This window comes from Thalia democratica, chromosome 1 (genome assembly GCF_965202585.1).
Source record: "Thalia democratica chromosome 1, ktThaDemo2.hap1.1, whole genome shotgun sequence".
Taxonomy (NCBI): domain Eukaryota; kingdom Metazoa; phylum Chordata; class Thaliacea; order Salpida; family Salpidae; genus Thalia; species Thalia democratica.
The window spans coordinates 67,436,869-67,543,563 of NC_139165.1; the positions used below are offsets into that span (position 1 = coordinate 67,436,869).

The 106,695-nt window shown below is 24.7% G+C and overlaps 6 protein-coding genes across 6 annotated transcripts; 5 read left to right on the forward strand and 1 right to left on the reverse strand.

The window, feature by feature from the left end:
- The first annotated feature begins 5,550 nt into the window (after window positions 1-5,550).
- Window positions 5,551-10,744, forward strand: LOC145838214 (dual specificity tyrosine-phosphorylation-regulated kinase 4-like). Its single transcript, XM_082945778.1, has 9 exons — window positions 5,551-5,560; window positions 5,862-6,055; window positions 6,786-6,940; window positions 7,660-7,794; window positions 8,112-8,241; window positions 8,584-8,680; window positions 9,343-9,588; window positions 10,198-10,315; window positions 10,681-10,744. Exons 1-9 carry the CDS (start codon window positions 5,551-5,553, stop codon window positions 10,742-10,744), a joined length of 1,149 nt encoding a protein of 382 aa, XP_082801904.1.
- A 26,797-nt stretch (window positions 10,745-37,541) lies between these two features.
- On the forward strand, window positions 37,542-49,134 carry LOC145846876 (uncharacterized). Its single transcript, XM_082953442.1, has 9 exons — window positions 37,542-37,681; window positions 37,992-38,134; window positions 42,212-42,371; window positions 42,440-42,655; window positions 42,947-43,120; window positions 43,499-43,530; window positions 43,704-43,808; window positions 43,974-44,067; window positions 48,843-49,134. Exons 1-9 carry the CDS (start codon window positions 37,630-37,632, stop codon window positions 48,926-48,928), a joined length of 1,062 nt encoding a protein of 353 aa, XP_082809568.1. The 5' UTR covers window positions 37,542-37,629; the 3' UTR covers window positions 48,929-49,134.
- A 1,185-nt stretch (window positions 49,135-50,319) lies between these two features.
- Window positions 50,320-51,268, reverse strand: LOC145832192 (uncharacterized). The gene has a single exon (XM_082939523.1). It carries the CDS (start codon window positions 51,182-51,184, stop codon window positions 50,423-50,425), a length of 762 nt encoding a protein of 253 aa, XP_082795649.1. The 5' UTR covers window positions 51,185-51,268; the 3' UTR covers window positions 50,320-50,422.
- A 9,354-nt stretch (window positions 51,269-60,622) lies between these two features.
- Window positions 60,623-64,472, forward strand: LOC145829547 (iris-like). Its single transcript, XM_082937389.1, has 2 exons — window positions 60,623-62,302; window positions 62,957-64,472. Exons 1-2 carry the CDS (start codon window positions 61,324-61,326, stop codon window positions 63,091-63,093), a joined length of 1,116 nt encoding a protein of 371 aa, XP_082793515.1. The 5' UTR covers window positions 60,623-61,323; the 3' UTR covers window positions 63,094-64,472.
- Window positions 64,473-64,668: 196 nt separating this feature from the next.
- On the forward strand, window positions 64,669-69,835 carry LOC145831210 (iris-like). The gene is made up of 2 exons (XM_082938355.1): window positions 64,669-65,664; window positions 69,424-69,835. Exons 1-2 carry the CDS (start codon window positions 64,686-64,688, stop codon window positions 69,558-69,560), a joined length of 1,116 nt encoding a protein of 371 aa, XP_082794481.1. The 5' UTR covers window positions 64,669-64,685; the 3' UTR covers window positions 69,561-69,835.
- A 13,065-nt stretch (window positions 69,836-82,900) lies between these two features.
- On the forward strand, window positions 82,901-88,356 carry LOC145850003 (rRNA 2'-O-methyltransferase fibrillarin-like). Its single transcript, XM_082955176.1, has 7 exons — window positions 82,901-83,021; window positions 85,482-85,676; window positions 86,674-86,807; window positions 87,005-87,175; window positions 87,282-87,414; window positions 87,697-87,809; window positions 88,022-88,356. Exons 1-7 carry the CDS (start codon window positions 83,006-83,008, stop codon window positions 88,187-88,189), a joined length of 930 nt encoding a protein of 309 aa, XP_082811302.1. The 5' UTR covers window positions 82,901-83,005; the 3' UTR covers window positions 88,190-88,356.
- Window positions 88,357-106,695: the final 18,339 nt, after the last annotated feature.

Genomic DNA, 106,695 nt, shown 5'->3' on the forward strand with positions numbered 1-106,695 from the left:
ATGTTCAAAGACTGACGGTTTAAGTGTAAAATCTAAGCCTTTACAATTATTTTAAGACATGCTAAATTCTTGCAACTTTGCTACACATCTTAAACAAAGTAAAAGGTTTTTACTTTACTTGAAAAGCGTATTCTATAATATGGGACAGCCTTAGCTTTCATACACTTAATAATAGCTAAAATCTACCAATAGTTTAAAAAAGTAACCACTATCTTTAATATTGATATCAAAAAAGATAATTTTGAAAATTACAATAATCATATTTAAATTAAGTTTTTGCTCATTTAATTTGATTTTTCTTATTTTTTTCAAAGAAAAATTTTTGAGATGTAATGCGTACCTCATGATGGTGTTTATCTTCAAAGTATTGATGTAAAGATTTTAATGTCCTTTAACATACTGTAGTCTGTAATACTTAATGTAATAAAAATTAACACTAAAAAAAATAAAAATAATAAAACTAGTAACATTTAATTTGAAAGTAAAATTTCGTAGTAAAAAGAATATTATTAGAAAACTAAAATCAAAATTTATATTTTTTTAAGTATCTATGTTTATTAAAAACTAGAAACTACTACAATTAGATACACTTTAAAGCTCGTTTTAGAGAGACTTGATTTTTAAAAAGTTATAAATCATTCTACGTGACTTTTTACTTATTCAAAGTTAAGCATATATTATTTTTTTTAATTTATACTGTATATTGTACACTTTTTCTATTACTGAACTTCTTAGAATTTATATTTGTATTGTATGCACAATATAAAGTAAGTGTTACTCTATAAGTTTTTTTTTAATTTTAATATTGTGTTATTTCCTTAAAATACATCTTAGTAACTTTTTTAATTGGAAAAAGCTTATTTATGGTAAATTAATAACAAAAGCTAATTTTCAATACAAATAGTTTTGTACCAAAATATTTAGCGTCAGTCAACTGCAGATCTAAGGCGCTTCTGATTGGGAAATATTTTAATCATTTTATTATTAATTAATAATTCTTTTTTTTTGTATACTTGGGTAAGGTGGGTTAGAAATAAGGGTATAGATTAAAAACTTTGGGTTAGAGATCGGGGTTTAGATATTATTAAAATTATTTTTTATTTTTACTTTACCTGATCTGCATAATAATATGAATGTGAAAATTTCCCAAAGCTTACGACTGCAGCTGACTCAAATATTTATTACTTGGCAGTTACAAGGATTCACCGTTAAGCGGTTTATCAAACTGCACTGCAAAATATATTTTATTTAATTTTTTTTTAATTATATGTATATTATGTTATGTACTGCTAAAAAGACTGTTAGTACAGCTGTAGTTTATATTAAACTTTATGTTTTTTTTATAAATAATTACAGATAAAAATCACACTTGAATCTAAACTTGATAATAAATTACAACTTTGGATAAAATTTTGCAAGTAGAAAAAATATTTCTAAGGAGTAATTTTTTGAACTATCCAAACTGCAAAATTTTAATCAGTTTCTGTCCAAGTTGGAGTCCAATGCGTCAAAACTTTTATTTAGCAAACTAAGTAATAATACAGTATACTACCGCTTAAGTACGCACTTTTTTTGGTACGCATCACGCCTTAAGTACGCACTTATCCAGAAAGACAAAGTAAAGGATGTTATACTAGAACTTATAAAAAATTCCAGTTTTTTTGCCTAAATTTTCAATCATCAAGTTTTTCCAGATTATTTTATGTTTCAAGGTAGAATGGCCAACCTGCTGAGTTAGCCTGAGACTTTCACAACTTTTAAACTAGGGTGAGTAATCCTGAGTAGTCTAAAGTAACCTGAGATTGTGACAGTCCTGTTATTAAATGTTAATAAACTAAATACTTATGTAGTAGTTGCAGAAAAGTAAAAAGAATAATGATATTTGAGCTGTAATGCTATAAAATAAATATAGATGACAAAGTTAAAAAAACCTACAAATACAAAATAGTTAAGTCATAAATTAATTTAAATGTACATACATCGATGTTTTGAAAATGTTTAGTAAACAAAATGTAGTTTGGTACTTTTCCTCTAACAAAACAAAATGTAGCTTAATATTTTTTTTTAATCATTGACTGACATTGACTTTCTATATTAAATGTATGTATTAATTATGTAGAAACTTTTTATAGAAAAAATAAATCATTTCAAGATTTATGAAAAAATTTTACAAATTAGAATTATGTATTAAATGTTATTTAAAATAAAAAGACTTGTTTGTTTGGCTTAATTATTTGGTGGTGTAAGAAAGAAAACAAACAACTAAATTTCATATTATACTATGTCGTCAAAAAGTACGCACTACCCGTGCTAAGTACGCACTTTTTGGTCGGGTTCAATTTGTGTACTTAAGCGGTAGTGTACTGTATATGACATTTGTGGCAGTGCCACGTGAGTAATAAGTTTTTAAATTTGATATTAAACCAAAGATATTTCATTGAAAAAGCGATTTTAATCACTCCAGCAGAGTCTCCAGCCTTTCAGAAAAAAGAGTTCTAAACTCACAATGGACATTTTTACTTGAGATTTCATGCTCAAGTAATTGTATAGCGATTTTCTCAATGAAATCTCGCAAATATACTGTTGCATACAAGTAATACGGGCATATATTTACTTGGAGTTTAAAGTTGCAAGAATCCTATTGATTTAATATGCCAACTAACTACAAATGATTTATAAGCGTTAGCTTGTTTTAACAAAAATGGCATGCCGATATAATTTCTGTAGTTTTGTTGTATGGACAAATTGCATGTCTTAATAAACTTTATACTTGATTTTTTTTATTTTTAATAAGCAAATTTTTAAATTTCTTATGAAATTTATGAGTTTTATTTTTTACATATATTATTTTGATTAACGTTATTAAGTACAAAAAAAAAGCATATTAGTATTTATTTTAGTTTTTAACTTACCGCTAACATGTTTAAAAAAAAAATTCATTACAACTATTCTATTTATGTAAAAGAACGATAAAAAAAGTTTAATTAAATTTTTTAATTTTTAAAACATTAACTTTAAAGCTTCATATTTGATTAACTAAGTGTATTGACATATTTTTTTGTGTTCCGTCCAGGACAAGATGTTGATGTTGAAAGGTATCCGTAGTGTGCGACTCTATAACCGAAAGGTTTTTATTTCACTAGGTGTTTTGAGCGTTTTTTTTTGTCGTTCAATAAATTATAGTTATTTTTATTTAATTGTAGTAATAAAAAACTATGTATGGTATTTATAATTTACCACAATTTTTCTATACTTATAATAATATTAAAACCTTTGTTTTATGTAGATTTCTTTAAATTTAATTTCATTGAAGAACTAATATTTCAATTGTTATTCTTTTTAGTAAGTAAGTTACTAGCTCACAATAAAAGTAAACAAGTTTAAGTACAAAAGTACAACATTTTTTTTCAATCGTAAATTGTTTAATTTCCGAACACTTCAATCACTTATTCTGAAAACTAGTAAATAAGTTTTGTACGTTTAAATAGTAACAAACGAAAATTTTATATAAATCATAGAAGTATTTAATCTATTTAGTAATTAGAGTTTTGAGATAAGTTTGAAGTTTGTTTAAGAATTACAGAAAAATCTGACAACTTAACTCAACCAAACTGTTGTGCTATTTCCTAAAAAAGTTATCTTTATTTTAAGTAATTCAAAACTAACAAAACTATAAAACAAACTTTTTAAAAGAAACCCTTTTTTACTTGTGAATTTATTAAAGCAAGTTTTATTTAAAAAAAAAGTTTAACAATGATACTATACATTTAAACAAGACCTCAAAACTTAACTCAATCATAACCTAGTAACTTATTTATAAATAAGTGACCACAGTAGTTTAAACACTATAAAAACATGTTTTTTTTTTGCTAGTTTATTTAAATTACTTTAATTATAAATAATACATTTTAAATTTTTACTTGCATATTGATAAGTACAGACTATTGTTTTCGACTAGAATAAATTTTTTAATAAATCAACGAAAAAGTTATGGTGTGAAAAAATGTAAATTATTCTTTCCGTACATTCGCACATTCTCGTTTTGTTTAAATTCAGTTTGTTTGTTTTATGGGCGTACTTTAATATAAGCAACTTCTTCAAACTTAAAAAAAGTTTAGTAAGTTTAGTACTACCGCTAATATTTGACGATTAGTTTTATCATAAGTTAAAAAAAATTTCAGCATTTAAAATTTCCTAAATAAAGTTTAGTCACAGAAAAGCAAAATATGTTATTAAAACGTGATCTAGTTTTTTCAACTTATTAAGAATAGTTATTTTATAAATCAGTTTTTTATTTTGTACTTCATATTAATAGTTAATAACCTTTTTGAGAGCTTAATTTTTTGTTTAAATTTATTTATGTGATTTTACTGTACAATACTTTCTAAAAAAAGGAAACTTAACAGAAGTTTACAGAATTTTTGAGTTTACTTTTCATTATTTAAGTCATCAATTTAAAATTATATAATGTTGTAACCTGTAAATTTGTTGATAAAGGCTAATAATCATTTATTTATAAAATTTTATTTGATTTAGCATTTTCTTAAAAATGTAGCTTAAATAAAAGAAATTCAAAAAAATGCTAAATGTTTTTGTTATTGCATTTTTTCTAATTTTAACCATATTTTTTGCTAAAAAAAACAAATCAAAGTCAAAAAGAAGATATCTGTTTATTATTTTTTTAACAACTACTCTTATACTATTCGTGTTAACGTTTGTATCCAAACAGCAACACACAGTTACTTTATTTGCAAGAAATTATGACCACAGAAATAATGAATGTAAGCAGTTATTTTTATTAACTTTTTTCATTAAAGTAATCTAAAAAAAGCATTCTAACATTAAAAACAAACTATGCTTGCAAAATGATTCTACAAAAAATGATAAAAATATGTTCTTTGTTAATTCTGTAAAATAATTTAAACGTTTTAAAATTTTATCGTACTATAACTTTAAATCACATGTTGTTTTTTTTTTCACAGTAAACTTACTATCAATATAAAATTTAAAAAATATGTTAGCCGGTGCTTTTAGACATAAAGTACTTTTAAATTACATAAACTTATGTCCATTACAAAGTTAATTTTAAACAGTTCAAATTAATTTCAAGTTGAAACTAACTATTTTTATAGACAAAGAAATAAACTTGTCGAAGTTTGATGAAAACAAACCAAAAGAAAAGTTGGTTTAAATAATATCGAGGAACATTTTTAAACCGCAATAAATCCTTTAATGTTAAAATCATTTATAAAATCGTTTTACTTCGGTTTAAATTATAGGCTCGCGTATTTTATTTCATCTAATTGAAAAAATTATGTTTTTGTTTAACAACTTTTTTTCTAAAACCTTTTAACAATTTTCAGTATAGGTACACTAATATCTCCAAAAAGTCCACATGCAAACAAAAAAAGATTGACAGGAATTTATATAAAAAAAGGTAAAGAGAGCATTAAAATTGCAAAGAAAAATTTGTTTAATGAGTATGAAAAAAATCAAAAAGAAGTAATTGGTTATCTTTATAAAGATGATTTGAACACATTACTGCCATCTATGTCTGCAGGTATATTTTATATGATAATTAAAATTAAACTCAAGCGTTTGAAAAGAAATATTTTTCAATTACTTTCTAATCAACTATAGTTTAAACCACTTTTAAATGTTTAAAAACTATTACAACTCAAAATGCATTAAAACTGAAGTATAAAACCAGTAGTATCTTACGCAGCATTTAGATTACATACTATAATTTTTTACTCGATAAATTTTTTTAAATAAAAATAATAACCAATTTTTTGTGTTATTTCTTTGACTTTACGATTTATAAGAGCTTTACAACTACTTAATAAAAACTTAAAACGTAGAAAGTAGGAAAAACTTGAAGTGGAAATTACCGTGGTGGGAACAGGCGGAAATGACGTTGTATGATGATGTGTGGTTCTCCGGAGGAGAAAAGAAGTTGGAGTACAACGAAGATGAAGATCGCATGAACTTTGGATTCGATGAATGGGAGAACGAAGAAGATCAAGATGATGACGATGAGAGAATGCTTATTGTGGTAAGTCTCAATAAAGTTTTATTTTATAAAGTTATTTTATTTAGTCCAATAGTCCTGGGTATGACGTTAAACTGTTCTGGTGTACGACTCGATAACCGAAAGGTTTTTGGTACACCAGGTCCTTGGACTGAACCTTTTGAGCGTATTTTTTTGTCGTTCAATAAACAATATATATTTAAGTTTTGTTTTTTACTTCATAATTAGTTCAGTTTTTCTAATTTTATTTCGGAAGTATAAGGGAAAAAATACAGTACATTATAAAGCTTTATTAAAAAATCAATGCTGCTTTATATTTTTATATCGTAAATTATTTTTTCAATAGCTTAATTTTAAATGAATAATTCAGAACATTTATAAAGTAAATACAACGATCCTTTTCTATAAAATTATTTGTGTTCCTAGTTTTTTACTACATATACGTAATTTACCATTTTTCATAACTTCACTTTTATCACTTTTCAAATATACATACATACAAGTTTACAAATTTACATATTGCAAGTTATTTCTTTTTTTTTTGAAAGCATAGTTATTATTTCTGTATTACAAACAGTTCAAAGTTTAAACATATTAATAGTGTAGTTTTCGTTTCTATTTCATATACCAAATTTAATGAATTAATATTTTTCCGACAAAAAGCAAAAAAGTAGTCTTCTTTTTTAAATTGTTTTAAATCATATTGCTTAAGTCAAAAAAAACACTAAAACTTTAACTGTTTTTTATTTCATAGATTGTTGGTGATCATTTAGAATTCAGGTATGAAATAATAAAAGTGCTAGGTCATGGAAGTTACGGTCGAGTAGTTTTAGCTCGTGACCATGCTAGACAAGTAACAGACAAATACCAGGAAGTAGCAATAAAAATATTGCATAACGAATCAAGAACGTTAGTGACATAAGTATATGTTTAATGGGTTATTTTGAAACTTTTGTATCATAAAATCACATGAATACAAAAAAGTTATATTTTACCCCGTAAAGTTGTTCTTCTACAAACTAACCATATTTTCGATTAGTTAAAACTTTATAAACGTTTAAGTACTTTTAAATTTTATTTGTATATTTTTAAACTGTATTGAAAGTGTACAAAATGTTATTTCATACTAGTTTTAAATAAAAGCAACCCATATTTGAAGATATTTTTTACATAAACAGTATATATTTTTAGTATTTTATTTAACTGAAGAGGTCACAATTTTTTGTCACCGAAACCCGGTTGTGAATAAAATATTTAATTCGCACATCTTTATTTACATTAACAATACATAACCTAAGTTCCAATAGAATTTTTTTTTAAACTTTAGAAAAATATATATAAAATCCACAATACTTAAAAACTTTTTTAGAACAACAAAATTTTTGTATAGTATAAGCATTTAAAGCAGTTCATACAAAATACTTCTGCTTTTTTAGAAAAATTTGAATTCATATACCAATAAGATATTATACTTATAAGATGTATAATTTGTTATTATTATATATTCCAGTGAACTTGTTTCGCTAGGATCATTTTTTAACAAACGCTTAAATTTATATTTTGAATAGTTGTACCAATAAGATTAGCTTGTAACAAACTAAACAATCCTAAAGCTTATATAAAAACAGTGTGCGCTACTTTAAAGAAGAAATAGATATAACAAAGTATATAGAAGATAACACAGCAAATTCAAACCTCTATACAAAAATTTTGAGAACATTTTTCTTTAGAAATCATTATTTCATAGTTTTTGAACTACTTGGGTAAGTTTAAAAAACAGCAAACACTTATAGTAAAAAATTCATACGCTGAAATAAATGACTAATTAAATAAATTCTGTTAGCTCACTTTGACTGTATAATTATCTTTTTTTATTACAAAAAGCTAACAAAAATTAATTAACATTTTCTTTTAATTATATTCAGTATTAAGAAAATCATTAATACATCTTAATATACACCATTACCATAATAGGTACTTTCAATAAACATTTTTTGCTCAAAGAGATAATTTAAACAAGATGAGAAAAATAATTATTAAAAAATTAAGTATGTTGAATTGTTTTTTTTTTCAAATTTAGGAGCTCTTTATTTCGTGAACTAAATGGCAAGGTTCAGAATGTTAGTTTGTTATCCAAGTATATCCGCAATATTTTGATTCCAGTTAAAAATCTTCACAAAATTAGGCTTGTCCATGGTGATCTGAAACCAGTTAGTATAATATTTGAATATGTTCTATTTACAACATTTTAAAATAAATTTTTAACACCTAAAAAAACTTACATTATGTAAAAACACTTTAAAAGTCCTGGAACAGACGTTAAAAGGTATCCGTGGTGAGAGACTCGATAACCGAAAAGTTTTTTTCGTGCAACAGGTCCTAGGACCAAATATTTTGAGCGTTTTATTTCTAATCGTTCAATAAACTATAAGTATAAAACTTTTTAAGATGTAGCTAATACAACCAAAACGTATACTTTTAAAAGTATTTTTAACTTGTTTTTCAAAAACATCAATAAAAAATAAATTAGCTTATACTGAAACATCTAACAGGAAAATCTCATGATGATTCCTGGCTGTAATGTAAGTACATGTAGTCCCATGATGAAAGTTGCAGATTTCAATCTGGCTTGCACACCTGGTTCTAATCGTTAGTCGAATTTATAACTTAAAGCTTGTCTTTAGGTTGTATGTTGTTGTGAGTACAACTTTTTTGAACTTACAGTATTTTATAAACTAAAAAAGTTGTTAGAATTAAAACTTTAACTAATCAATTAAATGAAATGACGACAACTAAACGTATGTCTAACTTTAAACCGAATTTCAAGCTTAATAACTATAAAAATAATTGAAGTATAAAATAGAACTCAATACTTTAAACCGACTTAATTAAGATGTTTATTTTTATTTTTAGTTTAACTCTGAAAAGTGTATGATACTATGAGATGTTTTTAATCTTTTTTTTGTTAACAACTAGTTTTATTTTTCATAGAAAACCTATCTAACTTTTGCATAGTTTTGTATTTGAATTTCCTTAAAAATCAAAATCAACTTTTATCGTTTTCAAATTTTAACCCACAATAAAAAAATTACTGGGAAAACTTTAAGTTTCAGAGTATCTAAGCTTCCTGGAGATAAATATTTTTTTCTTTCAAAACAAAATTGTATTTTAATCTGTTTTAAATAAATTTTATTTTTTTATTTAACATAAATCAATTTTTTGAACTTTACGTATGTTCTAAATCATATGCGTTTTTATTTATTTATTTTGTTAAACAAAAAAAATAACCTAAATGTTGTGAATGTTTTCAGTATTCGAATGTCCTGGCGTGTACTTCCAAACACGCCACTACAGGGCGCCAGAGGTCATCCTCGACCTCAACTACACCGTGCAAGCGGACATGTGGAGTGTGGGTGTCATTGCTGCTGAAATGTATTTAGGGAAGTTACCTTTTTACGGAGAGACAAGCACGGACCAGCTGGCGGCGATCATGGAAGTGGTGGGACTTGTACCGCCTCAAATGGTCTACTCGTCACCCCGCATGCATATTTACCAAAGTTAGACAAGTTTGTACTAAGGTCATGTTGACTAAATTTACTAAGTTACATGTAATTTTAGATATTCAGACAAGTAAACCAAGTGATAAAGTTATAAATTTTAGACTGTTTTTTTTTATAAGATTACTAAGTATTCTCAACCTTTAAATGTTTTTACAAAATAGTTTCCCAATTATAATTATAATTTAAAAAGTTACTGTGATGTTTTAACAGCAAAATACTAAACTTCATATTATGATACATTATCTTTTTTAAGTTTAAACATGTAAAGTTGGTGACTTAATTTGTAAAGTTTGTAAAGATAATTAACATACTTAACTTAATGTTTTTGTTATACACAGACTGAAAATATCTAACATTTTTCAATAACCAATGTGTTTTCTAACTACTTAGTAGGTAGAACACATTTTTCAATTGGTAAAATACTAATTAGCTAAAACTTAAAAAATAATAATAGATAAAAAAAATTCTGACAAAATTAAAATTAAAATTGATAAAATATAGTTTTTTAAGCTGAAAAAAACGTTAGCTTATGCTCTATGAGGCTTCATGAATAGCTTTATATTTTAAAGTTCTGTTCAAAAAATAAATACTACTGATAATTTATAGAGGCGGTAAACTACAAATGTAAAAACGGATTTAAAAGAAGACCTTGGAGAAAGCCTCTTAGAAAAATCCTATATGGAGCTCCTCATGCTGTTGTTGATTTCATCGAAAAATGCTTAGTGTAAGTTGTAACATCGTTTTGTTGCAAAATAGTAAGCATTAGTAAAACATTTTTTGTACAACTTTTCTTTTAACTTGAAGCAATGCTTAAAGTTGATTTTTTATTTTTAAAGTTACCTTGATGTTTCAATTGTTTTTTAATACATTCACCAATCATACAAAATATTTTAAAATATGTTTAGTTGTTGAAAACTTAATTTCATAAGTTTATTTAGAATATATATTTTATATTAACATTCTTAGTTCTAAAAGCTTTTAATAAAACAGAAAAAACAAAAAAGTTTTTACGAGCAATAATACAAAAAGTGAGCTACCGTAAAACCTATATTTTCTATAATAAATTAATATTAATATTTTTTACCTTAGTATAGATCCAGTTTTGAGAATGAGCTCCAATGAAGGATTAGAACATCCGCTGCTGCTATTATAACACGTTGTTTAAATTACTGTGGTTTTGTTTCATATTATAATTTTTTTTTTATGTTACCAAACTTTTTTTGAAGTTTTAATCATTTTCAGAGCTTTGAAAAAAAAATTGTGAAAAATATTTTACTACCTTCAAAATATAAACATTAAAATTATACTTATAGTTTACTGTTATATAAAGTCATTTAATTCTATCAGTAGTCTTTGTAAAAAGATTTAAACGAGTCAGAAACTTATTAAGCTACATTTTAATTATTAAACTAACAATTAGATCATAAGTGGTTATAAGTTTTCGGAGAACTTCAATAAATCTAACTTAATTTTTTTTTTCAAAAAATTTCTTAAAGTATCACAAACAAATAATGGGAAGGAATAAATTTATAAGTATTTAAGATTATCATGTATATGCATTGAAGAAATTTATTATTTGATAAATCTTAATAGAAGAAATATTTCAAAGTTTTAATATAAATAGTTATACATTGGTTCTACTTTTCATGCTAATAAAAATTTATAACATTTTTAAGTATGTTGTTGTTTAATCGTTTGTTGAGTAAATTTATTTTAAGTATTTATTAACATTAACTGATTACTTAAGTTAAATAAAAAAAATGTCTATTTTCAACCTAAAAAAATCCTTATAACAAGTTTAAATATAAATTTGAAAGTTTAACAATTTATATTTCTTTTAATGCATAATTATTTAATATGTATTTTTCTTTATAACAATTTATAAAACGACATATATTTTCTAAATATTATAACTGATAAGTATTTGAAAACACATTTTAAACCAGTATATGATCGATATATGCAGTCACAGGGCTAAACTGTACAAATGAGTTTGTATCAGGGTTTCCAAAAATCATTTTTATAAACGCTTTTAGGTATGAGTTTAATTTTTAAATTCTAAACTGATTATAAAACGCCCCTTAACTATTTATTTACCAATTTAATTTTAGCCGCCTTAGTAATTAAACCGCCCTTAAGTGAGAATATTACCTACTTAAAAAAACTGGTTTATAAAATTTTTTAAGAATTGTAAAAACAGTTTTACGATAAGTGTTAGAACCGTTTGATCGCTCAAAATTTTTCAGACTTTCTTAAGAGGAATTCGTGTATCAGACATGCCTTACTAGACCTCATCTTGATCTTAATATTTGAACTGTGTTATCGGTATCGCTAATAATATTTAAACAGCTACGAAACTAAATGACATAAAACTGCTTTGTTTTTTTCAAAATTTGTAATCTTTTGTATTTAATATTTTAAATTTCTTACATAATATATTTACCTAACTGATACATTGTTTATTCACAAAATTAGAGCATATATTTATTTTTTCACTTGTGTTTTACTTAGAAGTTAAACTTATACTTTTATGTTGTTTAAGTTTCTCAGTAAAAAAGCTTTCCAATGTCTTACAAAATTAATTCTATATTTAACTACTTTAATAGTTAAGTTTTAACAGGTTGTAGCAAAAAAAATTTTTATGTTCTAAAATAGCTAGTAAACATAAGTTTAATTTTAAACATTAAAGAGATCTATTTACAAGTTAAATGTAATAATTAGATATGTGAGAAAATTTTAGAGGTTATTATATTGACTAATAAGCTTAGACTTTAAATGGTTAAAGCTAAAATATTTTGGCTGTAAGTTATGTTTTTGTTCGTGTTTGTACGCATTTTTAACTCGTAAACATAATGGGTTATATTTGAAAACATTTCATCTTTTAAATTAAAGTTTTGTAAAAATACAGTTTTGATATACAAAGGTTTCAACAATAACTTTATTAACTTGAGGCAGTACACAATTATAAAAAATTGTAATATTTCAAAAAAATAGTTTTACCACTAACTAACTATAAAGCTGTAAAAATTTAAGCATATATTTATTTAAGCTTATTTAATTACGATTATTAAACCTATAGTAATATATTCAAATATAAACTTAATAAGTTAAGTCTTTTTTTTATGTCATTTATGCTAATATTTTGAAAACTAAACAGTTTTGTTAAGTGAGTTGTATTAGACACTGTATAAAAAAAGTGTAAATTTTATTGTTAAACTTATTTAATAAATAGTTAAAGTATGACGTCGCGTTGTATTTTTGTTAGGGGGTGCTGCAGATTGACATTGTTAAGTTAAAAAATTCCCTAGTTTGAAACATTTAGATAAAAACCATTAAAGAAATATAAAGTATTATGCAAACTTCACCATATTAGATTAAATACATCTTATTTCGATTATCAAAATTAGATATAGATAAAAATATATATTTCATACCTTTATATATCATCAACCTTTCTTAACAACAGCTGCTTTTAAAAACTAAATTTCGTGGGAGTTTCTGTATTTGCACAATTGTAAACTTACTTACCTAAAATTAACACTTAACTAATATGCAATAAACCTCAATTTTTAAATTAGAAAATTAGTTAAATTAATTTTAAAAATTATAACAAGGTAATAAACTGTAATTTAAAAAATTAAATATCTAAAACAGCTAGATTAGTTTAGATAGATAAGAAAACGAAAAGTAAAGTTTAGTCACACTTAGCATAAACGTTGGTTGTAAAACAACTTACAGGTCAGGTAAAAACATCTAATAAAATTTAGTATTTATACAAAACATTAAATAAATTTTTATATAAATATAATGAAAAATTAAACAGTACAGTTCAGTCAGACTTAGGTTTCAACACATAGAATTAACAAATAAAGCAAAATCTAAGTAAGAATTAGGTAAGTAAGTTAGTAAGTAAGAATTCTTACTTGCTTACTAACAAAACTAAAAGTTCTAAACTAACCTATGAACAAAAACATCTAAATAACATTGGAATAAAGCTACAGGTAAATTAATTAATTTTTATAACTAGTGAATAAATATTTAGTGTATTATATGCCACAAAACTAAAGCTAGTTAAGACAAAAAGAATTTTTTCGGTGTTATCAATCTCTAACCGTTTTTAATTGTTTTTTGCTTAGTATTCATATGAAATACGAAAGCTTTGTGCAGTTTTTTTTTAATTTGCTTAATTCATTGTCTGTTTTAGTAAAAGCATATTTAAACTTAATTGAATTATTTTATATTTTTTATTAACTGCAAGGAAAAAAAAAGTTTCAGATTATTTGGTTTAAGAACTTAGAAATATTTAAGTATAAGTAAACTATTGGAAACTTTATAATATTACAACAAAAGCTTTGTTTTATTTATGGTTATAGAACTAAGAATTAATCATTTTACAAGAAAACCTCTGAATGTAATTTATAAGGATGTCACTGCCGATTTATAAAAAAGTAAAGTAATATTCAAGTTCAAATACCACTGTGATAGTGTGTATATCTGCAGAACGTCCCAGAGATTCCATATTAGAAAAGACCAGCAAGTTTCGAAATCCCTTAGAAGTTGGATGGACACGGGTTTGAAAAAACTATCTAACAGACCATCGGCGATTGCTGAACACTTTTTAAACAATTCTGATTGTGCAAAGAGTTACAGTGATGGTCATTTCTCAATTATAAGTAAAGCTCGTAATGATTATCATCTAAGTGTTTTAGAATCTCTGTTTATAAAGTTTAAACCTAATTTATGTAAGCAACAATACGTTTTTAAATCTAATCTTTATTAGTTGTTATGATTGTTGTTTGTCGCTTACTTTGTTATATTGATTGTTTGTTTTGTTTTTATATTTATAGATTTCCTTAACTTAGTTAAATTACTAATCAATTTATTTAATTTAAATAATTATAAACTGCTAATCTATCTCTAACTAATTTTGCTAATTATGCAAATTAGTATTAACTGAATATTTTCTGATGAAACCTCTGATTACTTACTTACTGAAAATTTAATTTCTAAATTAGTTGCTATCAAAGTAATTAATTAGTGATAGCTGAAATCGATTTTACGTGTTTGTTTAATAAAAATGTTTTTGAACGAGTCATGTCTAAAGTTTCTCTTTAAATCGTGTTTGTATAGAAATTTTTTACATAACTAGTTGTATTTCAAAAATTATTCTAATTAGTTTATCATTCAAACAAAAACTTTTAGTTCATTAAAAGTTTTAAACAAAATTCAACGTAAAAGCCATAAGAACGAAAAGACTTCAGCTAGGCAGCAAGTTGCTATTAAAAGTTTTTGAAAACTCAAGCAAGATTTTAAGGTATGACTGGGTAAAGTTGGGAAATACAATAGGTTTCTTGTGAAAACTGCAAACTAGATCAGCAAAAAATACTATTTCACTAAAATCCTATCTTTTTCTTCATATTTAAGCAAATGTATACAAAGTTTTACAGAAAAAACTCAAAAACTTGAAACATTTTTAAGTACATTTTTTTAAATTTTTGAGTAAATTCTTTGAGTTTAAAAAATATAAACTTTTATAATCATTGCCATAATTATTTTTTTGAATATTTTTGAAATGATGTCAAGAAATTTTTTAAACATGCCAGGAACTTCCAAAAAAAAGTTTTAGGTCACTACTTATCATTATTACAGTTTATTGAACGACAAAAAAAAAGACGCTCAAAATATTTGGTCTTAGGACCTGGTGCACAAAGAACCTACGGTTATCGAGTCGCACACACCACGGATATCTTTTAACGTCTTATTCAGGACTTAAATAAATAAAAAGAAGATAGGTTTTTAGCGATTTTTTTTTTATTGTTTTGGTATCTCCTCTATTAAGAGACCTATGTTAGTCTCTCATTTTGACTAGTCTTACCTAAAAGGTTAATTAAAACTTTTAAAATCTGTAAAATGAAAATGTAGTCTAAGTAAAGCATCAAAAATAATTTAAGAAAAAGTTTAAAGTCAATGGCTGACACATATACAAAAAAAAAGAGTTAAGTGTTCTAAGTAAATAGGTAGCCTTTATTTTATCTAAATAGTATAAGGTATCCTGAAATAAAAAGTTATATGTGAAAAATATGGTTTAATATATATTTTTTTGTCAATGAAACACATACAAAATATGAAGTTATATAACTCTAACAACAATGCCTTTTAAAATGTTCGAAAACTTATTTTCTAAATGATATGGTGCTGAAGTTCATGCAGCTCTAGAGATAATCCGACAACGTTTTGTATTGTAAGTTTGCAGCTGAAATTTATCAAATGTTTGAAGATCAAATGTAGAATAATAAAAAAAAATTATCAAATAAGATCAAATAAAAAAGCCAAAAAGCTGAAAATAATACGTTTACTGTCATAATGAATATAAATAACTAACTGAAGTTACATTTATCGTCAAAATGAGCATAAAATGCGATTTTATTTTATATTAAAACAAAGTAAAGGTTTGTGTAACGATTGTTACTAAAATAATTTTACATTTTTTATTATGTTTCAAGCAAATTTTAAGTCGAAAATAAAGTCATAATTTTTGATGTACACCATTTAAAAGTAATAATTAATAGTTTTAGATTGGTCTATTGTTTGTTTTTTTTTGAAATAACAATAAGTAATTAGAAATAATTTTAAATGATTTAAATTACAGTGGTGTAAAACTTCATCTTTCACACAAAAAAAAATATTTAAAAATTTAATCACAGAATCAGGTGTTCAACAACAAGAAATATTTTACAACTTATTGTGTGTTTTTTTTTTAAAGTTATATAAAAATAAAAATATATCTTTTTTTTTCTATTTTTTATAAGTGTGGTAAAATTTGAAATAACATTTTTATATAATTTCTTTAAAGATAGTTTTAATATTGACTCCACTTCTAATCTAATAATACTTAATGTTATACAATTTAAAAAATTTGAACACTTTGGCTATTTTGACGTTTTTAGGCAACTAGATACAAAATAACAGACAAAAAAAAATTTCAGCTGAATAGCAAGCGTAGGGTATATTAAAATAGAATTTTTTTATACCTCTGTAAATTACAAAAACATACACTGTATGTTGTGCCTAAACTTGTATTTAACCTGATGACTTTTAAGTACTTAAAGGTAAAAAAACTATTTTTAAATATATAAACTATAAGTTATTTAATGAAAAAGTTGGAAGACTAAATGTATTAAGTTAAATAAAACATATACATATACTTAATAGTAGTTAAAAAAATTTAATTATTCAATTTACATAGATCTTTTTGTTTTTCTAGTTTTATATAATATTTATATATTGTTGTTAACAGAATAAATAAATAACGGTTAAATAGAAAAAAATGTTCGAAAAAGTAACTAATTTAGTTTTATTCTACTAATGTTAACTATGAAAATGCTTTAGAATATAGATTATTCACTGAAATTTTTTTTTTTGATACTTTAAACAAAATAGTTTTTTATGTTAATACAGAATAGACTACACTTTCTTACTAAACCGTTAAATGATAATTTTACCCTTTATGTAAATATTAGATCTCATTAGTATCAGGAAGGAGCACCTTGGAGCTAGCTAGAACAAATTTTAAATTAAAATTCAATGTGATGTCATAATAAGATTTTATAGTTAATTAGAGCCTATTGTAAAAGAAACCCTTAACTAATCTGCACAACTATTTTTAAAAGAAAATGCTCTGGTATGAGTAAAAAAATAGAATTATGCGCGATTTTCGATTTGGAATGTACGTTGTTATTTCAAAGTTGTTAAGTTCTAATTACTAAAGTTGAACTAGACTTATACACATAAAAAAAAAACATGTGAAATAATCTTTCAACTTATTGTATTGAAATCATATTATGAAAATTTTGTTATTTTAAAACATATTCCTGCATATCTTTAATAATGACATAAAATTTTTAATTCTTTTTTACTTTTTGAAGTTTTTGTCCTTATAGTTCGCTAAAATTGACCATAATCACAAACTACTCGACCATGACATTAACTTTAATAAGTAACATTTCAATATTTTCTTTGAGTTAGTATCTTAATAAAAATATTTTAGGTTGCTTTAACTTTTAAAAATATTTAAATATTAAATTTTAAGGCTAATATCAAAAAAAAAATTTACGGTGATATTTCAGTTTTTATTACAACTTAAAATCTAAAAGTCTTATTAACTAAAGACATTTAAAAGAAAAGGAAGTTTAAAAATGTTTTAAAGAACAATTTTATAGGATATTGGTATCTACAAAATGTTAATAACTGCCATAAAGTTTATAAATAAGTTTTAAATATAATTTATATAGTTATAGTTATTATCTCGTAGTTCAAAGGTTAACTTTTGACAGAGTAAGTTAGTTATCACAATGTCTGCCTACATCTGAAGAACCTAAAAACGTTTTTTAAAGACTATAAACCATTTAAAATTAATTATGACAATACATACTTTTATCAAAATTTTACTCAACAAATGTATAACATAATAGTAAACACTTACATCGTTTGTTTAGTCTTTTATTGAAAGCTACTATAAATACAACTCTGTTATCAAAAAAGTAAAACATAAGCTATCCGTTATAAAAAGATAACGTGATAAATGAAATTAAGAAAAATCAAGTTCTGTTTAACAATTTTAAGGGGCACATCTTAAAAAGTATCCTAGAATTAATAAATATATAAAATGCATCTTAAGATCCAATTAATAAGACTTTGATGGTAAAAGACCTTTTTAGTTAAAATAAAAAGTAAAAAACTACTAAAAATAACCTTGTATTAAAATGGTTTAAACTTTTTTAAATCATAGTTAAATAAATTATTAAAACTTGAAAAAAAAACACTAAAAAAATCTGCTGTTTAATTGATAACAGCATAATAGTAAAATAAAAAAGTTATGAATATTATAAAATACATAATTACATAATTCACAATAACTATTAAACTAACTATTTACTTATAACGTTTAAAATGAAAGAACTTTAGTTGTCGTGGATTATACACCTTGGTCCGCTTGTATTAATATATTTTAGTGTTATAACAAAATACTATACCTTAAAGTTTTAAACTCGGTGTTATCGTGTACAGAACTAAAGTTTTTACTTATTGACCAATGCAGGTTTGCAAAAAAAATCAATAAATTTCTAAAAAAATATTGCTATCATCATCTCTCTAAATCATAATGAAAAAGTTTATAGTTTAACGTAATTAAAAGACTTTGTAACTTTTAATCGTAATGTAGTTAGTTAACTTAAAACGGAATAAAACTTTAGAACTTGATTCAACCAGTAAAATACTACGATATGTTGACCAAAGTTTATCTGTTTTTACTTATAGAAATTATGATAACAATGCTTTTGTAAGTTTTTGCAAAACTAAAGTTTTAATATCATTTGATAAGAAGTCAAACCTCAGTGATAAACTATTTATTGAAACCCGAACAGGTAAAAGTTTTGGTTTAAAAGAAGTAAAATATTAAAATATGATGTAACTGTTCATAGTTTTTTTTTATTCAAACTTAATAAAAGAATACTGTTCGGTTTTAGTGCTTCTTAATAATTTATTCTTAGAATACATATTTTTGTAACCAAAAGTTCGTATTACTATTTATTTAGTCTTTGTTAATTTACAACTAAACTCGACGACAATGTTTTGTATTTCAGATGAAAATTGTCGTAAAAAAATATTTTTTAAGTTTATTCGAATTTTATTAACTTTAAGTTTCTCAACTATAACTTTGTTATATTTTCTAATAAAAGTACAACAATTAAGTCTATAATATAAAATACAACTAAAAAAGTAATGTTATGGTAAGAAGTATCATATGAATAATATTAAACAATTATTTAACTATTTTATATTAAAGTTTTTATCGACACAAGTATTATTTTACTATGATTTGAGACTTATGTGTATATGTAAAGGTTTGATTGAAACTCGTTAGTTAGCCTGACGTTTTTCGACTGCGGCAGACTGACGAGTTTCAATGAGAACGAAACCCGGGTCTCATTCTACCGAAGGCTTGTGGTCTGATGATCGAGTTGGTATGCTTAAACCTCTTTCATGAATTGAGCTTGTCTCACGGCATATGAAATTCCAGGCTTAGGCTCTGTAGACATTCGCCGATGTTTTTTTATGTGTATATATAAGAAATGTAAATAAAGTAAATAGTTGTTAAACTAGATAAAAACTATAGCTTTCACTGATCGTAAAAACATTATTAACTTAAAATTTAAGTTAACACGAAAAGCGAAAAGATTAAGTTTTTTGAAGAACTAAAATAAACAATATATAACTAAAAAAAGCTGTGTGGATAAGAGTTTTCAATCTTATAATTGTAAATAAATACCTAAAGTTTAAATACTTTTTACTTCGTTGAAATATTTCAACTTTGATAAAGTAATCTTAAGCTACTTTAAAATAATTTTCAAAACTATTTTAGAAACTAGAGTATTTGAAAAGTTAGATTACATGCTTGTTTAAAAATTGCTATCAAGTTCTAATTTAGATATTATACGGAACTTGAAGTTTTAAATTCTTAAACACAATCTTAAATTCAGTTAGAGCTGAAAGCAAAAGGCAAGTTTGCAAATAATCTATTATCAAAAGCTCGTTTTAATTTACTGTCAACAAATGATACTAAATACATTTTACGTACATCTAACTGGTTTTGGAAAGAATTCTGTCCTAAAAATATAAACAAATTGGGGTAGTGGTAAGAAAAACGCTACACACAGATACTGCAATCAAAATATGTTTAGTTTTTAGTTGACGGAAGAAACAAATATCGTACATTTGACAATAACAAAACAGTGTACGAAATTGACGGACATGACCTGAGCAGCTGTAAACTTTTAACCAAACTTAAGTGTGAGCGGCAGGAAACCAATGCAGTCCACTTGAAGGGCTACGTTTTCTTCTTAGACTGGTCAAAACAAAATTCTCAAGGTGTTGGCTCAGTCGATAAGTACTTGACCATTTCAGAAAGACATAAAAAATAGCTAACATGTACGACGAATGTACAGACTTTTGCTTATGCGCATTTACCTCATCGGTGGGCAAAGCAAGAACAAGATGGCTTTAAATTCTTGCGTTCGCTTCAACACAAACTTTCACTGGCATGATTGACATGAAATTAGAGAAATGAAGCAGGCCAGAGCAAACGCGTCATGCGCGGTTTTCGAAGGAAGACTCGTTGTGACTGGCGGGTTTTTCGGTGACGATCTTGATACTGTGGAGATGAACGACCACACAGCCCATGTAACCGAACATGGTGGCAGCAAAAAGCGGTCACGGTCGGCTACGGTACCCGACAACAAACATGTTGTTCGTAGTCGGGTACGATTACTACGAAAACTCATTTGAAGTTTTCGACAGTGCTATGAGAAAGTTTGCAGTTTTGAAAAGAAGCGAAAAACTGCTCCATACGGGTTATCAGTGGCGTCGCGTGGTATTTTTTTAGGTGGTGCAGAATTTAAAAAAATATCAATTATTTTAATAAAAATATGTTTTTACTGTCAAGTTTGAAAACAACTGAACTTTTGCTACACCTGAAGATAAGCTTTGCTTTTAAGGGCATAGGGGGGATGAAACAATTTGATCTTATTTTATGTAGTTTTTACTAAGCTACAAGATGCTTTTTACAGATTTTAAAAATTCAGTATATGTTTTAAGATATAGCCGGTCAAAGGCAACAAAAGGTTCATAATGGGAGGCACAAACTAAAACAGTGTTTAAAAAAATGTTTTACCCCCCCCCCCTTTATGCCCTTAACATCTACTTTAGAATTATTTTACTGAAATTACTTTATACAGTTTTAATTTAACTACAAGTCATCTTTTATCAATATAAAAAATTCTTAAAATTGTTGAGATATGGTAATTCACAGTCAGAGGTACAAATGAATCCTTATTTTTATAATATAAACTCAAACAACAAATAAATCAATTCACTAAAATCATATCTTTTTTTTTATAAGTTGGCCTCAAAATCTTTAGATGTTTCTTTTATAAAACAAAAAAAAATTGCTAAATTAGATATTTAAAACACCAAGAAAAAAAAAGTTATAACAACAGTTTTTTTTTGTATATATAAAAATATATATTGATACTTAAAAATTAAACTTCTCTTCAACAAAAGTAAAAAGTTTAAAAAAAATTAGGATGAAAAAGTTTAATTAGAATTGTTTTAAAAATGATGGAAAATATAGGTTTTCAGTAAAATTGTATTTTTTGCTGTTTTGGTTTGCTCCTTGTATAATAAACCATTGTACTCTCTGGCTTTGACTGGTTGTAATTAAAAGTTTAATTGGAAATTTCAAGTTTATTAAAGAGTAACTATTAGCTTTCTGAAAAAGTTGAAACAAGAACAACATGTAAAAAAGAGCCTATACACCCTCCCCCTTACTCCTCACTAATTTGCACATTTTTTTTTACAAACATTAACATTTTTATTAACTTTTTTTTCTAATTTTAATGTTTTTTGTTGGAGGTTTAAAATTTAATAGTTTTTTAAGGGTATCTTTTCTTTATTTAATATTTATTTGTTTTTCATTTTGATGACAGTATTTTTCTCAGGAGCTCAACTTTTTTAAGTTTAATTGTGAGGCTGTTGAACTTTTCAACAATTTTAAAGATAATTTATAAATATGTAACCATTATAGAAGTAAAAGTTTGGTTAGTTAGTTTTCATGTGGCCATAGGGGTAAAACACTTATTTTTTAATTTTAAATAACCTTGTTATTTTCAGAGTAAAAATTAAAACTGCTTTAGTCAGCCTGAATATTTTTCTAATTTGGTCTGTTTTAATTTATCTTGGGTCATCTTGAGTTTTTAACATTTCTAAGTTATCCTGATTATGAGGCAAGGCAACCATGTTTCAACAATTTTATCTAAAATTTTTGCTTTGTTTATGAAAAAATTAAACCAAAGTTATATAAAGTAGAGGTAGACTAAATTTTCCTAAAATGTTAAACTACTCTAAGTAATCAAAGTTTCTAAATTAAGGCTATTTACTTTATTTAAATATGTGATTGTTTCAATAATACTTTTTTTTTTTTAATATAAATCTAAAATATTTTTATGTAAGAGTGAACTAGAAGTTTATAATAAACTTCTTAATTCTTTTTTTCAGAACTTGAATTTTATTATTTATTTTATTAACTTTATGATAACAATAATCAGTTATAGTTAAGTTTATGTATGCAGATTAAAATAAAAAATCAAATTTTTAAGACTTTGGTGATTTAGGGTTTTTGTCTTTTTTTTCAAAATATGCAATTTATGACAAATCTTTTAATAGAAGTGATCTGTTAAATTTAAAAAATCATGTGGGTACATAAACTCAAGTTTAATCCTTTGCAGTAGCTTGCTTTGTTTTTATTTTATGTTTACAATAGCTTGTAGATGATACTTAAGCAAGTCCTGTTTTAGGGAATTTTCAACTTAGCTTACTTACCGCAAGATATTGATTTTGCGGTAATTCTTGAAGAAATTTTGCTTTTTTGAGTTCATTTGCGGCAGTCAGCTAAGAGTTTGCGGCAGTGAAGTGGGCAAAATGGTCGTTTTCAAAATTGAAGTTTTAAAAGAAATTTCGTTCAAAAAAATAACGAAAACGTTATAGATACTTATTTTTTTTTCTTAGAAAATTTCAAGGTGGTGCAGTTGCGGCAGTGCAACACCCCACGCGACGCCCCTGCGGGTTATGATAATTTGGTTTTTCCGGTAGGGAGCAAAACTGTTGTTTTTTGTAATCGAATATTATGACGTTGAAGAAGGTAAGTGGACAGAAGATGCTTGTATGTACTATGAAGAAATCACAAATTTCTTTTGTGTTGAAATTCCACAAATTTAAAGTAAAATTATAAAAGTTTGTAAATATGTTTGAAAAAACTAATAGTTTTATTTTCGTGTTACAACTTTTTCAAACTTAAATATATTTAGTACTAAACAATTAGAAGATGCTAAACAAGTAGATTTTTAATAAGTTTCACAAAAAAATCTGAAGCTCTTCTTATTAATTTTCGTTGTTCATATGCATAAATATTTTACGTATAAAACATTTATTTAAGCTTGTAATTTTATGTTTAAATGAGTATCGTATTTTTTGTTTTAAAAGTTTACTTAAAAAAGAATAAAAACTATGAACAAATTTTAGATTCCTAAGATCAATAACTTTTTATAAGACAGCTTTTTTTAGTAAATTTTTATAATTTTTTTGATAAAATTGTTTTTGTTGCAGCAGTAAGTTGTAACTTAACAACAGCTGCAAATACATTTATACCTTTACATTGTTTGCTAAACCAAAGAAGTGAATATGAATAACTATCTTACGTCTTTTTGATGCACGTCGTATTAAGAAGAAACAATAAATTTTATTTTTAAGGAATAAGATTATAATTTTCGTAATTAATACAAATTGCTTGTCGTTTTTTTATTGTTTATGTTATCCTAATGTTACAATAAACAACAGAAGTTATATGATTTAATTTTACTGCACAGTTTTGACTTGTCAAACACCCTTTAAACCAACATATGAAAAATAACTTTTACTAACGCTTATGATGAGTAACAATGTTTATCTTCTTTAAGAAAAAATTTTACGTATCACTCTAGTTTAAAAAAAAAAAAGTAAATACAAAACTTCAAACTGTCTGATAACAATGAAGTTAGGCTTACTTAAAATTTTAAGAAAACAAATCTCATGTTTTAAATTGTTTGAAGATACATATAGACACAAAATGATCTCTTAGAATAACAAGAAGCTACTCTAACTCACTACCTTTAAAATGTAACATTAAGTAAAAAAATATATATAATAAAACTCTTTTAATGTTGTAAAATCTGTAAATAGTTCAGTTCGCTAAAATTTTCTACATGAATTTAAACAATATTAAATCGGTTGAAAAATACTTAATGTCTATATTGTTTTATGTTTTTATATTAAACATAGGTTTAATCAAGGTAAAGATAATTGCAGCCACCAAAATAAAATTTAATTTTGATATTTATATTTTATTTATTTCAATGTTTTACTTATTTTATTATTTTTCATGTATAGGCATAATTATGATAACATGAATATGAATCAAAATTTTTCAAAACGTTTAAAAACTTATATTTTTCAAATAATGTAAACTATTTATAGATAAGTACTACAATTTAATCTCTAAATTGTTGTAGCACTCCTTAAGTTTAAAAGCTCATCATTTAACTTATATTACAGTACAGTGCTTGTTCACTTATCCGGACACGTTGGGCAATATTTTTCTATAAACTTGTCCGGATAACTAAAAATCCGGATAACTACAAAAAATATTTTTTTTCATATAAATATAACTGCTGCATATAATGCAATGCATAATAAAAGTTCTATAATTAAAACAAATACATATTACATAATTGTGAGTAATATATAATAAAATAATAAATAATAAAAGCTAAACTTTAGGTTAATTAAATTGATTTTGTCTAAGGTAGAAAAACATCAGACTTACTAACCCTCTGAAACGATATACGTTTTTTGAGGGTCAAGCAAGTAAAGTTCATCATTTGTAATTGCGCCTGCCCTAACTTTAAATTTTAGAAAAATATTAGTTTTTGTTTAAGAGAAAATATAAGTTGTACTTATCATTAAAATAAAAAATATTGGCAACCTATCTCTCTAAACAAAAAAATACTTAAAAAAAAAAAAGACATAAAGAAAAACTTTGACGAAGTTTAAAGTCAATTTAACGGAAACATATCACACCTAACAAACTAGTTTTTGTCGGAATTTTCTACTTTGACAAGAAAGAATAGACGTTTGTTTTAATTTTTTTACGTTTAACATTTGTATCAAACAAAACTTTTTATTGTTCAATATCGAAAGTTTTTGAATTTTTGTGTGACCGAAACTGTCCGGATAAGTGAGCGTCCGGATAAGTGAAGTCCGGATAAGTGAATAAGCAGTGTACTACAAAACTCTTACAATCAGTTAATTATAAATTAAAACAACTTTGTTTTACTAATGCTACGAGTTTATGTATTTCAACTATTTTTTTTTTTAATCGTTGTGTTTTTACACTTTTAAAAACATAGTAAGTATATCCTGGATAAGTTCTAACATATCATTAATTTCAAGGCAAATTAATAAACTACGTTGAGCTTTTTAGTTCTGTAAAATAAACTAAAAAAGTGATAATAAAAAGTGATACAATTTTGTCTAGAGACAATTATGTCACTTTGATAATCTAATAAAAATTTTGTTTAAGTATTTGACTTTAAAGATAAAGTTTAAAATAAAAAAGGACAACTTTTCTAATCGGCAGGACATGTTTACCAGAAAAAGTCTTTCGTAGGCCTGACTATAAAAAAGATATTTTTGCCCGCATTGCTATAAAAGTTTTTACTTAAAAATTTTTTTTTTCTTAACAAATTGTAATATAACGTTAATTTTATAAACATTACTAAGTGCTGAAAATCAAAATAATATTTAAGCCTTAAAAGCTTATAGCTTATTTTTACTAAAAAGTTTTAAATACTGTGAAGTAGTTACACTTTTTATTTAATTTTTTGAAATTTGTAATTTAATTTTAGGCTTTGTTTATTATTACAAAATTCAAAGCATTTTTTAAATGGTTTGAAGTGTTTTTTAATTAGAATTGAAGTAAAAACAAGTTATCTAGTGTGATGAAGATAACTTTATAGTCGTCAGAAAAATACAAGCAAGTTTAAATAAGCAGTAACAAAAAATATACAATTTTGTGAACGAAATTTTAGGCTTAATAAATAGATGGTATAAATCATTAAAATTTCGAAAGAAAAGTTTTACACACTATTTTTTTTTCTATATAGCAGACTTAACTTTTTCAAATAAAATGTACAACTTTGAAAAATGTTAAACCAAAACAATTTTTTAATTTTATGCCAACATAGTAAAATTCGGCTGTGAAAATTGTTTGTCTATGAGTAAAACAACGAACAATAGCAATCATGACATTTAATTATAAAGCAAACTTTTTCAGAAAATTTTTAAGCGTTACAATATATTTTATTCAAAAACTTCTAAAGCTATTAGCAGTAATTTAGAGCTCACTTTGCAAAAAGTAATGCTACTTGAAAGTAAACGCATAAAGTTATTATTTGTTTAATTGGTATAGGTTTCTTAACATATATCTTTTTATAAATCAGTTAAAAGTTAATCCGTAAAGCTTAATATCCTAAATGACAGAATATGTTTGTTGAATATTCTAAGTAATTTTAAATACGTTTAATAATAGATTTGTGATGAGGATGTGAAATATATTTCAATATTAGTTTATATTATTATTAAGTTTTTTACATTCAAAATTTAACTAATGTTTTCTAAATTTAATTTTCTAATTTAAAACATATTTTAATTAACTGAATGAACTTTCATGTAATATCAATTAACGATATTTATAAAGTTTCGAAAGTTCGTAAAATTGACTAAAAAGTCCAATTCAGTTCTAGTTTGACATTTTAAACTCTAATTTTGTATCATTAGCATAAAAGTTTCATAATTATATTCATTACATAATTTTTACATATATATATAAACTTAATTGAAACTCATATTTTAAAAGCTTTTGTAAATACTTTTACACGATGAATCCTAGTGTAATTGCATACTTATATCTAATGCTCATGAAAAGTAAGTTATATTCTAAAAAACAGTGTAGTAATTTTAAATCTATACCAAAGTTATGCTTTTAAGATTGTTTTTATCAAAATAGTATATTTGATCAAAAGCTTTTATTGATATAAGAAAAATTTTTTAACCAAAAGTTTATATAAATAAAATGCTAGAAATTAGGCTTTATATTAAGAAAAAGGTTATTAAATATCTTAAAGCGATTTAGTTTAATAGAAGTTGAAAAAGTGTTTTGTTTTCAATATATTTTTGTGAAAAATTTTAAAACTTAGTTTATTGCTTCATATATATTTACTTTACTAAAAACAAACTATAAGCGTTGTTAGACTTGTTTCTACAGGGATTGTTAAACTATGTTGTTGTTTTTTTTTTAATAAAGCAATCTAATTAAGAACATTTTTGACGGTTTTACCTTTTTTCGAGCCTAAGTGTTTTAATAGATGGCTTAAAGAAAAGTTAAACTCAAATGTTATACGGTTTTTAGAATAAACGACACCCAAAAAGTGTTTTATGCTATCAAAATGTAACAGTTATCATTAAAATTTATGTAATATATTATATTTGTTTAGTAATATATTTTTTTTAAACTCATTTAAAACAGAAATTTCAAGCACTTAAACAGATTGACTAAATTAAGTACTTATTATTTTTTTTTACAAACTATATTTATTTTTTTTAAACATGTCAATTAAATAAACTAGTGACTTTTATATCTTTCAAAACATCTATAAGAGCCAAATTAAATTTTATTTTAATTAAACTTGCACAAAAAGATAACATTTTAGGTCGAACAAAACAAATTGGCAGTCATAATTCAACGGAGCGAAGGCCACTAAAGTACATCAATCGTCGGTGCGTGCGTCAGTATTGCTCCTCTCAACACGGATTTTTCTATCATAACGATTTTAGATCATTTAAATTCAAGCTGATAAAAAGTGTTCGACCTATTGATATTCTAATTCATGTAAAAATAAAAGTTCGTAAACTGTAAACTATAGTTTACTACAGGTTTAACCAGATTTATTTTGATATAAAGCTAGCTCCTATAACAGTTTTTCGATAAGTTATTAAAAGTATATTAATCATAACTTTTAAAAAAAAATTACTTTATAAGATCGAAACGAAGTTAAAAGTTTAACGAAATAACTCGCTGTCAATTGTGTAATACGTAAAGTAAAAATTAAAAGTTTTTTTGATAATGTAAATAAACATCACACTCAATTAAACCTTAATAAATAGACTTTTCCTCCCAGTATTCTAACAATATTTATTATATAGAGTGAAAACATAACTTCGAAGCAAATCAAAAGGCATAGAGCACAAGTTTTAAAAATTTGCAATAATCTTCTATGTAATTCAGTTAGTGGTGGAACAGCCCGTGTGTTTGTGTATAGAAATGTCAAGACATTGGTGTTTCACAAGATGCAAAGTGATTTCGACTTCGAAGTCAACTACTACAGTATTTACTTAATAAAATAGATTTTTAGTTTGTCAGTAGTCTATTCTCCTGTAAAAACACGTTTTTCATATATATTTTAATTTTAGGTGACTTTGGAAGTAGTTTTGATTAAATGCATATACACTTTTATGGATATCAAAATTCATTATTTTTATAACTATAATTATAAGACTTGTAATTTACTAAGTTTTTATATACTTGTTGTAAACTAAAACAAATTAGATAACTTTATTAAATACTGTTCTAATCAAACGAACATTTTTTTAAATTTTTATTAAGTCGTAGACGTTTGTGTAACTAAAATATAATTTATTAAATTACGAAAAAGCAATACTTTTTGAAGCTGGATGTGATATACTCGAAGGAAAAAAGATGCACATAAAGTACAATCCAAGCAGTGAGAGTAAACCAAAATGTTGGTTGATGGTTCCAAGATCTTTAGGAGGGTGGTTTAGTTTTCAACAGAAGGTCGAACACTCTTACGCTGTCTTTAAAAATACTTCGATTATTGATGAAAAACGATTGTTTCTTTATGATATTTTAAATGGTTTATTGAATTAAATTATATGAATTAGTTTTATACATGAAAAAAAAAACTTTAAAACACTTATAACGCAGTATATTTTTTTAGTATATATTATTCAGAAATATAGTATAAACGAATTATTACTATTTTATAATTTATAAGTATGCAGGACATTACTTGTTACGGTATAAATTAATCGTAAAAATATTCTAATGAAACCTACATACTGAGAAATTCAATATATCGTAGGATATCTAAAAGATATCATTTTACTACACACATAAATGTTATGAGTAGTAAAAATTTAGAAGCACTTTTCATAAAATATAGAATGTTAGTTTTAGTAATTTACAAAAACTTTGTACTCAGGGCTTAAAACATATACTCTTAAAAGCTTTTTAAAACTTAAAGTAAAATTTGTAATAATAAATTAATAATTAAAAATTAGTTTTTATAGGAATTCTTAGACTTAATAATTATAAACTTCGTCTAAATCTAAACTATTTTTGTTATTTTGACAGAAAAGGACCTAAAACAGCCAATAATAATGGGAAACGACAATAATGTTCTCGTAAATGTTCCTCGATCTGACGAATCTGTTATATATCAAAATCGTATCAAAATATCAACACTCACACTCTTACAATTAAGACCTTGCAGCAAGCACAATTGTCAAATCATTGATTTTGAACTAAATAGTTAATTCAAGCTTACTTTTATATAGAAATTTTGTTAAACTGTTTGAAAAACTTAATACTATTTCTTTGCATAGAAATTAAGTTAAAATGTTCGGTATTTTATAATTAGTTTTTTTAAATAACAAATTTGTTTACTTTTTTTCAGCACTTTCATCTTCTGACCTCAAATGCATTTTGGTAAGATATTTTTAGTAAAACTAAGCTTTTAAGTTTTTGATTTAAACAAGTTTACAAAGTTCAAGTATAAAAAATACATGAAAAGTTGTAAACAACTGCTCAAGACAAATCTCATGTTATTAGAAAACTCTGTTATTTTGAAAACAAACTAGGCTATAACGCGTAAAGCATTTAACATATTTTATTCGAAATTTTCGAACTTTTGTACATGACTATTTGTTTGTTTTTTATTTTTACAGAGAACAAAAAAGTCTGTCATTAATTGCAAACTTTTATCAACTTTAAAAAAATGTTATCACTTATTTTTCAATTTAGAAGCTTTATATAGAAGCTTTTCAAATTAGTATTTACACTCTCTGAGTTAAACTTTGCAAGATCTAAACCAAATTTTTCCGAACATTTTTCAAAAAGCCACCTTTAGACAAATTGAAAAAGCTATAGCCCCCTCCAACAACATTTCTTAAAAAAAAACTAACATTAAAACTGCCTAAGACCGTTTTTTTTTTTCCTTTTCATTATCAACTCCAGAATATCTAATGTAAGTTTCAACTTATTGCCTCATGGTCCCCAAAGGAGAAACTTGGCCCAGTTTGGAAAACTCTGATCTAAACACTGTGGTTATAAACAATTACAAAAATATATTTATATTAAGATAGCTACTTTTTTATTAAATTTTGCTTCAAAATATCAAGAGGTTTAGCAAAAAAATTTGTGTACTTTTAATCGACTGCATTTTTTTTTAAAGATAAAAATATTTTTTGTTGCAACTCTTTTTATATAAAGCACAACTAAGCGGAATACTTTCTTAATCCTTTTCATTAAAAAAAAACTGTAACTTCTGTACAACTTTCTATAAACTTTCATAGTTGTTATTTAAAGCTTAGAATATCTTATTCAACTTACACGGGCTTGCTTTATAGTGTTATATTTATTTGTACAAAAATTGAATCGATGACACTAATTGAAGAAAGTTTATTGCTAAATACACTCTTTAAATAGTTTGTAATATATTTTGGGGAAGTTGAAAACTTCTTTTTTTGTATAGATTAACGACGTTACTCATTCTTAATTTTTAAAAGACTGGTAAGATAAAAAGAGTAACACATAAAATTTACATGTAGATCAATTGTAAGATTATTTTTGACAAAAAATATGAACTTTTTTCTTTAAGTACTTAAAAATCTATTACTAATTAAAATTAAAATCATTCAATAAATGTGGAAAAATTATTAAAAACGTATTAACTTTTAAAAGTATAATGTTTGTATATTATTTGTACTTCTTTATGTTATACTATGCTGCTTATAATATTCAAGATTTGAGTTAAGATTTTTAGTTCTATGAATGTTTAATAAAAAATATCGAACGATATTAAGAAAGCTTAATATAATAAACTAAATATTTTTTTTAGTAAATAAATATAAACATAATTTTTTCGGTGTTTTATTTATAGTATTTGCGTTTGCAATCTACTTTTTGAAAATTTAAAACTATACTCGTTTTTGACCTGCTCTATGAAAAATGAAAATTTATATACTGTTGAATGTTATTAATGTTATTTATTAAAGTTTAAAATTATTTAATATTGTATTAAAACAATTAAAAAAAAAAAAAGTACTTCTAAACTACAAAAAACAGCTTATTGAAAACTAAGTTTAACGCAAAAATAATAAATTGCTGCTATTTCTTGCAACTTCCATCATTATATTTTAAGCATTTACACTTCTTTTAATTTTAGACAAGGCAAAATTGTGAGCTAGGGATAGCTTACAATGGAAAATGTAGAATCAATTATCTCTGCCCAGCATACGACGACATCTTAAAGTATGATTACTCGATAGAAAAAGATGTTAGTTGTTTTCTTAAGTTACTTACCTAAAATAACTAATTTGTATGGTAAAAACTAAAGACTCCGTTTACTAAGTTTATCTAATAAAAACGTTATGTTCACTACAACAAGGTTAAAAATGTATAATAAAAAAAACAAGTTGTATATAAAATCAAATAAATATTCAATGCAGATTATTTTTTGGTAAAAAACTACGACAATAGAAAATAAAGAATGTGAAAGGAAAACTTTTTGTTACTTCGCAAAAATTGTAAAATTGGTATTTATACTTTTCTCTGACGTATTAAATTAGTCATACAAATAAAAATCTCATTATTTTTTCTACTTAACGTATTTATGTACTATAATTAAAAAAAATTATTGTTTTAAAATTTAGTTTACTAATAAAAAAAGTTTACTAATAAGTTTAATATGGTTAATAACTTATTTTTTAAATGTTTTTTAATATTTCTGTATTTATAACTTTATATTAGTAAAAACTTTGTAGACATTTTAATTAATCAAGAAAATAAGTCAATGTTAAATTCTTACAAAAAAAGTTATACTTATTGTTTAATTTAAATTGATAAAAGAAAAATACAACTTGATAAATAGTTCAATCTTTTTATATATTATCTAAATTGGAATAATACGATTACAGTTACAAAGATTCTATTTTTTTACAAAATCGTTGTTAATTGTTTAATACTTTTATTTTTAAAGTATATTTAAAGTTTTTTTTCAAAATATAAAACTAGCTATCTAAGTAACAATATGGTTTAAAACTAACTTCGAAAGATAAAGTAACTAAATAGCTTTTTATTACAACTATGTACTAAGTTAAAATATAAAAAAGAGATTAATTTAATTTTAATTCAATTAAAATTAAACTTATGTTTTAATTAAACTTATATGTGCATAATAAATTTGTAGATTTTTCTAAACAATAATTCTTTTTATTTATTTATTTGATACCGTAGCAAAATCACAAACAAACAAAGACTGTGTCCTGCACAGATTCAAGCGTTATATTCAATATATAAATCTTGTCTCAATTTAATTTGAGAATTAAGCTAACATTAATTATTAAAATTTATAAAACTAAAGTATCTTAGATGTAAATTAAATCGTAGATGTCATCTTAATAACCAATCTAACTAGTTTAAATAAATATCTTTTGCACAAATAAAGTATCCTACATTGCTTTGCGATTACAGTATAGTTTCTCTAAGCTTACTTTCTCAAGTACATTTACTAAGTTTTACACAACAATCTGTCTTTAAAAACGTTTTTTTTTTGACAAATTCCAGTGTTCATTTTACAGTCCATTTCTTTTTACAGCTACTGGTTTCTACAAAATAGACTAAAACAAAAAATTGTAAATAAATAAAATTTGTAAACTAAAGAAAACTAACTACTGTATATAAGTTCTTATAAACTAGCTTTACAAAAAAAAAGTACATAAGAGAAATATGTGTAATACTTAAGTAACATTTACACAACTGACAAAATTTAGTTGTACAAACTTTGTTTTTTTTTGTCTGCATATATATACATAAAATTATATAAATTTTATAGTACTAAGTGACTATATATTATAAAGTTAATACCTTTATTGGATTTTATTCACCTAAAAAATTACTTTTAAAACTAGGGCGTGTAAATATAATAGCTTGTTTTCAGACTATTTTTTCCTATTTTTAAAGTTGTAATATTCTTAGCTTATTTTATGTTTACAAATACAACCGCTCTGTATATAGTAATTATCATAAACTAACCAAATTGTCATTGTTGAAAAAATAAGGTTATAAAAAATGTTATTTATCCTTGGTATTTCTTATTTTAAGCTAAAGTTAAAGTTTCATTCTAGAATTCAGGGTCTGGTAGAAAAGATAAAGTACATAAGAAGACACTAGATTGTAACAAATTAATAGGCAAAACTTCACCTTTTTGCTACAAATCATTTGGGAAGCTCGTCAATTGCTCTAACTGTAAGTTTACTTATAAGTTTAATGTTAATTGTAGAATGCCTATAAATAAAATTTTATATTTCAGTTAAAAGTTGTGGAAACTCATGCAACATGTTTAGAACGTTGGAAACCTGCATACAGTAACAAATTCCCAGTTGTGTTTACATGTATTTATTTTGTGTTTTTTGTTCACTTTAATATTCAAATTTCGTCATTTTCGATAAAGTTTAATGTGTTTTTTAAATGGCATCAGATTTATTATTTAAATTCATTTCTTATTCATTATTAAAAAGTTTCTGTATTATTAAATTGTTTAACTTGATTTTTCCTAAAGTTCGTGAAAAACTAATCCGTTTTAACCGGTAAAAAGACATTGAATATAAAAGAGATCAAATAAACTAATTAAAGATTACTAAAAAACTTTTAAATTTCTTATTGAAAATAAAAATTGTGTTTACATTATTAACGTCTAAAGCATTAAAATTAAATTTTACCTCTGTATTATAAAAAACTTATTTATACTGAAAAATCATTAGAACAAAACTTAATGGACTTTTAACTCAACAATAAAACCATTTATTAAATATAAAAAGATAAACTAGACAAGGACTTTCTAAACAAACATACCACTCTAATGTTTTTATCAATAATTTAATCAAATTGTGATGTAATATCGTTATATTACCTGCTTGCATTCAAACAAAAAGTTTAAAAGATTTTTATTACAAAACCATAATTGCAGAACACTTCTTCAGGCATAGTTATTTGATATTTTATGAAAGCAATGTCATTTTGTATTTTTACTTTTTGTTTGACTAATTTGATTTTGAAATGGCAATTTTGAAATTTTGTTAAACTTTTATTTAATTTAAACGCGCTGTTTTGCTTAAATTTTATTCATTTCTAACTAGTAAGACTATCAATGAAACCTAAGAACATATTCCTTATTATATACCTATTTCAAATAGTATTTAAGAAGAAAGAAATAGTATTTAAGAACAAAGTTTTTTTGTGTGAATTAAATTTTTTGAAAACTATTTAACAATTATTTAAATTTTAAACAATTTCTGAGACATTTTAGTATAATACAAAAATTAAATCTATAGTTTTTGTATTTTTAAACATTGAAAAAACAAATGTTACACCTCAAAACAGACTAAATAAAAATTTAGATTTTTATACAATTTATACGACAGTTGAGTAAAGTAAGACTATTTTTTGGTCTAGTTTTAATTTAATTTTTAGTTTGCTAGTCTATTAAAACAAATGTAGCAACTTAATTGTCAATTTAAAACACTCATAAAAAGTAGAAAAAAAAAACTTTATATTAAACATGACAAAAATATTAGAATTTCAAAAACCATAACTAAAATCAACAGTGTAAAACGTCTTTGTCAAAGTGTTTTAAAGTTTAAGTTTCAAATTAAATTAGATGTCTTCATAACAAATGTTTTTGGATAAATGTAACATACCAACATCTAAACCTTCAAACTGTTTGTAATATTTTGAGTGTGAATTAACATCTAAAGTTGTAATAGATTTGTCTTACAAAAAATAAATTATTTTCAAATCACACAACTGCCATCTAATACAAAAGCTACGTTTGTATACTTCAAATACATGCAAAGTATTACTTTAACGAAACATTAACTCAGTTATTGAAATTGCTTAAATCTTATAGTATAACAACTGTATTCTTTAGTGTAAATAGTTATATAAACTTAAAATGTTATTCAAACCTTGTATTGTTTACTTTAAAGTACAATTTTATCGCTTGCAAAAAACAAGTTTATCTAGTCTAAATTTCTGATACAGCACAGTGTTAATCGATAAATCATTAAAGTTAACGAAATTTGAAAACAAGATGTTAATAGCTAATACTAACAAGTACGAATAAACTTTATTGTTAGCTCTGTCATACTTATGATTATCAACGATTGATATTTAATTTGTGAGTATATTTAACACACATGAATGTTTTTAATTTATCGAAAAAAATTATTTATATCTGATAGTGAATTAATAGCTTACTTCACGATAGCTATATTGATTTTTTTTTCGTGTTATGAGTTTATTTGATGTTAAGTGATATTTAAAAACAAACCAATCTATAAACCTATTAAAATCGTTTTAACTATTTTTAGAGTATACAATATTTTCGGCTTGTTTTAATTTCGTACTAATTGAAACTTTATTACTTTTTCTAGAAAATAAGATATCGTTTTAAGGATAAAACAAGCACTAGAATAAAACTTTTGGTATGCTTTTTTAAAGGACTTTAATAATATTTTCAAAAGTTTTAACTTCTTATTTTATATGATGCAATTTTATCTGTTAAAAAAATTTTGTTTTTTTTTTGATGTGTTTATGCTATTATGTTTCAAAATAATCATATCCAATTTCTCGAAAATTTTACAAGATTTTTTTGCACGTTTCAACCACACGATGAAAAACGTTACACGTATCAATACTTTTATTTGAGTTATAATTAGATAAATTAAAACACAAGTAATGTGGCATACTTTTTATACCTCTTAATGTTTTAAAAAGTAAATATTGTCTTATTTATTTGTCAAAAAAAAAAGCTTTCATTATTTATTTTTTTTTTCAATTTATCGCAATATTACAGAACTTCAATAGATTGAGACGAAACACATAGTCTTCGTAGAATAAAACTGCATTATGAAAGAAAAACTAAAAACATTTCAAATGCATTTAATCTATAAACTATGTAATTTGTTTAAACTTGATCCGTGTTCAAAAATCTAGTAAATTAATAGCTGAAACAATCTAAATAATCTGTTCATATGGTCAATATGTTGCAACATGTGTTGATATTTGCTTACACGAAAAAGTAAAAAATAAACCACAAACATTTTCCTTAAATTTTTATTTAATTTCAAGTTTTCAAATTTGCTTATTATATTAAGTTTAATTTTTTTTCGTACCCAAAAGTGGACTTTTTAAAATAAACCATTTAATGTGAAACAGCTATTTATAAATTTTATGACTTCGAAAAAGTGAAGTTTAGTAAATTATTCAACAAAAAAACCGGTGGTTCTAAAAATATTTAAAAGCCTGCAGACTATATAAATGAAGAAAAGTTCTGTACCTACCAGAATAGTACATAGCTTTTTACTACTTAAAAATAATTGTTTGCGTTTAATTGTCTTAAATGTTATATGAATACTGTATGTGTAATGAGATATCAAAAGTAGTATTTAAGAAAAAAGTTAGACTGAATACACAATCAGTTTTAGTCTTGAAAAATTACTAAAAAGGTTGCTTACAGAGAAGTTGTTCTTATGCAAACTAGTGTGTATGTGTGCACACTCGTTAAATCTATGGAATTAACAACTGTTTGCAATAATTCCAAAAAGTAGAGTTTTATAAACTTACTTATATATTAATTTTTTTTTAATTCAATATTAGGTTTTTTTGTGAATAAAATTTTTCCTATGTTTTTTATCTACATCTAAAGAAGTCATAGTGCCTCATGCAAGATGCACGTTGAATAGTCAAAAGCCCTGGGGGCGGATGAATATTTTGGGAGAAAATAGTCCCTTTTATGATCGCTTTTTTCAATTGAAAAAAAGATCGTGCTTAAATGTATTAACCCATATATCTCAAGCAGTTCCTAAAAAACTCAGCTACTTCAAGACTTATCTTTATTTATCAAAAAAAAATTGTGGTTTTGTATATGAAAGTTGTTTACAGTTTTATAAGGTGTTTGTAAGAAGTAGTACACAATGTCAATGTTTTTATGTTTTTTCGCTTTAATTTTCTGCTCTTTTACTGCAGGTGAGAAAGTATTTACTTAATAAATTTTAGTTTTATCGCATTTTATTCAAACAAAAGTACTCCTTTTTTATGAATTTAGAAAAAAAGTAAAAAAGTTATCAAAATACATTTCAAAAAGAAATTCTCAATATCATTTTGATCAGCTTTAAATAATATTGATTTAATAAAACGTAAAAGTTTAGCTTTGATAACAAACAGTTTTAAAATAATCTTACAGAAAAAATATGCTAAATATCTGTAATTTATAATTGTGTCTGTATAATTTTTTTTTGTACAAAAACATTTTCTTAAATTTATTCTAACAAACTAGCTATGGATCACGGCGAGACTTGTAAGGAAAAGTATTGTAAAATGAGCCACGGAAATTTTAACCATAACGACTTTACTACTACGTTCAAGTATATCACTGAAAGTAGATGGAACAACTACTTTATTCACATCAAAAATCCTCAGGTTTACCTTGTAGATAATTTATATAATTAATTTTAACAAAGTTACTAAGATTGCTGGAATTTTGCTGGCTCAATTTACCTTGTTTGAAGTAAATTAACAAGTTATTGATACGGCATAAGTGATAAATCAAAGTTAGAAAAATATTCTTATGTTAACAAAACAGCTTTTTTACTAACTTTTATTTTGAGTTCATTATTTATAAACGTAAATTAATTTATTAATTTTGAAAATTATCAGGATGGTTTACTTCAATTTAAGTTTTTTAACTTCGCATGCAGTTTCTACATAGAGTTCGAGAACTTTATGATTTTTTTTTAATTTAACGTATATTAATGCTGTTAAGTTTACAATAATAAACTTTTAACTTCTGTTTAATGTTCTTTTGTAAAGTTTAAAACAGAAGATACCAAACAATTAAATACTTTATATCTAAACGCAAAAAAAAAATACAACAAAATAATAATTTTAGCACTTTACATAAAATGCTCATGCTGTATAAGTAAGATTTTGACTTTTAATTTTGTAATTAAGAGAAACAAGTAGTTGAAAATATACACGCCAAAATATTTACACTAAAGTTGTTTTTATTTGTATAAAAACTAATTTTTAAGCCTTAGGATATATGTTTTACTCATTCACTTTATTCGTTTGAATTTTTTAATTAAAGTTTTTAAAAACCTATAAGCTGAAAATTTTAGAAACAATTAATTTATTAAATATAAGTTTAAGTTGTGCAAGTAAACACTAAGACTGTAGTAATAAAACTTAGTAAAAGTAAGACTGTTGTAACTATATTATTTTAAGCTTTATTGTTCAACGTTAAAAAATTTCCCATAATTGTGTTTTATTTAATATTTGAATATTTTTTTTAAGTTTGCAACTGCAGATAAGTATATCTAAGCTTTAATTATTTTTTTTTTCTGTAATAAAATTCTAATTCAGTTTAATTGTTTAAATTTTTAAACTATCGTTTTAAAAATAAAACGTACACAGAATATTAGTTACGATTACCTATAAGAAACTGTATGTTATTTTACTCTTGCTTCGATCCTTAACAATTTTACAAATTGAAATTTATCTATGAAGAAATTTATTCGCATCTATGTATACTTTTAAAAAGCAAAGCGTGAGAAAGTTTTTATATTATCAACATTTACTTCCTAGTTATGCGGTGTACAGTTACCTCAACTGTATTCCTATTTGTTATCTGATAATTAGGATACAAACATTACTTTAAGTTACTTATAATACAATTAAGAACTTAATATTTTTTTACAAATACGTAATTTAATATCTATCATACTAAATTTTGTTCTATATTTTTGAACACAATGTCTTTACTCATGGCCTCAATTATATAATTATCGGCTGTATTTTATACCAGGTACTGCTGACGTGAAAAGTTACCGCATCGAAATACGTTTTGAATTATTGAATTCCTTAAAACAACTTTTACCTGTTCTGACCATTTAACTATTTATAGTATGTCGAAATAGATGTATAACTGTATCTAATCTTTAGAAAACGTACACATTTTGGTTGATAAAAAAATTTAATCCCTGGTCTGATTGCTATTTGTCCGTTATGCAAACACTATACATTTGGTTTTAAAGTTTTCACTTAGGTTATTTATTTTTAACAAGTTTGTATTTATAGTAAATAAATATGCAAACCAACATAAAGCTTTCAATAAAACAAAAAAAAATGTGTTATAAATTTTTTTTTACAATATTTATAACAAGAATAAACTACTTTCTATTTACAATTTAAAAAAAAGCCAGAACATCTTAATATATACATTAAGGGCATATAAACTCTTACTTTCGTAACAAAAGTTTTTATCCAAAAAATAGGTTATAAATTTAATTTTTACAGTTAAATGAATTAATTTAATAAAGCTGATATTGTATTTAATAAAAATATATAAAACAGGTCAAGTCTTTTTATAATTTAATTCGCAACTAATAAAGTAATTTTATAAGCTATTATTGCATTTTAAGATTGTTTACTAAAAACAAAGCAACTGTAATTCATTAAAACTTTTATTTCGCTTTTACTAAGTTTATAAATCTTCGTCTATAGTCAAACTGCTTTAAACTAAAAAACTAATGGCTATTAACAAAAGAAAAAACTAAAACAAACGAGAAGTTTTTTATTTCACTTAAAACTTAATTATTTTTTTAAATACAGGTCCATTTAAATACTGTTTGAATACTGAATTATATTATAAAGATAAATAACGTTTGTAATTAATTTGTTGTTTAAAACGGCCAAAAAACTTGTTTAGATATTATAACTTACAATTTTTAATAAGCTACCAAAACCGTGAAATAAACTTTAATACTTTTTATTTTAGTTTAAAAGTTTGTTTTGATTTATTATTTTAAGTAGTTAGAAACTAAACTTTAAGTTAGTCTCTAATTTTTTTTTATTGCACATCTAAATTTTTTCTATGTATTATATTTATTTATCTAAGCATAAGTTGCAGGATTTTCCTAAACTTTATGTTTTTTTTGTTATTTAATTTTTTATAATTTTTTCTTTTTTTCACGACGTACCGCCAAGGATATTTTGATTAATTTTTGGTAAATTTCTAAGCAGAAGGTGAAGTTACTCATGATGTAACTTGCTCTCTTTACCTTCGTAAAATGTTTTTCATTGCATTGCGAACATTAAGTACTAATAATTTTTAACTATTATAAACAAGTGATGTTAAACACTTGAGATAATAATCAAATTAAGTATAACAACTAACTTAAGACTTATAAAGCTATTAAAAATATAGTTCTTTTTTTTTCAAATCCCGATTCCTACAGACATCAACTAGGTTGTTGTGTTTTTTTTTTCTATTCATACTATATTTCCAAATCTTGCAAATATTTTTAAAATATTTCATTCTCCACTTATCCTTTTGAATTGTATATAGAATTTGAACACAAAATAAAGGTATTACGCAACAAAAGTTTTACATAAGGCACAAAAAACGTAAAATACCATAAAAAACTTTTATTTGTTTATTGAATAGTATGTTGCAACAGTCTGGCAACAAATAAGTATTTATTCATAATAAATTTTAAAATCTCATAAAAACTTAGAATAGTTGTGAAAATATTTCGGTTACAATGTAACATGTAATACTCTTATATTTTTTAAAAACCCTAACTTGTTTTTTATTGTTGAAGATTAAAACTTATTGTAATTCGTAGGTTCTTTTTCAGAAATTTAAAAAAACTAGAACTTTTGTCTACAAATTATTATAGCTCAATTATTTCCAACAGACTTCCGTTAAGTAGTTTTTTTTTTGGTAAGTTTTAAAAATGCACGAAGGGACAATTTTGCACGAAGACGTTTTAGCAGAGGTTGAAACATTTTATTTTATTTTTATTTTATCTTTTACTCTTTTAACTGTCACTGTTACCCCTAAACTTTACCCTTGGTCGGTAACGTTATTTTCTTCTTATTACTTTTTTTGTTTATTTAATTTCTTTTTACTATCATTGTTACTGCTAACCCTTGGTCGGTTATTTTTTTCTTGTTAGTAGTTTTTTTCTTTTTTCTCTTTTTTCTACTATCACTGTTACCCTTAACCCTTACCTTTGGTCGGTATTTTTCTTTTACTAATTATTTTTGTTAATTTTTATCATTATTATTTTTTCGTGCAAAATTGATTCTCGGTGCAAAAATGACTTTTCGTGCAAAAGTGTCTTCGTGCATATTTTACCCGTCACTGTTTTTTGGTACCTTAAATACTCCCTAAGTTGTATATTTCATTAGGATCTAGTCAATTTACTGTCTCGTCTGATTTATTTGCTTAGCAATCAGATCTCTATCAAAATAGAGTTTGTAGATATTCATGAAAAATTTAGTTTTTACTTAATTCTTTATAAAATCATAGTTTCACTTTAGAGTTTGTGACACATAAACTTTAAGCTTTTAATAAACTATAAGGACACTAATTAACCAGTAATAGTTTAAACTAATATCAACTGTCTTCAGCTCGTGATTTTTTTTCTGAATTATAAAGTTATTGATATATAATAATAAAATTTTCTAAAATTGATTGTAACTTTTTTCTAGGCAATAGCCAGAGGAAAATCTTTTCTCCACATTTGTAGTAACTGGAAGTGTGATAGAATTGATACTTTCAAAGAGCAAATATTAGTTTACAAGAAATCAAGAGGAGTTGGATTTTATATGAGACCAAACGTCGGAGCAAGATTTCAAGTAGAGTTTTATTGTAAGTGATGAAAGAAACACTGTTATTTTTTATTGTTTCTCGAACTTGATTTTTTTTTTCCTATACAGCCGGATGCAACTTCATTGACGACGATGAGATAAACTTTAGTCTTGCTTCAGGAACAACTATCAGGAGTCAGGATCAAAAATGCTGGATCATGATCCCAAGACTTAAACAATCATTAGACAACTACAAGTCGCAAACAACAGAGTTTACCGTTGGTGAATTAAAAAACTCCATCTTACTTAGAGACTCTACCATCACAGTAACTAATCTAATAACCGGTAAAAAAATGTTTTATATTCATTTTAATTCAATCTCAGATAACTAAAATTCTTTTTTTTTTGTAATTCTTAAAATTAATAAGAATAGTTTTAGTATTTTTAGATACATGAACCATAGAAAGCATCACAATTGTCTTATATTTATAGTAAATTACTTAGTAAATATACTTAAAATTAGTTTTTTGACTGTTATTGCATTATTGGATATAAATTTATACCCAAAAAAAATCTGTTTATAAAAACTTTGAACTAACATACCGTCGAATAATCTATTATAAAAAACTAAATTAGGAAACAGAATAGCGCATGTGAATAGTACTCACGGTGGAGATAACTACATGAACATAGAACCAGCAGAAAAATCTATCGGCTACAACTTTGAAAGGAGCGTTTCAACAGTTGTCATGTTACAACTTGACAGCTGTCCACCAACAATGTGCGACCAGATAGAGTTTGACTTACAAGGTTCCACTCTGAACAACTTGAAATTTTACGCAATGCTTTAAACTATACTTGCATTCATAATAACTTTTTAGACAGTTTGTATAATGTTTTATGTAAAGTTTATTTCAATGGTTCCAAACAAAAAGATATTGTTAATGCTGAAACACGATAACACGGTTGATATTATAACACTACTATAAAAGTTACTTTTTGGAATCCTATTTTGATTTAAAATATTATATTTTGCTTTAAATACTATTTTAATACTTTTTTAAATTTTTAAAAAGGTTTGACTGAAAAACCTTTGTAAAAAAGCATCGTGTAATGTTATCGAATAAAAACATTATAGCAAAATACTTTATGTTTTTTTTAAAACTATTTATTGTTTTTATTTTACAGGAATGACGTCCTCTCAAATCGAGTGTATTATGGTCAGTTTATTACATTTAATTTTTTACTTTCAATATTTTATAAAAAGTTTAGATGTACTCCGAAATTTAAACTTAATTTTTAATAAAAACTTGATAATAACCTGTACGGGGATAGTGCTTAAGGGTAAAGTAATTTTGGTGTTGTTTGTAGTTTTAAATTTAAATAAAAACAGCGAAAAGAAGTGTGCATGCACGTTGATGACGATGATGAAACCTGTATGAAGTACAAAGATGAAGTGTGCATCGGAGACGACACGGAGGAAGGAAGCGCATTTGATGTTTGATTTTTGTACATTGACCAAATCATTTTGAAATATTTACCTAAAATTGACACTTATCAATCTTTTGCAATATTTACAAAAAAAATACTTTAAAAATCTATAAAAAAAACTGTGCATGAAGTTAAAGTATCCTTTTGTTAGACTAAAATTTTACTAATACAGCAAAGAATGTTGAATCCAAATATACGCGTCAATTGTAAGAAAAATAAAGGATATCACAGTAAATTTTGTTCAAAAAAATTCAAATGCGCATCATGTGAGTTATTTTTTTAGTACTTATTTTTTGTTGCAAATATCAAGAACATTAAATAAACTTTATTTAGTGTTTCAGCAACAAAACTAACTAAATTAGGCACTATTATTTCTGAAATTTAATAACCAGTGCTTAATTATTTTTTACATTTATAGTTATGACATTTGTAGTTTGTAGGTTTAAAGTTTTTAAAAAAATTCCAATGTTTAACATCATAAAAAACATCTAAAATCTATTAAATATTTACAACTTTAAGCAATACTGCTAAAGCTTACCTTTTTTAAAGCTTAATCAAATTACAAAAAAAAAAAATGATACGCACATAAGCCAAAGCTAACTGATTTTATATAAATTGTAGTTATTATTAGTATGTTAAAGTATAAACTTAATAAGTAGCAAGTATAATCTTTTAACCAAAAACATAGCTATATCTAACCATAAGACGATAAAACACAACAAAAACTCACAATGACACTATTTAAATTATTATAAGATTCTTATATTTGTCTTTTGTAGATTTTGTCTAAATTATATTATGTTATTCTAAACTAGCACCAACATTATCAGTAAATAAGGTTGGCGCCATACAAACAATTCTGAATGAATATTGTGATCAGATGATATGCATAAAAAATATGTTGCCTATTTCAAAGTTATAAAACGGTTTGAAAACTTCTTAGTGCCACTTTATAAGCTGCAACCGATAATTCAGATTGTAGAATTTTTTTTAATAAATAAGTATGCTTCCTACATTGACCGTATCCAATAATATTTTTGTAAAGTGATATTGAACTGTAGAACTACTATACATTTCCTTTAAAATCAAAAACTCTTTAACATTTTAAAACATTGAACAACGACTCTAAATACTATAAAAACGCTCGTAAAAGATATTAATGCAAGTTTTTATCCAAATAACGTATAAGTATGCTTCAAATCCACAAATAAACGGAAAAAAAAATTGTTGAAAATGTTATGCAATTGGTATTTAACACAACTAGGTGGTATGTATCAGTCTTACTAATCTTTAGGCTTTCGACATGAATTAGTTATAAAAGTTACGAATTAACATATTTAAATGATAAGATTTTACTTAATGTAACTAAATGCAACACTTGCTAAAATTATGTTAGCAAAAACTGAATAAAACAAGTTTTTGTGTTGTTACCTCAACTTAGACACTGTTGAATTTAAGTTACACAAAGCTGAAGTAAATTACTTAAGTCAAAACTTTATACTATTTCCGACTACAAACTTATTTTGAAAAAAAAAGCTTACGTTTCTTGTCTCAAGTACAATATTTTTTTTAAATAAGTTTGAGTGTTCTTTTACTAAATAGTCTATAAAAACGCTTTTATTTTGTAAAGGAAAATTTTTGTAAAACCGAAAAGTATCTTTAAACAAATAAAACTGTAAAGAAAAAACGCACTACCTCTAGATTCAACGTTATCCTTAGTAGGATTTGACTAACACAGCACTAGTATAATCTAAATTTTAGTTAGTTGTTGATTATTTTTAGGTATAATTTAACACCGTAAAGTCTTTATTTATAAAACATTCATTTTGAAGGGATCAAATTGAAAGATTGTAAACATGTTTTATACTACGGAAACAAGTCAAGTACAAATTTTTCATTTTTATCAATAATAATGATAGACATCTTCAATAACGACCTTCACAGTTATTTTAAGCTACACTTTTATTTTCAGAAAATTTAGTTCTGTAGAAATTTATAGCACCAAACGATTTTATTTTTTCTATGTTTATGTTTTGTTTTATAAATAGCAGTTTATTTTTGATGTATACAATAAATTATTAATAATAGTAATAATAAAACAACAATAACATACTGAAAAAAACAGCAGTATTCAAATTTATAATGTTATAAAGTAAAACAAAATTTTAAAGATAAAAAACGTCTTAGATGATAATAATGATAAGAATAAAACATAAAGACTGGTTATTACACTAACACAAGGTTACACTAATAAATCATTAGCTAGAAATTTAAAACTGGTTTAAGGTTTCACAAATTACTCAAGTATACGTAACAAAACTTATAAAAGTTGCATGCATTGAATTTTAATACTAAGTTTGCCTAAGAATTAGTTGAAATTTATTTATTTTTCTAATATTTCTTGGCAAAATTTTTACTGGAATATCTACATTTTTGAACTAGTCTCTACTATAATTATAATAATGATAAACTAGTGAAACATTGTAAAAACACTAACTAAGTGTCGTCCCTTATTTTTGTTGTCACTACATGTCATCAACTACATAGTTTCAATTACGGTTATACAATAAAAATTTTGAGCTTTTATTTTTTTTAATCATAAACAACTATATACTTTAAATACAAAGAAAACTTTTAAACGTATAAAAAACTTCCTATCAAATAAATTTTAACGTTTGAATATATAATGTTCAAATGTATAAATAATGTCATTTTATTGTTTTTTTGTTTAAAGTTTTGTTTGTAAAAAGACATATTTTGATATGTATTTTTTACTTAAAACATAAGCCTTTCTTTAGTAAGTTACTTTTGTTGAACATGTGTAGCATTATCAAAGTAAAAGTATTTTACGTGTTAAGACTGTTTAAATATTGTTAAGTATTTTCTAAATATCTTAAAAGCTTTTTTTAGGTTTTTTTTACAATCGATAACAGCAAATAACTGACTTGTATCAAAATATTGTAGTTTTTTATAGCTACAGGTAAACTTGACTACATACTGTTTGTGATAATTTTTTTTTAATATTTGTGAAACAAATTCAAATATATTTTAAAGTAGTTTAGCATAACAAGATTTTAGAATACTTAAGTGAATCACGTTTATTTCCTATCTGTGTTTTATTGTTACAATTTAGCTTATTTTAGTTTTTTTATTTTGGAGCTACAAAAAAAACACAAATGTGTAATTAAATAGTTAAAACATGTTTGTTGCATACAATTAATAGGTCTTTGTCTAGTTATGATTAACCACTTAACAATATTTAAAACCTCTTAAGTTTAGAAAAAAATATCATGATATATTACTCCATGTATTTTAAATTATAAACTTTTAACGTTTAAAATTTTTCACATTGTAATATTATCAATCTGTAGCACTCATTTAAAAAAAAATCAAGCATATAGGATTTTTTCTAATATGATAAAAGAAACTTTTTTCTTTGCACAAATATATTTCATCAACTTTCTCTAGTTTGTTTACAACCGTAACAAAAAATTTATTTTACTTTATACATCTTTTTGATATAATCAACTATAAAGAAAAGTTTATCAAACTTCAATCAACCATGAACAATTAATTTACATAAAAAGTGATATAACTACATTTAAAAACAAACAGGGTCTAAGTAAATAACGAAAGTAAGTAGTTCTTTCGGCTTGCATAAAGTTGGCTTGTAAGATGTATAAGTATAGCTTCAACTATAAACATATCAAAAACATTACAGCATTATCTTTATATACTAAAGTTTGCTTCACTGTAACTCTTTGTACCATCTGAATTCTAAATAAACGATCTGCTATTGATAACTTTTTCATAGCACTATTAGTTATGATACTAATAGTCGTTGATTGATTGTTAATATGACTTTTAAAAAGTTTCAGAACATGTTCCTTTATTCTCAGTGTCAATACTTCTGAGCAATATAACTGTTTGAGCAACAGTATTTGAAAGTGTAAACAACACAACTATTGCATTAGTTAGGTATAGGATCTCTACCAGACATGTTAAAAAGCTCTGCTTTGTTTACTCAAGCGTGAAATTACTAACTTAAAACAAACCAAAAATAAAACACTTCATTGCTGAATTACCATAGTAACTTTTAGCATTTTAACATCTGAGCCAGAAACGAAAATAATTCTATATCTTGCTGAATAGTAAACTTTTCTATCCTTTTCTTAATACAGCTTTAAAAATTTGTTAATTTTGCACCTACATAAGGCAAAACTAGTATAACATTAAATTTTTCTGACCCAGAAAAAATCTTTGTGGTTTAGTTTATTATTTTCAGTTTTTAATACTCTGTCAATAAAAGTACTTGTAAGTTTATTCCTCAATTATACTTTGTTTATTACAAATAGTTCAGCCGAAAAAAATGAGACTAGAAAATATTTCTGGCTCTGTGAAAGATATTTTTAAATGATCCAATTTTTTGTTCTTTTACTAAAATACGATTGAAAATTTATAAACTGTACTGTTAATGTTGGTTTTCAAAAAAAAAAAAAATTTATCTTTTTTTTTTAGGACATTCCTTAATGAAATTTGATCATTTCCTGCACTTCATTTTGTGAAATTTATAGCACAATGTGCTAAATTTAATTTTTCAACTAACATGAGCTAAACAACAGGATTTGTTCTATCTGCGATACCCTTATAAGCTCACGTTATAGCAAATTTAAATCACCCATTTAATTCATGTGAAAACAAAATTTATTAGAAACAAACTAAACTATAAACTAGTGTGAGGAAGAAAGTTATTTGAATCCTTTATTGTATTTTAATTGCTCTTTCCAAAATTATCTTAAACTAAGAGACTGTTTACAAAAAAATTCATCCAGGTTTTTGTAATATTAAGTTTGCTTTGTTTTTGTTTAAAAAACGTTTTTAATTTTCGTTTCACACCATTATACTAAAATAAATCATATATCCATATTCATTTAAACTGGAAGATTTTTATTTAAACTGTTGCTAGTCGTTTTTAATATAGCAATTATTATTATATCAGCTTTTTTTTTACTTTTATGATTTACTTATTGTTTTTTGACAGATAAAAGATGCAGCGTAGATTGTTTATACTTCAGAATGATGGAAAAAGCTTTGAAAACATGTAGGAGTGGGTTTTACTTATTTTAGTATAGTGCTTTGACAAAACATAAAAACTTCTTTTGTACTATAAGAGAACACTTTTCATAAATGCTTTAATTTCTCTCAAGTTTCTAGAAAAATATTAATAAAACTAACGTAGATTTGATTAGTTTTCATACAGCATATTTTTTTTTGTTTTAGCTTTGATTATTTTTATCGTTTGCTTCTTTTTTATGTTTAATAAAATTATCTAACAACGATGTTTTGTAAATTAGTTTAACACTTTACTTCAAAATATTCAGCATCTAAGTATGATATCTAAAAGTGTATTTTTTGAAATATAAAACGTTTTTATTTGATCTACTAACTTTTTTTTGTTTTAGTAATTACGAACATCTTAATTTACATGATAAATTTATTTTAATATCTCTACTTTAACTACAAACACTAGAGTATTCAAAAAATTTTAAACTATTTAAAACCAAATGCGTTAAGAAAAAATAAGAAGAATCTTTTTATTATTTCCAATAATAGAATTTTTTTTAATGTACATTTAAATTGTATATTCTTATTGCAAAGTCCGATGTATAATTAAGTCAAAAATTCAAAACAAGGAATTTATTCATTACTTTCTTATACCATTTTTTAATTAAAGCCTTAAAACTAAAAAGTGACTTTGAAACTAAACTTTTTACAAGTTGATTAAAGTAAAATACTAGTAAACTCAGTGAAACTTTTTAACTTGTTAAAACTTATGTTTGTAAAATAAAATTAAAACTCGATTTATGTATGAATTTGTTAGCAATTTTTAAATGAATGGTTTAAATACTTGTAAACTTGTAAAAATTTTTAAATAATTTTTTTTAAAGTTATCAGTTATATTTTTTTTAGTTTTAAAAATTTATGTTTTTTTATCAACACTTTATTTCGAACTAGTTTTGAATAGTTTTTAGAATAAATTAACTTTACATTGATTCTTACGTTCATTATATTACTCTTCATAAGTCATCATCAACTTAGGTATTAGACGAATAAAAAATGTACCAAAAACGTATGCACATATAAACACTAAAAAACTTTTTTTAATGTTTTTTTCAAATATGAAGTAAAATATATTTTTTTTACCAGAAAGTATAAAGTAAGAAAATTTACAATTGAAATATTATTAAAATATCCGTAAGGTTTTAACCTATATTTTTAAGTAATATAAAAATCTATTTTAAATAATTCTTACCAAATCTTTTCACTTGTATTATTTAATTGTAAATCTTGTTACTGAAAAAAAGTAGAGAACAGTTTTTAAACTAGCATTGAAATCAAATAAAACTTTAAACTATCCAAAGCACATAAACAAAAGTTTTCCAATATCTTACTTTAAGTCTTTTTAAAAAAAAGTTCAATGTATTTGATCAAAGTATAAAATATTTTTCTTGGTGAAATATAAACAAAATAAAATCAGGCCCAATTAGAAAACAATTTGTATGCATACGAACTTAATTCTCCTCAAATTTACTAAAATTTTCAAAAAATAGTAAAAATAATTCAAAAGGTTTTCAAAGGTGACATAGGAGCTTCATTGGTCTCTGGGCTCTGCTCAGTGCTCACGTTGACGTGATGGTTTGTTGACCTGGAAGACGTACGGCAGTTTTGGTTTATATCTTTAAACGTCAACAGCTTCCACAAGTCTATGTAAGAGCCGATGACGCACACGAAAAGAATGATCAAGTCGACGTCGTACAAGAGATGCTTGTACAGAGTGTGCAAGTCATCGACTACGAATTTAGCAAGTACGAGCATAACAACGCTTGTTAGAGTCGGATACACCATGCAGAGCAGACACCTGTGGATAATTTCAGTGTACTTTTTAAGAGGCTGACCTTCTTCCGACACCAAGTTAGACAACCGACGCTGTTTTATCAAAGGAAAACTGCTCAGCAAAATAAATATTCCGTGGTATAAACCCACTGACACTGTTGATAACAGCGCTGGTAAGTTTTTTATGGATTCTGAGTTTTTCAAGCAGCCTCTTGGCGAGTAGCTGTACCTGCGAGTTGCGAGAATTATGATCAAACTGAAAATTGCACTGAAAATAAGAAAGTGGAAAGTGTACTGGCTCAAAAATCTCAGAAAGGAGTTTGTGAGGTGTCTTACGCTTGAGTGTTCATAAAACACTCTTTGACGATACCACAAAATAAGTAAGGTGCTCAGTATTGCAAAAGTGTACAAAGTATATCTAAATCCTTTTATCGAATCACAAAAGTATGGATTAGGAACATCACCAAACCGTGATTCTACAATTTCCATGGCTAGTAAAGACGTTATAAGAACTGAAGATGTGAGACTTAATCTATCCATAAAAACAATGTATTTTGTTGTACTTTTCAACGATCGTTTAAAGCTTTTTTTGTTTTTATTGTGTTTATAATATACGAGACACGTAAGGAAATAAATAGAAACCAACATACATGCAACAGCTATTATTGTCGTGTTGAATTTATCATCTTTATAGTTATCAGTTAGCTTGTGTTTGTCTGTTTGTTCGGTTAAGTTTTTAAACACGGTTTGGGTTGATGCATGAAAAGGTTTCGTATGGAAAGTTCTTGTAACTTCAGTATTTGTTTTTTCGTTTGTTGCGTAAGTTTTACTTTCATGATAAATAGTCAACAGTGTGATTACTTCTTCTTTTAGCATCATGTTAGATTTGTAACATACGTAGAACTGTAATAAAGTTATTTCTTTAACTATTTATCCGAATGAAAAGTTATTACAATATTTATAAGCTTTATTATTAGTAGTAGCTAGTTTTCTCTTTAAAATAAATTTTGAATAAGATGAAAAACAAATACTTTCCAGAAACAGTTTTAAAGTGTATTCAACTTGTTGAAATTATACAAGGTGAGGTTACTTCATTATACTAGATTTTAATAAAACTAGTACTTTATCAAGTTGTTGTTGTTATATTCCAACGAACTTGTTTCATTGGAACCTTTAATTACCAAACATTATTAATAGTTTATAGTTGTGGAACGACTATAATTATCTTAAAATTTTATGTTAAGTTATTCAACAATGAAGTAAAATGCAAACTTATCAAGTTTTTAATCAGCTCAAACATACGCACTTCATTTTACTAAACGAAACATATAATAAAAGTTTGTATTGGTCAATTACATAAGTGTTGAAAACTTTAAACAATAAAACAACACAAAAATAACTAAGGCTACTAAACTGCTTATAAGTGTAACTTTGTGGAAATAATGAATTAAAATCTTTATAATACTTAAACTAAAATTGAATAAAAAAGGATTTTTTTAAATATTTTAGAATATACACAATTTATCTTAATCGTTTATTTTATATATCACATATATAAAAAATAACTAGTCAACAGAGAAATATTTAAACAATTATAATAACAATTCTTTTAGAACTGTTTTCTTTTTTCAATCAGACTAAAAAATTGGAAATTTTTTTTATTCCGACAGTTTTTTAAATAAAAAATTTTTTTTTTTCAGTTTATATAGAAACTTTATACGAAAATAAGTTTAGTTTTCTTAAACTTATTGTAGCAAGCTTTTAAAAATACTGAACTATTGAACCGCAATAACTTGAACTATAGGTACTCAAAACTAATAAAAACAATTGACTAGCTCAGCTAAAATTCAGCTCTCAAATATAGAAAAAAATTTGTTTTTACCATGATTTAAAATACTGTTCATAAAGTAATATCTGCAGAATTTCGATTAGTGAGTTAAAGCTTTGGAAAAAAAATTGTCTATTTGAAACGTTAAAACGTCTTTATTCTTTATAGAAAATTTAGATTTATTTTAACAATTTTTTGTTAAAAATTAATTCTAAACATATTTTGTCTCTTTCACTACCTTGAGTAGTTTTTAAAATTGTTTTTAAAATAAAAAAATCAAGTGAAGTTAAGTTATATTACAAACATTTTTTTACTACAATAATATATCTATCAACACTTAGACAAGTACATTTTTATCAATTTAAATTTGATTTTTTTCTTAAACTTTTTGGAAATAGAAGAAGAGTAAACATTTCTTAAAATTTAAAAAAATTTTCAATTTTTACTTAAAATAGTTCTTTTCGTTGTAAGTTTTGACGCTATTTTTTTAGTCGGTTGGCTTCTAAAAATAGACTTTACAATTAACAAAACAAAAAAATTGTTTAGTTTTTTGTATTTATAAGTACAACTAATAATTTTCTATTAAAAAACATACTGTAAATAAATATATACAACTAGAACAAATAAAATTAATATAAAATTATAATAAATTTTCAAGCTCTGTAATGATTCATCATTAAGAAACATATAGACTAAACGTCATTTCTTACATAGACAATACTATTTTAACTGTTGCATTTACTATTTCAAGTCGATAAAAGTTGTAAATGTGACTGTATGAAAATATTATATTAAACTAGAATTCGTACTAAAAAACATTATTATTCTGTAACTATAGTAAAACTTGTTTTTAACTGAAAAAAGTTATTTGTTAATTTTAAAAGTACTTATTTTCTTCATACTAAAAAAAATTTAGTAATTTTTAGTCAAGACTACAAATTTAATTGAAGTGTGTACTTTAAAGTTTTACTTTTTGTCAAGACAAAACAAAAAAGGCAAATAGCTTATGATTTTTTTTTTTTTGAAAAGTCTAAAATTGTGAACATATATTTAATGATAATAAAAACAGTTGATTTTTTAAAATATTATAATTTTTTTTATCTTTCTAATGTTTTTTTCAAAAAAATAAGCGGTAAATAAGAAAAAAACAATGGGTTTCATAATAAGCTAAAAACTAAAAAAAAATAATAAATTTCAATAACAAATGCTTATTAGAAAACACTGAACATGAAATGTTTTGTATCAATTTCTAAATTCAATTTTAACATATGTAGGTAACAATACAAGCATATGTTTGTATTGTATCACTATATGTAAAGTAAATACTAAATATATTCTCTTTTACTACATCTATATTGAATATATGTTCTAGCTATGTACTTATTTTCTAGTTCTAACCTAAAATTGAATATATAAAAAATCTAGTACTGATAGTTTGAAAAACAAATAACACAAGGAACTCTTTTAAACTATAAATTAGTTTCTGTTTTTAGTAAAACTGCTTAAAATTTAAGCTTAGTTGTTTAGTTAGGTTAATAAGAATATGTTTCTATCTGAATACTAACATTTAATTCTATATTAAAAATTTTACTAAATTTTTTTTAGTTCGAAAATAAAAGTTAAGAAAAACTCTTAGTTAATAACAAAAAACTTATTCTTTTATTTAATAAATTAGCATGTTAATCTTTTGTTTTTTTTTGTATAAACTTAATTTATTAAAAGTACTGCAACAAAAATTTAAGCTAAACAATTTTTTCATCAATTTTAACTTGTATTTGGTTATTGGAAACCATGTTAATTTGTTTTCTTTAAAACGTAACTATTGTTAATTAATGTTAATAAAGTTGATAATTATCTCAAATGTAATTAGTTGCAATAAAAATTTCATATAATTAGTCTAGAATAACATAGATAAATTTTATATAACTCAACTTATAAATACTTAATAGATACATTTGCGTTTTTTTAGTTTTGGTTGATAAAAGTATTTAATGACATTTCAGAAGGTAAATTTTTATAGTTTTAGAAACTAAAAAATACTCTTTTTAAAACTTTTAAGTAGTTTTATATATAATTTAAACTATACCAAAGGATAAATAAAAAAATATAAAAATTATAGGCATTATTTTCTTAAACATATTTCCTTATACTTTTCGTCGCGCATTCACAAAAATGTTTTATTATTAGTAAATCATACTCTGTTACTAATAAACTTCTTTTTTTTTTGGATTTTTTTGATGTTGTAAAGTTTTGGAGTTGTTAATAATCGCTAGTTATAAGTCAAAATTCGCTTATATCTTACTGTATTTTAAAGTTACAAAAATCTTAAAACTTTTATATAATCATAATTACGACAATCACTAACTTACGATTACAAAGTACTAAACACGTGCTTGAAGAAATTAATTTAGTTTAGATCGGACGAGTATTTAATTAAGTTTGAAAAATAAATTTAAAACAGTTTTTCTTGTTGAAAACTTCATGCTAAGTAAGTAAAAGAATTTTCAGAGTTTATTTTAGTCCTTCGTTGTTTACAAGCTTTAACTATTTCATAGTTAATAACTATAAAAATTGAAACAGCTTTTAAACTTTTTATTCTGTGGCCATACTTAGTACACTTTTTTAGTATTGATGCTTTTTTAGTTTCTAATTTAGGTCTAAATTAAGCTTAATACAGAAACTTGCTCACTTTTAATACAAAAATTATTAAAGTTCTAACTTAAACAATCGCATTTATAAATATAAAAAATTGATTAAATAACAAGTGAAAAAAATTACTTTCAATTAATTTTTTTGTTTATACTTCAAGTTGCACACAAAACGACTCAATATAATGTCAATTGTAATAATTAGATTCCTGCTAACTTAAGTTTCGTCCATATGTGTAAAAACTAAAACATACTGAAAAATTTCGGATCAAAAATCATTTAAAAAGGTTCAAAATAAATCACTTAAAAAGATTTGAGTCATCCTAATGATGGAAGTTTGTCAAAACTAGGTAACTTTTTTAAGATAAAAACAAAACTAAAAACATTAAAGTTTTGGATTGTTCAGACTTTACAAACAAAAATGCTTTAATTAACTTTATTTAACGATTATAAATTAAAATTTCTAAAAATTAAACAAATTGTTGAGTGTTTCGATCTTAAAAAAGTGGTACTAGATATATTAGAAGAATACGATGCTAAAGATAAGATCAAGCATACTGTAACAACGTGTTTTTCATTTTGCAATTAATTGTTTAGTTTAACTAAACAATAGACATAATCAAAAACAGATCTCTTTCTAAAAATTGTCTAAAAAAGTTTTTACTGAAAATATATGTTGATTAAAAGTTTATTTTTTGTTTTGAAATGTAAGTTGTATTAAAATTATAAGTTAATATCAAAAATAAACAAAAAAAAGCTATAAAAACCAAATCGCTTTTTACATAATATTTAATTTAAAATAACAAACATATTTTTGCTACAAAAATGTTATGTAGATAAACACTAGTAGTGAAAAAATTTAATAATGTTGTTTAATTTTTTTTTCTATTTAAAAAAAAATAAATGTGCTTAACTAAAATATCTAGCTAAAACATACTAATCTATCTTTTCAAAAGCTTATATCAATAAGCGTATTGCTTTTAATCGTCTAAACAGTTGTAAGTTTTGATCTCACACAACCCATAGACATCCACTCCATCTTTGCGGTCTAAGTTGGCGTTTACTGAACACTCAGAATCTCTTAAACCACCAATAGCGTGCCAAAACTGCGCACAGTGTTGATTACCACCGTTATTAGGCTCAGGTGCTTGCCAGTAGTACAAAGCAGTTTTATTTCTCTGAAATGAATCGTACCGCGTTCACTAACCTGTACTTTGCCTTGGTCGCTCAGCCCTATCCAAGGGTTTGGGGATTTTGGTTGACCATGTCACGAATTTGGCTGTAAGTTACTCTGATTAAAATTTATGTTTTTTTAATCTAATGTTCAGAAGTGTTAGTTGTAAATAATGTCGACTACTTAAAGATTCAAACGAAAAACTTTTTTTTAACTATAATAACAACAATTTGTAGAGTACACAACTCACAAGTTATTAGACTCTATGGATGTTTTTCTATGCTATAACTAGAACAGTTCTACAAAGTACTGAAAAGTAGAAGTATATAAACTAACAGAAAAAGCTAATGTGTTTTCTGGAAATACTATATTAAACACATACAAACTTTATGCAAGAGCAAAAAATCATTAATAAGTACAATGAAATTTAATAAACTAATTACTTAAGTACATTTTCCGAACATGTTAATTTTAGTTTTGCTTATTTGTTATCTTTCAACATTAATTTAATGACTATATTCTAATCACAAGAAACGCGTACTGTTTGGTTTTTTTATTTTTACTGAAGCTTAACAAAAAATGCATTTTTTTGAATTCGCTCTCAAATGAATTAATCCTTGATTTTTTTTGTTAAATTTTGAGTGCTTAGTTTTATAATTACAATAAATTTTATAAATACGAATAATTCAAACTACAAATAATAAAAAATAATAATTAGATAAATCAGTACTATTAATATATATTTTTTTAGATAAACACTTTAACTTTTATTTAGTATTTTTATTTTACTTACATAGTCAATTGAATTTATTAGTTTTTGTTTTTATTCTGTGACTAACTTTTATATATTGTTGTTAATATTTCTTTTAAATCTTATGAGTTTTATTTTAAGTTTTATCATAAAAAATTTTATAATACTAAAAAAGTTTGATCAACTATTGTTTTGTAAATTTAAACTTTACATGAGTTAGAAGTTATTAGTAGTTATTGAAATTGTTTTTACTTTACTAATATAGTTTTTAAATGTTTGTGTTTATGCTTATCGAAACCGCTTATTTGTGTTCTACTCTATGAACTCTAAAGTATCAATATTATTCAGAACTCAGTGAACATTACTTGTTATTGTACAGAGAAACTTTGCTTGTATTAAATGAGTTAGGTACTTTTTAAGTTGTTGCTTAGTTTTAACTTAGCTAGTTTAGTTTTATATTTTTAATATTGACATCTGTAAACTATTTTACATGGGATGCGGCCTATTAAAGGTATAACTTTGGCCCTAGAGCATTTTTTTTTTCCTTAGAATTAAAACCTTTAAAAATTACACCAGATATTCTGAGTTTTGAAGGAAAAAGCAAAAAAAAAGGTTGTAGGTAAAATTTACAGGAACTTACAGGAATACACTAGATATTTTGGAAATATAAAAACTGAAACTACAATAGCGGACCACAAATATTTTATTTTTGAAAGACCGCAGAAGGCAAGGCGCAGAAGACCTCCTCCGAGATCATTACAATTTTTTCTGCATTCCAACCAAGTTCCTCTTGAAATTTTTATTTTGAATGTCTATTGAGCTTTTGAGAAATAATTATAAATAAAAGACTATAAAAAGTTAATACAAACAAGGTTTTTTTATTAATGCAGTCTAGTTTTTGTTTAAGATCAAGTATAAATCTTATTACAACTATCAACGTTGCTTCAAACATTAAAAGTCTTTTTTCTGAATTAAAACCGAATTTAGTGTCATATGCGTCTCTTTTCTGTCGTAACTCGTCACATGCAAAATTGTTACTTTTTCGTCTTCTGCAGCATAAGCTGATGAAAATACAACAAAAAAAAAAAGTTTTCATTTTGCCTATAAATCTAGATGGATATCAAGTTATAAAAGTAAACCAAGTATTTAAAAAATAACAGAAATAATAACTAATACACAAAAGTTATCATGAATGTTTTATATATTTTAAGGATATCATATATTAAGAAGCTGTATTTATGCTTTCAATTCCATAACTAATGTTTAAGTTTTCAAAAATTTTACAAAAAGTTACATTAGACAGCACATGAATGTTTTCCCAACAATTATTACAATTTAATTGTTGTCTTTTTTTATCACATCATATTGTTATAGTAATATCGCAAATTGTTATTTTTTTTTTACCTCATTTTTGTATTTGAATGATCTTTTAAAAATTGTTTTACATATACTTAAAGTTTAATATTTTACAAAATACCTCCTTCTAAAATATTTATACATAAAACTTGATTGTAAAACTGTGTTTTTTTGTTCCGTCTAAACCTAAAGTATATTTTTTGTGCTTTATCAACATCGAGCATTATAACATAATATCTAAATAAGTTTTTCTTTCAAGTATTCTCTAAATAAATAATGTAATACATTTTTTGTAACACAGCTTAGGAGTTTAGTAAAGTATGATCAAAAACAGCAAAACTTAAAACATTTTGTTTTTTTTTATTTTACTTAAAGGTTTAACTAAAATCGTTACTTGAGAATTGGATTAATAAGATTTAAAATAACTTTGTTTCTAACAAAACTTATTTTTACAAAATCTACATTTGAATATTTTTTGTTTTAAATTATATTTTCTAAGTTTCGATATTTTTAGTTAGTTTTACGGTGACTTTTTTAATAAGCTCAGTAAAAATTTACTTTTTATTATAATTATAAGGCTACTTGAAACCTTTTTACGAAAAAAACATATAAAATTAATATGGATATTTACAACTTATATTTGGTATTATTTCAAAAAATTGAGTAGAGAATAAGTAAACTTATTTTACAACTCCTCACTAAAATTACAAAAAAAAAAATTTTTTAAGGGTTAGTTGTCGATCAAATATAAAATAACCAAAATTTTCATGAGACGAACATTATACATACTGATACTCCACTGCCGCCGACATTAAATCAACTACAAATAGTCACAATTTTTTTGTATTTTCTCGAATAATGATATTAACGATTTAATCAAAAATAGTTATAACAAATTTTATTTTTAATTAGATAAATAAAATTGAGTTTACTCTAAAAAATGTTTACTGATAAAAGTTTTACATAGTCAGTTTCTCCATACACTTTCGGTGACTAATTGTGTAATCACATGTTATCTTTGTATGAAATAACATAATAAAAATTCTCAGTGCCACAAATTTGAGTTAATGAATAACTACAAAAATATAGCAACTGATGCACTTTTTCTACCAATGTTAATAAATTTAAATAAAGCATTGATGAGATTAACATAAAAATTTATTTTTTATAAACATTTCATGATTTTTAAGTTAAAGAGCAAGTTAAGATGATTGTTTACAAAAAAGATAGCAATAAATGTACTTAAATTTTTATAACATTTAAACTAATATTATAAAAAGCACTTGTAATTTCTGTATATAACGATGAAAACTGTTTTTAAAATCCAATAGCTTGTTCCAATTATTCCAATATATGTATGTATTTTATAAACAACTGCCATTAATATTAAGTAAAGATAAATTATTTTCATTAATAAATTATAATTATTAAAAAATAGAGTTACATCATTTCAAATTATAATAACTTGTTCCATCTTTGTTTAAAACTACATTTATTTTTGTGTTAACTTAAATATTAAAAGCTATATATGATGTTTTTGATCTCTATTATACTCATTTTACTTTATCTAGACAAAACTTTTTTGTACAATGACTGCTTTTACCATTCATTTCACTTTTTTGTTTTTATTGACATTAAGTTACAATTTAAAATAGTTTTAGAATTAGTGAAACGTTTTAATTTGGTACTTTTCTTATACTTTTTATGATATTTACAGTAAATGAGTTTATTTCAAGCTTAAAAATCATAAATACTTTAATAAATTTACTTGTTTCATAAAGTTTATTAAAAAAATAATTGTATTATAAACAGTTTATTAAAAAATATTTTAGCAAATATTTATTAGTAAAAACTGTATCATATTGGAATGAAACAGAAATATATATAAAGTTTTGAAAATGATACTGTTTTGTCTGAAAACTTAAAATTTAAACTTTATTTTAGTTAGTACTTAAATTTACTGTTTGATAGTTGAACAAACTTTTACTAAAACTATTGAATGTTAGCTAATCTAATTTAAAAACAGAATATATTTAAGTGTTATAAAACTAAATTTTATCTAAATTAAGACCTTCACTAATATACAATTTACATAATAAAACGACTTGATTTAAACACTTAAAAGTTCTGAAACAGTAGATAAACTTTTTCTATTAACATAATCTAAGTTTTGTAAGTTTTGTACTTATAGAAATTATCAGAGGAAGTAAGTTAAGACTTAAGATAACTACACCGTAGAACAGTTTACATTTACAAGTGTAAAATGATCTTTTTAGTTTACACTTAGTGTAATGATTTTTGTAGTGTACAGTTACTAACTCTTAATAGGATTTCTATTTATTTTTCAAAGGCTAAGCATTGTTTGTTATTTATTAGTTTGTACTGTAGTAGTGACTAAATTAAAATATAAAAACAAAAGTTATAATTACAAACTAATATACTTGTGCCAAAAGTCAACAGAAACTTGAATAAAGGTTAATCTGGGAAAACTACTTTTCTGAAATTAATTAATACTTGTTGAATGACCAAAAGCTTAACAAAAAGTTTAAACATTTACAAAAAATTTTGTCTACTAGACTAGTTATAAATCGTACAAATCATTTACACATATTAATACAACTATAAAAGCTTTAAATCAATAACAATGTTGTTGATAATCTGGATCAGGGTTTCCCAAACTTCTTTTCGTAAATTTGATAAATGGTTGCCCCCACCCATTAAAAACCACAGAATATCTAGTCTAAATACTAATATGGCCCATTGAGAAACTCACATCTAAATTATCTTATTTTTTAAATTTTCTTGTTTATTTTACAACTACATACTAGAATAGTATTAAAAATTTCTAGTGTAAAATTATATCTGTAAATTATGATAACCAAACAATTTATAAATAATCTTTATAACGAACTAAGCAAAGATTTTGAGAATGACAACATTTTCTTTTCACCTTTAAGCATCACAATGGCAGTTTCAATGGTCCTTCATGGATCAATGGGAAATACAAAAGATCAACTTATTTCAGTTTTAGGCTTTACTGCTGACTCACAATTCTTGAAAGATCAAAAAGAGCTTTTTTTGTCTCTTAAGTCTGAAAAGCCTAGTGTTGAAATGAATGTGGCTAATAGTTTGTTCCCTGAAGAATCTTTTTCTTTAAAAAAAAGTTATGTAGATCAACTTAAAGATACACTAGACTGCCAAGTCAAGGGTCTTAACTACAAAACAAATTCTGAAAATAGTAGAAACGAAATAAATAGCTGGGTTATGAATAAAACAAATAATAAAATAGAAGAACTTATACCATCAGGTTGCATTACATCTGATACTGTTTTAGTATTGGTTAATGCTATCTACTTCAAAGGAATGTGGAAAGATATGTTTGAAAAGCATCTAACCAAAAAGCAAACATTCTATTGTTTGGATGGATCTGAAAAGCAAGTTAATATGATGGCAAGAAAAGCTCACTACATGAGTAATTATGATGCAAATTTGAAAGTCAACTGTTTAGAGCTTTCATATAAAGGAGACAAGTTTTCTATGTATGTTTTTGTTTCGGAAGAGAGACATGGCTTAAAGACTTTGGAAAAAGACTTATCTGTTGAAAAAATGAATGCAATGATTGATGGCTGCTGGCGGAAAGAATTTATGCTAAAAGTTCCTAAATTTAAAGTAGAGTTTACTAAAATGCTCGAAGACATTCTTCAAGCAATGGGCATACATGACATGTTTGATGCTTCAAAAGCAAATTTTGAGGGAATTACTGATGTTGGTAATCTGTGCATTTCGACTGTTATTCACAAATCTTTTATTGAGGTAAATGAAGAAGGAACTGAAGCTGCAGCAGCGACAGGTTTGTTTGTTTTGTGTAGAAATAAAACTTTAAATAATAATTTTAAAGATCACAATCACTTAATAACTGAGAATAAAATATGTAAACAAATATAGGGTGTTTTTCTGAAAATTTTAGACAAAGTATGTAAATTTTTTTAATATTCTAGTAACTTTTTTCTTGATACTGGTACTAAATAGTTTAATTTTTATATATTTATAGTAATTAAATTATAAAACATTTTGGTTCTATATAGGATTGTGTATAATAACTATGAATGGAGTTTAGTACTATTAAAAGTAATTATAGTTTTTTAAATTTTACATTATTTGTGAACTATAGCAAGGTATTTTTAGCAACATAAGGTTATAATTGTTTAGTTTAGGCCTATCAGCTTTTATATAACTATTACAGAATAAGTTGTACTAATTGATAATTACTTTTGATTAGTTTTTAGAACAAAAAAAGTTTTTGTATATTGGGTCAAAAGTCGGTATAAGAAGTTATAAAAGACAATGCTTGTAAATTAAACTAAGTAGCCTTAAAGTAACTTTTCGAACATATTATTAAACTAGTTATTGAATAAATAATTTATATAAAAGCGAAATCTTCTTTCAAATTATGTAACCTCACATAACAACAAATATAACTTTTAAAGTAAAAATTATATTTTAGGATTAATTATGAACCGGATGTGTCTTCCTCATCCTCCGCCTGAGATAATTTGTGATCATCCTTTTAAGCTCCTCATTTTACACAAGCCTTCAAAACAAATCCTCTTCTATGGTAGAATAGCTGACATTGGAGAGTAACTTGTTTTCAAACAAATATTTTATCCATATATTTTAGATTCTACATAGTATATATTCATCAACTTTTTTTTAACCATTCAAAGAATTGTGCAATCTTTTATTGTTCAACTATTAATATCTTAATCATTAATGAAATTTTTGGTAGTATAAAATACTTCTATTTTAACCTGTTATAAATACTTCTTTATATTTAAAAATCAACAATAACTATTTCATGCAATAGTTTTTGGAATTTTATCAAATTTTGTTTTTTATTTATTTGTAATTTTTTTTATTTACAGTAATTTCACATATACAACTAAGTGCTTTATTAAACGTGTTAAATTGAATTGAAGTTCAGAAATTTTATGCTTCAAATATATATTTTAGTTAAAATAAAAAACTTTTATTATAAATCCTAGTAGTTTTGATAGATTTAGACTAATTGAGCTATGTTTATATTACCACTTTTAAAAACTAAATGATAGATATTTGTATTATTTTTATGCATCATATAAATGAAAAACACTAGAAAATAAATATATAGGTGTCACAGCTTCAACATGTTTAAAGTCCTGGAAATTTACTCTAAAAATGTAGTTAAGTTTTTTTTATTTCTATCTACTAACTTAAACTCACTGTCCTGTTTTACATAATCTTAATTAATTACACTGCCAATAAATCAGGATATTTTGAAATTTTTCTTAAGTCTCAGGATGACTCAGTATAACTCAAGATAATTCGATTTGATTTTAAACTCGGGCGGACTCAGCATAGTTTTGTTTTCATTTATAAAAACTCAGTATACTTTTAAAGTTTCCAAAATCTTAGGCCAGTTTTTTTCTAAATTTAAATTAGATAAAATTGAATTATTTTCAATGTTTTTTTATTTTGTAATAAACTTTGTCAAAGAAATACCTTTTCACAGCTTTTAAAAGTTTAAAAAAAAATTTTAACACAAGGTACTCAGGACAGTTAAAGGTTATGGACAGTATTTTGACTTTATTAGTGACAACCTTGTAATTAGTTAGTTATTTTGAAAATAAACAAAAAATCAAAATAATTTTATAGTAAGTTTTATATACTAAAACTTTTTTAATGAAGTGCCCACTTGAAAACCAAGAAATTAACTATATTCTAGATAGTTGTCATTTTTATAGTGTCGACCACAACTACTACTTTTAGAAATTTTCACAATATTTATTAGTACAAATATTTTCTGTTTAACATAGTAGCGTTTGTTATAAGATTAAGTATTTAAAAGTTAAAATATTTATTGTTTTAGATTATTGAGACTCGATGTTTTATTTATCTCAAAATCTATTTGTTGATATACAATAAATTTTATTTGCTATGTTAAATATCAGAAAATATTTTTTAAACATTAGTAGCTGCATAGCCTAGCAAAATTAGATAAATTAATTTTATTGCATATTCTAATGAGTTAATAAATTGTTTGACATAGTGTATCTATACAGGTTCACAAAACTAGTAAAAATGCGGTAAAGCCAAAACATTTTTATTCAATTTTTACTAGTTTTGTGAACTTTTTTTTGTAAACTCACTAAAGATTTATATAAATAATTCTGCAGCATAAAATTATATTTAAAATAATGGCAACTGAGCAGTTTATCAATAAACTATATAACAAACTAAACAAAGAATCTGGAAATGGAAACATTTTCTTTTCACCCCTAAGTGTTTCAATGGCAGTTTCAATGGTCCTTCATGGATCAATGGGAAAAACAAAAGATCAACTTATGTCAGTTTTAGGCTTTACTGCTGACTCACAATTCTTAAAAGATCAAAAGAAGCTTTTTTTGTCTCTTAACTCTGAAAAGTCTAGTGTTGAAATGAATGTGGCTAATAGTTTGTTCCCTGAAGAATCTTTTTCTTTAAAAAAAAGTTATGTAGATCAACTTAAAGATACACTAGACTGCCAAGTCAAGGGTCTTAACTACAAAACAGATTCTGAAAATAGTAGAAACGAAATAAATAGCTGGGTTATGAATAAAACAAATAATAAAATAGAAGAACTTATACCATCAGGTTGCATTACACCTGATACTGTTTTAGTATTGGTTAATGCTATCTACTTCAAAGGAATGTGGAAAGATATGTTTGAGAAGCATCTAACTAAAAAGCAAACATTCTATTGCTTGGATGGATCTGAAAAGAAAGTTAATATGATGGCAAGAAAAGCTCACTACATGAGCAATTATGATGCAAATTTGAAAGTCAACTGTTTAGAGCTTCCATATAAAGGAGACAAGTTTTCTATGTATGTTTTTGTTTCGGAAGAGAGACATGGCTTAAAGACTTTGGAAAAAGACTTATCTGTTGAAAAAATGAATGCAATGATTAATGGCTGCCAGCGAGAAGAATTTATGCTAAAAATTCCTAAGTTTAAAGTAGAGTACAAAAAAATGCTTGAAGACACTCTTCAAGCGATGGGCATACATGACATGTTTGATGCTTCGAAAGCAAATTTTAAGGGAATTACTGATGTTGCTAATCTGTGCATTTCGAGTGTTGTTCACAAATCTTTTATTGAGGTAAATGAAGAAGGAACTGAAGCTGCAGCAGCGACAGGTTTGTTTTTTTTTTTTTTGATAACAGTTGAATATCCTAATGTCTGTTTTTTTTTTTATGAATAAGTCACTAAATTTTTTTTTTGAATAAATGATTATAATAAATTTTTTTCGTCACAATTTTATTTTGTTACATTTTTGTAAACTCTTTTGTTCTGCAACAATTTTTCTTATGTTGTTAAGTACAATACTATTTCTCTTAGTGGCTGTTTTATGATAAAGAATTATAGTACAGTACTAGAACCAGTTTAATAACAACATTATGGTATAAGAGTTAAAATTTAAAATTATAATGTAGTTACTTCAATTATACTTTGTTTTGCTTAGGCCACTTTTGCATTTAAATTTTTATAATAGTTTTATAATGAGCTCATAAGTATAAATAATTCTAAAACATTGAGTTCATAAAAAAGTAGTTATAAATGATTGGAAAAAATTTCTAAGTTGACATATTGAGTTAATTAACTTCTATTAGTACGTTGGAAAAATACTTTTGTACAATTAAATTACTTTTTATTTTGTATTCTTTTTTCTTGTTCTTAGTTCTAGTTTGCTATAATTTTTCAAAGTACATATTTTGATAATAGAGCCAAGGGTGTTCTCTTTTTTTTTTTAGTGCTAATGCTTTTGTAATTTTCTATATTTCTTATTTTTCTAAGCTACATAAGTAACACGTTTTGTCATTTTTTTCAATTTTTTTTAGTTCTGTAAAGTAATTCCCGTTTTAGATTATAATATTTGTTTGAACATTTTTGTTCCGCTATATAAATTGATAGCTTTGAACTCTACCATTTTAGTGTAATGTTAAGCTTGCCTTATTGTTCCGGTATCTACTTTTAATGTTGTATTAGTGGAGCATACATAAAACTTTGTTGTATTGTCTGTTTTTATCGTGCCAGATAAATTAGGTTGCTTACTAAGCAGTTGATATTTTAATAGTGATTTTTCGTTCCTGCACTTACAGGTTTTCTTGTATTTTGAGGTTTCGGTTGGTTAGTATTTGGTTATTGTGTATAGAAACTTTTATTTGATGTACAACCGTACAATATTTTTAATATTTTGTAGTATGGTTGTTTTGTGTCACAGTTTTGGTTTACTAAATTTAAAATTTCCTGACCTTATTTTTATTGTTTAATATATTGTTAGAAATTACCACATTATAAGTTTACTGTTAAATAATATATTGTTTAATAAATTGTTAATAAATTGTTTAACTTTTCTTAAACCGTTATAGGTAAATTTTTTAAGATTTGTCTTGGTAATATGATTGGTTTCTTACAAAATGAATAACTGAATTTAGTTTTCTAAAAGGAATGTATATTTTATTGGTAAGGTTTAATTTTTTTCAGCTAAATGAAATCAAAACATCTTAGTTACTTAATAACGAGAGTTTGAAACTTAAAAAGATGATGGCCTCGCGGTCATACAATCCAAATTACCAAGAAACGCTAAAAGTACTACAGAAGCACTACGAAATTTTTTTATAAATTCTTTTTAAAATAACTGTATGTACAATCAGGACTAATGCAAGCTAATTTTATACACTTGAAATTAAACCTTATTAATAAAACATACATCCCTTTTCAAAAAGTTTAGTAGTTACAAATAATCTTTTGTAGAAAACAGTTCAAACTTGAAACACAGTAACAATACAAATAACTTTAATTGCAATAAATGCTCAAGTTTTAAAGTATGGCTTCTCAAATGGGGATATGTTTAGAACAACTCTGTACATTTATTTGAGTAGTGTTTTCTATCAGCCTTATCAATTTTTTCAACGTTTTAGGTTAGGGTTTCCAAAATAAATTTTTACAATCATCTTCTTGGCTAAAATAAGAAAAATACTGCTTCCCTTTATTACTTAATTAGCCATTTGCTATTTCGCCCTTTAATAGTAATTGCCTATCGATAGCCTATATTGCTCACAAGGGGATGATATGTCCAACTTTGGGAAATCCTAGTGTAGGTGCTACCTACTCTTTGTGAACTTTTAATTTCTCCAATATGGTGAGTTATTTCCAGTCAGCTTTAAAGTTAAAATTGTTGTTTGTTAATATTCTGATGTTGTTTGATACTCCTGTTCCATTTTGTTAATATGTTTTTAAATAACTATTGACATATACTATACGTTTTTAAAGTAAAACTTGTTGACCTTTAACAATTTTTATATTTGTTGGCCAATACAATTTTTGCTCCACAGGTGACGTTTTTGACCAAACATTTATTATTAAAGGAGTATTTGATCTCAGTTCAGCAACTGCAAAAAGTCTTACTACCTGTTTCATTTTAAGTGTTTAGATATTTTCTGTTATGTCCCTAGATTATTTTTTTGATGTAGTTAATGTAACTGAATGAGATATTAAAATTATTTTTGAGTACTATTTTGTTAAATTGTGGTCTTATTTACACAATATATATAGCTGAGTTTTAAGAAGGCTTTCATTGTGCTTTTTACTGATTGGCAGTAAGGCGGGTAAAAGTAAGTTACAATTTAAAAATAAAAAAGAATAGTAACTTACAACAATCAAAAAACAAAAAATATAAATAAAATCTAATAGCTAAATACCATAACGAATTAAACAACTTAAATTTCATATAAAACTTTAGTATTTAGATGACAAAGACATACAATTTAAAAATAAAAAAAGAAAAGTATGTCTTTGTCATCTAAATACCAAAGTTTTTATATGAAATTTAAGTTGTTTAATTCGTTATGGTATTTAGCTATTAGATTTTATTTATATTTTTTGTTTTTTGATTGTTGGCTATTCCTTTTTTCTATCATCTTAACGAGGTTTTTATAAGATGGCTCTGGCCATTTGAGTAATTTTCTGTGCCCCTAATACAAATATGATTTCTTTATGGTATGCTTAAAACTCATTGTTCTAAGTATCAGGGGCAAGGTTACCCTAACTTATATTAGAATCGCCTGCTTGAAAAAAAAAGGTAATTACCCTCCTTTAATTAGGTTTCATTCCGTAGCTAGTTAATTACCTATTTACTTTTTCTTTCCCTATCTACAGCTCCCCCTCCCTTTGTAGCCAAAATCGCTCACAATAGAGTGAAATCGCCCTCTTCGGATGAACCTTGTCTAGGGAAGTATAAAACATTGCATTTCAATTTTTTTTTTTTGAATCTAAGTCCTTTAAAAGTTTTAACTGTTTTCTTTTGTTAATCATCAATTTTCTTAAGAGTATTTTTTTCTGTTTATAATGATACACCATCATCCCTGTACAGTCCGATTGACTCTTTTGTAAAAGTTTAATAAGGCAATTGCAAATTACTTGCTTCAAACATATTTTCTCTATAGAATTTAGCTTATAGTCAATATTTTCTAAAACTATAATCTATGTGACTGTAATGTTCTTAAACTAATAACTATTGATGACACGAATAAAAAAATATGTAAGAATTTTTTTCAAATATCAATTTTTCATATCCTTCGCTGAATTTAAGAAGTTTAAATATTTGATTTAACACTAAAATTATAACTAAAAAGTTTCAGTAGTATCCTGAAGAAAAAATTGTATCATTTAATCATAATGAACTTTTTTTATCTATATTTATATAACTTATTATTAAAACTTGTCTACTGTTAAAAAAAGTTGACAGTATTTTTTAGATAATTTGTCATTGATTCAGGTTTAACAGTTTATTTTTGTTTAATTTATATAATAAACACTATTTTTTTCAAGACAAAACCACATCTTAAACTTTGTACACGTATACTAAAACAGTCAAACTTTAAATTTTCTAATAGGGATGATGATGATGCGAATGTGTCTTCCTCTTCCTCCGATCGAGATCACTTGCGATCATCCTTTTATGCTCCTCATCACACACAAGCCTTCGAAACAAGTTCTTTTCTATGGTAAAATTGCTGACATCGGAGAGTGACTTTTTTTAATCAGTTATTTTTTACTTCATCCTCTATTGTGCACTTAAATTTGTAATCTGTAGTATTTTTTCAAGCATTCCATGGTCTTATGCAAGTTTATTAGAAATCAACTATTTGTACCTGTTTCATTGATTAATTTTTTGTGGAATTTTAATTACTCTACTTACGTATTATTCCAAATACGTCTTTTTATTTATCATCGTTTTCTTTTGCTCATCACCATATCTAAATAATAAACATAATCTTTTACAGTATTTACTATATGCTGCAATAAAAAAAGATACGTATTATTGAGTGCTATTATGTTTTTTACTCTACCATGGTTTAGTATACTTAATTTTTACATTAAATTTTCACTTTTCTATCAAATCTTACTTAATAATAATACTGTTTTATACGTTAAAGAAAAATAAAGGTAAGTTATTAAACTTATTTTTAGATATCGTATTAACATGCTACTTTTCTAAAACAGCATACAGTTATTTTGCAGCTAAGAGATAATTTTAACAATGAAAATGTAAATTTATAGGGCTTTAAGTTCAACTAAAAAAAATGACCCCAGGGTTTTTTTTTTACTTGATTTTTTTTAACTACCTCTGTTACCCCTTACTAAAAATCGGTAAGCTTTCTATTATTTCATTTATCATTTTCTTTTTTACTATCACTGTTACCCTTAACCTTATTCTTTGAAAATTATTTTTATTATGATAAGTTACTTATAATCGTGCCTGCTTAAATTCGAGTTTTTCTTCACAATACATGAGTAGCTTCAAACTAGTGATCTACCAGATCCACTATTAGAATCCTTCTATATATAGCCCTTTTCCACACTATCCGAATCCGCTTGTGGCCAGATATTAATTTTGAAAATAGATTTAGATCCTAATTTTGTGGATGCGGTATATCACTAGTTTTTGCATTATTTATCCAAAAGTAGATTGGGACTTAATATTTTAAAAGAACAGTAGACATTTTGTTGTTGAAAAATTTATATATAAAGAAGCTACCACACTAAATTTATAACAAAGCGTAACCTAAAAAGACACAAGAAAACTCTATCGAGCGTAGACAAATTCAGAGTATCAATAGTTTTCGAAATTGTAACTGATAAACATACTAGATTTACAAATACTGTGTTTACTCTTTGCTATAAAAAAAAAAAAACATAAGTAAACTTTGTTATTGCTTCTAATTAGCATACTATACCATAGCTGTATCAATAAAAGCATGCAGGTTGATTACATCGTTTAATTTTCTTCCTTCCAAAAATGAAAACCAATACTTTTTTATAAGTAAAGTTTTAAATTTTAACGATTTTATTTCGTTTCTTAAACTTGAAAAAAAATTTATAAGTTCTAAAAAATTTGTCAACTATTTTGTTTGTTTTTCATATAGCTTTAATAGATAAGATATAAGCTTAGAACAGAATGCAAATAAATACTTAAAAAACTTGTTATAATTTTTTTTTGTTAAAATTTTTTTGATTTTATACCATAAAATAATTTAAATCATTGATAATAAAACATGCAGTACTATTACTCTATATATAGAGTTTAAAACTATTTACTTGAACAAGTTGCTTTTATATTATTTTATATAAAAGTACAATTTAGCTTATTTTATATTATCGAAGTTAATTTTCTTATATCGCCCTTCAGGTATGTCAATTGTTCTTTTCTTTATCTTAAATTTTTCAGCCTTTAGTTTATATTCAACTTGCTTGCTGAAGAAGCATTTATCTTTTATTGTTTTATCATTAGAAAAAAATTATTACAAATAAAGCTGTTTGTAGAAGTACTTCAGTAAGATATTTTTGTACTTGAACCCAAAAGCTAAACTTAGATATTACTAACTTTTTTAAACTTTTCGCTCTCATTGGTTTTTTTAAAAATAACATGTTTGATATAAAATTTTTATGTTTAATTAGGGTGAGAGTAAAGCAGAGTTGAATATTAAACAATTCTTTTTAATTAAAATAATAAGAAACTAATATATTTTGACTCTTTACAACTAAATAAATTAAAAAGAAATTACGACTGAAAACATTAAAAAACTATTGTTAACTTTTTTATTTATAAAAGAATGTTAACACTCAATAAAATTAATGAGATCCCAACTAACAATAAATTTCTTAATCAAACTATTATCAATAAAATTATTTTAAATAATTAAAAATGTAAAAACATCATAGTTAAGAAAAAAAATAAGAGTAAAATGAGCTATCAATAAACAAAATTCATTAGATAACTGTTAATATTTTACAAAAACTTAATCAGTCGTTAACACTCATAGATATTTTGATTTTTTATAAATCTTTATTAAAAGAAAAAATCAAATACAAAGTCTGAAATAAACTAAAAAGATGAATTTATCAGTTTTACAAATTATTTATTCTAGTACTTGGTTTGAAATTTATTATAATAATAGTTTTTTGGTTTTTTTTTTAAATTCAATTAGTTTTTGAAAAATTATTAAAACTTTTAGCTACTCAATCTTTTTTTTTAACTTCAGTTATTTAAATAACTGTATAACAACTTATAAAAATTTTCTAAAACAGTTTCACTAATAACTCGAAATAATATATGTTGTAAAGTTATTGAACAACAAAAAATGCGCTCAACTGGCGTATAAAAAAAACTTTTTGGTTATTGGGCCATACACTACGGATACAGTTTAATGTCATGTCCATGACGAAATACTTAATTTCTTTTTTATGTTTTATAAAAGTATTTAACAATGAAAATTTTTAAGTTAAAATAAAAAAGATTAGTAAATGTAATGTTTATTGAACGACAAAAAATATACGCTCAAAATATTCGGTCCTTGGACCTAGTGCACGAAAAAACCTTTCGGTTATCGAGTCGCACACCACTTGGATACCTTTTAACGTCTTGTCCAGGACTAAGTTTAAAATTTTCTGTCAATTTAGTTAAAAAAGTTTTTTAAATGTAAGATTTCTATACAAACTAGTTTGTAAATTTCATTGCCATAAAAAATTTATCCTGAAATTTTTTAATCTTTGGATTTTTATACACCAACAATGATATCTAAATCATAAATAATTGAAATGTATATTTTGTCATTGTTTTCAAAATTACGTCCTTATATTTCAAAAGTAATAATGTTTCCCTAGCCGTAATGGTTACCGAGTTTAAAAATTTCTATTAAAAAAAAATAACTTTTTTTTATTTATAGTTAACTAAAATATTTTTTTCAGTTACTCTAAGATATTTGTTAAACTTTTTTTTTAATGAGCATATTTAAGAATAATAATTTATTAACTTTTTGATTTGTTCTTTTGCTTTTAAAAAATTAAATTTTCTTTTATAAAACAACTAGTGCTAAAACCATAAACTATATAACCAATTTTAAAAGACACATATTTTTCTAAGCCTAATAATCTTTGTGAGTTTTATAAAATTAAAACTTAAATTTTTCTTTCAAGATTAATTCTATAGTACAAAAAGTATAACTTTAGTTAATAAAAACAACAATAATTGTTCTTATTTAATATAATTAAAGCATTGAAGTTAAGCGTATAAAAAATAATAAAAATCATGGATAAGGACTATATTTTATCTTTAAATTTTACCATTATAACTTTATCATGTCAGTAATCAGCTTTTTGTAAATCTTTTTTTTTATTACTTTAATCTTAATTGATAGTAGTAAAATATTAATTGTAGATTGATAGTAAAAAAACAGGATTACTAAAATGTCTTTTTTTATAAATAATTTACAGTAAACTTCAAATATTTATACAAAAACTCAAGACTTTTTAGTTTGATTTTGTTCAGAAAAGCTTATTTAATACAGTAAAATTCATTTTTAACAACTTTTAGACAACATGTTCAATCTTTGAACTTTTATAAAATGCATGAATGAAGTACTATCGTTTTTCATCGATCAAGATTTTGTGGTAGGAAACATATAAGTAAGGAGACATATAATTTACTTTTCTAAAAAACAGATGTTTTTATTGTTTAGTACTAAGCTAAAATCAGCAATATTTTAAAGTTAAAATACGTGGTAAAAAAGTTTTAGCACAATAAAAGGTTACCAAGTTTTATTTTTAAGTGCCTTACTAAATGTGTCTAAATTAAAAGTATTCTATATTAGGTAAAAGCAGCTTAAAACAAAATAAAAGTCTAAAAACTGTTTTAAAAGCTTTTATTTAAATAAGTTCTATCTAGAATTTCTATTTACAAAAGTGTATTATAATAAATCAAAGGTTTCACATACAAATATTACCTTAGAAGTTTTCATACTAGAAGGTTTAAATATATGGCGTATTCAGAAATACATCTTCTAACTAAGTAATTTCGAAAGATTTTAGATTTATTTAGATTCTGAAAGCTTTAGCTCAAATATCGGAAATTTAGCATTCTTCTGAAAATAAGGCATATATGTAAAAAAAAATCACTGGCCGATTTGTTAAAAAAGGTGATAAACAAAACGCTATTTTCAAAACTTATTACAAGACAATTAATTCTTATAAGCAAACTCAAACTAAAGCAATTGATAAATAAGCACTAATGTTTATTAATAATCAATTTAAAACACTAAGTTTTTAAATGTTCATTAGAAATAATGTTAATTTAACATAGATATTTTAAGCGACAAACACGTTTTATGGCTAAAGATTTATGTTTTAAGTACTAATTTTGTTTCAGTTTACCTTAAACCAAGTAATTTTTTTTCTTAATACTGAATTTTGAAAATATTAAAATTTCTAATTAATTAATTTTGCTTATCTTTATTTTTGATCAAACTGAAAAGTCTAATTAAATTAATTAAATGATAAAACTATACAACTATTGTTGTGTAAAATCAAAAAAAAAACTTTTTGATTTTTAAACTTTTCACTTAGGTTTTTGTTCTTTTATATTTTAAGAAATTAAATTTTTTATTGTGTTTTACTAACCAAATACTAATTTAACAGTTTCTATTTAAAATATTTAACAATTTATTAAAAAAAAATTATCATTTTGTAAGTACACAAAACTGGTAGCAAAACGTTATAATCATCGAGTGTAACTTATAATGTTGGATTTTATAAATTATGAAGCTTATTATCATTGAATATATTTAATAACCACTGAGAACCAATTTTTATTAAATAATAACAATTTTCTAACGATTTATATCAAAACTTTATTTACTTTTGGTTATGACCATATTTATATAAACTCGATAACTTAAACTTGTTTAAAAAGTTAAACTTTCGCTTTAACTTACATTAAAAAAAAAAAAAAAAGTTTAGCTAACATATTTAATTTTATATTTGTTCTTTCAAGACTTTGTTTTGCCAACTAAGTTTCGGTCAAAGACCTCGTCAGTGCTTAAAAAACATCTAAAAAGACTTGTAACAGTCATGGAAAATAGTATTTAAACACTTAAATAAGAACTATTTTTTACTTAAAAACAAATTAAATTTAATCTTAAGGTTGAATTACGGCAAAAGTTTTATCTTAGTTAAGTTTCGAAATTAAAACAATAGTAAAAATTATAGTAATAAGAAGCTATATGTAGGCTTCTTTTTTATTCTTCTAGTGGGTTTTCAAAACAAACATTGCTTAAATAAAAATGTAGTTAATAGTAGTAAAAGAGATTTAAAATAAGATAAGTTCTAATGTAGCTAATTTTAATTTGACGTTTTTATCGAAAATTTAAAGAATTATATGCTTGTAATAACTATGAAAATTTTGCTTAAATGCTTTTTATAAAAACTTTTAGGTTCCAGAAGAGAAAACAAAAAAAAGAGCATGCATAAAACTAATATTACAAACAACTTAAGACTTAAGTTTTAAAGTGTAGTTTTTTGAAAAGGGGAATAGAATAGTTCGTATCGTTTATTTCAGTTGTACCTTCTATCGGCTTTGGCAATCGCCACTTTTTTTAGTATGCAAGTACTGCAAATACTTTGTGGGTTTTTGGCTTTGCCAATATGGTGGATTATTTCCTAGTCTATTATTGTCAATGTTAGTTTGCATAATAAAGTCTTAAAAGAATAAATATATTATTACTCCTCTATTAGTTGAAATCTCTTTATTTGTTTTCTAAAAATCAAAACATATAATGTTTAATTTAATATAAGTTTTTAATGTTTCTGGCTTAAAAAAAATGTAATCATAGAATTAAAAATAGGTTAAAATAGTACTTTCAAAAGCTTTACAGTAATACTCATTTTAATTTTTTTCTATGAGTGTCTATTAAAAACATTTCTTAGTAATACATTTTGGTTTTTACTCTTTTGCATTTTGTGATTAATAAAATAATTCAAAATCTTATAAAAAATTATTTCAATTTTGTAACATAAGAAAATAGTCCGATAAAAAAATATGTCAAACTTTAAAGTGTTTTCATTATTAGTATTTAATAGTTTACTGAACACGATTTACAGGTCGATGCAAAAACACACAGCTAAAAGTCGTGAACAGTTTTGCCATTTCCTCCTAACTATTTTAAAAGAATATAAGCTTTTAGTAAAATTTAGCAATATAAAACACGCTTGAGTAAACAGCTAGAGTTAGTAAAATTCTATTTCTGACAAGTATTGTCCTAGACGTTATGTTAGTCAAAAAGTGTAGTAAAAACATCTCCAGTAATCGAACAAAGAATTTCTATTTAAACTGTTATATATTTTACAGTAAAACTATGTTATTTTTCACTGTGGTCAAATAAAAAAAAGTTTAATGAATCATTTATTGTGTGCTTATCTTTTTTTTTGTAAAAAGTGTACGAATAAAAACATTTTCAACCATTATTTTAAGGTAAAATTAATTTTGAATAAATATTTTTTGCTGAAATTTTTAGTACTTTGATGTTTTTAATAAGTGTCGTACTTGTAACTTTGTTTTAAAGCTTTTAAAGTAATTTTATTTATATACCCTGCTTTATTATTTATAAACAAAATGGAGGTTTCATAAAAGAAACTAGCTTTTTATTATAGAAATGTGCCAATTTGGTAAAGCTTGAAAATTCAATGTTTATCCACAGAATTATCACTTGCATCAAAGACTTCTATGTAAAAATTAATGTAAAAGAATTCACAACCTGCAATATTCTATTCAGCTAGTTTTGTTCAATTATCTTAAATAATGACATAAATAAAATCATGAGTATAATATACTATTTTTTTTCTTTTTTTTTTTAACTAGATTGATTTCTTAATAATAAACTGTTTAAACAAAAAAATAAAATTTGTTTTCTCAAAATTATTGACTAATTCACTAACAAATTTTTTTATTTTTTGTTGTTGTCTATTATTTAACTTTCTGAAACTTTTTTTTGTTTTGTAATATCAGCAAAATTATAGTATTTAAATTACTGAAAACTGTATAATATTAATCTTTATGTTTTATATTTGGATAAGTTTTACTTCAAATTATACAGTAACTGTTTAACCTAGTAAAATTACTATTATATTTATGGATTCAAATTAAATAATCTTGTTGTAGATAACCTCTTTAATGATAAGTTTAATTTTAGTTTACCTATTTAAAGTAGACTAGTTTTAACTGTAGTAGAAGATCCAGTATATAGCAGATTCCCACATGTTGCAGTGTGGGAATATTTTGTATTGAATATTCAATAGTGATTTGGTAATTTTAAAGTTTCACTAATACTTCAAATTTATACATTATGTTCAATTACAAAAGAATTTTTGAAATCTTATTATGTAAAACTTTCAGGGTTGCTATAAAACCTGTTATATTTGAAAAACCTTGAGTTTGAGAAAATCTGAAAATAAACTGGAATTTTGAACATAAATCACTAAAAATAAAAAGCAAGAAAAAAATTAAATTTAAAACAATTTTTACTTGTTAAGTAGTAAAGTTTCAATTTGTCACACTAAATCTACCATGTAGATCAAATTTAATTGTTATTGAAAATTTTTTTTTGTTATTAAAATCACATTTATAGTAGATTAACAGTATCTTTTCAATTTTGTTAAAATACTTGGCTCAGTTTTTAACCTCTAACAAAGATTTAAACCAAAAATAGACCCAAAACAAGTACTTATAAAACTTATAATAAATTGAAATATCCTGGAAGAGATTTTTCAAAAAAAAAAGCAATCCTGTGAAAACAGTTTTTACAGATATTGTAACAAAATTTTGAATGGATACAAAAAATCTATCATCAAATAAAATTTATTTTTATGATTGATTATTAAAGACACATTTAAAGTAGTGTTACAATATTATTTCAATGTTCTTATACTGTTTAAGACAAGTGTTAAACTTAAAATAAGTTTTTATATAGAAGGGGGCCTAAAAACTTTTTTCTTTTTAACTTAAATTAAATTTAGAAGCCCTGGATTTTTTTCATAAAATCCTGTATATTGTTTGAAGTTTAACTAAAATTGTATTAAACTTATAGATATCTAATATTACAAAAATTCATGAACTTCTATGTATTTATTAGATATTAAAAACATACTTTTTTGTATTGTACATGAGTTGGCAATGAGTTTTGATCTAATGATGTTCAATTTTTTTATTCAGCACCTGTAAACCTATTAATCTAAAATTTTAAACAATTTTTTACATGTAAAAAATTTAAACTTAAGCTAGATATAAAAAATTGTTCTGTAAAATTATTTTTTTTGAATTATATATAATTATTTTTCATTAATTATGTTTTAGGTAGTAATACAGTATCTTTCATTACTTAGGTTGCTACTTTACCTAGAAACCTGAAAAAACCTGGAATTTGAAAAATTAGAAAAAAACCACTTGAAAAACTTGGCAAAATCTTGAATTTTAACAATTTTCATATGTTCAGTAGTAGAATTTTGGTATGACTCAAAAAATCTATCAGATAAATAAAAAAGTTTTTGTCATCATCTAATTTTTTGAATTTAAAAACATAATAAAGTAGCTTTACAGTATTTTTGCAATGATTTTATACTACTTAACACAGTTTCTTACCTTAAACTTTACTTAAAACTAAAAATAGACCCAAAAATGTGTACTAGTAAAATTCTGGAAAAAATTAGGAAAACCTAGAATCTTTTTTGGAAAAAAAAAAAACAAGTGGCAACCCTGTTACTTTGATTTTTGAATTTTTTGGATAACCAACGCTAGTTGGAATTTATTTAAAACTCAAGATATCTCAGGCTAATTTTGTTTTTTGTTAAAAATTTGAATACTTTTTGATATCTTGGAAACTAAGATACTTTTTGAAAATTTCAGTTCAGTTTTTTTTTTCTATATCTTGAATGAGATTTAGTTGTACCATTTTTAATACTTAGACAAATTAACCAATTTTTGTCCAAAATTTGATTTTGATTTTTTTTCCAGTTAGTTTCAACCTACTAAATATCTTTTAAGGAACCCAAAAAATCTGGAATCCATTAAAATAGCTATTTAAAGTCCATTATGATAGTTTTTGGTCACTCATGATAGTTTTTTTGACTCTCAAGGTGGTAACCCTGTTGTTAATTTGTTGTTATTTTATATTTTTCAGGTAAAAAAGCAAGGTTAGCTAAACTTTTTTTTAAGTTTTAATTCACCCATAAACTCAGGCTAGCTTTCTGTCATTAGACTGGCTTACTTGTCTTAAACAACCTATCTATTTAAAAGGTACTTTAAGCAAATTTGCAGTAAACTGAAAGAAAGTTTTAAATGTGAAGTAGTTTGCATTCCAATTTTGTTTTTATTCTTATCTCATAAAAATTTTCATATGAGGAAAATAAAGTCTCATAGTTTTATATCTATATTATAATTTGTGGCAAAACAGGATAATTATCTAAAAATATTTTATATTAACAGTAAAATTAAATAAAATGTTATAAAATCCAAAAAGTGTTAATTCATACAGGGTTGCTGCACACTCAAGATATATATAAGTTCCAGAAAATTTCTGGATAACTCATGGTATTTTGATTTTTTATAAAAATATCAGTATAGACTTTAGTCTAGATATCAAGATCTAGAATGACATTTAGTTGATCCAGTTTCAACATTTTTATTTTATAATCAGTTATATTCAAGAACATGATTTTTATTGATTTTGAAATGTTTAGTTAAAAATTGCAGCCAGTTCTTCACAATTCTTGGAAAATTTTTTTAGAGTTAGTTTTAAATGTGAAACTAATTTTAATCATGACTTGAGTTAATACAGGGTTGCCAAAAAACCTTGAATCCTGGAAAAACCTGGAATTTGACAATTTAGGCTGAAAAAAACCTGGAATTTAAGAAATTTTGAAATAAAAAACTTGAATTTAGAACAAAATTTGTTTAAAGACCTGAAATCAATAGAAAATCACTAAAATACCTGTAAAAACCTTAAATTATATGTAAAGTTGTAAACTTAGATTTGACACAAAAAATCTATCATATAGGTAAAATTTTTTTTATGTTATGGTCAAAATATTTTTTTTATTAAAAAAACACATTTAAAGAAGCTTACTTTTTGTTATTAAACTGTTTAACAATTTTTTACCTTGAACTTTAATTTAAACCTAAAATATACTCTATAACTTATAATTTTAAAAACCAGGAAGAAATTTTAAAAATCTAAAGAAAATTAGCGCAAACTAAAACGGTAAAAAAAGACTATTTCTCTAAAAATCTATCTTCTACGTTTTTTGAGATAACTACCTCAAACTTACAGGAAATGTTCCTTGATATATTTAATATATTCTTCAAAAAAGAATTTTTTACAAATTAAAAAATCAAAATTTTATAATTTTTAAAAAATTAAAAAATTAAAATTTTATATAAAAAATTAACAAAAAAAACTTTTTTTAAAATTACCTGTTCCAACAGAATTTTTAAATATTGCAAGGAACATTTCCTGAAAAACTTAAATAGTTATCTCAGAAAACGTAGGAATAGATATATTTTTAGTGATTTCTAGTTATTTGCTGTTTTAGTTGGCGCCTCCCATAAGGATTCTATTGTTGCCTCCAACTTAGACCGGCTATATCTCAAAAATTATTTTGAATTTTTAAAATCTGTAAAAAGCATCTTGTAGCTTAGTAAAAACTATAAAATAAGATCAAAAACCAAAAAGGGTGTTTAACCCCCTCTATGCCCTTAACAGTAATATTTCTTGTTGAATATTAAATATTTTATCACAATTATAGTTGTGTAGCTTTAAGCCATATGGAAAGAAATAAATAAGGTAGATTTTTATTATTTTTTACTCTCTTTTAAGATACTTAAACTCAACTTGATTTGGTATATGTCAAATTCACTTAACATTTTAAAAGGAAAAAGTGTCTAAGTTGTTATTTATATTTAAAATTTCTCAAATTGGTCAAATTTATTCTTACACTATCTTAGTTTGAAAATATTTGGAGTAAATGTGTTTTATTTTAATATCTATCAGAAACTTTTTTTTACGCATGAAAATTACTACCTAAAAAACATACAACTAGAATTTCTTTTTCAAATGACCATTAGATATCTGCAAATATTTTTCTGAACTAAGTAAAAAGTATTAATTTTCTCAAAATGTTTTAACTAAAACTTTTATCAACTTTGTTAAAATATTATACACTTAATAAACAAAAAAGGGTCAATTAGTTTTTTTTAAACATGTTTAATCTTGATATTATAGAAAATTATTCAATTGTCTACTCTACCAAAGTGATAATATGCACAGATATATAAGAAATGTTAATTGCAAAAATTAATTTGCCTAGTCAAAACTATACTTACTTGTTAATTGAGATGTTTTATATTTTTTTGATTCATAATAATTAAAACCAACAAAGTGGGAGTGCATGTCTTACAAAATTTAACATATAATTTGTTATATTTAGATTTTTAGCTTAACTAAAAGGATTTTTGGCTTAAATTTTAAATTTGCTTTTTAAATAAACATGCTACTTTAGGTCACTGAGGCTTTTTTTCCTCATAGATTGGCAACCTTCTATAGTCTTGGGACCTCGATTTTTTAAATAGTGTTACTTAAGTTTTTTAAATTTTGTCTAGAAAAAGATCAAAAAAAACTTACAACTAAAAAAAGGTACATGTTCAAACAAAATCTTATAAATTTGGCTGTAACCAAATTTTAAATGATCTTAAATGAATGTTTAAAAATTTGAAAGATGGATAGTTTTTATTTATTGAAACCTGTTTTGCAATCCAACTTTGATTTGACAAAAAAAAAAAAAAGAAACTGGTAGCTGGATTACTGAAAGTTTTTTGAAAGTTTTTTTTTTCATGTTCTCCTTCCTACTTTATTCCCTATAGTAGAGGTAGGCAAAGTACAGCCCACAGGAAGATTTGAACCACCAATAGAAATTTCTAGCCTGTGGTTTGTCTTTTAGTTTGAAATTAATTTTCGAAGTCATCTTTTGAAATCAAATATAGTTGAGCTTTTTTATAATTAATTTTTTGAAATATGCCCATCAATTTAATCTTATTATTCAGGTCCTCAATAAATTATTTATTTATTGCAATTTTGCATTTGAAAGGTTATTTAAGATTTTTGTTATCATATATTTTTTACAGCTATGCAAACCACCACAGCAAATTTTTTGAAAGATTGGTTAGCTGGCTTGCCTACTAGTCAAGTTGTTCAAATTACTCAAAAGCCTTAATTAATAAATTTTGTTAAGGCCATAGGGGGGTCCAACATTTTTTTTTTTTTTTACAAAAATTAACATTGGCTTTTATATGAAAGCTATAGTACCAACTACAAGCCAGTTTTTATAGAATTCAAAAATATCATTTAACTTTTGAGATATTTAATTTTTTATAAAAATTTGCCAATATAAACGTATGGACCGCATATTTTTCAGGGTCAATTTTCTAGGAAATATTAAAATTGATTAAAAATCTATCTCCTACTTCATTTTTCTAGCAATATTCTTCAAATCTTCAGGAAACATTCCTTATAAAATAAGGAAAAAACGTTACTTAAGAATTTTTATAATTTAAAAAAAAGAAAATTTTATCACAAAAATTAAAAAAAAAGTGTTTTTTTTTTCAAAAAAAAAATATTTTTACCATTTTTTTTTTAATTCCAAAGTAACGTTTTTTTTGTTATTGTATAAAGATTAGACTGTGAAAGTTTAAAGAAGATAGCTTGAAAAATGTAGGAGATAGGTTTTAAATGAAATAGTCTTTTTTTGCTGTTTTAGTTTTCCCTTCCCATAGGGAACCTATTATGCGGCCCAACTTTGACTGGTCATATCTCAAAAAATAATTTGAATTTTTTAAAACAATAAAAAGCTTCTTGAAGCTTAAAAAAAACTATAAAATAAGATCAACTTGTAAAAAACATGGTTTATCCCCCCTATGGCCTTAATAACTATTAGCTTTTTTTGTTTGCATATTTTCTTGAAATAAATATGTTATTGAAACATAAGTAATAAGTACAACTAAACAGTATACTTCTGTATAAATAATTTGAAAGATTTACATCTAATATAAGAATATTTTTGCAGCCAACATAATATATAATTCTTACATCAAATACAATGGGTTACGTAGCACGTGAGTTGTATTTTTTTGTTTCAATAGTTAAAATAAAAAGTAAAAGATATCAATTCAAAACAGTTTTTAACATGTATCATGTAATTATTTTACGTTAAGTGGTCATATATTATTCATGTTTGTCATTATGAAATAATATTTGATTTCAGAAATATTTCTGAAATAATTTCTTATATATATCAGGACTAATTTTATTTATATTCTTTAAGATTTTTGCTAGACAAAAGTAATTTAGTTTCATATTTAAGATTATATTAATTTTCAAAGTAACTCAAATACAGCTGCAACTAGCTCAGGTTAGTAAGTATTGATTTAAAATATATATTAGTTTTTAATGAGGCAAATATTTATAACTATTGTTTACACTGATTTAATATGTCATCAGTGTTAAAGCCTAAGAAGCTTGATTTCAAAACCTTATATGAGATATTTGTTTTAAATACATAAGTAACTACAGAAGTTTTACATAAATAAAGTAATACATCCTCATTTATAAGTTTTCGATTGCCTCAAGTACTGCATTTTATAATAAAAAATTTCATAACTTATTATTTTTATGAAAAAAATAATAACTGCACTGCATATGTATTATCTAGTCTGCCCTGTAAGTATTTTTTAGTATTGTTATAATGGTATAATTAATAATTTAAGGCTTATCAGTTTTTACAAAAAGCAAATAATTAGCTCACTAAAAGTTTTAGAGAACAGTTATTCTCATTTTCAAGTTTTTCTAAAAATAAAACTGCAGTTAATAAAGATAAAAAATTTATAAAATCATCGAGTAGTTTAAACTTCTAAAATAATTTTATTTTAAGCTGTAGCTTTTGTTTGCACCTATCATTAAGAAGCCAAAGTAAAATATTTTGAATAAATTTAAAGCATTTATATGAACACATTTTGAAATATTTTTTCATGTTTTTGTTGACTATAGTTTATTTTCCTGTTTTGTCTTTTATTGTATGTCTTTCTATTTAAGTAGCCAAGGTCGAGCGTTAAACAATAAGAATAAATGTCCATTACCTAAGATAAAATTTAACCATACGATATCTCATGTAGACCTTAGCGGCCTTAACTTGAGTTGAATTATATAGTTAAATAGTTTATTTTGTACATGTTAGTTTATTTGTATAATTTATTTAATTCTGAACTATCAAATATTCCCATTACATATTAATATGATAAATTTTTATTTCAACATGAAAAAATCAACATGAAATAAATGTACATAACCTGTTTTATTTTAATAAGGGTTTAAGTTGTAATTTCTTATACTACAAGCTTTTATAAGTTGACTAGTATAACAATTTACTACAACCGCAAGAAAAATTAAGTTGACACTTAAAAATAAAGTGATGAATTAAATTATTTTTTTTATTTTAAATATGCTATTAAGGAAAACTTAGCTTCGCATTTATATTTTACATCTACCTGTTATAGCAAGTATGTAAAAGTTTTCATTAAAAACTAAGGAAGTATAGCCTAACAAAATATTTTTCCTTTAAAGTAAAAAAATCATTGTACACTGTTTGCGTGTAAAATTTTGCTTAATAAATATTACAAGTTAATTTTCTTTTTTTTTTTTAAATCTGATTAATAAGCTGGTTTTATAGCAAAAATAGGTTAACAAAAAAACTAATGAACATACCATAGTATGCAACTGAACTGATCATAAAAGTGTTAAAGCAGACTTTTTTCATAAATAAGTAAAATATAAAGGACCAGTTCAGCAATGAGCAAAGTAGAGAAGTTGATTTTTTACAAATCTTTAAAATACTTCATGCAAACTTAAATAATCCTTATACAGCTTAAGTTACTGAACTATTCAAAGCAGATATGTATTTTATTTTTCCATTCTATTTATCTTTTAATTTTACTTTTAAATCATTAAAAAAATGGTTTATATTTGGATTAACTATAAATTAGAATGTAGGAAAATTGAATTAGCTTGCAGATAAAAGATGTATTTTTAAGATTTATTACATGAGTGAAGCATTAATTTTTAAAGTTATGTTAATTAGTAAATAAATTTATAATTTTTTTTTGGCCCAGATGTAATTTTTTTTAAATTTCTTAAGAATTAAATTTTAGAAAAACTAACCAAAAACTTATGTTAAAAATTATTCTTACAGTAATTTTTTTTTTACTTGGTTATCTACAATCTAGGTTAACTTAGTATATGGAAAATATATATTAGTTTTTGTAGTGAATCCATATAAATATCATATAAACACTCCAATTAAACATTGATGCAAATATAAATAAAAAAGATGCTTAAAAAAACAATATTGCAATCATTATGCAAAGTGTAGTTAACTTATGTAAAAAATTAAAAGAAAAACAGTTTTGAAAGAAAGTAGATGTTAAAATTTTTCCATTGGTCACTTGATTTTGCTTCACTGTGTTTTTCTAAAAGTTTTGATAGAATTCTAAAGACAAGTACTAACTATTTGACTAATGCAGGAGGAGGAAGTAGAGGCGGAGGTTTTGGCAGAGGAGGTGGCCGTGGGGGCGGTCGCGGAGGTTTTGGTGGCCGCGGGGGCGGTAGAGGTGGGGGACGCGGTGGTGGCCGTGGCGGTTTTGGAGGCCGTGGAGGTGGTTTTGGAGGTCGCGGTGGCGGCAGAGGTAGAGGAGGTGGCCGTGGCGGACGCGGAAGAGGTATTTCTTCAATAAATTTAAATTTCAACTCACTTTTATTTTTGTGCATATATATAACATTTTAGTATCATGTACAATATTTTGTAACTTTTTGATGAACTGATGTAATTGTTAATTAGTCTATTTTATTTTAGTGCTATAATAAGTCTTAAAAATAAATTATCTTAAAATCATTTTCGAAATTTAAAAAACATTACCCAGGGTTGCCACTTTACCTAGAAACCTGGAAAAACCTGGAATTCGACAATTAAGGCAAAAATAACCTGGAAAAACCTGGAATTTGAGAAATTTTGAAAAAAAACATGGAAAAACATGGAAATTTGATCATAGAACCTGGAAAAATCTGGAAATTTAAATAATTTTAACATCATCATTAGTAAATTTCAATTTGACACAATAAATCTATCATATAAATAAGATTTTTTTGTCATCATCAAATTTTTTTTTTATTGAAAAACACAATTAAAGTAACTTCACAGTATCTTTTCAATGTTTTTATACTACTTAATGCAGTTTCTTCTGAATTTATAAAATTTTCCCATGATATTAGTTAGTGTAAGTTTCAAATTATAGCCTCGTGCTCTTTACTACTCACACTGCTCCCTGATTTAAACTGATAGATCAAGGCAAAGAATTTGGTGCATTCATAACCTAATTGTTTTTAGATGTATTATTTTAAAAGTGGCACACTTGTTTTAATGGTTCCAAAAGGTAAGATCCAGCCAATTAACCTAAAACTAAAAATAAATTCAAAGATGTGTACTTTTAAAAACCTGGAAGAAATTTGGAAAACCTGGAAAAAAAATTGGAAAAACGAGTGGCAACCCTGATTACCTCTTGATCTCTATTTTTTTTATTATAATATTTTCATTAACATGGAAAATATTAAAGCTTTTTTTGTTATTATCATTTGTTGTAAAATTAAATTAATTTTAGAATAAGCATAGGGTGTAGATGGTTAAATTTTTGTTATGATAATTTTTAAACTTTTTAACAGGCGGAGCCACCACTATTATTACCCCCCATAGATTTGCAGGAGTATACATCGCAAAAGGCAAAGAGGATATGCTGGTAACCAAAAATTTAACTCCTGGTAAAACTGTATACGGAGAAAAAAAAGTAGAAGTTGAAGTAAGGATTTATTTTTCTAAATTATTATTTTATAAATGTATTAGTATTTTTTATTTATGGTTATTCTTAAATCAATTGCAATTCATGCAACATAAAAAAAATTCCAATCGTTTTATTCGGTTGTAATATTGATTAAAATATAAGACAAACATAAGTTTTCAAAGACACACGATCCTATATGATAAATATTTTTTTAGGAAAACGGTTCAAAGATTGAATACAGAGCATGGAATCCATTTAGAAGCAAATTGGCCGCTTCCATTTTGGGAGGAATCAGGAAAGTGCACATGAAACCTGGTAGCAAAGTCTTGTATATTGGAGCAGCTTCTGGTACCACTGTTTCACACGTCTCTGACCTTGTTGGAGCTGTAAGTATCTTTTATTAACTTAGCTATAGCCTTTTCTATATATTGTAACTATTGTTTTAAGTTTAAATAAATTATACAAAATGATAATCACTGTTAATTACTACAGGAAGGACAAGTTTTTGCAGTAGAATTCTCTCCAAGATCTGGTCGTGATCTCCTCAACGTTGCTAAGGAACGTCCAAATATTGTTCCAATCATAGAAGATGCCCGTCATCCCTGGAAATACCGCATGTGTTGTGGTTGGTGAAAACTTAAATTGACTGATGTTTTTGAGATCTTTTAATTACTCTTCTTAAGTTTTTTAATAGTGGTAAACATGGAAACAGAGATTTGTTTTACTTGATAGTTGTTTAGATTGTATCTAACAAGTCTCTTTAACTATTATTTAACCTAATGCATGTTTTCCAATAAGATATATAAAGCTCGTAGATTAATATATGTAATGAACTTTATTTTCGATTATGTTTTATTGTAACGTTTGGCATTCTATTTACCTGTATAATCGAATAAATTACTAATAGGTATGGTTGATGTCGTGTTTGCCGATGTTGCCCAGCCAGATCAAGCTCGTATTGTAGGCATTAATGCCCAGCATTTCCTTAAAACCGGCGGTCACTTCGTCATCTCCGTCAAGGTAATATTAATAGGGTCTTTATTTCATATGATAAATATTGCACATAAGTTACTATGCTTGAAATTTTCATTTATTTTAAATTGACAATGTGATATGATTTGAATTTAAGATTCTGTTTTCAATAACAAGTTGAATGTCGTCGGTATAAAAAAAAAAACTAGTTGGTGTATTTAGTAGTATTATTATTTGTTTGTAATAAATGTTATTATCAGGCCTCCTGCATTGATTCCACCGCAAAACCAGAAGCAGTATTTGCCCAAGAAGTTGCCAAACTGAAAGAGTTCAAACTTAAACCCGAAGAGCAGATGACACTGGAACCATACGAGAGGGATCACGCAGTCGTCATTGGAACTTACAGAAAACAAAAGAAAACGGAATAAATTTGTAGATGCCTGATTTTAAAAATTATCCCGCACTTTACATTGTTCCGCTAGTAGTAAATTTTAAGTTTAGTCCATTAGACCAATAGTGATGTTTTTGTTTGTTTGATCATTTGTATAGCTAATAAACTTAGAAGTAATATTTTAAATAGCTGGATATTTTTATTATGACCTTTGCAAGTTCATTTTTGTTCGTAATAGATATCTTTCAGTAACAAGTAATCTTGTTTGTTAATAAATAGTTTTTCGAACTTATAAAAAGATAACTGACTAATTTTATTTCTTTATGTAAAGATTTAATTGAAAGTATTTAGGAATTAAACCAAACAAGAAGGTTAATACATCCCAGCTTCCAGTATGTTCATTAATGTTTGAGTTATAATCTCCGTTTAATTAATTGTAGAGTCATAAAAGTGCATTAGTGGTTTAAAAATTTAAATATTGAGTTTTGCAATTAAGTAAATGATTAAAACGAGTTTACCAAAGTAATAAGTTATCTTGTTATTTTAATTTAAAAAATTATTAAGACCTACAGAATTATTTTAAGATAAATTAATTGTTCTTCAAAAACTTGATAGCATTTAATTTTAAGGTTGAGTGATAAATATCCTCAAATAAACTAAATGTTCGTGTAGAAAAAAATATTAATCTATTCACTAAACTAAACAAACTGATTCCTTTGGATCTATAAGCCATATACACCAGGATTTTCCAAACTTTTTTCATAAGGCCCCCTCAAAGAAAAATATAGCTACGGCCCCCTCCGACAAGGTTTCTCGGTGTAAGTTTCAAATCGACTCGTGGTTCCCGCTTTTTGGACCACTGAATTTATAAAATTTTCCCATGATATTAGTTAGTGTAAGTTTCAAATTATAGCCTCGTGCTCTTTACTACTCACACTGCTCCCTGATTTAAACTGATAGATCAAGGCAAAGAATTTGGTGCATTCATATCCTAATTGTTTTTAGATGTATTAATTTAAAAGTGGCACACTTGTTTTAATGGTTCCAAAAGGTAGGATCCAGTCAATTTAAGACTTTGGCTTTACAAATTCATTTTTACTGCATAAAAGTTAAAATGTTAAGAAATTTTCTACTTGATGGGCTACCTTTAATAGTAACATTAAAATGTTTTAAAACAACTTTAGTGGGCTGAAAAATCTTCGAAAGTATTACAGTAGTCTATATATATCTTAAAACGCGAAGTTGTATTTAAACAATAAGTATTATTGGGATAGAAAATTATATTTAAAGGATTTATTTAACACATTAATTTTAGTTGTCTTAAAGCTAAAAAACATTGTTGCACAAGACTTATTTCAAATATTGGTATTTAGTTATTTGACGGTGATATAACTAAACATCTTTAAATTTATGTGATAAATTTTGTTAAGACAAGCACTAGAGTCTAACTTTGAAATAACTCTTGTAAAACTCTACATATCCTTAAAAACAAACAACCATAAAAAGATATAAATGCTGTATCGATATAAAGTTACGGTGAATAATTAAAAAGGTATTAAAGCTTCTTGCTATAGGCAAAACCTCATAATAAAAACAGAGCTAGATAGCAATAAAAGAGATTGTTTGACTGAAAAAAAATTTGAAATAAAATGAAACAATTTATATAATTCATTTAAAAAAGCATATAAGAAAATCTGAACAAAATTCAAACTGTTTAATACTTCTTGGATAAGGGCTTACAAAATAATATTGTGTTTACATATAAATAAAAATATTACCATTGAATATTTTGAGTCCAAGATTTACAACAACATATACTATAAAACACTGAAAGAGTAGTATAAACTAAAAAGGCTTTATAATTGTAGCAAAAGTCGACATGATGTGCTTAGTAAATAAAAGATATTTAAAAAGTTCAGTTACGCAAATTGGTAAATGTATGCATTATATTGGTTAAAAAAGAATAAGTTTCATTATAGATTCAATGAAAACAGGCCTAGTTTTATGAATAAACAGATAAAAATTATTTTTCATAGCAACAATGCAAACTTAAATAAAAAAGTCTATGATGGGATTTTCTACAAATAACTACTATCAGACAAAAAACCAATGAAAGATTAGATAAAGCCTTTGATAAAAAAAAAAGTCAATTAATACAGACAGTTTTCCAAGCTTTACCAGAAGTCATGTCCGTTATTTGCTATCATATTTATATATAGCATTTATTTTTGCAATCTCTATGCTATTACACATGCAACTTATTTATATTTTTTATAATTGTGTTTATATTTGTACATTAAAAAATATTTTCTTTTTGAATACACTTTAAAAATATTTAAATAGAGAGCACAAACAAATAAATAAGAAAAAAAAGTTATGAACAAATCATGAATAAACTTTTGTTTTAATAAATTTTGTTATTAGTAATATTAGAGTGTTCCATTATGCTTTGAAGAGTTTTTTGTTGGTGAACATTGCCTAGTTCATTAAACATGGTGTATTTTAATAAACTCTGATTGGAAACTTCTGACTAAAGAATTTTCCCAACCCTATTACAGTCACTGAATAAGTATACAAAGATTAATTAGTATAGAAAAAAAAAGTTTATATATAAATCAATACATAAAAAAAGAACATTGCTGTGTGATAAAAAGAAGAAAGAAATTTTAGTATGAATCAACTAATCCACTACTTTTATTGAATTAATTAAGGCAAAAATATGCTGATAAAAAGTGCAAGTAAAAAATTTGTCTTTGATAATTTTTGTAATTTCTATAACTACGAGAAAATGTTTATAAAGTTTATAAACCTAAAATCTTCATTTATCAACGTTGGGCATGACGTTCTTGTGTATGACTCGATAATCGAAAGGTTTTTTTTACACTAGGTCCTCGGGCCAAACCTTTTGAGTGTTTTTTTTTTTCGTTCAATAAACAATGTTAACGAACTATTACAAAATTTTGTTTATGCTTGATGGTTTACTTGTTTTTTTCTAGGAAGTTTTTGTTTTAAATTTAGCCTGATTGTTAAAAAAACAAAAATTACTCTTTTTATTTATTTGATTCAGATCCAACTTGATCTTAGCTAGGATGCAAATATATTTAAAAAAATAAATCCGGCCGGACCCAGATCTTTTTTTTTTCAATTATGATCCATTACATAAAGATCGTAAGCTACTTTTAAGTTTGAATGATTTAATTCAGGGTTTCCCAACCAGGGGTGCTCGCACCCCTTGGTGGTGCAAGGCAGCATTCAAGGGGGTGCAAAATGGCTTTTTTTTTTTTTTTGATAGATAAGGAGATTTTTCTTTAATTTGGGTGACTGTAAGCCAAAACTTCGTTCACTAAACATAACTATCGATTTTTAAAGCTAACAAGCAATTTAAATCATTAGAGAAAAAAGATAATTACGCCATAGTATAACTGAATAACTTTAACTTTCAAATTCAATACTAATTTAGTAATAAAGAATAACATTTATTTATAATTTAATAATAAATAGAAAAAAAATGGTCATTAAATTTAAAGTGGATCTTTTGTTGAATTCTAAATCTTTTCAAGAAAATCTAGCATGAATAAGAACTTAATTTTCTGTTAAATACGTTGTGAGTATTTGCCAAACGACGTGTCAATAGGAGTTTTATTGAAGAAACAGGATTAGTTTTTTGTTTTTACTTTTGTTAATTAAAATAAAATTTTTGTTTTTGTGTTTAAAAATAAATCTATATTTATTTCGTTTGATTAAAAGTTAATTGTTTTTCAATTTATTTAAAGATGGGGCAGGTAGAACAACGAGTGATGAGCTTAAAACTCACTTGCTTGACCTTCAGAAAACGTTTATCGTTGCAGAAGGAGTCTTAGTTCGGCTGTTTTTTACCTTAGAAAAAAAAAGCTTATGCAGTTTGTTGTATTTTAATTTCCATATATTTAGTTCTTGGTAATATAGACCACTATAAAAATTGAAAAACATATCTTTATCGTTTTCTATAAAATTGTTCTTAAATAAATCATTACATGTACTGCAAGGGGTGCGAGAGCAAATAAAAGCTTTTTAGGGGTGCGGGGCATTAAAAAGGTTGGAAACCACTGATTTAATTCATTATATAATCTGATAATTGAATAAACCTGTATTGTACATTTTTAATCTGTATACGATACGATCAATATTCTTTTCGCACGTTTTGGCTTTACAGACTATCAAGACAAAATTTTTGCTCTTATTTTAAAATAAAGTGTAAAACTTGATTGAAAAATACAAAACTAATATTAGAAATATAATATTTAAGTAAAATAGATTATAATACAGATTATTTCTGCTATAATTTGTGTGCTGTAAAAAAACAACATTATTATTTTTTCAATCACTTCCCATCCTTATTATTTCCTATCAAGATTGTTTTGCACATAAATCTATTTCCATTCGGTCAATTCCCTCCCAAATTGTTTCTCGAACTTTCGATTGTAATACAAAATAATTTTCATGCGATCAATTCTTATCTAAGTTGTTTCTAATTTGTTATGTTCCTGTCTAAACGTACATACTTAAAATAGCTTTAAAACTTAATAATATTTATTTCTACTTTAAAATAGCAGTTTTACTTTGTCTACTAAAGTTTAAGAACTTCAATTACTGAAGTAAATCAGTTTACCAAACGAAATCTGATTTAAGTTACATTACTTTCTGGTTATTTAAATAAGATTTGATCAGATTAAAGTTGATTCAAATAAGAAATACTTGAGTTGGAATTAATCGAATAAAATTTGATTGTAAATTATCAGTTCCGTTATCATCAGATTTTGTCAAAAATAATCAAATTAAATTACGAAATAAAATTTTTACTTTTTTTATATGATACAGTAGAGTAGAGTATGCGTAGGGATTAAACAACCACGTGAAGTTTGATTTTTACAACAAAATATTCAATCCTACAGTCAAAAATAAAAGCAGCACTGGTTCAAATATGTATAACAAGAGTTTGATATTTTTCAATGATATTAAATTGTAAGGAAAGTTCTTGTACATAGTTATTTGATTCATGCTTTTGTGAAGAGGGTAAAATACTCTAATAATAAGTTCTTGAAATTTAGAAGCGTTGATTGATAATTTAACTTCAACAATTTCTCAAACTTGATTTATAAAATATTGCTAGGAGTCTAGGACTTCATTTTTGTACCAGTTATTTTCAAAATTCCTTCGGAACATTGTACTTGTATTAGACCAGTACAAGTTTTAATTTTAAAATGTAAATACTAAAGTTGTATTCTATTTTTCGAGTAATACTATATAGGTCCTGGGTATGACGTTAAACTGTTCTGGTGTGCGACTCGATAACCGAAAGGTTTTTTCGTGCTCCAGGTCCTTAGACCATACTTTTTGAGAGCATTTACTTGTCGTTCAATAAATAGCTATATAAACATCAAAAATTCATATACTTAACGACTTTACAGCCGTTACATTATAATAGAGGAAAAAAAGATTACATAAAATCGTTATAAACTACATTTATTAACATTTCTAGTTATTCAACACAAGAATATAACCTGTATTAAAACAAATTAAAAAAACATTGTTTATATAAACTGTTTTGAACTAAATACTTATCTTAAAGTTAAGCTTAATTGCTAAATTTAGTGTTTTGCATAATCTATTAGTACATTTGAAAACTGTGATATTATATTGTTGTTTTAAAAACTCATTTTTATTTAACTTTTTTTTTGTTTTTTAATATATTTTATAAAGTAACTGCAAACCAAATATCTGACAAATCACAACAATTAAACTAGTTTTTTTATAGTTTAAATAAAATAAAAAGGCAGTTAAAATTTATGTCTTTTATTAAACTGTAGTAATCAAGATAAACAATTTTTAAAACCAAATAATGAAAAAACTTAGAATACTTTTATACATTTGACTTTTAAACAAAAATCTTTGCTTGATAAAAGCAAAGAACCAGAACAATGAAAACTATCCTAGTGTTTAAACTCTTAATTTTAAGTGAAACATTTTTGAAAGTTTTGAAGTTGTTAGTGTGTAACAAATAGAAAAATTTGACTACTTTTTGATGAATTACATTACAAAGCCATTCTGAAAGCAGCTATTAAAACATTTTATAAAATAAAGTAGAAGCAAGTATAATTTATACAAACGAAAGTAGTTTTTATTTATATTTGTATTTAGTGTACAATATAAACTTTATTTGCAAAACTTGATTTTATGTTTTAACGGTAGACTAAATAAAGGTAGCCTAAAACTTATCTAGTTATTTGAAATTTATAATATACTTAAAAACGATTTTTTTATTAAACTACAATGAAGTTAGAAACAATAACCTGTTACTCTGTTTTTTAGTTACTGAATGATAGTATGTAGGATTTTATATTTGTGTAAATCGATTTTTACTTTTCTGACACTGTATTATAATTAAAAGTATTTTTAACCAATTTATGCAACCACCTAAGCTTATAGTAATTTAAGGCTCTGATGTTAAATTTACAAAAATATATTAAAAGCAGCTTTAAAAATTTAAAAAACACTTCCCTAAAACTAAACTTTTAGACTTTCGTATGAAGTGCAATTAGTATGATAAATATGTTCTTATACAAAATAAAGTCATACTAATTTAACAAATTGATAAATGTGAGTTAGGAATGTTAGTGACGGTTTAGAATACCAAAATAAAAACGAATTTATTAACGTTTAATAAACTTTTCTTTGTTTTAATTTAAAATATAATTTTCTACAAATTCTTTTGAAGCAAGAATATTAGAATACCAAAATAAACGAAATTATTAACGTTTAATAAACGTTCCTTTGTTTTGATTCAAAATATAATTTTCTACAAATTCTTTGCTACACACTCATCGTCACTTGAGTAAACATGGTTTAGAGCATTTGCACCATAATGGCCCGAAACATGAAGCAAAAAATAGTTGTTATTGTTGTTCTTCATGTGAGATTTCTTGAATTACGAAAACCCTGGTTTTCATTATTTTTGAATGAGTTTTAAAGTTAAAATAACTTTTGTTTAATTTATATTTCCCTTTAAGTGTAAAATGCTTAAGAAAGTTTACAACTACTTCAGTTTAGTTTGTGAATTTTTATTTTAGCTTAGCTTTAGTAAAAAATTTATGATAGTTCTGATGTTGTATAGTTAAGGGTATTAAAGTGTATAAATTAAATTAAATGATACGACTTAATCTTAAGTCCATTTTTATTAAAATCTATAATTACTTGTTTTTACTAAAAAACTACTATATACAGCCTTTCTATTTAATCTATCAAATTAAGCTTGAGTAAAAGTATTTTAGATCAACTATTTTCTAAAAATAAGTAAGTTTTTAAAATACAGTTGTAATTAATTTAGGTACAAAAATATTTTTATATTCTATATTATTTTCTAAGCATGCAAATTGCACAAAGTAAGTTGTACATGTGATTTATTTTAAAACAATTCATTAAAAGATTTCACATGTTTAATTATTTAGTTTAAAGAAAATTGAATTCTTTTAACAAAAGATTGTTTCATTTATAATGATTGAGTTTAAATATAAATTGTTATTTATAAATAAAATACATCTAAACACTTTAAACAAGATTTAATTTGGTTGGTTTTAAGGTAGTTTAAACTTTACTTACTATTGACAATGAACAAGAGTTAATAAAGTAAATAGTACTATGATATCAAGCAATGACAAACCTTAACATGCCACTAAATCAAATAGAATTTTTTAACAATATCTGGTTCAAACTACCAAGTCCTCATCATAATTAACAAAGTTTGAGTTTTCGTAAGTCTAGCCCAGCCGTTTCTTATGTTTAGATCACCGTATGTCTAGTACTATTTTGTCCTGTTAAATGCTAAAAGTTATGTTTTAGAACAAGTATAATTTAGAAAGGGTCTACAAAGCTAAATGGTGTTAGGTAAAACAGGTAGTCTAAAAGATTATATACTTTTTTACCTCTAAAATATTTTCCTTTAATAAAAACACTTGAACATAACTTTTACGCTTATAACTTTTATACATAACAACCTTAAGAAAAGTTTCAATGTCTTTTAATTTTTCTTATAATTGAAAAGCTGTTTCAAAAATGTTCAAAAGTCAAAATTTATTTGATTAAGATAGTTTCACACAAGATAAACAAAAGACTTCTGATATGAAGTAGTCAAAGACCATCCAAAGTCTAGTTACTACCTATAATTCAATAAACTTTTAAACTATTTCACTAAACCAGAGGTCGACAGGTATTTGTTGGTCACGGGAAACATTTTGAAAGTAAAAATATTCGCGGGCTGCAGTCGTAGTTTCAGATTTTTTCTATACGTAAACCTTAGAATATCTACTATAAGTTTCAAATCTCTCTAAAATTACCCAAGACTTTTTTTTATCATCACTTTGAACCTCACAATATCTAGCGTAAGTTTCAATTTTTCCCAGGTAGCTATATCTACATGCTCGCGGGTCACAGGTAGTACCTACTACCTTTCATCCTATTTAAGTTAAAACAAGCTCGCGGGCCCAACTTTCACTCTTTATTGGCCGCAGTTTGTCAAAACATGCATTTAACCTAACTGTACATAGAGAGTTCTTTATTAAAAGCTAACTGCTGAACTCATGAACTAAATTAAGTTAACAAAGTATCTACTATCTATTTTTTTTCAGCACTTGAATTTTTCAGTTTATAATCTTTAAAAAGTGTTTGCTGGCCGCACTGTATAAATTAAGGGCATGGGAGGGTCCACTTTGATTTTTACAAGTTGATCTAATCTGTAGAGTTTAATCTGAGGTATCGGAAATTTTTAACCGCTTCACAAAACTTATAGTAATATTTAAAATATGAGCGATCAAAGTCGGTGACCTCAATAGTTTCCTTATAGAAGGCGCACACCAAAAAGCAAAAAAGACCATTTCACTAAAAATCTAATTTCTCCTTCATTTTTTAACAAATCTTCTTCAACTTTTACATTAAGTATGTAACTAATATTTAAATCGATTGATTGCAGGAATTTTTGAATTTCGAAAAATTTAAAATCAACTTAAAAAAGCAACTATTTTTTTTGTTTTTTCTACCTAAAATTTTTGTTTCAAATATTTTTAAATTCGAAATATTTAAAATCTTTAAAAGTATAAAACAAATGTTTCCCGAAAATTTTAGGTCTCAAGCTTAAAAAATAAAGGAGAAGATAGATTTATAGTGCATTTTTAAATTTCCAAAAAAGTTGACATTAATAAATCCGGTCTTTACGTTTATACGGGAGACTTTTTACAAAAACGTCTATATCTCAAACACTTATAAAATTGTTTATATTCTATGGAAATTGGTTAGTAGCTTATACTTTAAGCTTTTATATAAGAGCCAATGATAGTTTTTGTAAAAAAATATATATTCGACTCCCTATGCTTTTAAAAGTCTTCCACGATTCGCAGTTATTAAAAACTATTTTTACTAATAAAAAAAACGCTTTATAAAAAATTTGATAAAATGTACAATAATTAAACACTGTATATTACAAAATATTTAAAAAACCTAATTGTAAGTTTGTAACACTATCTTTTTTTATTGTTTTTATAATGTTGAATGTACATATTTTGTCAGTTTAAAAGTTTATTGCTAACCGCAGTTTGCCAACCCCAAGTACAAGAGTAACCTTGTTTGTTTTTATAAAACCACCAAAAATGTATTTATTCGAACAGTAATTAGGTTATGTTGCAAAGTTGTAAAATACTCAAAAATTTTTTTTTTTAATTTTGTTGTGTTAAAATCCTTATTGACAAAATTATCCTGATTTAGGCAGTTGTTAAATTCTAACTATAAGTATTGCTGTAATAAAGGCATATAAACGCTTGTTTAGAAGTAATTAAAACTATTGCTACATAATTATTAAAATTTATGTTACTAAACCTGAGAATTCCCGTGATTAAAGTTATTTAAGAAAATGTTTCTGAATGCATAAAGGGCCTAAAATTCTTTAACAGTCAAGACTAGTTACTATAACAAAAAAAAATTAGATTAGAACATTATAATATTTACTGATTCTTTCGATAAGTAAAGCATTGAGCGTGTATGTGTAAAAGCTAATTTGAAGTTTTATTACCATATTTAAAAAATCTTATTTAAATAGTTGCAAATTCTCACCTAATATTTAGTTATGACTTTTTTCAACATAGGGTTATAAGAATATATTTTTATTTTAAACGACCATAGTTTTGTTTTTTTCTACCAAAAATCAAATTTGAATTTAGATGTAAGCAACTTTTAAGTTTTCATATAATATATTAACTATAAAAATGTTATACACTTTTATGTACTTTAGTGTAACAGAGTTTATGAATCTTTAATTTAGCGATCATCCATATGAATTATTAGTTTTCATCAAACTAACGAAATTAATATAATTTTGTAAGTATTGTTGCCCAGTAATTATTAAAATTTTAAACCGTAAACTTTGTTTTGTAAAATTAAACTTTGAGTTGAAGTTTTTAGACTAAAAAGATGATTGCTCTGTTATTATCTTTTTAGAAGTCATAGAAAAATTGGATTTTTGTACTTAAAAAGTGTACAATTTTTTTTTTCATCTATACTTAAGTATATACATAAAAAGAGACATCTCTTACTCTACACTTAACTTTAAACTTAAAAAGAACAAAACCTCTTCATTTAAATGTCTGTAGAAATTGTTTTATCAAAAGTGTATAATATTTTATTTAAAGTTAAGCGCAGAAAACAAAATAGTTTCCAATACAATTTATAACATATAACTTGTTTAAATTAAATATAAATTAATCTCAAATTTTATTTTAAGTGCTTTGGTTTTTGTAAAAGCTACATATTTATCTTTTTTAAACAAAGGTCTTGTTTCTCTAACAGATTTTCTTGCATTTAAGAAAAATTAAGATATCAAAATAAATATACTTGCGAGTATGTCTATGTGTTAAAGTTCGTACCTCCATTTTATAAAACCGATATAAGTAAAACAATTACAAAGCTCTCGTGGTCTATATTTTAATATATTATCTCTTATGATAGTTTTTTAAAAATATTTTACAATCACTATTACAGTGAGCAAGTTAAAACAATTTGTAAAGCTTAACAAATTTTCTTTTCACAGATTTGAAAATTAATCTGATAACAATTTTTTTTCTGGTTTCTAAAGTAATAATTTTTTTGAGTAATTACTTTTTATTTAGTTAATTTTTTTGAATATTTTATAGATTCTAAAAATATTAATAGCTTAAATTATTTTTTGTAATGTATTTATAAAGCTGTTTCTTGTTTTAATTAACATTTACTTACTCTATGTGAAAGTTTAACGATAATATGACAAAAGATTAAGTACTAACTTCTAATGCATAGTAACCTTATTTGATATCTTTAATTAATATTGTTAGATGATAATACAACATTTATAAGGTCCTAATTGCTATCTTTAAACTTTTTTTAATAGTGCTTTTCCATATTTAACTATAATAAAAGTAACTAATCGAAATGATTAAAAAATTTTGAAGATATGTTTTTAGTGTAACCATTTAATAAAAAAGCTGCTTAAAAATTTCTTAATTTTTTTTACCTTGAAAATTTAAAAACATTTTTCTTAACAATTTAGCAGAGCACTTAAGAAGCTCAGAGAGTGCTTTCTAAATAAAGTATCTGAAATAAACAAAACATACTCATGTCCTGTAGTTTCTACAAAAAAAAAAAGAAATTAAATTTTCAAGACTATAACAGATTTACTTGTTAATTTTGAATGTATTAGATTTTTTGAAAACTATCATCGTTTCTTAGTATTAAATTTAATCTCAGTCTCATGAAGTAAATAGTATGTCTTAAAAAGGAAACTTGCTAAACTGTTGTTGCATATTTTAACGAACTTTTTTTTGTTCGGTTTTTTTAACAAACATTATTACATACAATACTTTTTAAATATTTTAAACGGATTTTAACTTTTAGTTAAAAATTATATACTCTATCTATTGTATTAAAGTCTTATTTACAACGCAAAGTGCGCACAAACTTATTTTTACTGTGAAAAAGAACTTATAGGTACTAGAATATATTGTAAACTCAAAATATATATGTGTATTTTGTTAAAGTTAAAACAATTTATAATGTTTAATTAGTTTTGGTAAAGGCAACGACAAAGAAAACTAAACTATAAAAAGAGTAGTTACAAAAAAAAAAGTTCTAATTTTTTAATTAAAAAAAAATTTTTTCATAAGTGTCCTAAACATACATTTTAAAACTTTTAAAATGACTATTTTACAAAATTAAACAAAACTATACTTGTTAAAACAATTAACACCTTTAAATAGGGTCTCCCGAAGCCTGATTATTTTGCCGCTTTTTTTTTTGCAAAAATCAATTATGCCGAACTATTAATAGTTTCTAAAAGTGGGCGATGTTGTTTAGAACTACTATTTTCTTTGTCTTATTAGTTTTCAAAATTTCAAAAGTTTTTTACAGTAATTAACAAAATGTAAACTTTACACCTTAGACCAGGGTTTTCTTTTCTGTTTTAGATCACCCTCTTTGAAAAAACTTGAAATGCAATGCTCTCCCCCACAACAAAATTTATCAAAAATTTACTGTGGACAAGATATTTTCCCGTCCCGTAATATATATTATATAGTGTATTTTTCAAAACTAACTTATATACAACTAACCCTTTTTACTGCTTTTTTTTTAATATCACGACTGTACCCCTTTGCAGCTTATGTCTCCTAACTTTGAAAATGGATTTTTCTTGGAAATCCTGATTTAGTGGAAGTTTCAAATTTTTCTGTAATAACTAGTATAAGTATCAAAGCTACCCTTAAATAAATCTAAGACTTTTTTTGCCGTTCATGTTGAACTCCAGAATATATAGTATAAATTTCAAACCATTGCCTTATGGCTGCTTAACTAGTCACGCAACCCACCCCCTTTTGTCCCTTAACTTTCTAAAATAGCCCTTTAAGGAGTTATATGACCCAATTAGGGAAATATCAGTTAGACAGATCTGAAATCACTTTTTACTGGAATTGTATACTAACTAAAGTTAGGATTATTAAGAAATTATAACTAACATACCTATAAAGAAATTGTATTCTTACTTCTTAACAAGATACCATTTTATGCAACCTAATTAACTAAGGTTAACTTAAAGGTTTGATCATACAACTTCGACCATTAGAATACAAGCCTTCGGTAGACAAATACTTGGGATTTGTTCTTTTTGAAGCTTCTCAGTAAGCCGCAACAAAAAACACTGTGCAAAATTTTAGATGATTTTAAAAAGCGTAGAGCTAGCAAAACATATTTTTCTGAAATAACCTATATTCAAATTGTGTAGACCTTAAAAATTCAACCTTCCAAGTTTTTGGCTCGAAATTTTTTTGCGGGACACGTTCAAAATCCACCCAGTAAAATTCGAGGATTAGATAGATTAGATTAGGAGACCGATTGAGGGTAAGGGCCAGGGTGATAGTAAAAAAAAAAAAGCTAAAAAAATAAAATTAATAAAGAAATAAAATTGGGTGGATTTTGATAGTATACCCTTTTTTTACATGTAGAATTGTACAATAAAACATTCTACGGAAATTAAAACGGGTTAAAGAAAGTTTCATGGAGGCACTTCTTGATTTTTTCAAAAAAAAAAAAACCTAAAAAAAAAAGAAGCTTTTATGAACCTTTATTCAATTCATCTTAAAATGCGTAAAGTGTGCTTTTGTAATAATTGCTACCTGTTGAATGAATTACAACTAACCCCTTGAAGTTCGAATTTTCAAGGATCGATACAATTTACGTAGAGGTTATTTCAGAAAAAAAAAGATTTCGCCTATCTCTTTGCTTCTACAAATCGTCTAAAAACTTTTGCAGAATGTTTTGTTAAATTCCCTAAATGTTAATTGATTTCCAGCTAAAAAATTCAAAGGTTGATCTTTTTACAAGCATCTCACTGTGCAGGAAGGAAATAATTCTATAAATAGAAAGTTTTAAACACTTTAAAGTTTTTTGTTTATTTTAACTTAAAACTTTATGGTCGAGTAACACTTGGCGGTTTGCTTATCTTCCTACTTTTATGTGCTACTGAAATTAAATTAAAAGCAAATTTCAATTTATTTTATAACGAAAAGCTTAATTTTATTTGTTTTAAGCAGTTCATTTTTACTAATTCTGTGACAGGCTAGAGGTTTCTGTTTGATCATTCCTTAATTAAACTACTCGAACTGGCATTTAATAAATATTTCAACTAAAATTATTTTAGTGTTAAATTATAAGTTAGTTTCAACAACAAAATGATAATTATAAGGTTGTGCTAAGGAATATTAAAAAAGTTTGAAAAGTAGTAATAAAGATATCTTTTTTGTACCAGCTCAACATAAAAAAAGTAAAAAGACGGATTGATATTTTTCATAAATACATACTAAAAAAGACAAAGAACAAGTGTAATATATGCTAAAAATCATAAAAGTGTTCAAGCAAGATTCAATTGGCCGAACCTTGCTGTAACTGGGTATTATAACACATTTTCAAGTTTATCATTAGCAATGAAAATTTGGAAAATGTAATACAACAAAAAAAAGGGAGGCAGCAACAGGTTGTACACTGCCAAAATTAAAAAAGAAAACTGTTATTCAACTATGAATTAAGTCTTAAGAATTTTTTTTCAAACCAAAGTTATGTTTTTTTATTAAGATGTCACTAAGGGAATTTTTTAGGTTAAGTAGATAGTCTTTTATTTTTTAAATTAACTTTTTGGTCAGTTAAGTTTTAATTCTAAAGGGAGGAAGAATTAGGTGATGACAAATTGCTTCATTGACATTCAAAAAACGTTTTTGTAGAGGGAAGAGTAAGTCTGATGTTTTTCTACCATAGAAAAAATGTTAAAAGTATATGTACTATAGCTACAATCTTTTTTATATTTCATTTGGTTATACACATATATCTGCATGCTTATTTAGTTCATACATTGTCATTTAGAATGGAATGGTAACTTACTTTTTATAATAAAATTTAAATAATAACAATACTTAATATTTTAAGTTATTTGTTACCAGGGAGAAAAGTAAAAAAAAAGTGACTTGATACATTGGTAGATAGCTGCCAGTAATATTAAGATCTTGAAATGGTAAACAGTACGAGTGTAGAAAATTTTTTGTTGTTGCACTTTGTTAAATAATTATCTGGTTTTAACTTAACTAACTAAAGCTCTAGACTAAATGGGAACAGTTATAATATATTACCAACAAAATGAGATGACATATATCAATCTTTTTGGTTGTATAAAGGCAGGTTACTGTACAAGTGTGGCCTGATTGTGTAGGGGTCCCTCTATTAAGGCTTTGAAAAACTTTCTGAGTTGAACAATGCAACACCAAAACCCATGGCCAACACATACACAAAAAAGTTTTTTAGCTGGATACTACAGGGTGGCCACAAAACCTTGAAAAACCTGGAATTTGAGAAACTATGAAAAAATCTGGAATTTTGTAGAAAAACACTAAAAAACCTTGAATTTTAATTTCATTTTTTTTAAAGGTAGAAAAACATCAGAAGAACTCACTCTCCCCTCTGCAACAATAAATGTTTTCTGAAGGTCAAACAAGTTTTTGGCAAACACCGTTTTTAATGCCGTTTTAGTTTGCACCTCCCATAAGAAACCTATTGTTGCCTCCAACTTTGACCGGCTATATCTCAAAAATTATTTTGAATTTTTTAAATCTATAAAAAGTATTTTGTAGCTTAGTAAAAACTATATAAAATAAGATCAAAAACCAAAAAAGGGTGATTTAATTAGCAATCGCAATAAACAAAGAAATTAGTTAAATAAATTTATACTAAATTTATATTAAATAGTTCAGGCAAACTTGCTTTATTTGGTATTTTAGTGTTGTTGATTTTTATCAATAAAGTGATTACTATTTTTATTGACACATATAGAAAGCATTTTTATTTTTTTATTAACCAAAATATAGTAATGTGTTAAAAGTAGAAAAAATTAGATATAATTTACTGAAAAACCTTAAGTATTTTTAGTTTTTAATACTCATTATTCATCAAAAAAAAATTAAATTACTTAATTGTGTTAGACTGTTTTATTTCATTTACCAAGCTAGTTATATGATATTGTATGTATCGATAAACATATACACATAAATAAATTGGTTATCAAATTAATTTAAATTTATAATTTTTTAAACTTTTGAACAAAAGCATATGAATTTCTAATCAACCTGAAATCAATGAGAGATAATGGTGATATTTTCCTCAGAAAAACAATAAATTTATGGTATATTTAATTACAAATTAATGTTTGTGCAAACTCTTGTATAGGAATATTGATAGTTTCATTGTGACTTATTAAAATAAAAATACTATAAGTATTACAAGGTCTAGACTCTCATTGTTTACTAAATGTAACAGTTTTAATTGTGATCACTATCTAACAGTGGTGTTTAGTTATTATGCCATTACCCTAAACCACCTATTGAATGCTTGAGAATTTTTTTACCATTAGTCCATCTTCTTTAATCTTTTGCTTTTAAAGTTGAATATAGTAAAAAAAAAGAGTATTAGAAAAATAAAAAAGTAATGATCAACTTTTTACTTAAAGTAAACATTAATTGGTAAGATTTTACTTCAAAAAATTGAAAGTGGTTGTTTCTCAAGTTAATTTCTTAACAAATTTGTTGCAGCTAGAGATTACTGTTTGCTAAGCCAGATTTACCTGTAAGCTGTAATTTGCTGACCCCTGCCCTAATGTGTGCGGTGTACATATAAAACCTGTCAACAACTAAAACTTAACAACTCATTTAAAAAAATCTTAGTTTCAAACTGGCTTTTGCTAATAATTTGGATTCAGTTTAATTTTAAATTGAATGTAGCTATATCATTTATTTTTTGTACATTTTATAAAATAAAAACCTAATTAACTGTTAAAAATGACCATTTTTGGTAGTGACTACCTGTAAAATTATACTCTTTAGTTGTACATATAAATTTAAGCTGATTCCATATAGTTTTAGTGACTCAAGTTGTTTTTTTGCTTCAAAAAAGCTTAGTCTTGTAATTAAGGATCTGTTGTTGTAATTATTTAGTATAATTTGATCAAAGACTTCTTAAAAAAAAGTTTTAAACTCTAGGTCAAGATTTCTAAACTCGTTTTAATAACTGCCACCCGCTTATTATTTGTTCTTTCTTTAACCTATTATATCATAACCTATTTACTTTTTAGCCAACTTACAAGTGATAGTTGCCTGATAGCCTAATTTAACCCTAAATGAACAATATTGCTCACTCTAGGAAACCCTGCTTAAGTTAATAAGATTACTTAGATTAAAAAAAAGAAAACTGACTATAATAATTTAAAGCACTATACCAAAATTAGTTTTACCGTAGTTTTTAATTGCTTAAATTTTACTTTTGTTTTTAACCCTTATTGAAAACACATATTTTAAATATTGAATTACTAACTTCACAAACATTGAAATATAAAAATAATTAATTTTTAAAGTCTCACTAAAAAATAAAAAGATATTTAATTTGGTGAATTTATCTATAAGTAGATGTTTCCAATTTTTTTATAAAAAAATTAAATCTAAACTTAATTTTCATGTTATTTGCCAATCAGCCAATATAAACTCATAAATAATTCATTAGCAGTCTTGAAATTTACAAGGCATTGGTCACTTTTGCAACTTACTTTTAGTACTTTATTAAAAAAGTTATTACTTTTTAATTATAGTTGTAGCAGAGAAGCATAAGTTGATGTATTTATTAAACTGTATTTAAATTTTTTACTCATTTTGTCAAAAATTTCTGAATAGTTCTAACTCTTAGAATATAAAATTAAACTATCTCCTTCTAATCTATATTAAACTGGTTTTCAAAGAAAATAATACAAGTTTTATTTTTATAAAAAAATTCTAGCTCACAATTATTGAAAATTTCAAAAAAAAAGAAACTGTCTACCTTAAAAAAAAACACATTCTATATAAGTTTTTTATTTAATTATTTTAAAATACCTTTTTTATGCTTGTTATTAAGTCTTAATGTTCAACTTAAGTTGTTTAAGAGTCAAACAAGTTAAATTTGTTTTATCAATTGTCAATAACTTTTTAAGTTTTTTTTATGATTAAGTTTTCAAAACTCAAACAAAACTTTATTTTTTTATAGTTTACCTTAACAGTGTCCAAAGTAAGTTTTAATTTATTCATACAACATAAGTGTTTTACGCCAAGCCAACAGTCTTCAATCACAATTTTAAATCACTTTCTTTTTGTCAAATAAAGTGAGACTACTTAAGTTTTCAAGTTTTATAATTTATTTTAATTTTGAATTTTGAATTTATCTGGTACTAATGTTACTTATACCTCTAACATATTAGTTCTTAGGAACTAAATGTAATTTCTATAAAAGTTTAAAAAAGTATAAACTAGTATGCGTATTTGATTTCAAAAAATCAAAATATGATATATTTTTAACTTGAAATTTGATGTGTATTTATTTGATAAAAGCATGAAACACTAAACTATACATTTTTTAAAAGTACAGTTAGTATAGTAC

Coding starts and splice junctions, on each gene's coding strand:
- LOC145838214 (XM_082945778.1), top strand. Junction 6,941..7,659: donor TTGCATAACGAATCAAGAAC/GTTAGTGACATA, acceptor ATATAAAAACAG/TGTGCGCTACTTTAAAGAAG. Junction 8,681..9,342: donor TTGCACACCTGGTTCTAATC/GTTAGTCGAATT, acceptor GAATGTTTTCAG/TATTCGAATGTCCTGGCGTG.
- LOC145829547 (XM_082937389.1), top strand. CDS start 61,324: ATGATAACCAAACAATTTATAAATAATCTTTATAACGAACTAAGCAAA. Junction 62,303..62,956: donor TGAAGCTGCAGCAGCGACAG/GTTTGTTTGTTT, acceptor ATTATATTTTAG/GATTAATTATGAACCGGATG.
- LOC145846876 (XM_082953442.1), top strand. CDS start 37,630: ATGTCAATGTTTTTATGTTTTTTCGCTTTAATTTTCTGCTCTTTTACT. Junction 42,656..42,946: donor AGTAACTAATCTAATAACCG/GTAAAAAAATGT, acceptor AAACTAAATTAG/GAAACAGAATAGCGCATGTG. Junction 43,809..43,973: donor AGGAAGGAAGCGCATTTGAT/GTTTGATTTTTG, acceptor TTACTAATACAG/CAAAGAATGTTGAATCCAAA.
- LOC145850003 (XM_082955176.1), top strand. Junction 86,808..87,004: donor AAAAAAAAGTAGAAGTTGAA/GTAAGGATTTAT, acceptor ATATTTTTTTAG/GAAAACGGTTCAAAGATTGA. Junction 87,415..87,696: donor GAAATACCGCATGTGTTGTG/GTTGGTGAAAAC, acceptor AATTACTAATAG/GTATGGTTGATGTCGTGTTT.
- LOC145831210 (XM_082938355.1), top strand. CDS start 64,686: ATGGCAACTGAGCAGTTTATCAATAAACTATATAACAAACTAAACAAA. Junction 65,665..69,423: donor TGAAGCTGCAGCAGCGACAG/GTTTGTTTTTTT, acceptor ATTTTCTAATAG/GGATGATGATGATGCGAATG.
- LOC145832192 (XM_082939523.1), bottom strand. CDS start 51,184: ATGGAAATTGTAGAATCACGGTTTGGTGATGTTCCTAATCCATACTTT.